Raw genomic sequence first — 144,179 nt, 5'->3', positions numbered from 1 at the left:
CAGATATCCAGACAGTGTCAACAGAAGCTACCTTCCGGCCTTCGCACCTGGTGGTGATATCTACATTCAGACATTCAACATAAACCCCATTTAGCAGCAAAGACACCCACATCTCTGAGTTTCTGGTGCTCTGCCATAGCCCAACCTGAGGAGACTGTGCCTGCTGTCCAGGTAATCAGCCTCCCAGAGGCCTCCCCACTACATACATCTCACCATATTGTGGCACCTAGCTGCTGGACTGGAGACATCTAGCTCCTCTGCAAGGAGAGGCCACTTTGGGGGGGGGGGGAATCAGAGCAGCACAGCCCACTCACCTCCCAGGCCTAGCACTGTGAGGCCTCTGGAACCTTCACCCAGTCCAGCTGCAGCAGATGAGCCCGTAGGAGGTGCCCAGTAGAGACCCAAGGCAGAGAAGCTATTCGGCAGTGCCCAGGCACCCATAGACTATGAGAGAGGTCAGAGGTCAGAAGCCAATGCGCATCACGGTGACCCCTCACAGCAGGATTATCACACAGTCTGTGGCCTGGGCTTGTTTCCCAGCAAGAAGAGAGTTGCACAGCTCCCAAGGCAGTCCTGTTTGCACACAGTAACACCCATCCCCTTTCTCTCCAGGTAGTGGTTTCCTTCAGGGAAACCACTTTTTTCTTTGCTTTTCAGTTCGGCCACAAGATGATTTCAAGCGCTCAGGGACTTCCCCTTGCAAACTTGCAGAGGATGGTTGGTGACAGGCGCATCTGCCAGAATAATGTGTCAGCTCTGAGACAAGAACCACGGCTGCTCACCACTGTGTGTTTTGTGTTTTCTACAGGACGCGGACATGGAACAGAACGGAGAGGACATGAGGGGAAGGGGGAAACAGGCAGTTCAGGCTCTGAAGTGCCCAGGCCAGGCAGCCTCTCTCCTCTGTTCCTGGGCAGCTCCTTCCAGCTGAACACGTCCCTTGAGGCCATACTCCTGAGGGTCCTGGAGCAGATGGGCATCCTGTCAACCAGATTTGGCCCTGGCCATTTCTTTACTTCTCAGCTCCACTGTGTTCAGCCCTCTCAGCCAGGTGGGTCAGGTGTGCAGCCCTGTCTGGGCTTCCTGCTCAACAGTCTGTGACCAGCACATTTCTATGTTAGAACTGCCATTTCTAACATCTCAGGCTCATTTATTTTGTCTTTTTAGACCCTTCTGCTCTGCACAGTCACTCTGTGGACCTTCCCACAGGCTTTCTTCTCTTCACCATGGCCTCACCACCCCCATCTAAGTTTTCCATCCCAACTCTGCGTGTATTTTTAGTGTCTCCTCTTTCGCTGATCTGAAATGGTTGTCCTTAGAGGAAGGTGAAGACCTTCAGTGGCCCCTACAGTGTGGACAGCCTGGGGTCATAACAGACTGGCAAGCTCTCCTGTTTCTATTCCCTATAGGGGGATATTCAGGGGGGGGCTATTCAGGAGCCCACCACTGAGTTACTGGGCGAGTGTGGAGGACATAGAGCCTTCATGGTGCTCAGTCTGGGTAGGCTTATATCTAGATTCAGATGGAAACTAAGCAGTGCTACTGGGTTTCTGTTCTTACTCTTGGTTCTCCTCAGGTTCTGAGTTTCTGTGTTGTTTTTTGGAATTGAGATGACAATGTCAGGTACGCTTCAATTCTGCTGGGGTTTACAGTAATCTTATCTGTATCTTGGAGAACCATTGTGTGGGGGTCTCCCAAGGTGACAGTGGAGCCCTCCAGCTCTAATCCCATGGAGTCAGAGCAGACAAGTGCCAACACTCTATCCTGCTGCTGGGCCCATGGAAGTTCTACATCGCTTGCTCTGTGCGAGCCATTCGTTCAGTCTGCTTAGCTTCTTTGTGACCAGGGCGTGGCTCCGTATGAGGTTTTAGCTCTTCCTCTTGGCCACATTCACCTCTGGATCCTTAAAGACTCCCTCTAGGAAGCAACCTTTGATGGCAGAAGACAGAAGTTTCCAGAGCAATTTCCCATTCTCCTTACACACAGTGGTATGATTGCTGGACCAGGAGATAAGGGTCCATTTAGTTCTATAAGAAACTTCAGAGTGCATCCCGAAGTGGATTTCTCTGTTTTCACCAAGAGTGAACAAAGACTCCTGCTGCCCCCACTCCAAGCCCAAGATGTGATGTTGCCAGCACTTCAGATTTTAGCGATTTTAACAGCTGCGCAACGTATGTCATTGTAGTTTCAAGTCCGCTGACGGGATTTGCCAGAAGATCCTTTCCACATGCCATTTCGTCATGTGCAGTTCTCATGTGCCTTTCAAGGTTTGATTCTTTGTAGAGTCATGATTTTAAGGGTTCTTTGTACATTTGGATAACACACATGAATCTGAAATGCCTTTCACAAATTGTTCCTCTCAATTTGCCTGTCTTTTTAATCCTCTTGACAATGTCTTTGCAGGGCCTGTCTCTTGTTGTGATGGGAGCTTGATTGGAACTGCATTGACTCTAGTGATCAATCTGTATTGACACTGAATTGCCAGAAGTCTTCTAGGTCTCTTGAAGAACAGACTGAGAGACAGCAAAGAGTTAACGTGTTGGGCTAGGAGGGATGGTTGAGTCATATCAAGCATGACAATGCCACCTCTTCGTTTACTCTTCTTGCAGGGCTGAGTCAAAGGGAGCCAAGGGCAGTCATCAGATTGCCCCATTTGTGAGGCTGTCAATGCCATCTCTACATTTGTGTTTGCTGGGCCCATGACTCTGGATAACAAAAGAGGTGGTTACAGTAGACCTCCTTCCTGGCCAGTTGGACTGTTGGTCCTTTCTTCTCTGAAGGGCCAAGAGAACCTATTTTATTGCAGGAAACTGAGGCTTTATAACAGGATTGTAGAGACCCCAGAGACTGTGTGTATTTCTCCGCAGCATTGGGCAGTCTAGTAGCTGGGCAATGACAGAAGACACTCAGACCAATAGCCTTTCACAATTTTGTTAACCTCAGCCCTCCACCAGCCACTGTGCTCTCCCCAGGGCCCACGGGGCTGGGTTCTACCTGCCTTCTACCAAGGGAGGCTTCTGCAAATGTTCTTCTTAACACAGGATAAAATTAGATCAGAGATCTGATATGATTGCCTGGCAGCGGCTTCAAGAGTGGGTGGCTATGGGCCATTAATGGCACAGAGAAATAAAAATAACACTAATAAAATTGGTGATGGGTGTGGGAAGCAGAAGCCTCTTGCTGATCATCTCAATATCTGGTTATGTGTTTTATAATTGCTTCAAGCCACACAGTTATATCTATATTTAAACTAAAGTTTCACTTTTCTCACCTGAACAAATCCGGATCTTCTCCGATGGCTCTTGACAAATAGCAGGCAGCTGTGTGGCTCAGCTCCTACTCCCCTCTTTGGAACCCACTTGAATGTTCTAGGCACAGGGAGCCCCTATGCCTTCTGCTTCCACGCTGCTCTGGCTTCTCTGGAGCATCCAGGCGATGTGATCTGGAGCTTCCCCCTCTCTAGACAGCAAATCCATTCTTGACAGGCCTGAAGATGTCATCTTTGTCATCCTAGAGTGTGGCCCAGGACACAGTCGTCCAGCCAGAAGCTTAGTTAGAGCATTAAGTGAGAATATAAGGCGCATATACACATGTCCTTCTGTATGACCCCAGCTTCCAGTGAGGGCGGTGGAGGCCTAGGAGCCCAGCCTCTGGCAGTTAGCCTTTTGCACTTTCTACCATCAAGAGAGGCTGGGGGGGGGGGTCTTCTGCTCCTTAATTTGCTCACCTGTGAGATGCTGTCAGTGATGTCATCTTCCCAGAGCAGGTCTTAGGCGTGTCAGTTGATGTCTGTTTACTGGTTAATTAAAAGCAACACATTGAAAGGAAACCCTAGGGTTTAGTTTGGGCTCTGTCCCTAACTGTTGTGATCTTAGAGGCCGCTGAGCTCATCTGTGAGTCAGGTTATGTCTTAACAAGAGGTCTAAGAGAGCTCATCTCTAGAGTGAGCTTTAGACTTTTTGTTCTTTATTTTGTTTTTGCAGTAGATGGATTTTGTGCAGGGGTTAAATCTAAGACCTCGAGGTACAAAGTAGGCAATTTCTCTATCACTGAGCTTGCTATGTCCAAGTTCTTGGGAAATGTGTGTGTGTGTGTGTGTGTGTGTGTGTGTGTGTGATATACATGGTCTTGCTATATAGCTTAGACTAGTTTTGAACTCACTGTCCTCCTACTTCATGCTCCCAAGACCCGAGACTAGTGTTATACTGCTACACTGGACTAGGATCTTTTGTTTGTTTGCTGGGTTTTGCCTTTGTTTTTTGGTAGTAGTAAGGAACAAACCAAGAGCCTGAAGCAGACTGGGTGAGCATCCCACAGACAGAATATATCTCTAGCCCTAAAGGCTAAGATTTATTATTAATATTACTATTTTACAGGCTTTACTGTAAAAATCTGGCAAATAAATAAAAGCACTACACACTAGAATTAAGAAGACTCAAGATCTACACAAATCGATGAACTATCCAGTTAGAATAGACCTTCAGAGAGAAGCTATGCAGCTTCATCTTCTGTTTTATTATTAAACTTGAAATGTCTCTTGCTTGGAGATTTCAGTCTGTGGGTTTACACTAGAGACTTTTCTCATAACTGTGACCAAATACCTGACCAAAGAAAGAAAGAAAGAAAAAAAACAGAGAGGGAGAGCAAGGGAAATGTAATGGAGGAAGGGTTTATTTTGGCTCACAGTTGGGAGGGCATAACACGGGACCAGTTTGGTTTGTGGTACAGACCAAGAAGCAGAGAACAGAGAACACTATCAGGCTTATCAGACCCCTCCTTTAATTTCCTTAGGGCCCTAGTCCATGGTATGATACTGCCCATGTTCACAGTAGGTCTTCCTTCTTCAACTGATCCTCTGAACTGCTGACATGCCTGGAAGTGTATCTCATTAATGCCCTGGATGTTTGTGTCCTCCAGTTGGGTGGACAGATGGAAACTAACAGTCACAGGGTTTATAATAAAGCATCTAGAGTATGGCGCATTAGCCTTTCAAGGGTGGGGTTTAGAGGCTGGGTAGAGGCAGAGGCCTCGGGTTCCCTGTTCCGTTGAGATCTGCTAGAGAGCATCCATGTTATCACATTCACGTGTGTCTTTGCTCCGCCCATGTGAACCAGGGAACAGGCCGAGTAAGGCAGAGTGCTGGGATCAAAGGGAGGAGGGGTGCAAAATACCGAAGGTAGAAAAAAATGTGAAAATTAGGCTTCTATCTTAGGGCCTAGGCACTTTCAGCTTGGCCACACAGCAGAATTGGAAGTGGGTACTAGGACCTGCTGCTCTCTATCCGTCACAGATGTGGAAATGACAACTCAGAAAGCCAAAGTGATGTGCCCAAGTTCTCCCAACTGAGCCCTGTGATTCACAGAGAACTGCTTTTTTGGTTGGCCATGACTACACACACGGAGTCTTTTGTGTGTATTTTGGCCCTAATAAATGTCAGGGCTGGTTTTCTCTTCGTGGGTGCTGAGTCTCATGCAGTTTTAATAGAGGATCGTGTTTCTATTTTCTGGTGCTGTTAGTTGCCATGAGCACAAACTTTCATTTTTAATGCAGCATGATTCACCGTCATGCTTGGTTCAAAAAGTGAGAAAACCTTCCCTGGGTTTCTGTAAGTCAAAACTCTAAGTCACAAACTAAAGGAGGATAGGAAGCAAACATTTCTAAAACCTAAATGAGAGGTGGGTTTGACTTTTATTTCCTCAAAAGCAAAAGCCACCAGATTAACTACTGTGATAATCAGTTTCTGCACTTGGTTCTGAATGTTTCCCATACCCTTGATTTCTGCCTCCACACAACATCGAGCTCTTCCAAAGCAATTAAGGGCCTGAGTGTACATGGGGGAGATAGCAAAGCGGGAAGAGGAGAACCCCAAAGGCAGCTGTTAATAGAATGCACTTCACACTTTCCCCTGTGGGAACGCTGAGCAGCAAGCCCCACTCTGCTCTCCGTTCTCAGCTCCCTGCAGTCAGAATGGAGCCAGCTGTGCACAGACCACGGCACTAGCTGCTTTCTTTTGTCCCAGAGTTCCAGGCTCCTCGAGGGCCGGGTTCTGCTGACCAAGGCTTAGACCTTACTCCCGGAGGCAGATTCTGTGGTTTCTGGAAATCCCCGTGTGGAAGACGACAGCTCGTAGAAACTCCAGGTTTGGGCTTACTGCAGAGTCCTCTTCGGTGCTGCTTCCTATGGTTTACTGACTTGGTAATGGCCCTGCCTTTACGGTAGGGCTCTCAAGAGCAAGCATCTCAGGCATCTTGGCCAAGTCTTTTTTGGCTCTTTTGAATCCAGGATACTGCATCTCCACTTAATGAGTCCATATGAACATTTCCAGTGGCAGTAGCCTTGATAGTTTTCCCAGAGTCCCTTCGGCCAAGAGATCTTGGCTCCCTCAAAGGTGTAAAATTTATTATTATGTCACTGTGACGGGAACAGCAGCGATTTGGTAGGAGTTTGGCCTTGATGGAAAGGGACACTCTGAAGAGCCACAATCCCCTCTGCCTCTCCAATGTGGAGAGCTTAATGCCCGGGAGACATGTATTTGGAGAATGCTATCCTGGGTAGGGTGAGGTGGGGACTGACTATCAGTGTGGCTCACAGGTTCATGGCAGGAAAAAAGCTGGACAATGTATGGACCAGTGATAGCGGCCAGCCCAAACCCTGCCCTCTCAGAACCCTGTAAATGATGAGAGATTACTGAGTACCCTAAAACATTTCCTAAGCAATAACTATCAACATCAAAAGCCAAAACCAGAGACTGGAGAGATAGCTCATCAGTTAAAAACACACACTACTCATGCACAGGACTTGAGTTCAGGTCCCAGCACCGCCTCAGCCCCAGGGAGATTTGATGCCAATGACCTCAGTGGGCTCTTGGACTCACAAACACATACCACCCCACCCTCAATTTCAAATAAATCCTTTTAAAAAAAGAAATAAATAAACAAGTGTGTTTTTGAAGCATTTATTTTGTAATTTATTTGACTATATAAATAAATTAATCTGTTTCCCAGTTGAAAGAAACAAACTGAATAGCAGTAGTGGCATTGTTTCATGTTTCCATACGTCATATGTCTCCGTATCACCTGATGTTTAGAGAGACGTGAGTCACATGCAAAACGACACTGCAGACCTAATGGAAACAAGAGAGATGATCTAATATTGTTGGAAAATAATTTGTATTTTGTGGATTTGAAAGGCCCCAGGAGAACCCAGGACAGAACCTGGTTTAGTGTTTACAAACATATATTTTGGTGTGGGACTGAATGTTCAGGCTCGATTTCCTATTTCCATTGTCTTTAAAGCAGTGCACACACTGAATGTCATCCTTGCAGAAGGTACTTAGTGTTTTCTCTGACTTTGTCCTAATACAACATTGGACTGATTAACATTGCTTGACTGATATTCAAGTAATTTAAGCAGAAGATTTGAGTTTCCCTCAGGGGAATTCAGACCAGTCGATAATGAATACTGTAGGCCAGTGCTGTTTGTCTTTCTTGTTCCACTTTTACAAGCAATTCATATGGAAGAAATCCTGCTGAAACACGGAACTTTTCTGTCAAGATACTTCTTGGTCAAAAGACAAGTGGCTCCATCATTTTGAGACTTGGGCCTATTTCCATTTTGCCTTATTTTGTCTCTTCTCTAAAATGAGGTTTATAAGACTATCTCTTCCTTCTGGATTTGTAATGAGAATTAGCTAAAATGTAGCTGGATACACTTGACCCATTACCAGGTTCATAGTAATCACCTGGCATGTTACCTGCTCTCTCATAATTAATTCTCAGTTAATCATGGGATGTTCATATAGTATGCTGAGATTCAGCATCAAGAACGACCAAGCTACATATTCACATATTCAAAAAGGACAGTTTTTACAGTGTGAAAAACAGATACAGGAAAAGGTAAGAACAGGGCAATATAGCCAAAATAATGTCAAAAATGTCATAAGGAATTATACTATTAACTCTCTACCTAAAAATACCTATAGTATAGGTAATTTGGTATATAAATATGCATATGTAATTTAAATGAAACTTTCCTATCTGGGCTAACAATACTTCCTCCAAGAGCCAAAGACCATTTAACAAAAACCTCAACACAAGACATGAAAAGTCTTCTTATGAGTTGTTGGTCAGTGTTGTCTAAGAGACTCCCCAAACACTATGGACAACTGCTTGCTATTGTTTTGATTGCCCACTAGAAGTGGAAGGTAAGTCTCTATTGTTGAAAAGACAAGTATATATACTTCAGACAGGGCCCAGAGGCCCCTGATATGGATTGGCTTTAAAGCCTCTCCCTAGAGACTAGCCTTCACAGTACCAGAAGGTGTCGTGGTTGCTTCCAAAGGAGGGAAACAACCAACAGTACTACCCAGTCTGACACCTATGAATCACAACAATACTATGCATAGTTTGATATCTCTAAGGGTGCTGTAGTGGCAAGCACACCCTGGCAGTAACCAACAGCTTTCTAATTGTGCTTAAGACCCACTCAACATGAAAGAAATCATTCCTAGTACTGGAAACTTAATCAACTACCCAGGGCTAGTGAAATCACAGATCTTGGAGGAGACCCTACAACCACCACTTCACTAAACAGTGTAATCCAGAATTATTTTCTGAACATCTGTCCTTATACCCACAGCATAGTTCTCACCCCTCATCAAGAAGATTCTCATTGCCACAGTCAGAGGGCATTACACAAAACCACAATAAATCAAAATGCAGAGTTGTTGAGTCCAGTACCAACTGATACATCTAAACACATCCATTGCAGGGATCATTGCTCAAGGGGAGGCAGAACGAGCACAAGAGGGAGAGGATCAGGGATGCTTGCTGTGAGATTTTTGTCAGAAGTTAAACTCATCAAGCCTCAGCAGCATGTTTACCTAAACTCAAACTGAGCAAGGACCAAGACAATGGACACGCTAATGTGGATGTGGAAACCCACAAGGCCTCAACCCTACACAAAGGACTATGGTAACTACGGGAGGCTGAATGTGGGGGAAGTAGCCTTTCCCATGGAAGATAACATCAATTGGTTATCAAATACCAAACAGTCATCCCTGAAAATACACATGCAAACACCAGTATACAGGCTGAACCGGTTGTATTTGTACATTTAAGGAAAAACATAACACATATATGTATCTTAGTAAAGATTTCTATTTCTGTGAAGAGACACCATGACCAAAGCAACTCTTAATAAATGAAAACATTTAATTGGGTTGGCTTACAGTTTCAGAAGTTTAATCCTTTATCATTATGGTGGGACATGGTGGTATGCCAGTAGACATGGTGCTGGAGTCCAGAGTCCTACATCTTGATCCTGAGATAACAGGAAGTGAACGGAGACACTGGGCATTGTTTGAGCAAAGGAGACCTCAAAGCCCACCCCTACAGTGACACATTCCTCCAACAAAGCCACACCTCCCAACAGTGCCATACCCTATGGGGGGCATTTTCTTTTAAACCACTATGGTATGTAACAACAATTAACAAAAAATAGGCCATGAATTTGAAAAAGAACAGGGAGTAGTATATGGCAGGTTTGGAGGAAGGAAAGGGAAAGGGGAAATGATGCAATTATATTATAATCTCAAAAACTTTTAAAAAATGTCTTAAGAAGCTAATAATTAAGAAGTACATATTGGGAGGCTGCAAAGACAGCTTACTTGGAAAACTGCTTGCCTTGTGAGCACAAGGACCTGAGTTTGATCGCCCATTTGCTAGGAAAAGCCAATTAGGTAGGTTAGTATGGGTTTGTGACCCTGGGGACACAGGGACAGGTGGATCCCTAGGGCTCACTGGTGGGCCTGTCTGTCCTACTTGTTAAGATCCTGGCTTATGAGAAGCTCTGTATCAAAAAAACAAAACAAAACAAAACAAAAGGTAGGCTGTGTGAAAAACCACCAAAAGCGTGCACATACATGATCATGCATGTGTGTGCACATATGCCTCAAACACATACACACACACGCACATATGTTCACTTGCACACACACACACACACATACATATACACATGCAGAGTACACATTGCATGCCTACTTATAAAACTCTTAAAGCTTATCCATGCTGGTGGAAAGCAGAATAGCGAGTACTCTTGTTGCTGAGATTGGACTTCAACTTTAGGGCTCAAGCAGTCTTCTTCCTTCTGATTCCCAGGTAGCTAGAACTACAAAATGGGCCATTGCAACTAGCACATATTTGCAAACAGAAGTTTCTCTGTCGCTCCTGTCCTGCAGTCACTTCTAAATAATCACGCAGAGACTTAATATTAATTACAAACTGTTTAACCTATTGCTCAGGCTTATTACTAACTAGCTCCTACTTTTAAATTAACCCATTTCTATTAATCTATGTATTGCTACATAACTTGTAGCTTTTCCTGTGGTCTAGTACATCTTGCTGCTCCAGTGGTTCCTTGGCATCTTTCAGACTCCACCCTTCTTCCCTGTATTTTCAGTTTGGCTTTCCCTCCTATCATTCTGCCTTGCTACAGGCTAAAGAAGTTTATTAACCACTAGGAATAAAACAATCACAGCATGCAGAAGTGATATCCCACAGTATATACTGTTTCTAATCAAATATTTTCCTCTTTTAAATTTACTTTTTAATTAACCAAATAATGTTTTGTGTATTTATGGAGTATCATGTGATTTTTATCAAAGGTTTCTCTGTTTGTTTGCTTTAATTTTTCTTTTCTTTTCTTTCAGAGCTGGATTTAAACCCAACTACTCACTCATGCTAGACATGTGCTTTTCCCTGAGCTATATCTCAGCCATTAGCAGAAGGTTTATGAATGGCAGTTGTGAGTGGTAACACAAGGGGTCATCATGTAGATTTATCAAAAAGGTATTTGGTGTTAATACAAAATAACTCCCTAGATGAGGCGCCTGGTGGGCATTTTAGACCAGAGTTTATTGAATTACATTTCTAGAATTGTCTCTAGGTTCCCAGGCTCTCTCAGCTGAAGCCCAGCAATAGACAGAGTTCACACCCCCTTAGGATTGTGCTGTTGTCAGTCCAGTCAGTTTTAAGGCTAAAATCCTTCCTGATAGGATATTTTACCAAGATCCTTCACAGATAGCACAATAATTACAATATATTCCTTTTTCACTGATTTCTGTTGTTTTGTTCACGTTTTTTGGTGTGTGTGTCTGTGTGTGTGTGTGTGTGTGTGTGTGTGTGTGTGTGTGATGGTGTGTGGTGTGTGTGTTAGGGACAAAACCCAGGGCCTCATACATGCTAAACACATACTCTATGTTCCTGCCACTAAACTACTTCTCCAGCCTCCAGTATATCTTTTTTCCCCGTCAAAATACCGTGAATCACTATAGAGTGGCCATTATCTGCCTTTCTGTCGGCCAAGTCACTGTTATCAACAAGGCCACAAGCAGGTACTGAACTCCACCTGTTCTACAAACATTGCCAAATGGACACAAGGGGAAAGGTAGGCCGTGCTGGGCTGGTCTCTGCTTCCTGATTGCTAATCAGCAACTTCGCGCTCCTGCTGCCAAGACAGAGCAATACCAACCTCTCCTGCCTTATGTTGCTTCAGTCAAATATTTTGCCACAGTAACAAAGAAAGTAACTAAAATATCCCTTTATCTTCTTGAAGGCAGAATGATCACCCACTCTGCAAGGCCAAAATAAAGTATCCATGCAGCCATGCCCTAAATAATAACTCCTAAAATAAATAACTTTCAAAGACATAGAAATTCACACGTAGAGAATAGAACTGTGGACAAATGTCTGCATACACACATATATTTTAGATGCTTACAAAGAGTTAAGCATAAGACTCTTGGGAATTGTGGAAATATGGAGTAGAGATTTAGCCTTTCCAGCTGCCACAAAAGCCGCTGCTTGACCAGCTTTATTCTGTCAGTTCTCAGGAATATCTGTGATAATAGTTTCTGGGACAGACTTGTCACTAATGAGCTCAGCACCTAGTGAAAGTGTCATGTGTGTTCAAGACATTGCTGCAGACTTGGGCCATCTCTTCACATTTCTGGAGATTTGTACACCCAGGTGTGGTAGTTTGAATCATAACTGACCCCTCTAAGCTCATGGGGAGTGGCACTATTAGGATTTGTGGCCTAATTGAAGTAGGTGTGACTTTGTTGGAGGAAGTGTGTCACTGTGAGGGTGGGCTTTGAAGTCTCCTATGCTCAAGCTACACTTAGTTCAGATCACTTCCTGTTGCCTGCATATCAAGATGTATTAACTTTTACCTCCTTCTCCAGCACCATGTCTTCCTACACACTGTCTTGCTTCCTGCCATGACAAAAATGGATTAAACTTCTGAAACTGTAAGCCAGCCCACTTAAATGTTTTCCTTCATAACAGTTGCTGTGGTCATGGTGTCTCTTCACAGCAATAGAAGCCATAAGATATTGGACAGAAATCCTGACTGAGTGTTAGGCAAAAACATGCAGGAAACTTTGTAATAATGATGGTGTCAGAAAAGTAAGTATGTGAATGCCTGGCCTCTGAGATAGGGCTGAAGCTGGAGTCTGCACAACAGGTAGCAGCAAGGATGCACAGCTGGGGTGCTTGGGTGGCTTCCTGAAGGAAGTTCCATTAACAAAAGTTTGAAGGTTAAATAGAAGCTTGATGTTAGCTCAATGGTAGAACATTTCCTTAACATGCTCTAGGCCCAAGGTATCCCCAGTAAATTTTTTAGAGTAAAAGCTTACTGAGAAGAGAGTATAGTGGGGACACAGGTTCATGTACTGAATCCCATTCCAGTGTGTGAGGCAAAGGGAGCAGTGTGTGCAAAGACAAGGACAGAAAACAGCATCCCTGGGAATTCACAAGGGTGGGTTGGGTCCAGATATGGAGCTCCAGGGCATGCTGGGGCTCCATTGTCAGGGAACACACATTGGGAGCCAGAGAATTTCAGCAGTGCCCTGGGGCATTGGTGCAGACTATCTTTTAGAAAGAAACTCTTGGCAGCTGAGTGGGAGGAAACTTGAAGTATTTGGGCAGGTCAGGAAAAAGCAAGTAAGCAAGGGAACAGACTTGAGGGCAGAGACGAAGATTCGCCAGGAGGGCAGGATGTGATTGGAGGAGGATGAGAGGGACGGAGGATTTGATGAGGGTGAGAACTGCTGTGTATCTGACTTCAGGACTTGATTGGGAACAGAGCAAACTGACATTACTGACTTTATGGTGCAGGTAGAATAAGCAGATTGCTACAGAGTAACCTGACCATCATTAAATCTCTGTGGGAGACACAAAGGTAGCTAGGAGGGCAGCTGTGAACGCTATCATGGTGAAAGGATGCTGAGAGGTCTTTCCAGTGGCACTGGGACAAGGGTGGAGTGGGGTGGAGAAGAGCAAAGTCAGAGGCACTGGGCAGGTGGGAGGACATTGAGCCTGGCTTGTTTTACGGACTTCAAAGGGCCTGTGCATCTGCAAGAATCCTGCAGAGGAAGAAGAGATAACCAGAGAGCTGCACAGGTGGAGCAGATGTGACAGATTGTGAGGGACCTTATAGTGGCGGTGTGACAGTTTGAATGTCATTGGCCCCTATCTGGATATACAGAGTAGCACTATTAAGAGGTGTGACTGTGTTGGAGTAGGTATGGCCTTCTTAGAGGAAGTGTGTCACTGGGTGGGTGGGCTTTGATGTTTCCTAAGACACCACCCAGTGTCTCAGTTGACTTCCTGTTGCCTGCAAGATGTAGGGCTCTCAGCTACCTCCCTAGTACCATGTCTGCCTCCCACGTCTCCATGCTCCCCATCATGATGATAATGAGTTGAACCTCTGAAACTATATGTGAACCACCACAATTAAATGTTTTCCCTGTAAGAGTTGCCATGGTCATGGTGCCTCTTTGGTGTGGAACAATTGTCTATATTCTGTCAATTAAGTTTTAAATAAATACTGATTGGCCAGTAGCCGGGCAGGAAGTATAGGTGGGACAACTAGACAGGAACTAGAGGTGGGTCAAGGAGAACAGGAGAATTCCTCCCATTGTTCCCCAATCCTGTCCAGACACCAAAGAAGCAAGATGTGACTACACTGCTGAAAAAGGTACCAAGCCATGTGTCCATATGGAAAAACAAAAAACCCAGAATAGCCAAAACAATCCTCTATAATAAAGGATCTTCTGGAGACATCACCATCCCTGACATCAAGGTCTATTATAGAGCTACAGTAATGAAAACAGCTTGGTATTAGCATAAAAACAGACAGGTGGACCAATGGAATTGAATTGAAGATCCAGATATTGATCCACACACCTGTGAACACCTGATTTTTGACAAAGAACCTAAAATTGTGCAATGGAAAAAAGAAAGTGTCTTCAACAAATGGTGCTGGCATAACTGGATGTCAACATGTAGAAGAATGCAAATAGATCCATATCTGTCCTCATGCACAAACCTAAAGTCCAAATGTATTAAAGACCTCAACATAAGTCCAGCGACACTGAGCCTCACAGAAGAGAAAGTGGGAAGTAGCCTTGAACACCTGGGCTAGGAGACCACTTTCTAAATATAACACCAATAGCACAGACACTGAGAGCAACAATTAATAAATAGGACCTCCTGAAACTGAGAATCTTCTGTACAAAGGGTACAGTCACGAAGACAAAATGGCAGTTTACTGAATAGGAAAAGATTTTCACTATTCCCCCACATCAGACAGATATATCTCTAAAATATATAAAGAACTCAAGAAACTAGACACTAGACATCAAATTACCAAATAATCCAATCAAAAAAATGGGATACAGATCTAAATAGAATTCTCAAAAGAAGAATTGCAAACAACCGAAAGACACTTAAGGAATTGCTCAACATCCTTAGCCATCAGGGAAATGCAAATCAAAATGACTCTGAGATACCATCTTACACCTGTCAGAATGACTAAGATCCAAAACATGAATGATAGCTTATTCTGGAGGGGATGTGGAATAAGAGGAATAACTGCTCCATTGCTGGTGGAATACTTGTGCAGTCACTTTGGAAATCAGTAGGTGGTTTCCCAGAAAATTGGGAATCAATCTCCTTTAGGACCCAGCAACACTGCCATTGGATATAAACCCAAAAGATGCACACACATACCACAAGGACATTTGCTCAACTGTGTTCTTAGCAGCATTATTCATAATAGCCAGATCCTGGAAAGAACCTAGATGCCCCTCAGCTGAAGAATGGATAAAGAAAACGTAGTACATTTACACAATGGAGTACTACTCAACAGTAAAAAATAATGATATCTTAAAATTTGCATGCAAGCGGATGGAACTAGAAAAAAACCATCCTGAGTGAGGTAACCCAGACCCAGATAGACAAACATGGTATGTCCTCACTCATAAGTGGATATTAGACGTAAAGCAAAGGACAACCAGCCTTTAGTCCACCATCCCAGTGAAGCTAGGCAACAAGGAGAACCCTAAGAGAGACATACATGGACCCCTCTGGTAAGGGGAAACAGACAAAATCTCCTGAGAAAATTAGAGGGGGGTAGCAGGGAGGGAGAAAGGGTGGGGGAGGGAAAAAGAGCGAGGAGAAGAACATGAGTGAATGAGATGCTCAAGAAGAGGGAAGGACAGTGAGGGAGAGAGAGGAAAGAGGAAGCCATTAATGGGCTATCGAGAAACATGGCACTACGGAAATTCCCAGGAATCCACAAGGATGACCCCAATTAAGACTCTAAGCAACAGTGGAGAGGGCACCTAAACTGCTTTCCCTTGTAATCAGGTTGATGACTACCTTAACTGTCATCATAGAACTTTCAACCAGCAACTGATGGAAGCAGATACAGAGATCCACAGCAGAGCACTGGTCCGAACTACCTGAGACCACCAGCCCTAGAGAGGGAGGAGCGATAATATGAGCAAAGGGGTCAAGACCGTGATACCCACAGAAACAGCTGACCTGAACTAGCAAGAGCTCACTGACTCTGGACTGATAGCAGGGGAACCTGCATAGGTCCAATTTACGCCCACTGAATGTGGGGTCAATTGTGAGGCTTGCGCAGTTTGTGGGGCCACTGGCAGTGGCACCAGAATTTATCCGTAGTGCTTGAACTGGCATCTAGGAGCACATTTTTTGGAGGGTTACCTTGCTCAGCCTAGATATAGGGGGAAGGGCCTTGGTGTTGCCTCATAGTGAAGTGTCAGACTTTGTTGACTCCCCATGGGAAGCCTTAGCCTTTCTGAGGAGTGGATGGGGGAGTGGGGTGGGGGAAAGTGGGGCAAATGGGAGGAAGGGAGAGAATGGGAATGGAGATAGCTATGCAAAATGAGAAAAGATTGTATTAAAAAATTCTTAATAAAATAAAGAATACTGTTCCATGTTTCAGTCAACTTCCTGTTGCCCGTAAGATGTAGGACTCTGAGCTACCTCCCCAGTACCATGTCAATCAGCCTTCACATTGCCGTGCTATTCACCATGATAAAAATGGGCTGAACCTCTGAAAATGTAAGTGAGCCACCATAACTAAATATTTTCCTTATAACATTGCCATGGCTGGGAGGGCATGCCTTTAGTCCCAGCACGTAGGAGGCAGAGGCAGGTGGATCTCAGTGAATTTGAGACTAGCCTGCTCTACAAAGCAGGTTCCAGGATGGCCAGAAATGTTACACGGAGAAACTCTGCCTCAAAAAAAAAAAAAGCAAATAAGCAAATGAAAAGATATTCTATGCCATCTGGGGGGGGGGGGTGAAAGGCCAGTAGTTAGACTGTACTCTACACCTATCAGAATACTTTAAATCCAAAATGCTGACAACAATGGCTGTTGAAAATGGGAAGTAACAGGGGCACCCCTCACTGCTGGTGAAAATATAAAACATGAAGTCTGCTTCAGAGACTGTTTGGTGGCTTATTACAAAACTAAATGCACTATTATTATATGACCCGGTAGGCACCCTCCTCAGCATTTAATCAGATGAGACTGCCATTCACTCAATATATATATATATATATATATATATATATATATATATATATATATGAATGCTCGAATGTTTCTAGCAGCTTTATTGATAACTGTCTGCCTATCTTTAATGCAGTCAGGATGTTCTTTCATGGGTGAAGGACTAAACTATTTCATACGGACACAGGGATAATTATTACTCATTGCTAAAAGAGAATGAAGTTCCTCTGTTGTCAATAACAACATGCATAGATGTGCCCATGTACATTGTTGATGGGGATGGAAAATACGGACACCACTTGCTTGAGAACATTATGCTAATTGAAAGAAACCAATTTCCCAAAGACAAATATTACTAACTACATTTACATGAGCTTCATAGAGTTCTCAAATTCATAGAGAGAAAGTGGATCGACAGTTTCTCAGGCTAGAGATGGGGAGATACTGTTTAATGGGTACAGAGCTTTATTTGGCAAAGATTAAATTCTGGAGACAAATAGAGATGATAGGTGGAAAACAACGTGATGTTTTTTTCAAGAGCAAACTGTGCTCTTGAATGAGGTGTGTGTGTGTGTGTGTGTGTGTGTGTGTGTGTGTGTGTGTGTGTGTGTATGAACTGATACTGTGGATGTCCAAGTGGAGGGCCACTCTCAGAAGTGCACATCAAAGCCTGCAGCTTTGATGGAGGCCGATCTCCCAGGAATGGGTGCAGGGAGGCCGCTGGCAAACCCATCTTTCCCTTTTGTGTGACCTTTGCTGTTTTGTGTCTCAATGTCTTATTCATGCTTCAAGCTTTTTCCATCCCCTGGCTCACCAAGGACTCGTCTAGGCATCTCTTCCTCTCGTGCAATGTTCTCTAGATTGTAGACACTTCCTTATTTCGAGATCCCACAGTTCAATTTTGAGGGAATCAAACTGGCTACCCTGTTTATGTGGCACAAACACAGTATCAGGGAACTTGTAAGCTGGTGTTTCCTGATCAATCCCCTTTGTCTTGTGAGCATCCCCTCTAGCTACCAGCTGTTCGCAGAAGGAATCAGGTGCCATCAGAGATGCCAGGTAAAGGAACTGACCATAGCACCAGTGATCTAACCTACTACTTGAAGAGTAACTGGCTCCGTGTTCACTCAGACTTATAGCTCCTTCCCATTCCTTTCCCCACAACTTCTGTGAGATTTGCTATTTTCTCATAAATTTACACCAGAGACAAAATAATACATGAGGCAAAGCTTACGTTATTCATTTTTGTATATGGATATCATTACATAGTATCACTTAAACAGTGGTTCATTAATTAACAAGAGATGAAAAATTTAAAAGCATTGATTTTGTAAACCAAATACACAAGTCGACTCCATTATCTGGTTGACCTTTAAAAAAATCTAATCTTTCTGGTTTTGCAAAACGTACAGGCTTGATTGTATTAGGAGGCCACAGCATGTTCTTTCGAACTCTAGAGAAAACCCTGGAGTGTATATCCTTACCATCAGTTATCTCAAACCCTGCAAGGACCTTGTGAACCTCTCACGGGAGGTGAAAAAGGAGCATACTTCCCAGGCTTGCCTGTGTTTAGAATCCTACGAACACAGACCATTCCGTGGAAACTTGACTGGGAGAATCTCAGAAACACCTGTTTTATGTTTCTTGCTTGCTTGTCTCACACTAACTGACTTTGTACCATCTTGACCCCTGTAGTTGTTCCCTGTCTGTACCACACTCCTGCTTATCTCGGGTGCCTTTTTCCCTATCTCTGTTCTGCAGGTCACCAAGTCCATTGAGTCAGAGTTCACTGAAGTCACTTTTTATCTCAGGGACTGATAGGGTACCTCCTGTTACAGGGCAAGATAAGGCACAGTTACTCCGTGGCGGCTGTGCATGTGAAACCATGAGTGGGCTGAGTGGGCTGCTTGTCACCCGGGCTGGCCTGATGCTGTCGTTACCTCAGCAGATCATTGTCTCACCTGTGTCACTAGTGGGAGGCACAGTCTAACTTTGGGGCTATCCTGCGGCTTTAAGGACCTCTCTTGGTTCTGATTAATGAGCAGATGACTAACAGATTGGAGGCCAGAGAACAGGAAAATATCATCAAAAAATAGAATAGGGGCGTGGCCTTGGCTGCAGGGAACCCTGCTGTGCCCTCGCAGAACTATGAGCTGGATGGCAAAGGCCACAGAAACAGCTCCCTTGCAGGTCTAGACTCTGGAAGTCTGTTATCCAGGGCTACCGCGTCTATACTTCCAAAAGCCTGAGGTTAGGTTCCTTGTTTCTCCTGGCTTCTGAGGGCTGTGGATGTTCCTTGCTTGGTAGCAGCAGGAATCCATCTTTGGCTCTATGTGTGCCAGGCTTTCTTCCTTCTGTGTCTATAGCAAAGGCTGTATCACAAGTGCCTGAGAAACTTGGAGCGAATGTAAAATATTGATTAAACAAAGCAGGCGGGTATATAGCGGAGGAGCTTATGCCATGTTGCTTTTACCTTACTGCAACTTCTTTCAGCGACAGCTGAGAGGACTTTTGTTTGCTTGTGACTTTGCCATTGTTGTTTGTTTATTTGCAACAGCATCTCACTATGTGACAGTGATTGGCATGGAACTCACAGTGTTCTACCTGTTCCAGCCTCCAAATTGCCGGGGTTAAAGGAGTGTACCACCATGCCCAACCAAATTAAGGGTTTGCAATTCCAACTTTCTGAGTGAGGGCACCTAGTCTCTAGAGAAAGTAGAGTCTTATTCCTGTCAGTGCACAACCAGCAATTGAATCCAAGTTACTCTGTCCCCAAGCTCAATACTTTTGTTTGTTCTACCCTGATTTACATGTCTTTACTGTGAGAGGTAATTGTAGTAGTCACAAATCCAGCAGAGTGGATGCGGAGGGATCTGGACAAGGAGACTGTCAACAGAACAAAGAAGCTAATGAAGACTGAAGATTCCTCCTGGATTCCTAAGCAGGCTCGGCCATTCTTGTTTTGATTTGGTTTTGAGACAGGGTTCCTCTGTGTGATGCTGGTTGTTCTGAAGTAGACTAGGTTGGCCTTAAGCTCAGAGGTCTGCCTGCCTTTGCTTCCTAAATGCTGGGATTAAAGGTGTGCACCACCATGACCTCTCTTCCAACATTTGAGCTCAAGACTCTCTTAATTTTCTCTCTGATGATCCATCTCTTGACTAGCTGTACCCTTCAGAAGGCAACATGAAGTCACTTGATTAATCACTTATTGTCTCTTCTCTACCTGCCCATGACAAGCTTATTCGCCCAGGATAACAGAGTACTCATGTACTACAAAGAGGGAGAGAGCATAGAAATTAATTAGAGATTTGACAATAACAACAACATGGAGCTAAGAGTGGAGAAATGAAAGCATCTACTTGTAAAGTTTCTGAATATATATACACAAAGCAGTATATCGCCACTTGAGGGCAGGCAGCGATTACTTAAATGTGTACACTAAAATTTCTGAAATAGCCACCGAAATAATGTTATAGATAGAAAGCCCTGAGAAACCACAGAGGAGATTAAACGAAATAAAAATGATCATTCTACCAAGAAATATTCACAAATAGTCAGTGAGCACTGGCAAAGGTTCTTGGAGTTATTAGTTGTCAGGGAAATGCCAATCAAACCTCCAGTGACTTACTGCTTGATACCCAACAGGACGGCCGTAGGCAAAAAGACAGATACTAACAGATGTTGAGACAATGTCGAGAAGGAGGAATACTCAGACATTGCTGGAGGGGACATATAAAGCAGGCAGTAACTTTGCAATAGCTTGGCCATTGTCCATATCATCCAGCAATTCTATCCTAGGTGCATTATCAGGAGAAATTAAATGTGACTCCTCACTGTCTTACACACCAGTGTTACAGTAGCATCATTTGAAATTGTCAGAAAGTAGAAGTCAACCTAAAAGTCTTCCAACTAATGAATGGATAAATAAATATGGAAAAATTCATTCAAGAAAAAACAGAAGTGAGGTGTTGACATATGTTATAACATAAATGAAACTTGGAAAAAAATCTTATGCTAAAGGACAGAAGCCAGTCACAAAAGACTGTACTGTAAGATTCCGTTTATATAAAATGTTTAGAATAGGAAAATTTATAGAAACAGAAAATAGACTAGTATGTGCTTAGGGAACGTGGAGGGGGTAATGAAAATGGGGGGGACCTAGTGGCAACAGCTGAAGAATAGAATTCTTTAGAAAGCAATAAAATGTTTTATAATTGATGATGACAATTCTAAAACTTTTTATACATTAAAATGTTTGAAGGGAGCACTTTATGTAGGTGAAGTTCATAGCGTATGAACTATAACACAAATTGTTATAAAAATGTAGTCAGTCCAAATGTAAGCAGGAAAAAGAGAAAAAGAACAGATGGAACAAAAAGAAAAAAAGCAAACTGTTCAATCTAAATCTACGGCATCAGCCATCACATTACATTTAAATGCATCTGTGCTTCAGTCTGAAGACTTGAATTCAGATTCTGGATTATCAACAGTAACAGAAAAAGAACAAGCTTTTCTTAGTCTGTTTCCTGCTGCTATAACAGAATACTTGAACTTAGTATGTGATTACGAACAAAAATATATTCAGCTCATGGTTCTGAAGGCTGGGAAGTCTGGAAACGTAGGACTGGCATCTGGTTAAGACCTGGCCAGTATTACCAAATGGTAATGCAATGGCACAGGAAAGAAGTCAGAAGGATATGGAAATATCAGAGGAGAGGGAGGAGAGAGGAAAGGAAAGGGTCACATTAAACAATAGCTTGACTATATTATTCCTATGACAAGTTCACTTCAAATAAAATAGAAAGCATAAATGCATTAGAAGTGGAACGAGGGAGGAGGATGTCTCTTACTAATATTATTTTCAAAAAATCTGAAGTGTATATATTAATACCAGACAGTGTAGATGTCAGAGCAGAGAATATCACTAAGGAACAAGAAGGCAATTTCAGAATGATACAAAGGCCAGTCTCATCAGGAGGCTAAAGTAACTTAAGACCCTATAGGTGGAATACCAGAGCTCGCAACTACACAACGGTAAACCTTACAAATCTCCACAGGAGAAATAAAGACGGTCTTGATTATCTCAGATGTTTTAATTCAACCCCTTGTTCTATAACAACAAATGGCCGTTGAAGGTTCTCTAACCCAGTATTCTTACTCTTCTATGTGGGGAAAATGGGACCTGGCAAAGTCAACCAACTTGTCCAAGGTGTCAGAGTTAATTAATGCCAGAGCCTGGCTGCTAGCCTGTGCCTCTTGACTTCTTCTGACGTAATGACTCCTCACTTCCACATAAAGCTGTGTGGAGAGCTTTGGAATGATGTAGGAGTCCCAGCAAGTAAGGACTGGTGTTTTCAGGAGATTATCCCTTCCAGACCTTCACATAAAGAAAGGGACAAGTGTCCCCCTCCCCCCGCTGGCATTGGCAATATATGATATAGAAGAGGTGAATGCTATTAAGGAAATAAAGTTAGAGGAATGAGTGAGTCACAGTGTTTAGAGACTGGGACCTGCTATAGTTTGGATCTGATCCCCACCCACCCATCCCCACCACCTACACCCCCCATAAACATATATATTCCCATACAAGACTCCTGTATTAGAAGCTTAGTTGCTTGCTTATGGCATAATTGAGAGATGGAATCAGAATCAGTAGATTGAGACCCAGAGAAAAGTAGCTAGGTGGTTGTGGGGGTGCCCGCCCCTTCCTTTGTCTTTCTGTGTACCATAAGGTAAACAGAACTCTCCCATAAAGTACTATCAAGCCACAGGTCCAAAGCAGCAGAGCCAAGCAGCCATGGACTGGCATCTTTGAAACCATGAGCCCAAATAAATCTTCCCTTCTTGTAAGCCGCTTGTCTCAGGCATTTCTAGCATAGTAATGGAAACCTTACTCTTGCAAGGTAAGTCTGCCAGAGAACACATATAGACACTCTAAAAGCTGAAAAGGAAGTCTTTATCACTGGTCAGTGGCCACATGAGGAGCTTTCCCAAATAATGCCGCCCCATCTTCACAGGTCTTTGTCTTTTATGCACAAAACCACATTCTGGTTGACATACCTCAGTTAACAAGAACATTTAGCAAGAAATAAAACCACAAGAGCCAGAAGGTAACGTTCATATATTTAGCGATTCTCTGGATCCTGGAACTATGGATCAGGTCTTTAATGGATTAGGCCTTTGTTCCAGTTTTGGCAGGTGTTGGAACCCACATGCTGCATTTTAAAGTCATGATGTTGTCTCTAACATGGTGTCAGTTGTGCTAAGGTCTGGATGTCTGTTACATGACTACCCACACTTGATGGTATTTTCCTGAAAAGTGGTAGTCATGTGAAAGAAACATATACCGAAGAATGTCCATGGTGCCTCTTGGGCTCTGTCCTAGTTATTGTTCTATTGCTGGGATAAACACTGTAACATGAGGGGGCCTGCTTGTTGAGGTTTCTGTCCCGCCCGGTCCCCCAGTCATTTAGTCCCAGAGAAAAATCATACAGAGGTCTCTATAAGTTTTAAAGCTGATTGGCCCATTAGGTCAGGCTACTTATTAGCTCTTGTAACTTATATTAACCCATTATTCTGATCTATGTTAGCCTTATGGCTCAGTACCTTTCTCAGTGGGGCAGATCACATCCTGCTGCTTCAGTGATCTGGGCAGGAGTGGGAGGAATCAACTTCCTCTTCCCCAGAATTCTCTTGTTCTCCTTGCATCATTTCCACTTCCTGTCTGGTTTTCCTGCCTATACTTCCTGCCTGACCAATCAGCATTTGTTTAAAATATGATTGACAGAATATAGACAATTCTCCCACACCACTTCCCTCTCTTTTTAAAAAAAAACAACAAAAAACAAAAACAAAAACAAAAACAAAAACAAAAACAAAAACAAAAACAAAAAAACCAAAGGACAATATCCATAGTCCATTTTTGGGAAATGTGGGCGTAGTATTCCAGGCTACTTCCAGCTGATTAGGAGCGCTGATAATCTTATGGGGACCTAAAGAAAATTTAGAGTTATGATCAAGACATGACTGAAGTATCCTGTGAGTCTTGATCATCTCAGGCAGCAGTCTTGAACCTGTTCTGGATGAAGAACTCAGACATCTAGGCCATCTGTTCCTACCGGAGATTGCTCAGGTGTTCTCCCTTGGTCAAACTGGATTTTTCTTAACTCAGAATGAATCCACAGTCTCTCATTTTCTGTGGAAACAAAAGCAAAATCTCTTCTCCAAAGTAACATACATTTTGACTTCAATTTTGAAGCCAAGGTATTTTCAAAATACCTATCTTGGATTAATTCTGCAGCATTTATAAGCAAACATCTTTTAGCAGCTGTTGCTCCTTCCTCAGCATTTAAACAATTCAAAGAGAGCATAATAGCACACAGTAACAAGATTCTCTGTGTATTTTCAATCTTTACGTGGCTTTATTTTAACATCTATTTCTTCTTCTTCTTCTTCTTTTTTTTTTTTTTTACTTTTAACTTTTGGCTTTTTGAGACAAGTTCTCTGCATATCTTTGTCCTGAACTCCCTCAGTAGACCAGGCTATCCTTGAACTCCCAGAGATCCGTTTGTCTCTGCCTCCCCAGTGCTGGGATTAAAGGTGTGTACCAACACACCCAACTACTCTCTTTTTTTCTTTTTTTTTTATTTCTAAGGACTTTAAACCATTTAGAGGTTTTTTTTTTCTTTGAATCTCTCTTTACTGTATATCTCTTTCTGACCATGTGGGTCTTTAATTTACTAAGGAATATGGAGAAGACAACATTCAAAAGTGCCTATGGCATTTTAAGGTCCTTGCCAGGAAGCAAACTGCAACAGTGTGTCCGTGACCACCTGCTTGAAAGAGTCTGAGTTTTCCCTGGCAGGATGGCCCAGAAAGCCAGCTTTTTAAAACAGCGCTGCTTTTTTTCCTGCTATAACTGAAAACTGAAATGCTTTATTCTAGTCTTTACCAAGCTTTCTCAGGCTTTCTGTGGATGCAGTTATCCACGTGGGCACTATTCTGTAGCATGACCAAAAGCAAACTGGGGAGGAAAGCTGGCTTACACATCCAGATCACACTGGACTATTGAAGGAAGTCAGGGCAGGAATCATAGAGGACCGCTGCTTACTGACTTGCTCACCATGGCTTGCTCAGCTTGCCTTCTTATACAATCCTAGATAACTTGCCCAGGGGTGGCACTACCCAAAGTGGGCTGCGCCCTTTCACATTAATCAGTAACCAAGAGAATGCCATAGACTTGCCTGCCAGACATTTTGATGGAGGCAATCCTTTATTGAGGCTCCCTCTTCCCAGATGACACTAGTATATGTCAGTTGACAAAAACTCAGCACAGGCTCCCCAAAACTTTCTTTATGCTCCTTTTATGCTTCCTTTGTGGATAAAATAGCCTAGGTTCTTTCTCTGTCTTTAATGTTTTCTTCAAAAGGATCATAGTTCCCCTCAGAATATGTCTGTCAGATGTGATATATGGAAGGACCAGTCTTGGGCCTTAATAAGTAATTTTAAGACAGCAATGACTGCCTTCCAAGGCCCCAAGGTCCTTGTGAGTGAAGAGAGGGGCTGTTCTGGGCTTTTTCAGACTTTTACTGTCCTGTAACTCAATGTGTGAGACCGTTGGGATGGTGGTTGACGTTGGCTGTTGCGTTCTGCTGCCGATCTTGATGCTTTGATGTGGAACAGGCTTTGGCACATATCACTCAGACTCAAGGAAGATTAGAGTCCTGACTCTCAAGTTTGGCATTGGAAGCTTTAGCAACCCCCACCCCCTACACACACACACACACACTCAGATCCCTCTGATTTTCTCATGGAATTCACTCAGGGAAAAGCCTCGGGGACGTGTTTAATCTGGTTCCCATACACTGATTGCACATTTCTTGAGTGTGAACTTTATAGAAGACAGCATCATGTTGCAATGTCAAAAGACTGAATACACCAAGATAGGATTGTGACAATTGTCCTGGGGATTCTTATGTTTGGCCGGGGCTGGGTGTTGCTGCTGTTCAAACTCTCTCCCACTGTAACTTTTCTTGTACACCTTCACAACTTATGATTTTATTGAGCACCATCTGCATATGGGAATGCCTTCCTGTGTGTAAGACAGCAGGCAACAGGATTCAGTGTAAATAGAGGCTATTCAAACAAAATAACCCAGCAGAGAAAACAACAGAATGCAATTCAGGCTGACACTGTTGTCTGCCTGAGTCTGAGCCTCAGCATTTTCCCCCGAGAGACATTAACAGATGGGAGAGCATATTATGGTCACAGCGGCCTCAGCCGAGAGCACCTCCTGGAAGCTCTAGTGTGACAGGCAGAGAAATTAAAAGGGAGGGACTTCCCACAGAGAAGCTTAATGGTGTTTAATGCTGTCTCTGGGCCCTTCCAAATCCCTCTTTCTTTTAGACATCAGGTCACACTCTAGGGATGCCCTGTGAGCCATTCACTCATTCCTAAGGGAGGTAAGGCTGCAGGGTTGAAAACCCACCAAACAGTTTCCTGATATTTTGGGAGAACATGGTTACAAAGAATATTGATAGTGATGTTGAGAGGGAAAAGAAGGGAGAAACAGAAGACAGCATCAGGAGGATGACCAGGTGCTAGTAGTGACAGTGGTGATGAGCCTCCTGCTTCTGCCAGGCGAGTCTGAGGAGGGAGAGAGCATTGCTTTAGTTGGTTGTAAGGTAGGAACCGTTGTTTTGCTTCCTTTCTGTTTCTAGGTGGTTCTGTGGTGAGAGAATGATTCTTCATTGGGACTTCAGAAACCAAATTAACAGGTCCCACCAAGAAGAACATATCATAGAAGCACTCAGTAAACAGAATAAACTCTTCTATGGAAAGTGCAGAAAACTGAAACTAACTGGAATTTCGGCTTTTTAGGGGAAATGAAAATTTTATTTCTTAAGTGTCATGGCAAGACTCTAATGTGTTTAAAGATTAATAAGCATTATATTCTATAATGGTACTTCTGGAGGGGGATGTGGGCCTGTGATGGGAAACGCTCTCCATTGGAGTATGTAAGTAAACTTCCTATTCTGTTATGACTTTACCACAATGGTCACCAACCAAATGCTCCATAAAAAATAAAAGGCCAATCGGAAGTCTTTTAGGATGTCAGGAGAGTGATGAAGGAGTTCGATTATCAACAATCTTCAATAGAGTGGAACAGTCTGTTGGTCAGTAGACAGATTTAACGGGGGGTCCTCAGTTTTCTGGAAGATGTGGTTGGGTGTTCTGGTTTCTAATTGGTAGGAGCCTCAATTTGAGAGCCTAGGACTAAGCTACTTAAAGAAATTGAAATGGATGCAGATTCTGTGCACTTACCTATACTAGGCCCTGAATTAGACATCGGACCATGGTGATGAGCAACGCAGGCAGGGCCTTACTCTCTTGACTCTTCCTGGGCACATGCGAGTGAAGCCCACAGGAAGGAATGAACTTGCTAGTGCCAGGTGAGAGCACACACGGAGTTCCTGAAAAGCATATTGCTAGTACCAGCATCCATGGAGATGGGCTGCTAGGAGGAGCCTAACAAAGACTTGAACTCTTTCATTCTATTCAGAGGCATTTGGATTCTGAACCTTGTCTTCTTGACCCAAGTGTTCTCACCAGTGTTAAGAGCTCACAGACCAGTTCCTGAACAACGAAGAGTTTCAGGACCTCTGGCCACAGTTAAACCTCGTCACTCGTGGGGGACCAACTGGGGCTAGTTGGAACCCTCAGTGTCGTCTTAGTTCTGCTGGGACAACTTACCTGCCTGAAACATTTGGCATTATCTGTTCAGACTGTGCCCTAGAATATACCAAGGCCATCCTCTGAAAGTATAGCTGTCCCCTTCAACAAGGCGTGCTCGTGGAACACAGGAGGAAGGAAGATCCAGAACACAGTTGGATACCCTGTGTTGGTTCACTGCTGGTTGCGGACACCACATTGGCAGGGAGAAAGAGGTCTTTGAGCCACATCACTACCTTGACTCTTTAAGCAATGTATCTTTCTGAGCACCCTAGGCCTCACGCTACTGTGTAGCCTTGCACATGAGGAGAAGCTTGGGTTTATTCTGCAGGTAGTTTCATAAAGCAACTAAAAAGTTCGAAGAGCTTAAAAATATTCTTATAATGGCTTTATTCTGATGAGTATCTCCCTCCCTCCCTCCCTCCCTCCCTTCCTTTCTTCCTTCCTTCCCTCCCTCTCTCTTAGATTACAAAGAAATTTAAAGCTAGGTGCTGTGATCCAGCTGCCCTCACTCCCTCCTCCCCTCCCCCCCCCACCGGCAGCAGAACTTCCTTGTGGTCTGTAATTGACAAGGATGTTTGTGTTCTTTCTGGCCAGTGGGGCTCCACAGGAATAGAGGTATAAAAGGTTGCTGGGCAAACTAAAGCTTGCTGTTCTTCCACCTGAAAAGAAGCCTCCGTGTCTCAATCCCTGCACCCTCCCCACCCCCCCCACCCCCCACCCCCACCCCCCACCCCGCCCCGCCACCAGTCTTGGCTATGCAGGCTGCGCTCCAGCTGCAGCAGCTAGGCATGGCAGCTCCGCTGATTTAGATGAGATGTACCTGATTGTTCAGGCATTTTAATACTTGATCCCTAGTTGGTGACAGTTTGGGGAGGCTTAGGAGGAATGGACTTGGTGGAGGAAATGTGTCACTGGGGCGGGCTTTAAGGTTTCCTGCCATTTTGAATTCTCTTTCTTTGCTTCATGTTCATGGTTCAGGGTGTGAGCTCCCAGCTCTCAGCTTCCAGATCCAGTTGTCATGGCAGCCTGCTGCCCCACTTCCCTCCCATGATGGTGACTGATTCTTACTTCTCTGGAGCCATAAGCCCCGAATAAACCCTTCCTTATATGCATTGCCTTGGTCACTGTGTTTTATCACAGCAATAGAGACTCTAAGGCAGTGGTGTGTGACTGTAATCCCAGCACCTGAGAGTTGTGACAAGAGTATTTCTGAGCCTTTAGAGCCAGGCTGGACTACATAGCAAGGAATAGACCAGCCAGGATTGCATAGCAAAAATTATAAAACTCAAATAAACACACACAAAGGAAACATAATTTAATAGGCTTAGAATCTACTAAGCAGAGATCTTCTCCAGTGGGTGGTGGCATCGAAGTACTAGAAGTGCTGGTTCTTTTTCAAAGACTCAGGGACCAACAGGAAATATCTGGGGTTCTGAAGCTGGAATCAGGTAAGGAGAGCGATTGTGAAGCCGTAGGCCACTTTCCTCTGAGCCAGAGAGCAATCATTTTGTTTTACTGGTGGGGAATCTCCTGTGAGTAAAGATACAAATTAAATGACACTGAAAACAAACAAATCTCTGTTATTATTTTTTAGAAAGCAACTTTTAAAAACTTATATATAAAATAAAATTTATATATATTTGTATCTTCTTTATTTGGTGCCAGTGTATATGCAACAGCTTTTGTCTTTATTTAAAATGTATATTAAGCATCATATATAATTAATTTTGTCACTTGCTTTATTATTAAAAATGATGCTGTTTTATAAAGAGCAGAGTATTTGGAATTTCTTTTTTTCCATTACACATGTATCTAATGGGAAGAAGCAGGCTTCTCTATTTCTACTAGCATATGTGATCAACTGGTATATCTGCAAACAAGCAAGGAGACTTTAAATAGGGATTATCTTCACAAACATTATTTTTTTGTTTATTGTTGAAATGCCCTTTGTCACATCAACAAGCTAAAGGAGGAAAAAGCTACATGATTATATCAATTGGTAGAGTAAAAATACTTCATAAAAATTCAGTATCTGTTAATGATATAAACTTGTCCAACTAGGAACACAGGGGAACTTCCTTGAATTGTCAAAGAAGTCCACAATAAGCCTAAAGGTGCTATCACACTTAATGTTGAGAAACAATAAGTTTCCTGCTAAGATAAGAAAAAAGGCAAAGATAATCCTGACCACATCATGCTGGGTATCCATCCAGCCAATGCAATGTGGTAAGGAAATGAAATAAAGGTATATAAACTGGGAAGAAAGAAGACATTTTTTAATTCATAGAAAATATGATTACATATGCAATAAATCTAAGATAATCGGCACACACTATATACTATAGCTTATAAACAATTTTGTTAGGGTTTCTAGATAAAAGGTTAATCTATAAAACTCAGTCATGTCCCTTCATGTCAGCAATGCATATAGGGAAATTAAAATGGAAACTATATGGTTTATATTGTTCTTTAAAAATAATATGATGATGGGATGCCCCGGGCGGCTCGCAGAGCAGCTTCTAGTCCGACAAGGATGGCTGTGGGTCCTTGTAAGATCTCCCGGGTGGCAGCGCCATGCGGCTGGGGGAGTCAGGCAGGCGGTTACGGAGGATAAAAGGCTCACAGGACATAGTATTATTTAAAGAAGAGGGAGACATTTATTGCTTAAAGAAGAGGAAAACAGAGAGACATAAGAGAAAACATAGAGAAAAACAAAGACACATGTACACATGACACAAGACAAACATAAGAGAGAGAAAGATGGCGATGAGGGAGGTCAGAAGTGGCTGGGGTGGGTGTGGTTAGTCCTTAAAGTGACCGCAAAGGAATAACAGTTTATATTAGTATCCTCAAAAAGTAAATACTTAGGTATAGATCTAACAAAAACAGGTGTAAGAATCCCTATAAGACAGTACATAAAATGCTGATAAAAATATAAAAGACCTGGGTCGTACCGTGGCTCAGCAGGTTAAGGCACTTTCTTTCAAGCCTGACACCTGTGTTTGGTCCCTGGGACCCACAAGGTGGAAGAAGAGAACTGGCTCCCACAAGCTGTCCTCTGACCTCCACATATGTGCCATGGCGTGCATGCTCTCTCCCACACTTAGAAAGCAAATGTTTAATAAATAAATTAAAAGAACTAAGTAAATGGAAAGAATCCCATGTTCACTGTGAGGAAGACTCGACATGGTCAAGTTCTTTCAAATCTGACCTACAGATTTCATACAATCCCAGTCAAAAACCTAGCATGTTATCTTTAGATGCTAAAAACAAACAAATCAAAACCCCTAACCATCCCAATCCAAAACACAACAATGATAAAAACAGATTCTAAGGTGTTCATATGGAGATAAAATACACAGTAACCGACTTAATACTGAGGGAGAATCACACATTTAACTGTCACTGCCTGAATCTGAGATGGTAAAATTCCCGTAACCAAGGCAGTGTGGAGAGAATGTAGGGTACTTGCCTACCACTTGTTTGCATGAGGTGAAAGGTTCAATTCCCAACACCAACAAATGTTTCAATAAGTAGCTCAGAGAACCCAGGCAAAGATTCACCTAAATACAGTCAGCAGATTGTTTTTGACTCTAGATCTTGTTATATATTTTAAGTCACAATCCTCCTGCATTAGTCTCATCACAAAATTAAAAATCTAACAAAGACATGAATATAAAACTATAGAATGCCTTTAATATAACACCCAAGGAGACTCTGAAGGATTTGGGGATTGGTGGGGACTTTTTAGGTATAGTCTCTGAAAGAAACGGATGGTAAGATGGAATTGTTTAAGATTTAAAACCTCTCCAAAAAGCACTACCAAGAGAATAAGAAGACAAGACACAGACTGGAAAAATCTATTTGCAAAAGACAAGTCTGATAAGGAACTATTATGTAAAATGTACAAAGAACGCTTACAAACTTGGCAAAGGGAAATGTAAAACTTGATTAGCATTTTTTTAAGGGCCTGGGGGAGATTGTTCAGTCAGGAAAGAGCCTGCTGTACAAGCGTGGCGATCTGAGTTTCATCCGCAGCACCCACTAGAAAAGCATGGGGATGTGTGGCTGTAATCCCAGAGCTGAGGAGGCAGGGCCAGGCAGACCTTGGGGACTTGCTGACCAGACCGCCTAACCGAGTCAGCAAGCCTCAGGTTCCAGTGAGAGGTGCTGCTAGAAAAAAGGCAAGGCTCTGAAGAATAGCATTGAGGCTGACCCCTGGCTTCCTATGCAGCAGAATTTTAAAAATCATTCACAGGTCAACCAGAGAAGAGATACAATGGCAACAGTCAAAATGTTCCACATCGCATTTGAGCAGCAAGCCTCTAATTAAAACCACAGTAAAATGCTACTACACACTTATTAGAATAGCCAAACTGCTAGTTCTCGATGCTACCATTAAACAACAGGAACTCTCGTTCATTGTTGGTGGAAATATAAAACAGTGCAGTCACTTTGGAAAGTAGTTTGGTAGTGCTCATAAAACTGAAGATGAGATTGAACAATTACACTAGTTTCTGTATTCTTTTCCCAGGGAGCATTCAGGCTTCCTAAAAACTGCCTCATCCTTAGCCATCAGGAGCAGCTTTGGGAGGAAGGCGAGAGGGATCTATGAATGTCATGACCTGAAGGAAGAAGTAAAGTGGCATGTATAGTCACTCCATATAGTCACAGTAAAGAAACTGGGAAAACTGAACCAACGGAGTCCATGGTTTATACAGAGGAAAGGATGCAGAACTTGCATTACAAGTAGGAAGAGGAGCTGCCCATTCATCTGCTCTTGGACTCCAAGAGATCTAGGTTGGACAGCGCTGGTCTCACCTTAAGGCGCCCATGACAGTAATTCCACCACTACCTGTGCTGCTTCCTTAAGCACACAGCATCATTGGAAACCCCAAGAAGCCAAGTTTCAGTGTGCCTGCCATTCTTACCTCAGTTCTTCTTGAGAGGTATTACAACTAAAACCACAACACAAAAACAACAACAACAAAGCAACACAGAAATCCAGAGTCTGAGCCAAATCTCAGGGCAGAAGGCCAACCAGACGTCTCAAACATCCACTAGTTCTCCACTGTGCTAGACACGGAGCTGACCCAGCATGGGCCCCAGGCAGGCATTGCGGTCTCCTCAAGCAGCAACATCACTGACAGAAATACAGATGGACCTATTTCCTAAAGATGGATACTTTCCTTGCATTCTGGGTGGCTGGAACAAGAAGGATATGCTACTCCTGGTGACCCCAGGCTTTTTTCTCTAGCCATAATCAGGACCACAGGGGCCACTAAGAGGTGTGTTCCCTTCCTATGAGAAGAGTTACATTCCTGGTCAGCTAAGGAGGCAGGAAGATGGATGCCAATCTGAGGTGGGAAGCCTCAGGTGGTGAGCAGAGAGGTCATGGTGTGCACAAAAGCCGGTGGGAAGGCCAAAAAGCCCGCTCTGTAATCTGTATGGAACAGAAAGATGTAGAGAAAACCCAACCCAAGACAGTGCAAACAACAGTGTGGATTAGATGCTGACAGAAGGGGGTGAGAGCAGGAAGCCCACGCTGTGGCACCCCTGACTCACCTGGCCAATACCGCTGAATGCAATGGAAGTATAGAAATGGCCAGGGTTTAGTATAGCCAGGTCTAGTTGACAGGGCACCGAGCTGCTCCACGGGCCTCAGAAGTATTGCCTTATGTTCAGCTGTAAGGAGCCCAGGAACCGAGGAGAGAGGCTGGGCACTTCAGAGACTGAGCTGCCTCTGTTTCCCCCTTCCCCTCATGTCCCCTCTATTCTGTTCCATGTCCGTGTCCTGTAGAAAGCACAAAACACACAGTGGTGAACAAAACCGTGGTTCTTGTCTCAGAGCTGACACATTATTCTGGCAGATGCGCCTGTCACCAACCATCCTCTGCAAGTTTGCAAGGGGAAGTCCCTGAGCGCTTGAAATCATCTTGTGGCCGAACTGAAAAGCAAAGAAAAACATCCCTGAAGGAAACCACTACCTGGAGAGAAAGGGGATGGGTGTTACTGTGTGCGAACAGGATTGCCTTGGGAACTGTGCAACTCTCTTCTTGCTGGGAAACAAGCCCAGGTCACAGACTGTGTGATAATCCTGCTGTGAGGGGTCACCGTGATGTGCATTGACTTCTGACCTCTGACCTCTCTCATAGTCTATGGGTGCCTGGGCACTGCCGAATAGCTTCTCTGCCTTGGGTCTCTACCGGGCTCTGTGAAGGTTCCAGAGGCCTCGCAGCGCTGGGCCTGGGAGGTGAGTGGGCTGTGCTGCTCTGATTCCCCCCCCAGGTGGCCGCTCCTTGCAGAGGAGCTAGATGTTTCCAGTCCAGCAGCTAGGAGCCACAATATGGCGAGAGGTATGTGGTGGGGAGGCCTCCGGGAAGCTGATTACCTGGACAGCAGGCACAGTCTCCTCAGTTTGGGCTGTGGCAGAGCACCAGATATCCAGAGATGTAGGGGCATGTCTTAAGATAGGGTTTCTATTGCTGTGATAAAGCACCATGATCAAAAAGCAAGTTGGGGGGGAGAGAGTAAAGGGTCTATTTGTCTTATACTTCCTCATTGCTATTCACCACCAAAGGAAGTCAGGGTAGGAACTCAAACAGGGCAGAATCCTAGAGGCAGGAGCTGACAGACAAACCATGGAGGGGGCTACTTCCCATGACTTGCTTTCTATAAGACTGCTAATGCTTTCATATAGAAAGAACCACCAGCCCAGGGATGGCACCACCCACAATGGGCTGGGCGCTGCCCTCCCTCCCTCATTGATCACTAATTGAGAAAATGTCTTCCAGTTGGATCTCAGGGAGGCATTTTCTCATCTTAGGCTCCTTCCTTTGATGACTCTAGCTTGTGTCAAGTTGACACACAAAGCCAGCCAGTACAGGCCTTTGTTGCTAGGTGGAGTTTAAGCTGAATGTCCACAGCAGATTCCACAACTGGGTGTGAAGGCCACAGGAACTTCTGTGGACACTGTCCAGGTACCTATCAGTTGTCCTTCTCTGCCACCCCATGGAATGACTTGCAATTGGGCAAACCTGATACAGAACGTTCCAGAGCCCTGACAAAGCCAGGACTTTCACCAGATCCAAACACAGGGAACAGAACTACTGTCGAGGTCACACAAATAGGAGTTTTTGTTGCTTTGATACACTGTTCTTCAGCACAACATCCATCTTGGCCAATGCATAAGGTTGGTGCCAAGGTCCCTGTCAGAAGCTGTTTGGACATTATTGATTTGGGAAGTGGGGATTACTTTTGCTTTGAAGGAACTGGGAGTGTGTGGGTTGAGACATCATTTCCTCATTACTTTCAAGTTTGACATTAAGCCTGCCTTCCCTGGAATGTTCTTTAGAATATGCTATCATTATTTTATGGCCAAGTCCCATTTTTCTCCTCTTTAACATTCAGTACTCTTCCTAACTTCTTGTCTACATCCCTGATGCCCAAGGGCTCTGGGAATAGAGGAAGCCAGACTTTGACTCATTACCGTCTCCCAGAGCCTGAACCATGGTATCGAAACTGGGGATTGGCCAAACTTCCACCACCTCTCCCTGGTCACTCTTTATCTTTGAAACTGCTGACTAAAAAGTGAAAGGTCTCTGACCTGCTCCTCTCTGACTAGGCCTTAAATGAGAACTGGGTTATAAGGGGCAAAGGCCACTCCGTGTGGCATTTGGCTGGAATGACACAACCTCTGCCGTCTTCATGTAACTCAACGGTCAGCTAGAATTCTAATCTTTAGAGAATCAAGAACATTTATTTAAACTTTTGTTCCTTCTCTAATAAGCCCGTAACCAACCTCTCCACGTTCGTGTTGATTCTGGGAAGTCCAATATGCTCTGGGTTATCTCTCAGGCTGGTTTCCTATTAACTTGCCCCCTCTCACCCTTTTCAAATGCTAGCCTTCTTTCAGTTCTGCCTTACCTTGCCCTACCCCGTTTTCATCCCTTAAGTTAAAAAGATATTCCTTTAGAATTATTGTGTTTTGAAGATTTGCCTAAGTTTATCGACATATAATTTAGCTGCCCAAAACTGTATATTTAAAACATACCATTTTCTTGCTTTTGACATGTGCAATCAGTACCTCTCAAACAATATTTCAACCACCCACCTTGAAAGTACTTCGTGCCCCTTTTAGTCCGTTCCTTCCTCCCTCCATCCCCACACAGTCTGCACACGAGCAGTTTCTATTTTCTAGCCGGTATATGAATCATGCAGCATGTTCTCTCTTTCCTCAGAGCCTTTCATGCTGTGAACTGATGTTGAGTTTCTTTTCTGTCGTTGTTTTTGTTAAATAGTTTGCCTTCATGGCTCAACAAGATTCCAGAAGTGTTTTCTTATTGCGCTACTAGTTTTCTGTTGCTAAAATGAGAGACCCGGAGCAAGGTACTTGTGAAGAAGAGCTTTATTTGGCACACAGTCCTGGAGTCATCGGGGCATAGTGCTGACATGGCCGTCCTCTCTGCAAGACCTCATAGCACATGGCATCATAACAGCAGAAGAAGGGGGTAATCAAGAGACTGGGAGCCACAGCGAGAACAAGCCCCAGCATTGATCTTACTGCAATAATGCCCTCCAATGACTGACTCGGGACCTTCAAACATCCCACTCCTCCCTTCAACAGGTGGCACCTCAGTGACCTCCCAAGAAGTGCCTTAAAATTGAAAAGACCACCACTTCCAAATATCATCATCCTGAGGGCTGAGCTCCCAACACTTGAACCACTTGGGGACAAACTCAGACCAAATCCAAACTGATGGATTCGAGGTTGTCAGTCTTTGACTACAACAAAGCTACAAACACCCCTGTAGAGGGTTTGGAGCTTTGTGCTTTCTTTTCTCTCTGGTGAGTACCCGTAAGTGGAATGGCTGCAATGTACGCCAAGCACACCTTTAACTTTCAAGGAACCGTGGAGCTAGTCTGCAAAGTGACTGTGCCAACTTCAGCTTTCACTGGTGCTGTGTGGACGTTTCACCTGCTCTGTGTTTTCGCCGGTCTGATCACCAGTCGCCCGACGCTGTCATCTTGGGGTGTGTGCACTTGTGCAGGCCTATCAGCGCACTTCTGTTCATCTGCCTGCTGCCTTCCTTTCTTTTTTCCCTTTCTAGCTTCTTATACTTTTCTCTGGGCATTCTTGCCAAGTGAGATCAGCGTGCCCGCGAATGGAGCTGACTGAGAGAAAGTTGGCAGCAGACTGGAGAGGGTCAGCTCAGCCCGTGCCATCCTTGGTGAGGATGCAGACCTGCCCGAGGCAAGGTAGATTCCATAACTATTCCCCAGGGACCAGGACTCCCCTCCCCTTTTGTTGAAGCTCATCCGACTGGGGTGCCCTTCAGTTGTAGTAGTGAGGGTCCTAACATCCCTAGCATTTCACATCAGGACACCGACTGCTGGCATTCAAATCAGAAGCCTTGGCCAGATGGTCGGGTTAAGATCTATTCTTTAGGGATCACTAACAGCCCTGGGTCAAAGTATCCAACGTATCACGGCACCATATCACTGCCACATGGCCGGGTTTGTTTAACCAAATACTCCTGCTTCAGGTATCCATTTGTAACACATCAGGCCCTTTAATCTTTAACTAAATTATCATTTCACAATGTGATCCAAACACCGTTTTGGAAAGCAGCCTGCACTTCCCAGTATCATATCCTTCCGTTTTAGTGATTAGATTTTAATACTTAACAGAAACATGCCTTTATTTTTTCAGAGAGCTAAATTTGCAAATGGCAGCATATGAACAACCTCTGTGAACACACAGGAGACACATGGTTCCCAGGCATTCCTGGATGAATGAGGTCTCTCTAAGAAGAGAAAAGGTCTGAAAGTGGTAAGAGAACTGAGACAGATACCGTTTGATCCCCTGCCTGAGACTTTCGGGAGCCCTGGACTCGCTGGGCAAGCCTACCTCACCTGAAAGACTCCAGCCTGCCCCAGGCGGCCTTAAACAGCTCCACCCAACAAAAACAGAGCTCAGTAGGAGACTAGGTTCCAGAAAAAGCAGAGGGGTTCACAAGGAACCCTGTGGGCCATCCCTACTGCCCGCCCAGTCTCGAAGCCCCGCCCTCGACTCCGTCCCACCAGGCCTACCAATGGCCCCGCCCCCTGGCGCTCGCGCCCCGCCCCTACGTGCCGCGGGAGGGCGGGAGGAGGAGTTGGCGCGAAGGAGGCGTGGCTGTGCCGGCGGAGGCGCGGGCGGGCGGCGAGACCCGACTTTAGCTGTGACACCCGCGGCGAGCAGCGGCGGGTTCGCGGCGCGGGGCTCAGGACGCGCTCCGCCGTGTCTCGCGCTCGAGTTGGGCGCCGGACTTTGGCTGGATCAACGCAGAGGCGACGCTGCAAGTCCTGATGCAGCTTCGGGGGCCGAATTTCACAGCTGCTCCTGTCGCTCCTGAGCAGCCACTGCCTGCCCCGGGAGAACGGCACTGAATTTCCCCCGCAGAAGAAGCCGGGACGCTCGCGGCGAGCCCCAGGGAACCGGGGGCCGACCCCAGCAGAGCGGCGGAGAGGTGGGAAGGGATCGGAGGGCCGGGGGTGGGTCCCTGAGCCTCTGCTCGGTGTCTGCGCCCGCTCGCTCAGCAGCTCTGAGTTCCCAAGTTACAGTGCCCTCCTGAGCGCTGTAGGGGCTTCGTATTCTTGTCTGTCTGCAGGAGCTCCGGTGGGGGCTTCCGAAGTGAGGAGGTGGCTCCAGCGCTGCCAGAGCAGAGAGACGTGGGGCTCGTGGGGATAGTTCTCTTCGCATTTTGGACCTTGTGTGATAAATAACCCGAGGAAAACCCACAAGGGGCAGCCTCACAGCGTCTGCGTTTTCAGGAGTTGACCTGTCCCCCACTAGTTATGAACTTCCAACACTACAGGAGTGCTAAGGGCTGATTGATTAATTTCAGTCAATTTCCATGTCAATTTCTAGGTGGCTCAGCAAAATTTTGAACACTAGCTATGGAAGATTTGATGTTTGTCTGCAGCAACTTCCTCGACCCGTAAGTCCTGCAGCCTTCCATTCTTTTGTGCTTATAAAGGCTCCCGGGCTTCTCTATCCAGAGTTGCTCTGTGTTGGTTGGCCATGGGGAGCACCCTGGGCTGCCATCGCTCTATCCCCAGAGACCCCTCAGACCTGTCACATAACCGTAAATTCAGTGCAGCTTGCAACTTCAGCAACATCCTGGTGAATCAGGAGCGGCTAAACATCAACACCGCCACTGAGGAGGAACTGATGACCCTGCCTGGGGTGACACGTGCAGTGGCCAGAAGCATCGTGGAGTACCGAGAATATATCGGTGGCTACAAGAAGGTGGAGGATCTAGCTCTGGTGAGCGGCGTAGGGGCCACCAAACTGGAACAGGTCAAGTTTGAGATCTGTGTGAGCAGCAAGGGTAACTCCGCGCAGCACTCTCCCAGTTCCCTGAGGCGGGACCTGCTGGCTGAGCAGCAGCCTCATCACCTGGCCACCTCGGTGCCCCTCACGCCACGAGTCAATATCAACACAGCCACCTTAGCTCAGCTCATGAGTGTCCGAGGCCTCACGGAGAAGATGGCTGTCAGCATCGTGGACTACCGCCGTGAACATGGTCCCTTTCGCAGTGTGGAGGACCTGGTGAGGATGGACGGAATCAATGCAGCCTTCCTGGACAGAATCAGACACCAGGTGTTCGCAGAGAGGTCCAGGCCCCCATCGACCCACACCAATGGAGGGCTCACCTTTACCGCCAAGCCTCATCCCAGTCCCACATCTCTGAGCCTGCAGAGCGAGGACTTGGACCTGCCACCAGGGGGGCCCACACAGATCATCTCCATGAGGCCTTCCGTGGAAGCCTTCGGAGGGATGAGGGATGGGCGGCCTGTGTTTAGGTTGGCCACCTGGAACTTGCAGGGCTGCTCTCTGGAGAAGGCCAACAACCCTGGCGTCAGAGAGGTGGTGTGCATGACGCTTCTGGAAAACAGGTGAGGACAGGAACCACCAAGGGTGCTGGAAGTGAAGACAGCTGGTATGGCCTCATCGAAGGGTACAAACGAGTGGATCCCTTGAAGGGGACAAGGGAGGGGGAAGAGCGTTTAATCCATGCTCTTTAGGTCCCAGTGGACCCCTCCTAAGTGGAGGCTGTGTGGGTCCTTGTCTCTGCTTTGGAAGGTTTGGCTTACAGGGCTTCACAGAGCTTAAACTGAGCCAGGGGTTTGGGAACTGAGGTATAGTTTTGCATGTAAGAAAAAACTGAGTTTTTAAAAGTTCTATGACTAGGAAGGAAAGTCCTGTTTTCCCATCAAATATACATATTTGCATGCAGAGGATCATCGTATTTGCAAACACATATGCTGTCTTTGCCAGGGTATTGGGAACAAAGCACCTAGCACCTCCCTTTCCTTGTCGAACCTGAACTTGGCTTTTCGCATGCTCTTTCTCCTGTTCCGTAGCCAGAAGAGGCCAGTTTGGGTGTGGATACTGGGCAGATTGTTCCTTCCGAGCTAAAGGAGAAAAAGCTGGCAGGTCAGGCCAGTGGGAGAGGCTGTTTCAATAGTCACACAATCACTGTCTGTTAGGAGCATCTGCTGACTCCCCACACACAGAACTATACATCATGGCAGGAACTCCTGCTATTTGTAAAACAGCCAGCGTTCAGTGTGATCCCATTAGCTCCTTCTGGGTCAGGAATCCTCAGGTCCAATCTTCAGGGACCTGGGGTGCAGTGCAGGTGCTTCCCTGCTGCCTTCCTTGTGGGGGTTGATAGCTTGGCAAGGTGGCAGCTTGGTGTCTGGAGGTGCAACAGGAACTCTCAGCGGGAAATCAGTGTATTGGGGCAGGTCACCAGGACAAATTAGTGAGGGGAAAAGCAGGTCACAGCATTCTCCTGGCACCATCTCCTGGCACACAGTCTCATCACCGATCCTCCGTGCTGTCCTCAGGTTCAGGACCAGGAGACCACTGAGTGCTCCTTCCCCTTTCATGTTGTCCGCTTGTCACCCCAACTCATTCATTCTGCAAACTCATCTTGTTCACAGCCCCATCAGGACCAGGACGGGATTGGCAATAGTGTCCCTTGCAGCTGCCTGCGGGGACAGTGGCTTCATTCCCATCAGGGGTTTTCGTAAGGCCCTGTGTGAAGTAAAGAGAGGAATGAAGCAGGATCTGAAGTCTCGGTAGGGACAACACCCTGGGCAGTCCTTGTCCATTTATTTCATCAGTGTTCTCGGGAGTGTGGCCCCTGGACCACTGCCTAGGAAGCCCTGGGTGTCAGGTTTCACCACACCCCCAGGTACTTCTGCTGTAGTTTGAGAAGCACTGTGTTCTGGGCCATCTCTGCGCTTCTGGGTTTCTCTTTAAAGACCATTCCCAGGTCCTGGCATCTGTGTTACGATTTTGTGTTGCGCATTTCCGTGACTTCGTCCCCGCCTTTGATTGTCCTGGTCATACCTGAGGTTAGTCGTTCACATAACGTTCAGTCTGCTCAGGAGTTGAGGGCCTTAGCAGTTTCTAGGACATACGAATGTGGAGAGCGGAGGAAGGGAGGGTGAGAACTGGACGTGATCCTGTAGTCCCAGATACTCAGAGCTCCTCAGGCAGCTGGCCTGGCTCTGTATCAAGCCTAGAGCCTCCAGGGTCTGCTTAGAGAGGGTCAGTAGCAGAGTAACAGTTCTTATCTGGTATGGAATTCCTTGTGATTTTTGTCCTGTTTTGGGTTTTCTTTGTTTTTTTTTTGTTTTTTTGTTTTTTTTTTTTGATTTCTTATACTGTTGAAGACATTTCTCTGTTGACTTCAGGTAAGTTCACCCTAACCCAAGGGATAGAAGAAATACAAGAAAGTACTTGTAATAAACAAAGGGAAGGTGACCTCCACCTCCATTGAGTTCTCACACTAGCCGACTAGTCCTGTGAGTTCGTGACTCCTTTGGCCTGATCCTAGTGCACTCGGTATTCTGAGGAATCTTAGCACATAGCTGGTGTCTGGTAAAACCCAAGTAATAGGCTTAGAGCCTGATCCTTGCAAAGCTGGGGTGGGTGCATTTGCCTGTGTGGCTGTCCTAGGGCACCAGAAACTGTCACAGAGCCCTTAAGGACAGGTGGCAATGCCCATGCTCCAAGAGTTGTGTGTTCATACTGATTCACAGAAGTTTCCCGACATCCCAGGAGTTCCCTTCATTCATAACAGGATGTATATTCAGTGTGAGCAAGAGTGGGTGCAGGGAGTTTTCCAGGTGGCTCTTATATTCGTATACGTCTGTGTGTAGTAGAGGAGTGCCCTGTGCTTAGCCTTTGTATTTTCTGACCGCCTCCATATCCATTTGATTGCCCCAGTAACTATAAACAGTAGGGAATATTTATTTGCTTTTGTTAGATACTCTCCATCTCTGGGTTAGGAAATAAGACACAGGAGTTAAACCACTTGCCTCTGAAACAGCTCATTTGTGACCAGCCTGGGACAGGGACCGAGACCAGCTGACTTTAGTCCATGCTCTTTGCAAGCGTGGTGTTTACTTACGCATAGCCCCTGCACACTTTCTTGGTTAGGTGCCCTGTTCTGTACTGAACCAAAGGTGTTTGCCAATTCCTTTACCTGCCGCAGACATTAAATCCATTATAAAGGCCTTATAAAGCAAGCCTTGGGCAGATTTTCAGCGGGAATGGCTGTCTCTTAGCTTCTTTCTGTGAGTTTGCTCAAGTTTGTGCATTTTCTTAGCGGAGCAGTACCCAGATGGGAGTTGGAATCTTTATTGCCCTGATGTGCTGCCGGTTTGATAGGTGGACGTGTTTGAGCCACAGGGAACTGTGTTTTGCATGTGAACCCTAAGGTAGGACCTCTGAGAGCCAGATAATTATAGTCGCCAGGAGCCTTAGGGACACCATGCTGTGTGTGGCATGTGTCCATACACTGACGGTTTCATCAGATTCATTTGCCAAACTTTGGTCTTAGGCAATGCTCTTCCTCCTTCGGTATTTATGGAGCAAGACTGAGAGAGGAATGCCTCTGCTAAATATCCTTGCAAAATTTGGTGCCCGTCAGCATGAGGAATGATGCCTTACTGTTTATTTATTGCCGAGTCATCATTCTGTCTTAAAGAATTCCTTTGGTTTCTGAAGATAAACTCAAGGAAGAGCTGACGGATAATCTCCAAAAAAAAAAAAAAAAAAAAACAAACGAGATTTAACATCCCAGTTGCCTGTTTTCCCCACATTCTATATGAGCAGGAAACTCTGATGTCAAAGTCGTTAGCTTTTTAATGATTTCCATCTTGTTTCTTGCTGTGTCTTTACCGGCAAAACACAGGTAGGTTAGTGCCTGGCAACATGGACCATGAGAAAACAGAACCCACCAAGAACAGGTTTTAGTCTGTCAGACTTGATTAGTGGGATCAGCACAGAGGGAATTCATCTTGTCATTTGAGTCCTTCATTGAAAATTACATATTGAATGTTCACTTGCTGTGTACATGTATAAACACAATTCGGGGATCAGCTTGGCTCACCTCCATGATAGAATTAAGTAAATGTCAGTCACTTTGTATGGTTCAATGTCAAAACAGTGTGGCAAACCCAGAATTGTTTGCTAACTCACAAAGACTGATTTGGTATCTGATTGCGTTTTTTTTTTCTATATGAATAATTGGCTCATGGTGGGAAATTAAAGAGTAGGTAGATGAACCAAATATAAAATCTAAGGGCAGAACTGCTCCTTCTGGAGGCAGGATTTGAAGCTAGGCATTTGTCTGATTTCAAAGCCAGGACTAGGTGTGTATTATTTTACCACATTCAATATCTCCTTCTATGTCCTTTTTCTGACCCTAGCTTGCCCAGAGTTCACTGTTTCCTCCCTGTGTGGGGTCAAGCATCAGGGGTTTTGGAGAAGGATGGCTTCGCCCAAATCCCTGAGACTGTCTCGGCCTCAAGAGGCCTCCGTGCCTTTCCTGTTTTTGTTCCTCCAAAGGATGGGGTGGTAACCAGATGTGTGGAGCAAATTCAGAGGACGTCAAGGCCTCTCTGTTTGGCGCTAAGTGTGAGTTTGAGACCTTGGGCTCCACTCCAAGGTGGAGTTCCGGTTTACGGAGCCAAGGAATTCTGGGTCATTTCCAGACAGAAAGGTGGTTGGCTCGAAGACTGCCGTGGATTTGTAAGAAGGTGGGGTGAGGGAAGGGGAGGGTCTCAGTGGGGGCAGGGTTATTTCACAGAAAGGAAAAGGGTTATGTTTGTTTTACAGAAAGGTTGAATTTCTTTGGGGGGGGTCTAATGTCAAGGTCCTGATACTGTTGATTTTTCCAGGTGATTAAACATTCATTCAAGCATTTTCTTCTTCTTTTTGAACTTTCTCTGGGTAACAGACTCTTTCAGGCAAAGCCAGTTGCTTTGCTGGAACTTCCCTTCTGGATAAGTAGGTGTGCATGTTAGCACATAGGTACCTCACTGCAGGTAGGTGCAAGGCGGAGGGTGAGGGGAGTGAGGCGAAGGGAAGCTTGTTTAGGTCAGAGGAGACCTTGGCCATCAGCTGCTGGAGGATGTCAAGGGACCAGGCATGGAAAATCTCGGGGTAGAAGTAGATGTGGCTGCAGCCTGGAATGGATTGAATTCTGTGAGCTGTAAAAGAAGAGGTTGTTGTTGCTTCAGGTGTAGCGACTGGGAGAGGAAGTGGGTGGAAGTGAAGGACCTACTGGAGGTGAAAACAGAGGGATTTATCTGGGTTTGGGTTGGTGTGAGGATGAGGTGGTGACTTGTTTGAAACACTTTGATTTTCTAGACTAGAGGGTCAACCGCAGTTGAGAAATTCTGGGGTCAGCTGGCATGTTTCTGCACTGTGTGATCATGATACAAGTCTCCAGCCTCACTTCTCCTCCCTGTGCACCCTGCACTCTGGTCAAGGGGTCAGGTGTTTGGTACCCGAAGCAGTTTGAGGCCTTGACCTGACCTCTGCCCCAGAGTGACATCTAGCAAGGCTCCATACGCTTTCAGCATCCGTGTTTAGGATTGTGGGTAACTTTTCATCAGAAGATAATTGTGTCCGTTTGTATCCTTTTCGATGGAGCACCTGCTCTATGCTTCTTCCTCTGTGAGGTCAGCGGCACAGAGTCCGCCCCGTGTTAAGGGAACTGACAGTCTTGGAAAGACAGGCAATTTGCAGTATGCGAGAGGAAGTGAATATTGCCGAGAAGCCAGAGAGTACAGGGTACCAGCCTGCTGGGTTCTACAGGGTATGTGGAAACCTCAGCCTTAGGGGACAGTGAGGACCAACTTGGAAACAAGCTCACTGGGAGGGAGGTTAGCATTTGACAGGGAGAGATGGGACAACAGTAGCTACTACTAATTAGCAGCCCCTTCATGCCTTCCCTTTCTGGTAGAGCAAAGGAATGAAAGGGTCAAGCTGGGCTCTCCACTCAGGCCTGTAATGTATAATACTCAGAAACATGAAGGTTTCTTATAGAGTAATATGCAAATAATTAACATAAAAAGCAAACGCGTTTATCATAATTCTTTGAGCCTTTCATGGTGGCACATCTTTAATTCCAGCACTGGGGAAACTGAGGTAGGCAGATCAATGTGAGTTTGAGGCCAGCCTGGTCTACATATCAAGTTCCAAGACAGCCAGAACTACTTGTAGATACCCTGTCTTTAAACAAACAAACAAACAAACAAAAAAACAAGCAGCGGCAACAAACAAAAACAATTGCCTTCATCCATCATTCCTTAGCAGTCTCTGCAAGTAGCAAATAAAATGAGGCACTTCACTGACGCTCCATTTGCTCATCACAGATACTTTGTCTCCGTGCTGTAGAGGCAGCAAGGTGGGAGCCTAAGCTTGTCCTCTTCCCATCAGAACATGAAGGAGATACCACAGGAACGCCGGGTGAAAGCTTCCTTGCCTTACTCCATGTAAGGCGCTCAGACCTTATTCTGGATCACAGTTTTTGTAGTGTTGATTGATAGCTGCCACACACGTGGGTCCCCCAGTGGATAGGAGCCTGCCGAGGGAATCCTAAAGTAAACATGTCATGTAAAAGAAGTCTGGAATCCTTCAAAATTCCACATTAAAAGTTTTTTTTTTTTTCCTTCTCTCTCTTTTCTTTTTCTGGCTATAGTTCTCTAACTAATGTTGGTTTGTGCTTATTCCCAACCAGCCCTTGTTTCCTGAGGATTCTATTTTGGTCCAGCCATTACCTGATTAAGCTGTTAGGCTGGACCTTTGATTGTGAGGCTGCTGTGAAGTCCTGAAATGGAGTGCTTCACCAGGGGAATGCTACCCTGCTCGCCTGTGACACCTACATCCTGCTGTTCTGGGATCTGCAATCTTTGCTGATAGAACACTGCAGGGTCACATTGGGACTTTGTCTGTCTCAATTCAGGCTAAAAGCTTGGAGTCTAAGAGGGTGGTTTCAGGGAGATTGTTTTGATCCAATAACTGATTCAAAAGAAATCTCTCCTGAAGCTGTTTGAGCAAATTCAGCCTGACTTATATTTTTTAAGAACCCCTTTTAAAGAAATTGATGGCTATTTTTATAAAGCAACCAGTTTGACTATGGCTCTTTCATGCATGTGTAATGTACATGCTAACATTCACCACCCACCATTGTTCTCCTTGCCCCACTGCTGTTTCCATTGCTCTCCCCAGATAGTACCTCCCTACAAAGTCAAGTCTTGAGAAAACTGTCTAGAGTCCTCATATGAGAGGCTACACGGCATGCTTGTCTTTGTGAGTCGGATTGTTTCTCTTGACATAGTGATCTCCAGTCCCATTCATTTTCCTGCAAATGGCATGATTTCATCTTCTGGTATTTTAAGGAGAAGAAAAAGTGAAACAGTCGTGGTCTGAAACAGTGATTGGCCTTCTTGCCGTTGACCTCGCTTCCTCTTTCCCTTTCTTGGTCGGCGTTGTTGCAGCCGCAGATCTGGGTGTCATTTTGCTGCCCGCTCTTGTTAACAAACTGATCTCCAGTCTTTCAACCTTCAAGTCTCACTTTAAACGGCAGACTACTCCATGCCCGTCTCCTTACCTGATGGGGCTGGGCTGGGGCTTTTGTCTGGTAACACTACGTCGGCCAAGAACAAAACCAGATAATTAGCACTGGAATCGCTGTGGCTGAGACTTGAGCCCGGCCAGTGTCACCTGTGGCCACATCTTTGCCTCTGTCTGATGGACATAAAGGGGGCCGCTCAGGGAAGTTGAGGCCTTTGTTAGGGTCACATGACTTTTAATAGTGGACCGTGAATGATGGTCTCGGCAGTCAGTGTCTGAGTTTGCTAGAACTCAGAAAGTGCCTGGAAGTTCAATCTTCCTTATTGCAGTCTGCGTCTAGACTAGCAGCTCTGCCACCCACTTTGCTCTGGATCCTTAAGTATGTGGATTCACAGTAATGCCATCATGTGTGTGAGTGCATGCGTTTGCTCTGGCCATCATGTGTGTGAGTGCATGTGTTTGCTCTGGTTGTCATGCGTGTAAGTGCATGTGTTTGCTCTGGCCTTTACTTCTTCAAAGAAGAGCAAGGATATTTGCAAAGCAAACTGGGTGTAGGATACTGCTTTTTTTTTTTTTTTAAAATGACTTTTGAGTCTTTTATAGTTATCTTGCTTGCCCACACCTTTTTTTTTTTTTTTTGTCGGCAGTTTCTTACTTACATAATTTGCTCTTATAGAAGCCTTTCAAATATTCATCTTCATTTTTCTAGGAACAACTTTTCTTTCTGTCCACACTTCTTGTTCATGAGTTGGTATCACATTTTAGGAGTTGGTAGTAATATGTGCAGCTGGCATTAACAGTCTAGGGCCAGGTATGGCTGGCTCTTGGTAAGCACAAGATTCCTGTAGGCGTGGCTTATCTGGTCAGGGATGGTCAGTGCCGTGGACCTCCAGAGTCTGCATTGACAGAGGATGAGGACAGTTTGGTAGGTCTCTTGACATGAATTGCTGAGAGCAAAACAACACAAAACACCATATCTTTGTGTATGTAAAATTACCAAGTACCTACAGATGAACCACAGAATACACTAAGCCAGGTTTGGTGGCACATTCGTTGGAAGGCAGAAGCAGGAGAATTGTGAATTTGAGGTCAGCATGAATTACAAAAATAAAACAAAATTCCAGTCAAACAAAAACAAAACAAAACAAGTCCTGGTACCTGTGCCAGGTTATGTAGTTTAGAGAGTGTTGCAGGGTATGGAGATTGCAGCCTCCTGGCAATAACTGAAGTTATTATTAGCTCATTATCATTTTCCCTTAAAGGCTGACTCAAAAGTTGTGGCTAGTTATAAACTCACAAGTTGATTGCTCCAGTGCATCAATTCTCCATAAATTCATCATTTCAGTTTTCAGAAAGATAATTAGCAATGCACTTTTATTTATTTTCTTTGACTTAGAAATTGTATTGGTGAACAGGTTTTAAAAACAGTGGTTCTCAATCGGTGAGTTGTGACCACCTTTGAGGGTGTCAAACGACCCTTTCACAAGGATCACATACCAGATATTTATGTTACGGTTCATAACAGTAGCAAAGTTACAGTTGTGAAGTAGTAACAGAATAATTTTATGGGTTGGTGTCAACACAACATAAGGAACTGTATTAGAGGATCATAGCATTAGGAAGGTTGAGAGCCACCATTTTATAATTTACTGCTTATGAATCCTGTGAATGGCTCTGAGCTGGGATGGATTTTTAAGAAGGAAGGCTGGCTTCGATGCCTTATAAAATATATATATATATATATATATATATATATATATATATATATATATTAAGTTTTAAAGTTCGCACAGCCTTTTTAAGTTATTCTGAATTGAATTTTAAAGTTTAACTTTTTAGAATGTAGAATATGGCTGATCTCTCTCAGTGACCACAGGGATCATTTCAGTATATGTGAACTGAACACAGTCATCTGGCAGGCAAAGTGGTGGTTACTTGTGATCTTGTGTGACAGTAGTTTTGATAGATCCACACTTGTAATAAAAATACAGGCCATTGTCAGATGTCACTAGTAGTTTTGATAGATCCACACTTGTAATAAAAATACAAGCCATTATCACATGCCACTAGTTTTGACTTAGAAGTAAAATTTTTATCTTTCTAATCCTGGAATAAGCTTAATTGAAGAGTATATCAGGTGGTGGTTCTCATGCAAACACTTAACTATGAAAAGCAAGAATTTGTTGATATTACTCAGCAAGTCAATACTCAAAAATAACCTGGAGGATGAATGGGAGGTAAGATTGCAAGGTTATCCATAAGCCCTGATTTCAGATATACTATTTTCTCTTTATTTACGTCTTTTTTTTTTTTTTTTGGAAACAGGGTCTTATTATGTAGTCCTGTAGTCCTAGATGATCTATAACTCTAGAACTCTCTATGTAAACCTGATTGGCCTCAAATTCTGCCTGCTTCTATCTCCTGAATGCTGGGATTAAAAGTGTGTGCCACCACACTGGGATCAGATACCTTATTTGTGTTCATCAAAACGATTGTTAGGCCAGGACGGTGGGGCACTATCGTTCCAGCACTGTGGAGCCTGGAGTATTGGGTCCAGGGATCCTGTGCTCCATGGTGAGACCCTGTCTTGTCTTAAGGCCTGCCTTTCTCATGTAATAAAATCCAAAAAAGAAAGAAGGAGGAAGAAAGAAAAGGAGGATGGCCAAAGGGTGTCTGTATGATATTTTGATCGATCAGTTTTGCTGGTGAGCATCGTATACATTCCCTCTAAATTGCAGAAGTCCCTTCTACTCTGAGGCTTTTTCTACTAGGAAGAAAGGTGATCTCTGTTTTCTGCCAAGTACCTGGGATTCTGAGAAGAGGGAGCAATGTTTCTGTAGATAGGGCGTGTGCTAGTCAAGAGCGTTGCCATGGTAAAGTACTGTGAACTGAGGGGGCAAACAACTGAAGTTCATTGTCTCAGTGCTGGAGTCAAGAAACCACAAGCAGTGATTTAGCTGTTGCCTTTGTTTCATGTTTTACCCATGGCTGGGTCCCTGCCTCCTAGCTGACCTCTCTCTCTCTCTGTTTTCACATGGCCCTTCTACCTGTCTGAATTCAAGTTTCCCCTCCTCGTGAGGACACCAGCCATTTTGGGTGATGATTCATTTTGCCGTTACCTCTCTGCAGACTTCTAACTTCAAATGGTCTCATTCTGAGGTACTGTGGATTAGGACTTAACTTGTGAAGTTTAAGCAGACACTATTTAGTGTATAAGAAGATAATTTCGGAAGAAGTGACCAGTGTGTCCCTTCTTGGTCATTTGTGAGGAAGACACATCTTTGAATTTTCCTGGTGAAAATTATCAAGGTATTGAGTGCTCAGATTAAAGCTGGCCTCCCGTTACTGGGGAAACACTGTCCTCTGACACAAAGACAGCTCTCTTATGAACCACAGTAGGTCTGGCCTAGCTTTTGGGAGCTGGGGTTAGTTTTCTCTGCACTGTCCTTCAGAGGTGCCAGCCTGGACAGCCCCCTGGAAATACATCAATGTCCTGAAGCTTTGTGGTCCACCTCCACTCCCAGGCAGCGGCCTTCAGTCTGCCAACTTTGGTGCTTGCCCTTAGCCTCAGGTAATCTTGGCACATGAGCTTGCCAGGCGCTAGTCATTCTCTTCAGGTAGGATTTAGTGTCTGTCTGTGGTCTAGAACTTCGTGTTCCTTAGACCTGCAGTGCGATCCAGAGTACCTGTCGTAGAGCCAACGCCAACGGAGCTTTCTCTGACTTTTGTTACTAAGTGCCCGCTTAAGGGCCCCTATCCAGATCTCCCCAACCGTAGCAGACCCTGTACTGCAATTGCATGAAGATGGATGGAGATACTATCCACCCTCCTAGACTGAAGGTGTCACGAAGGTAGGGGCTATCTATGTTCAGTAGCATGGTTTTGGCACAGGAGCACTAAGAAGTTCATGGCAAGAATATATGCTTGGTTCCGTTTATTATTTAAGTAACACTATAAGCATTTTCTATGCCGTAACCAACTTTATTCTCACACCAGCAAGTGGGTACAGTATATCTGCCATACACACAAGGACTTCCTTGCAGAATTTAGGCAAGCTTGCAGAGAGTCGCTCGGAGTTAGAGATTGCGTAAATGTGCAGAGGGTCACAGGAGGTCAAGAAGAAGATAGTTTTATACCTAGGGAAGCTGGAGAGGCAGCATGAGTTGTGGAATGGGACCCTGTGTCTTTGAGGAAGCTCAAGGTGGTTGTTGATTGGCATGCAGGAAGTTACACTGTCTGTCACGTGAGGCCGGCAGTGTTGGGCTGTGTGGTGCCTGGTTTGTTCTTGTATTGAAATATGACTTCCACGTCATGCGGCTCACCACAGTGGAGTGACAGGTAAGTGGTTTTTATTATAATCCAAGGTTGTACACTTGCCACCTGTCTCGTTCCAGAGCACGTTCATCAGTTCATAAGAAGCTTCATACACCCTAGATGTCACCCCCCGTGGCCTGTGCTTTCTTCCCATGAACTCTTGGCTCTTTGTGTTAGACTCCTTGCACTTTGCATGCTTCAGAGTTGAGCTGTGCTGTGACAAGTGTCAACATGTGTCAGCTTTCCATTTTTTTTCGTTTGAGCTGAGTAATCGTTCACTATATTGGCAGATGCTAGTTTTTCCCCTACCTTTTGGCTATAACCACATTCATGAAGACATTTTTAAATGGAAGGTATACTTACTGCTCTTGACTTTATACAGAGAGTCAGGTTTGCTGGGTCAGTGAATTTTATATTTAACGTTTTGAAGAACTAGTGGACTCGTTTTGAGAGTAGCTGAATCAGTTTCCATTCCCATCACAGTGAGTGAAGGATCTTGTTTTCCACATTCCTGTCAACACTTACTATTGTTTTGTGATTTTTGTGATCAATTTTTGACCATAGTCATTCTATTGGGTGTGGAATAGTGCTACCAGGGTTTAAATTCCATTTCCCTAATAACCAGTGATGTTTAGCATCTTCTTGGGTGCTTATTGGACATTTACTTCTCTTTGAAGAAACGTCCATATTTAGATCTTGGGATAGGTTATTTTCAAATTTATTGCTAACCTGAATAAAAGATACTATGCTGACAGTCTGTCTTCTCTTTCCTGTCACTTAGTCATGGAGTCCTTACACCAGGACATAACCTGGAATAATTTCTTTGTAATAGAGAAAGTACTCAACAGCCTGCGAAAACGGAGCTCCACCTGGGTAGATCTTGGCGGTTTCTGGTTGGAGTGCTCTGTCCTTCTGGCTGGAGTGGTGTGTCTAAAAGCTGGACTTTTAGCAGAGTCCTTCAGAGGTTCTGAGTGTCCTCCCACTTCACATTTAAGTTATGTGTTTTGGATGGGAGTTTAATGCATTTGTCTGAAGCCAGAACGTAGTGCACAGTATGCCAGGGATTGTGGTCGGACGTGAACTTCTGGACTCACTACAGGATCTACAGTTCCCGGGCCCCCAGGCCAGGCAAGTGCCCTGAAGGAGTGCCTGCTATGGGATACTGGCAAAGCCATCATGCACAGATGAAATTACATGCAACGTGTTTATTTCCTGATCCCTCTGAACCCCAGCTGTGGCAAGCTGAGTCATGCCCTTTACTTCATGGGACCTTATCGTCAGCAGGGCTCCACTTCCCGTTGCTTTTGTGTTTAAAATGCCATTTCTCCTTCATGCTCCCCTATAGACTCCAAGTACAAAGAGATACTTACCTGTCCCTAGACACATCAGTGGGAATTATGATAGTGTTAATCCACAAAAGTACGCTCTTCTCAAGGCTTTGCGCTCAGAAGCAGTTAGTTCAGTCTGCATCCGCCACATTTGTGCAGCCCCAGCTCCCATCACACATGGAGGAGATCTGTTCTAGTGTTTAATTGTCCTTACCATCCCAGTGATCTCCTTAATGTACATCCTTGTGGAGCCTGTCTTCTCTTAAGAACACCTTAAACCCTGCCCCCTTGATAGCCAATGTGTTCCCACAGTAATGAGGGCAATCCGTTCGGGAGGGCAAACTTTGTTTTAATCCCCTGATGTTTGACCCAACACCTTTCACTATGTGTGAGGTTCTTAAGGTACACTTGGTGGGAGCATGTTCAAATCATTGGTAATTCAGAACTAGTTTTCTAAAGCCTTCCTAATTAGAACTCAATACCAGTTGATCACAACTTCATGGAAGTTCTCTCATACCTCCGGAGGCCTCAGCTCTGCCTACTTCATACTTATCCCGTATGTCATTCCCATTCATTTTAGTTAATATTACCCTCCCCCATGCTTTGTATGTTTCAAAGGGTTCTAATTTTAATTTTGTGTGTATTTGTGTGTTATGTATGTACTTGTTAGTGCAGTTTACACATATGTGCATGTGTTAACCAGAGATAGATGTTTACTTTCTCTCTTCGGTTGCTCTCCACTTTTGTTTACTTAGACAAAGCCTCTCACCAAAATGGAAGCTCACAGATTCTACTAGACTCCTTGCCCAGGGCGCTTCAGGGATCTGTCTGTCTCTGCCCTCCCTTTCCAGTGCTGTGGTTAGAAGTGTGTACCGCTATAGCCAGCTGTTTCCGTGGGTACTGGGGTTTGAACTCAGGTCCCAGATTTGCCTGGCACTTACCAGCTTACCATGATTTATATCTTTAAGAAAAAAAAATGAGTTTATCTGTTCTTGTCTATACTCTAAACCTTAGATTTTCCAGGTATATTTTTGCACCTGGTATATTTTTCACCTGGTATATTTTTCCAGGTATATTTTGCAGGTATATTTGTGTACAGATCCTGATGGACCTAGCAGAAAAACCAAAACCTATGCTGCTGGTTTAAAAGCGAAGAAACCGAAAATGTGTTTACATTAGAAATACTTAAATTTTAACCCAGTTTTATTTGTGCAAAATAAATATAGCAATGAGTCAGGCTTTATTACAGGTCAAACTTGAGATCAGCAACCTTGAAATGATCTTTCATGGTCAAAAAGTATCAGTTAATGGAGTCTTACTTTTATAAACCTGTTTTGTGGCTCATGTGTCCCCAGGTTTGTCTGTGTCTGACCACAGACATATGTTTGTGTGTATCTCCACCCACTGAGTGTCTGACTATGTGAGAGCTATAAATATATCCATCTTTAAAAATAGATCTTTATCTTTAGTGCTAATTACATCTCTGCTTCCTTCACTTACTCAGTGAGTAAGTATAGTTGCGAGAACCTGTGTGCAGTTGGCAGCGTCCTGCCTTCTGACTAATTGTTTGCAGGCCCTTCTCTGCAGCTTGTTTCAGACAAGCGCGGTGGCACCTGGCACCACCGATTTACTATGGATGCAGCCCCGGTGGAAACAGGGACTGTCTCTTCCTGTCTAGTGTCCTCGGGGCTGCTGGAGCCAGGAACCTTGACTTTGGCTCTTTGAGTAGTTCAAGGCCAGGCTGTGCAGCACACTTTTCTTCTTTTTCTCTTTGTAGAGCTCTTGAGTTTTATGTGAGACTTTGAAAACATAAAACCATGTAAACAATGCTTGGGCTCCTGCTCTTGAGATCCTGGTGCCTTCTACCTTGGTGCTGTTCTTTTGAATTCCTTCGGAGCTTGAGAAATCCCCTTGCTAAGGAGACTTGGGGGACGGCAGTCCTCACCACCCTCTGATGAAGTTCCTTTGCCCAGCTCAGTGAATGTGTCCCTGCTGATCTGGGATTGATCAGCGGCCCCTATCCAGAAACACAGGGACTATGAAGAGCTCCACTTGGCCTTAGGGACAGTTGGCACAGGATGGAGGTCTTGGGCAGACAGCAGACTGGCTGGTGGCAGAGTGGTGGTGCCAAGGGCTGCTCCCTGTAGAACTGCCCTTCACGGGTTCTGTGTAGCGGTGCCTCCTTGGACCAGCCATGCTGGTCTCTGTTTCTTGCAGCTGCAGCTTTGGGTGGATGTACCCCGATGCACAGGCCCTGGACAATGCATCTGCTTATTTACAGCATTAGGAACTGAACCCAGGGTCTTCTGTGTGCCAGGCGAGCACTCTGTTCCCTGAGCTGTAGCTCCAAATCCTGGACAGTGCTTTTAAAACTCTTCAGTCAAGGTCACCTTTCCTTAAAGGAAATATTTTTGTTGTTGCTTTTTTGAGATAGGGTTTCTCTGTAGCTTTGGAGTCTGTCCTGGAACTAGCTCTTGTAGATCAGGCTGCCTACCGAGTGCTGTGGTTAAAGGTCTGCACCACTACCACGCAGCCCTTAAATGAAATCTTAAAGCAGTGGTTCTTACCCTATGGGTCTCAACCCCTTTGGGGGGGGTCAAACGACCCTTTCACAGAGGTTATATATCAGATATCCTGCATATCAGATATTTACACTATGTTTCATAACAGTAACAAAATTACAGTTATGAAGTAGCAACAAAATAATTTTATGGTTGGGGGTCACTACAATGTGAGCACCTGGATTAAAGGAACATAGTATTAGGAGGGCTGTGAACCACCTTCTTATGGGGAAACACAACATACCATACTTGGAAGAGATGCGCTGCTCCGGGCTAGATCTCAGAGAGCATGTGGGGGCAGGGAGGCTCCCCATGAAAAGAAACACAGGCAAAATCCTGTGTGGACATTTTTTTAATCTTGGGGCTCAATATCAGCCTGCCTCCCTGCTCCCATTACTAGGCCGTGTTCACTGCCAGCAACCCATGGTCATGGGACTGCGGGCCACTGGTCCATCAGTTTGTTTCCAGGGCCTTCGGAGTGCTATTTATGTCCTCCATGTTGGCCTTCTCACAAGCACAGTAAATGCTGTGTGCTTTCCCATGTGCAGACCCTGCACAGGTGGGGCTGCTTGCACCGGCGGTCACAGTCTTCCTCAGTCTACAAATACATTCTTAAGGTTTGCCTTTTTTTTTTTTTTTAAACAAACACCAATGTTGAACTGATTGGAAGGGACAACATTGGCCCTTGCCGCTGTAGAAGGCTGGGCGTTTATGGCAGGCTCTCTTGGTCTCAGTTCTATCAGCTTTGATTTTTAAAAGTTTACTTTTCATATCGAAGTGATTGTAATTCATATTCTATTGCTATTTTGGGGCAGCTCGTTCTTTTTGATAGAACTGGCCCGTGTTTTATAAGATATTTAATAAGGCTTTGGCTTTTATTCACTAGAAGGACCCACTTGTGATAACCAGAGATGCCTGGAGAGAATTCTCCAAATCAGTGTTCTCTGGGGCATCACTGGTCCCTGCCAGTGCTTTAGAAGCATTTTAAAGGCATAAGGAGTCGTGTGCGGACTCTACCATTCCTCGGTGACTTCCTCGGCTGTAGGAGAGGGAAGGCAATCAACAGGCAAACAGAAGGCCAGTGCAGACGTTAAGGACCTGGGGCCTCTACTGGGCAGGGAAGGAGCTATCAGGGGAACAATTCTGAGGGAGTGCCTGCTCTGTCTCTGTGCCATTGAAGAGTACATGGGCAGCCTCTTACAGGCAGAGCCTGGAGGCAAGGGCAGGGTGCTCTTGTGTCTTGAGACATGGGTATGTGACAAGGAAGAAGCTGGGGAAGGTGCCAGAGACGTAGGCAGAGTGGAAGGCAAGGCCCAGGGTGCCTCAGCTATCCCAGCCATCACTGGTACTTACTCTGTAGAGGAGGGTGCTGAGAACTAATGCCTATTCTACTTAGCTGATTGTGAGGCTGGGCTAGGGTGGGGATGTGAAGAGGCAGGGGAACTTAAGCCTCAAGGCCTGAAGGAAGAAAGGCTCTGAGAAAACGTGACGCAAGACTTTCCAGATTTTGTGGGAGGGGAGTGTTGAATCACTTGGAAAACAGTGAGTATTTGAGAGAAGCTGGAAGATAATCTTCTTCCCCCGAGAAAGGTCAGGAGTCTGAAAGGACAGTGGGTGGGGTTTTTTTTTTTTAACGTTTGTGCTACCTTTTAAGGTAGGAAACATTAGCTTATGGAGCCCCAGTGACTGTCTGAGCAATATGGCCTCAGTTCAGATGTGCTAAGCCATTTCTGTTGTAGTTTTCACCAGCAGAGTGTTTGTAGGGTTTGAAATACTGAGGCATTAATGTTTGTACGTCTCTTCGGGGATTATAACAACCAAAGTGTTTTTGGAATAGTGTTTTCATTGTTTGCTGTGTGGAGGAACACCTAAAATTTTAAAGATACTGTATTTGACTTTGGATCATATTAATTTGATATGTGTTTGACTCTTATTATAAATACGATCCAAACTAAATCCCTAAGGCCAAAACACCAACTGAATCATTGTCAGTGGGGAAAAAGATGGGTGGGAAATGGCATATGGCATGAAGTTGTACATGCTAAAAATAGTGCTGCCTGGTCCAAAGTAGCTCTTAGGTACTTTGGATGCCTTTGGTTTGCAAGAGAGAGAGAAAGAGAAAAAAAGTCCAAGCATGATTTACTGTGCTTTGACTTAAACTGTTATTGCGTGTTTTTATAGTCGGTGTCTGGGGCTGGAGTGAGAACAGGGATCAGCTGCAGATGGGCACAAGGAAGGCTGGGGATGAGTGTGGTAAAGGCCACCCTGCTTTCTCTTACACACTGCACTGCAGTGGGCGGGTTCTCTGCTATGTAAAGTCATTGCTGTCCGCTTTAATGGGGTCTGCTACAAGTCAGCCATTTTTATGTCTCCTTGTTTGATTAGTCTTTTTAACAGGTGCTGTGTGTAAAATAAGTCATTTTAGCCCCCAGGGATCATCTTTAGGAAAACAAGGTGATGCTGCGTTAACTCACGGAATTAACACAAAGCATTTGGGACATCATCATGATCATCATCCATTGCCAGTGTCACTTTCTTCTCTGTCCCCATCATAGGCCTGGTTTCCTAGTTCAGGCTCACTGTGGAGCCTTACTCACCTGTCCACATGCTGCCATCCAGCTGGGCAGTGGTGGCACATACCTTCATCTCAGGAAGGTGCCTGTATGTGTTCTCTCTCTCTCTCTCTCTCTCTCTCTCTCTCTCTCTCTCTCTTCAAATGCCCTGTGCTGCCAGGGAGGACCCCATGACACTGAATCCTCCATTGTCCCACATCTCTGAGTTGTGTTTCTGTCAGTCAGACTTTTGGTTTCTTAATTGCTTTTCTCCTGCCAACCCCTGATTTCCCTTACAGCCTGAACTGGTGTTTGACCCTTCCAGTTTTGTACCCCTGCCCCTAAGTCCTTAGGTGTTGTCGTTGCCACAATGACCCACGTTCTGCATATGAGTCAACACCGTAGTACCTGGCACAGTATCCAGCAACCAGGAAAGCAGACTCTCTCTGAGGGGTGGATCTGTTTCAGTTGCCCTCAAGAAGAAGACTTGGTCCTGGGTGTGATTTATTCATTTACAGTAAATGAATAAATTTATTTATACCTCTCCCTGTGTCTCCCCAAATTATCTTCATATAAAATGTCCTTATGAAAGTTAGTACCATATACAGTGAACACACACACAAATCTAAAGCAAAAGAGAAAGCCAAGGTCTAGAGCTCTTCACTCTGTGACTCTTTATTCAAGAGAAAACTCCTTTCTGACTTCTAGTGTTTGCTGTGCCTGGGAAAGAGCTCTTGGCCTTTGCATGAAGTGGATCGTGCTTGTCATGATCTTGGCATCTCCTGGTCCCACGGTAGAAATGCTTTCTTTGCATGGGGCTAAGAGAGAGTAGTCAGGAGCCAGCCGTTAATCCGCAAAGCCTTGCTTGTCTGTATCCAGGACACCTCTGTTCTCCCCGGGAGCCATCCCCCCATGTTGAGGAAGATGTAAGCTACTGAGGATATGATTATCGAAAAGGCACACGTGACAGCAGGGTCAGGATATGCTCAGATGAAATGGGGTTTCAGGCTTCCTTCTTTATGGAATTGTTAAGTGCATTTATTTTTCTATCTCGTGTTCATTTGTCCTTTCTTTCCCTTTTCATCAGGAGTAGGAGAAACTGCAGGCCAACAGCACAGCCTCGCTCCATCTGTTCTTCCTTTGCTAATATTGCTAACAGCAACAGCAAAAAATTAAATAAATAAAATAAGGGTTCCCGAGACTTCTGTTGGCCTCACCTTCTATCTTTTCTGTTCCTCACCAGGAGCCATAGCACTGCACAAAATGGAGGTGATTTATAAACTGGTAGCATGAGAGGAAATTGAAATCTCTGATACTGCTGCTGGGGGTTTATCTTGCAAACAAGTGTGGAGAGTTGCACATTGCGGTGTACTTCGTGTGACAGTCTGTGTGTCATCCGGAACAGAGTGCTCTAGCCACTCAGAAAAGATTATAGCTGTGACAGAAGAGGCAGGGAAGCGCACTCGGAAGGGCTCCTTCTCTACATTGTTCAGAGGATACAGCGCAGAAGAGTATTTATTATTTTTGTTGCTATTTCATAACTGTCATTTTGTTACTGTTATGACGTGTCTGTGTTTTCTGATGGTCTTAGTGTGAAAGTGTCCTTTGACCCCCAAAGAGGTCACGACCTGCAGGTTGTCACACTTTCATGTAAGAAAGGGAGGAATGAGATTACCTATTTATTCTTATTTATTGGTATATTAATAGATTTTTGGCTAGACACTAGTCAATAAAATGACAGTCCAGGGGAGGACAGGGTGAGAGCCCAACCTCACATGTGTCTTTCTTTATATTATGGTGTTTATTGAACCCTGTGGCGGTTCCCTTTCTGAAGGTTAGACAAAAATAGTACCTGGAACTCAAGTTTTCATTTTAAAGGCATATAAATAGACTCTTTGTTTTGGTAATTAAAATCCAACTACCCACCAATGGCGTTTGCCCTCTTGAACTCCCACAACAGCCAGAGACATTCCACTCTGGCTTTGTGGGAAGGCTGTGGGCTTGCCTTGTCCCCTGAGGCCTCAGCAGGGAAGTCCTGATGGTCCCTGTCAGGGCCTCCGTATAACGGAAGCAGTGTGGAGTTACCTCTCCCCTATTGATAATACGGAGCAGCGCACAGACTCGGGCATTAAAGCAGCAATACGAACCTAAATTCATGCTTATCTTTTCACCTTTTAAATTTTGCCTCCTGCCTTCCTAGTCTGTTGCATACCACGTTCAGCTAGACCCTTGCTGTCTGTCTTTTGTCCCATGGGCTCTTTCTTCTTCCTCCAGGAAAAGCAGGAGCCACACATCAGCTGAAGGGGCCACTTGGGGTGAGCAGGGCTTCCAGGTGGCTGGGGTGAGGCAGGTCTTAGAGAGGAGACCCGGGGATGGCAGTCTGTATCTGAGCTAGCTCAGGGCTCCTTTGTGCTGTTTGTTCATCTGCACTGAATAGTGGGCTACGGGCCATCCCAGAATATCTAGTGATGTGCAGATGGCACCCGCATTGTCATGTTCTCCACTGGGACTCAGAAACCTGGCTCCCTTGGCACAAGGTCTGCAGTTGGCTAATGCAAGTCTGTGCTCCTCAAAGATCATAGAGTACACAGTGGGCCAGAGCATGGGTTCTGTGTGTCACAGTGGTCTTTGCATCTAGCCTGCCAGACGCCCCCAGAACAGCTTTGCTCCAATAATAGCTCAGAACTGCACCCTCAGCTGCTCTCAGGAAGCCCAGAACCTGCTAATGGTTTGGCACTGGGGATGTTGTCAAAACATGGCCAATCTCCGAGCCTGCTTTGCACCTGATGAGACATAGCAGCTTTGCGCCAAGCAGCTATTGTGGTTTGGTTTGCTTCAGACGAACATTTTCTACACTTGTGTACCTTTCCACTTTAGCTGCTCAGGACAGGTGTGTGTTTCAGATGTGGTAAGGATGTGCTAGTATTCCTGGTGGGTTTTCTCTGGGCCCGCATTCTTGCTGTTTCCAGATGATTCCTGTCCCTGAGGCCTCAGGGTTTTGTTTTGCTTGATTTTTGTGGTCCTGGAAATTGAACCAAGGGTTTTGTGCGTACAAGGCAAATGCTCTCTCACGGAGTTCCATGAATTACGTCCTTGACCCCAGGCTTCAGTTTTTTCAAAAGTATATTTTATAGAGTGTACGTAATTTTATAAACAGTTTAAGCAAAGAAGAAAACTATTATTTTGTTCTTTTATACTTAGTTTGATTGTTTTAGTGTAGGAGTCAGCTAGCTTTTCTGTCATGGATTAGGCGTAAAGTAAATCTTTCAGGCTTTTTTCTTTTCTTTTTGTCTTCTCTTAGGCAGGCTATGCTGTCTCCTACACAGATAGGACTGTTTGCCAGTGAACTTTGTTAGCACTAATGCTTGAGTTTCATATAATTTCCTATACTATGAAATGTGTACTCTCCTTTTGATACTTTTAAACTATTAAAATACTAAAACAAAGGTGAGGAGGAGAGAAGATTGGGAGGGGAGCAATTAGAATGTATGATAGACGTGTCCAAAATTGTCAAAGGCCAAATTTAATTTTAAAAATGTCAGAATCAGTCTTGAGAGATAGCTCGCTGGTTGAAGCTGTGCAAATGTGGGGACTGGAGGCAGACGCTTACTCTGGAGCACTGAGTTCTGGATTCTTCTGTGACATAGGAGATGATGTTCTGATGGCCGCCACAGACAGTGCTTAACCAGGACCCATCTTAACCAAATGACAGAGTCAAAAGGTACGTGTAGCCTGGGAATATCAGACCTAGGGCCACGGAGGCTAGGACAGGTTTGGGACAGCAAGTTTCCTTTTGTTCCTTTTTTGAGGGTTGGTGGCTCCTTCAGTTTGGGCTTGAAAGAGTCCACACAATTCTTTCAGAACCTGTAGCAGGTTGCTGACTCTTTGTTTTTTAAGAAATATCTTCATTAAAAGTGGTACCTGCTGTTCCATCTCTGTTGTTCTGTCTCCCATAAGGTGGAGATCGGGGAGCCCTCTGGCATGCTGTCTAGCTAGGCTAGCCTCATTGCTGAGGTCTGAGGGTCAAACGAGAGACCCTGTGCCAATCTGCATGACAGAGAATAATTGGTGGAAATGCCTGATGTCACACATTCAGAAGTCAATCACAGTGGCACATACTTGTATTCCCAGCTACCTGGGGGTGTGAAGTTAGAGAATCCTTTGAGCCCAAGAGTTCAGAACCAGCCTGGATAACATAAAACTGTGTCTCAAAACAGCGAAGTAAACAGACATTTCAAGGATCGGTGGAAGACAGAATAATGCTGCGCTGAGTAGCCCACGTGCCGCCGTGCAGCTTCAGCAAGAGAACCTCCTTGCCTGGGCGTTCCCCTTGTGCTCTTCTTGGGCAGAGGTAACTGCCTGGAAGAAGTCGTCCCCGTGACTCCCTGTGGTTTTACGCAGGGATTTGTGTCCCTAAACAGATGTGCTGCGCTGTGCCGTGTGTAACTGGAGTAACAGCCCATGCAGTCCCCTGCAGCTTGCTTTCCTTCCATGCAGCTCTTGCTCCTGAGATTCCTGCTTGCCTTTTGCTCCTGGCTGTCATTAATTCGGTTTTTACCATAGTACTGTATTCCATTGGGTGGGTGTACCATGACGTACTTATCTATTCTGCAGTTGAGCATTTCGTTTGGTTTCAGGGTTTTCTTCTTGCAAGCTGTACTGCTGGGAACATCCTTGTCCATATGTATTTCTCTTGGGAATAGATTGAAAAGTAGAGTGGCTAACATTTGAAATGGTATTTTATGGAATGCACAAGCGCCAAGTACCCCTAAATCCCGTTGCCGCGGCCCCATCGCCATTCGCCGTCGCTGTGATTTGTTGTGTTTGGAAAGATGCCTTTTCCACCCTGTGCGTCTGGAGTTGGAGATGACTCCTTAAGGAGAACCCTACCCATTCTTCTTTGAATACTTCCAAAGCAGCTTTGGTTGTTTAATCCAGGCCTTTGCTTGTGCCCTTCTCTCCCCGCCACCACTCTTGTTTGCTGTGTTGTTAGGGGATGCTGGGACTGCTTATCACATCTCTTGTAAGCCCTGTTGCAAAGCAAGTTCCTTTTTCAGAGTGACAACAGTGGGGCTGGCTAAAGTCTGCAGCCTGGCTAGGATCCTCCGGGAACCACGTGCCTTTCTTGAGGTTGTGTCCCAGGGCTGGCTAGCACAAGATTTTTAGACACCATAACTGGAATGCCCCAACTTCCTTATTCTGATCTTTTATCGTCTGTCTTCTGTCAAGTCATTGCTGGCCACTGACCTCTTTCCCAGAAAAAATACTTAGGAGGCCAATGAACTTGAAATAACTTTTACATTTGCACTTACTCTGGAACTTTAGAGTTAGGCCAAGTGGTATGAAACTAAACTGTCCTTGGAAGTTAGGTTGGGACCAGGAGATAGAGTGACTATGGATTCTGTCAAAGCAATGTTCTGAGAAGCATTGGCTCATACCAGGCCTTGGGTGTTTCCATCACTGGTCCTAAAACTGAGCATGGGCTTGAGTGCAAGAGGCGGTTTACAGGACAGGAGACAGGGCCACAGGTTAGCTCAAGTCATTCCAAAAGTCAGGGATGGCTTTTTGCTATAATCAGTATTTTAGCTAAGTCCAGCTCCCAGGTGAACACGGGAGAGAGGTACGTCATACTGCAGGCCTAAAGAGAGACATAAAGAGGGGCAAATGCCTCTGTTTCCTAAGTGCATGTGCCATCATTGCCCAGCTATAATGGGACACATTTTATTTTAGGAAGTTGCTATTTTTTTTTTTTTGAGGGTGCTCACCATAGGGACAGTCTGTGACCAGAGACTGTGATCTTCTGATTTGGAAGTCTAGGAGAACGAAATTATTCACTGACTCCTGTCACATGTCCTTCAGTTTGAAGGCATAGGCTAGAGAGTCAAGGTTTAGTGACATCGTGGCTCTTCCCAGGATGCCAGAATCTCACAGGTCAAACCTGCTCTTCTTTCTCTGCCCTGCCCTGGCATATGGAGGCCTGACTTGAAATCAGAAGAATGTACTGGGCACCAAAGCGTTTCGCCCTGCTCTAAAAGGGGAGCCTGTGAGTTTTGCATTGCAGATGTGATTTTTATTTTTAAACTCCCTGAGTGATGGCGTGTGAGCAGTGACGCATCCACAGCCAGCTAATCTCTATTGTGCAAAAACACACAAACCACAGATTATTTTTAAAAGAGAAGAAGGCAGAAGAGCAGATGCGCCCAGCTCCCCGAGTCACGTGAACGGAGGGAAAAGCTCCGCTGGAGGCCTTGCTGAGCAGTGGCAGAGGTCAGACCGTCCTGGAAGGAATAGGCAGGATGTGGATGGCTTGATTCTTGGGGTAGCTGACCATGCTGTTCATCTCTGTGTGCACTTCTTTCTTCTTTCTCTTTGAGAACAAGTTCTTCACAGTTTCTTTGTGTGTGTGTGTGTGTGTGTGTGTGTGTGTGTGTGTATACTGAGAATGGTGACCAGAAGTGTGTAGTAACTGGAGCAGTGCAGCCTTACCTGTCTCTCATTAATGTAGAAACTAGACAAATTGGTCTCATAGAAGTAGAAGCTATAGTGATAGCCAGTCGAGGGTGCAAAGTGGGGGCAGGGGGCTTAGCGCATAGAGGAAGCCCATAGGATGTCTGTCCTTTGCCGCAATTTGTTGTCTATGCTATGAAGAGCTAGAAGAGAGGAGTTTGAAGCTTCTGAACAGAAAGAAATAGTTAAATGTTTGAGAGAGGGAGGTGATGACTACGTTGCCTGGGTCATCAAACATATGATTGTATCACGTTGTCTGTTGTATCTCAAACCTATGTATTGTTTTCTATCAGTTAATCCCTATAGAAGGAGTGGAGATGTAGCTCAGTGGTTTCATCCTCCCATGCTCAAGACCCTAACTTCAACCTCCAGTACTGTGATCTGTCTGTCCACGGGAGGTCTATCTCTCAACACTAAGCATGGGCATAGGCATGGCTTCCAGAAGTCACAGCCTGTTCCGTGACTCGGTGCCTCTTGTGTTTTAGACAGAGACTAGAATGCAAACGGGAATAGAAGTGGCATGCACAGGACCAAAGCACAAAATTGTGTTTCCTTGGATGAGACCCAGAAACACTCATTGTAAAAGCAGAAGATTCCGCTGTCTTCCCTGTCCCCAGTTCAGGGGGACAATGGTTGAGCTGCTTGCTCTTTGTGAAGAGGAATAATGCCCAGCTATCTCTCAATCAGAAGGGAAGACTGGCAGAGTATTCCTTCTTTCCATAGGCCACAAGATGGAGGTGAGATGGGAGAGCATCTGACGTCCCTGCTCTCTTTGGGGTCTCTGAGCCTACACAGAATGAATGCCTGCTCCAACAAGAGAAGCAAGAAGGGCACCACAGAGTGGGTGCTGTGGTGGGGTGTGGGATCCCATAGATGTTTATAGCTGGAATATCAATCAGTCTTGAGTGGGCGGGGTATCAGGACAAATCCCGGAAGAACAGATGGGGAATGGCAAGGTTGGAAATGGTGCCCAGAAGTTAGATAAGGAGGCCCAGAGACCAGAGGTCTGGACAGAGAGAATGGGCAAAGACTTGAAGTCAGGACACAGAGGTTTGCATTTAGAGCAGGGAAACTGTGACTAGCGAACAGAGAGACACTTCAAATTAAGATTAGGGTATGGTGCAGGGGTCAGGAGGAGAGGGGCCACTGCAGGGAGGCCTCAGGACCACTCAGAGGTGTGGAGTTACCCTGAAGGAGCAGGGGACCCTCTGATGTTTCACTGTTGTATACTGAGTTTGTTATTCAGTGAGGGGGACCCCACCTTCTCAGCTGCACAAAAAGTTACATTCTTGGTCCTCGTAAGAGGGGACGTTGAGACCCATCAGATTCTAACCTGAGGAGGTAGAGGGAGTGTGCATGGTTGTGCTCAAGGGAGAAATTTAGATCCCTCTGACCAGGGTCAAGTCCTGTGAGAGAGCTTGCATATTACATCAAAAAGTATCTTAAGTGTCTTTCTGTAGCTTAAGAGCCCACTCACATGTAATCCATGTTTATTTGTAGAAAACAGAAAGGGGTCCCGGATATTGCTACTCACATGTCTTTATATTTACCAGATGATGAAGTACTTACAGTCCAGGAGCTGGTGGACCGGGCATGTGCTTAGTGATGAAACATGGGCCCCATCTCCAGCACCACACACACACACACACACACACAAAACAATCTGGAATATTCTTCAGTTCCACGCCTTCCAGAGAGTAAAGGAATGAACAAATGCATTACGACAAGAAGACTGGCAGGAAGGCAGTGGAGATACCTGGCTTTGGTAGATGCCACTTTTCCAAGTGACCAGAGTTAATATCATTTGCTCGTATCCTTAATCACCAATGTGTCCTGACTGACTGAAGCCTTCCGAAAGGTTCAGTCTCACATCTGGGATTTTTTTTTCCCCCAAAATACTCAATCAACATAAGCACAAAAAAAAAAAAAAAACCAGCTAAGAAACCCAAATGGGAATATCCTAATCACCGAGTGCAAGAACACTTGGTGTGTCAAGTCTTGGAAGATAGAGACTGGAGGGCAATTAGAGGAGGCCCAGTAATGAAGTGTACTCTGGAGTCCTGGGTTGAGCTTGCACCAGAAGAACTTCCAGTTGTAGCTGGCGGAATGTCAGTGTAGGAGATACGAACTCAGTCACGCCACCTGTGGTTCCCCGACACCCCCAATCTATGTGTTCTGTTTAACAAGTGTTATGCTTTGGGGGACGGGCACTGGGTGAAAGGTTACTACATTTTTCTCATACTGGGAATGTGAAAAGCAAACAAGAAGAGTACTCGTGTTTTGATGCCAGGAAGGTTGGTTTCAAGTCTTATTTCCAGTGACTGTTAGCTAATTGCTGCGGACAGATCCTGTGACCTAAGGGAGTTTGGCTTTTCCTCCTCTGGACACATAAGCTACCTACCTGCAGTTATGAAAACGAGGAGGACACTTTAAGTGACCTGTGGCATGTGACCTTGACCTCTGCTCTTCCCCTTCGGTGGCAGACTGTCACTGTGCCGTCGTCCCAGCTTGGGGTCTTTCCTCGAACATGCTCCTCTCCCGGCTCTTGCCACTGTAGACCCAGCCCTGTGATGTTTCTAGAAAGCTGCGCCTGCATTTACCTCTGTCTGGAAATAACGAGAACCTCCGGAGCCCTTGATGGGTGAGGCCTTTGATGTAGGATTGGGCCCTGGTCCGTACCAATCATTTTCCCAGCTCTTCTTCCTTTAGAATTCTTGCACAGGGAGTTCCAGCCCCCTGCCATTCTAACCGTGGTGCCCTGGACCAGCAAAATTAGCATTATCTGAGAGCTTGTTCGAGCTGCAGAGGCAAGTGCTCAGAGTTGGCGCTTTTCCAGGGTTCTCAGGTGGCCTGTGATTCAAGTGTGAGATGCCCTCTACTTGACACCTTGCTACAGGAGTTGATCCCAAAGCTGAGAGGACAGTTTGCCTTCTGTTGTGTGCCCCCACAGTGGAGAGCTGGAACAGAGTCTATACGGGGGCTGGGAACTTGGACCATGGGTAAGGAAGATCTTCAGGACATAGACCATTCCAGCCAGGCCTTTGTGTGGAATTCTCTCCCTGGAGACAGCCTGGACTTTCTGTCAGGGCCTTTGCATAGGGGTTTGCTAGCCAGGATCTTATCAGGGTTCAGGGCACTTTTTATTTTTTGACCTAGATTTGTGTTTCCTGCCCGATTTATTGCCTGTGCCAAGTACGCTAGGTGGCTGCTGGCAGGAACTGCTTGTCAGACCACCTTATGCCTGGGACGGTCACCTGGTTCTAAGGGTGACGGGGCTGGTGTCCAGGCCTGACAGGGTATCCTGTGGAAAAGGAGCCGCGCAGATTGTGTGTCAGTGGCGAGTCCTAAGAACGCTCAGCTTGATCCAGGTGCTGAACAGGCTGTTCTTAAACTGAGCCAATGTTTCTTGGATGACTCAGTATGCCTGAGCACGGAGCCATTTGATTTTTGTGACAACCCTACAGTGTGGAACCACCATATGATAACCCTGAGCCTGCCTTGGGAAGGCCGATGAGACCCAAGGTCATGTCGCCTGCCTGTGTAACGGGGCTTTGAGCCTGCAGCTTCTCAGTCTCAAACCCAGCGCTTGAGCCCCGTGTTGCCGTGAACTCGGTTTTCCTTGCGTGTCTAAAGCAGGCTGGCCAAGCTGTTGTTTTTCCAGGGCAAGGTCAGAGGCTATCCTGCCATCTCCTTCCCGCATTCTTTTGCTTGCTCCGGCTGCATATCTGCAGGCAGGAAGGACTTTCTGAGGGGCTGACTGTGACTGATGGTCACTCTTCACATGTTGGGGGCATGTTTTGGGTTTGCCATCTTGGGTTTGAGTCCCTCGGTCCAAAGAGGGGAGAGTTTTGGAGTGCCTCAGGCAGAACCTCCTTTACTGTTGGTGAAGAATGTTTATCACGGCGAGGCTCCTCAGGACAGTCCGGGGTCTGTGCGTTGGTTTCACTTAGCAGCCGTGAAGTGTGGTTTGTTGGGATCCGAGGGGGCTGTGTACGGGAGGAAGTTGCTCAGGAAAGCCCTGCAGTTTGTCTCAAGTACTATCCAGTAGCATTTCTGGTCTGCGGCCAGTTTCTGTCCTCTCCCCCCCTCTGACAGGTGAACAGAGGGAAGTGGAAAACCACTGGGCAGTTAATTCACGCCTGCCGTTTGATATATTCTTAGGAAGCCTCTCCAGCCCAGAAGGTGTCTTTAGAATTGTTCAGACATGATTAGCTGTTGAAGAAAGACTGTTGCAACCCTTTACAGAGCAGTCATTAACTGTGTCGGGATAGAAACGTGGCAACAAACAAACACAAGCAGGTCTTCTTCGGGCCTGAAGGACACCAGCCAAGTGGAGTAGTAAAGATCAGGCTGTGGGCCCAAAGTTGCTGTGTGCTCACTGCTTAATTAGGAAGAAGCTCTATCTGACTGTGCTCCAGAAGCAAAGCTCCCACAGTGCCACGGGCCCAAGAGCTGCTCTCAGGCCCCAGCAAGCGTCCCTTCAGTCTCTTTTCTGTATCCACGGTTAAATGTTACCTGCGTGCGTTCACAGGCCACCTTTCAATTCAGTACTTGAGTCTTTCCCCGAGTCATTAGATCCCTTTTTAGCGCTATTGAAGGCGTTCACACGAGGCTTCCTAGCGTTTCAGTTATCTATAAACAGCATTCTCAGCAATGGTGATGCGGCGGTGCTGTTTTTAGAGACAGAATCTAGTCTGACCCTTAACCCACTATGTATCCTAGGTGGACCTCAAGTTCGGGGGCTCGCCTTGCCTCAGCCTTCCCAGTTTGGCGATGGGCGGCATTTACTCCTATGCCTGGCTGGTTGAGTCAGGCACTTTTGTTTAGAACTTGCTATGTCAGGAACTAGTCTAAGTTTTACTCGATTTTTATATCATGTGGCTTTATGGGATTAGCACTGTTGTTATTCCCGTTTACTGCCCCCTCCCCGTGTGTGTTTATTCCCGTTTACTGCCCCCTCCCCGTGTGTGTGTGTGTGTGTGTGTGTGTGTGTGTGTGTGTGTGTATACACATGTACTAGGATCAAATCTATACTCAGATCTCCAGCATGCTAGCTAAGTGCTCTCCCACTAAGACATACTCCAGCTAGGTTGGTACTGGGTCAAAAAAAAAAAAATCTGCACTTGGGACGTGTTGATGTGTGGGTTATAGAAAGAGTTGTCCCTGATCCTTCCTCCATGTCTTGGTGTACGCCATGTGACCTAGGACTCTAGGAGGAGCTGATCTTTAGTTCCTGGATTGCTCTGCAGGACCAGCTGTACCAGATTGCTCCCTTGGCCTTTACACACTGCCTCATATGGTTAGTTAGTCGAGTTTTTTGATTTAGTGTCTCTCAGAGTGAAAATTCTTTGTGGGCAATAACCACTTCTCATGTGCCCTCTCCTAGCTGAGTGCAGTGCACTGGGCACACGTTCTGCTGTTATTGGCTTAGGAGAAAGAGGAAAACTGATTTAATAAACCAAGGTGGGGTTTGCAAGTGATTGAAACAGATTTCAGGGAGGGCAGAACCCGAACCATTGGCATCCCTTGCAGAAAGCCCATTAGCTGTGCGGGTGAGGGTCATCTGCCTTCTTATCCCAGGCTCTAGGTTTATGAGAGTCACAGCTGAGGGGACCTCTGACATCTTTGCTGTGTCTAGAGCAGCCTGGGGACCACGGGAGAGTGTGCCTGCAGGTGTCATGATCCCAGAATGCAGATGGCTCTCACCTGGGCTGCCACTTTCCTTGTGTACTGCTTCTCCCTCTTCAGGGTCTTGTGGGTTGAGCTAGACTTTACTGTGTGCCAGTGGGTTTTAAAAACTACTTAGGATTGTGTTGCGAGGTAGGCTTCTTAGGTACTGGATCTATGCTTGACATTGTGGTGTGTGGGTGAATAAGTCCTTGGCCCTTGGTGAGGAGACCCTGTCTTTCAAACTGGGAGAGAGTAGATAAGCACAAAGCAGTGGCTTGGCTTATTTCTCTTCTTCACCCTGGCCTAAATGTAATGGGTTTAGGTCGCCTCACTCAGGATGATTTTTTTCTAGTTCTATCCATTTTTGCCTACAGATTTCATGATGTCATCTTTTTAAATGTCTGAGTAATACTCCTGACTATGGTAACAAATATTTCTCTCTTGTGCCTGCTCTTGGCACTCTTTTCCTCCTGTTGGGTTGTTGTATCCAATTTCTTTTTTTTTAATTAAGAATTTTTAATAGAATATTTTCTCATTTTACATAGGTATCCCTGTTCCCACTCCCTCTCATCCTCCTTCTCCACCCTTCCTTCTACCCCCCTGCCATGCCCGCTTCAGAAAGGGTAAGGCTTCCCATGGGAGTCAACAAAGTCTGACACTTCACTTTGAGGCAAGATGGAGGCCCGCCCCTCCCCTGTTTAGTCTGAGCAAGGTGTCCCTCCAAAGAGAATGTGCTCCTAGATGCCAGTTCAAACACTAGAGATAAATCCTGGTCCCACTTCCAGTGGCCCCACAGATTGCCCAAGCCTCATAACTGTCACTCACATTCAGAGGGCGTAGTTTTGGCCTATACAGGTTTGTCTGCTATCAGTCCAGAGTCAGTGAACTCTCACTAGCTCAGGTCAGCTGTTTCTATGGGTATCACCATCTTGATCCCTTTGCTCAAGTCACTCCTCCCTCTCTTGAGCTGGTGTCTGGTAGCTCGGTCCAGTGCTTTGCTGTAGATCTCTGTATCTGCATCCATCAGTTGCTGGTTGAAGGCTCTATGATGACAATTAAGGTAGTCATCAACTGATTACAGGTGAAGGCCAGTTTAGGCATCCACTCTACTATTGCTTAGTCTTAGCTGGGGTCATCCTTGTGGCTTCTTGGGAATTTCCCTAGTACCACGTTTCTCACTAGCCCTTTGATGATATCAATCGAGATATCTCTTTCCTTTCTCTCCCTCACTGTCCTTCCCTGTTCTTGAGCCTCCCATTTCCTCATGGTCTCCTCTTCCCTCTCTTCCCCCCTTCCCCTCCCATTTTCCCCTCCCTTCTCCTTGCTCCTAATTTTCTCAGGAGGTCTTGTCTGTTCCTGCTGTGTCCGACTTTGATATGATAGTTTTTGTTTCATCTTCGTATTTTACTTTGTCGTGTTTGGTTGTCATCCCTTAGAAACCTGTTCTTTTCTAATGAGACACACAAAGAGGGTGGATCTGGAGGGGAGGGGAGGTTGGGGGATCTGCGAAGAGTAGAGGGAGGGGAAGCCATAATCCGGGTATCCTGGATGAGAAAAGGATCTGTTTTCCCCTTTTGTCCTTATAGCTTCTCTTGCATGTGTTCATTGCAAAGAACCTACTTTTAATTAAAAGGGAAAAGATACCTCTGGCCTCCCCAGAGCAGAGACTTCTAGTTTCTTTGCCTCTGTATGCGAGTATTAAGAAAAGAATAAAAACATGGTCCTAAGTATAATCGAGAAACAATTGTAGCATGACTAATGGTTCTTTCTGTTCAGCTGAAGTGGCGTGAGGGCACGTGTGCATGTGTTCTGCGTGTCAGTGCTGTGTGTTTCTCTCTCTCTGTCTTTATGTGTGTGTCTCTGTCTATGCTTGTTTGTCTGTATGTGTGTGTATGTATGTCTGTCTCTGTGTGTGTCACTGTCTGTTGTCTGTCTGTCTGTCTCTGTGTGTCTCTGTGTATCTGTCCCTCTGTGTGTGTGTGTCTGTCTCTGTATGTGTCTGTGTGTCTGTTCCTCTGTGTGTGTGTGTCTGTCTCTCTATGTATATGTGTATGTTGTATGTGGATCTGTCTGTCTCTGTCTGTCCCTCTGTGTGTGTGTGTGTGTGTGTCTGTCTGTCTGTTTCTCTCTGTGTATGTGTGTGTTGTGTGTGTATCTGTCTGTCTCTGTCTCTGTCTGTCCCTCTGTGTGTGTGTGTCTGTCTGTCTGTCTTTCTCTCTGTGTATGTGTGTGTTGTGTGTGTATCTGTCTGTCTCTGTCTCTGTCTGTCCCTCTGTGTGTGTGTCTGTCTGTCTCTCTTTCTCTCTGTGTATGTGTGTGTGCACAAATGTTACTGGAGATGAACCTGGGCCTCACACATGACAGGAGAGTGGTCTACCAAAGTGACCTTTTCTGCAAAGAGACATGGGTAGCAAAGAATAGTGCAGACGAGATCCTTAGAAACTCACCCTGGACTCTGGGGTAATAGGGCCAGGGAACTAAACAAGGCCAGGAGTTTAACAGGTTCCAGCTGCCGGCATGGCTGAGCCAGGACTGAATTGAGACTGCTCTGTTTCCCATTCACCTGTTGACCCTGTGTGTAGTCAGGTCCTGAGTGACATGGAGGTCCTTGTCTCACACCAGTTGGACTATGTGAGCTCTGTTTTCAGAAGGCTGAGTAATAACAGTGACCAGGGACAGTAGCCAAGAAACACATTTTATCCTAAGAATCTAAGACTACTTTCTGGAATCTTCATTGCACGTTTTAAAAATCTAGACAGAGAGCTGGGGTCTTGCCTTGTGTCTGCTCTAGGTCCTTGCTCACCCCTAGGGCGGAACAGAGACAGCATCAGCCTGCAGCCTGCTGCCCTTCAGGAACAGTGCACCCCCTCTGTCTCAGCAGTTTTATTTTTATCTCATCAGCTTGTTCCTGCTTTTAAAGTGTGAATCCCAGTGACCCGAATGAGCTGTCTGCCTGGGACCAGGTTATTAGAGTTCAAAGGCGCCCCTGGGTCTCGGAAGCAGGGATGCTGGCTCCTATATGGTTGGGCAGGGGCCTTGCAGCCTTGCTGCGACTAGAAACAGGTGGCTGCTAGGCTGTATCCCCCCTCCATCCCTTCCATTGCAGCAAGAGCAGGCACCGTTTGATGCAAGTTAGAATGTTAGTTTTGTGAATTGCAGAATCAAGTATCAGTGATCCCGTGGGTGCCTGGCAGGACAGTGTTCAGCCCCTTTTGCTTTCCCATTTGTCAGTGGGAAGCTCTGTGGTGTGCTGTTGTGCTGGTGTTCCAGAGCAGGATGGGGGACATAACTAATACCTGTGTTAGAGCCCGGAGGTATGTTCCTGTCCTGGGACTGTGAAGTCAGCGGTACCTGACTGCCTGGTGCTCAGGAGGAGAGGGGGGCATACAGCATGTGACGATGCAGTGGTGGCAGCGGATGAGATAGGCCATAGAATCTTAGATACAGAAAGGCCCCAAACACCTGATTCCGAATCAGTTCCAAGGATATTTGTGGAGCCCCTAGACCCTACCAGGAACTGGGGTAAGTGCTTTCATGGGTAGCCCCAAGGGTTCTTTACAACCGTCTGTACACTTGACCTCGTGAATGGCAGTTTTCCATAAGGCTATAGTTCCTACACCCGTGTAGTCGTTAGCTGGATGGGATTTCCTCAGGAATACATATTTTCAGGAACCACCCAAGTCAAGGGAATGAGACTCCAGGATGTTTTAATGAATGCCCCATCCCTACCCCAGGTGATCCTCATGTCTAGGGAATCCTGGGGACTCAAGTTAGCAAGAAGAGACTAGGCTAGGCTCAACACTCAGTCATGTATATGCCATTGGATGATTGGAGCAAGTATACTGTGTCTTAGTGCTTCCCCCTGTAGATAAAGGTTGGTAACAGTACCTGTCTTTTTCGGTGGCGTGGACCTTCAGGGCCATGTAGCAACAGTGCTGGGCACGTGGTAGGCATATGCTAAGCGCTGATCTAACACTTGGATTTAGTCAGCTTTGATCCTGGGTCTGTTAGACTTCAAGGCTGTCTAATCACTGTATTGTACTGATTGTCTGTTAGAAACCTAATTCACTTAGCGATCAAGGCATCTCATTTTCCGACTCTAATGAGGGCTGTCTATAGACCAAGACTAGCAGTGTGGTTTCCTCTTAGTGCCAACTCTGGTTTGTGTTTGCATTGCCCAGAGAAGGATTTTGTGGCCCAAGGTTGACACGTTGAGCTCCTATTGCTGTTATGTCTGTCATAGGTATATAGGATGTTGTATGTCCTCCCTTCCTGCTGAGAACTCGGTGTGGGTTTCTGATCTTTTTCTGTGCCTGCGTTTAGTGGGAAGAGCTGTAACATCTCCCCTGAATACTTTGGGCTGAAGGAATCATGCGGAGTGCATGTTTGGAGCAAATTTGCCGGGCATTCCATGTGGTTTGTGGGTAGCAGCTGAGTGGTAATTCATGTGCTTTCTGACCCCGTGCCGTCTCCTGCAGGACATGCAGATGTCTGTGACTGCAGCAGAGTGCTGAGTGAGAGTCCGGATGTTGAGAAGACCAGCCAAGCATCCGTCCATCTCAGGACCACTGGGCACTTTGAGCCCCCTTTTGCCGATAGGGAAAACAAGACAAAAAAGCCACGTGTTCTTTTCTGGTGCTTAGCTGTGACCACAGAGGGAGAAGCTCTCGGTGTGGTGGAGTTTGTATCTGAAGGTTTCTGGAAGCTGGGGTAGGGGCAGGGCTACACCTGTTTCCTTGGAGCTGCCCCCTCTGGAACCCACTCCTGTGGCAGAGTAAATACCTGAGCCAAGCTTCTCTGCTTCTTGAAGGTTCTTTGCCCAGAAGGCACCAGTTCTAATATTCTCATGACCTCAAATGAGCAGCCAAAGCCCACCTGCCCCCAGGCTCTAGAGTGGATGTTCCTTCTGCCACCAGTGTCAGCTCCTTCTGTCATGGCAGCTGTGGCCTTGTGTTTATCGGAGGAAGTGGACAGTTCGAGTGGACAGTCCAGTCCAGGCTTCAGGAGCATGGGTTGAGTGAGCTATTTGGGTTCAAGGTTGTTGAGAGCTACTTTTCTTAGGAAAACAACCTTCCCAAGGCCCAGATCCATTTACTAGTGTCTGTCTATTGGGGGTGGGGCTGGACTCATAACAAAAGGTCCCCTTGTCCTATTACCCGGTTCCAGCGCCTCTAGTCTGGAGGAGTATGTGTCCATCTTGGTACACTAGGAACAGCTTTGGCTCCCTCCCATTCTCATCCTTGCCTCATACGATTTTGCAACATATTCACATCTCCTTCCTTTTGCCTTCCTTCCTCCCCTTTCCATCTCTGATCGTATCTGGCCTCCACTGAGTCTTGCTAAGCATCCAAAGTGGTCATGGGCCCCTGTAACCACCATTTTGTCCCTTCTTTTCTTTCAGGTACAGGACAGCTTTCTGTCTAAACATAGGCCAGCAGATAGTGAGGCTTCTTTGAGGCTCTTCACCCAGGCAGCTGTTTGCATTGCTTTCAGTGGCTCTTGAGGCCTCCCTGACCCAACTGACCCACACTTCCTAGTCAGACGACTTCCTGGTAGTAGGAACTCACAGTGTTTACTCTTACTTGGTGAGCAGGACAGGTGTCTTGCACCTGAAGAGGCATCTCTTCTGGTATGTAGTTGTTCTGCTTTCCTGGAAGCAGTTCTGGAAGTGTTTGGTTAGCATATTGTATCTGCCATACCTTGTATGGGACCACCTTCGGGGGTTTCTTTGGAGTGTCATGGGGTCTCCCTTCACTTGTGTCTGCAAGTTCCCTCATAGACGGTTCAGGGGCATTCCGGAGCAGTGGTTTCTTTCCTCCAACAGAAGGAACTGCACCCCAGCCTGCTTGTTCATCCAGTTTCACATGAACTGGGTTCGGACAGGTTTCAGAGCCTGACTCACAGCCGGGCACAATTCATCTCCTGACATCTGACCTCAGGTCAGATGCTTGGCCATGAATGACACTTGAGGTGATGGTTCCCTCAGTTCCATAAGAGCTGTTAGGGGTTCCAGGAGAGCTTGGAGGAGGACGCAGGGTGTGGAGTTTGTAGGTCCCATGGATAGTGAGGATGGATGAAACAGGGAGTTGAGAGTGAGGCGGTAGGGATGGGGAAGTGCTGGGAAGACAGGCTTAGGGCTGCTGTCGAGATTAAAACGACACAGCAGGTGCTAGCAGAACCCAGCACATCGAGTTATGGCACAACAGTCCATAAATGTTGCTTTTTTTTCAGCACTCAGTCTCCCTTGCCACCCACTAGAAAGGGGAACTAAATCTCCTGACTTAGTGTGGTGTACTAGACTTGTGCATGGTACATAGTGTGTCTCAGTTAATGTCTGTTGGGTGAACATATAAAAGCATGAGAACAGAACATGCAATATGTGGCCAATAATTAAAACAGAAGTTAGAGTACAAGCAGGGACAGACTACAGGAATCAGTAGAGCATCTCAGAAGCAAGGCAGCCTTCCAGAGAACATGGGGAGTGATGGCGGGGCACTGCAGAGCAGCAGGCTGGCTAAGTGCATCGGTGACCAGTGACAAATAATCACATCTTTCCCTCACTGTGGGCGTTAAAGAATTATGGCTGTGTCTTTCAAATTAACCAGGAGTTCAAGGGAAGAGCTGGCTTTTAAGTCACAGGACGTGAGAGAAAATATGAGAAAAAGACAAAGAGGAGTGGATTGAATGACCTTTAAAAACCAACTTTTGTATATCGCAAGCATTAGAACCAAAATTCGACAGTGTTGAAAACTTGGCCCAAGTGTAAAAAGTTTAAATATTTTAATATATATCCTCATATAAATCAACAGGGAAAGTCATTCCTGTCTTTAAAAGTAATTATGTGTGTGGAGGTTGTGCCTGCATGCTTGTCTGTGCATCATGTGCCTGGTGACCAGCGAGGCCAGAGGAGGGTGTTGCATCCCTGGAACTGGAGTTAGAGATGGTTGTGAGCCACCTCTGGGTGCCAGGGATCTGCTTATTCTGAACGAGCAGCCAGTGTGCTTAGCCACTGAACCTTTCCTCTAGCCCCACCATTTCTACCCTAATAGAAAAATCAGCCCAAGGACAGGTAGAGATCGTGCATAGGAGAATTATAAGCAGCCAGGCCACCTATGAGACGTGTTCACCATGCTGACAACTGGGAAAGGAGAGAACATTTATCAGCTATTGCAGCAAGGCTTGCCTTAAGACACTTCTCCAAATTGCGGGTGGGAGAAAGACTAGAAATTGCTTTTCTGGCACAGACTTTAAAGAGGCTTAACTACGTACACTTTTTTTTTTTAAGATAGTAAGTTCAACTCTCTAAATTCAGATTAAGGAAATATCTAAAATGCTTAAAATATGTGTACATATATTTATCATAAATCATAGAAATGTTAAAAATATTAAGTGCCCAACAATAGAGAGTAATAAATTATAGCAGTGCACATACAGAATATACACGGCCTTTAAAGTATTTTAAAGACTATTTAATGGTGCCATTCTTACCCTCTGTTGAATCCTTCTTGCCAATATCTCTTTGCCTAAAGCAAGCCACATGATGACGTCCAGATGCAGCAGAAGTGTGGGCGTCTACTATTTATGTTCATAGCATGATTATAGTTCATAAACTTAATACGCACACACACACACACACATATGGAGATATACAAGTATTTTATCAGTTGTTGTTCTTTATTATTCTGTTTATTGTTAAAATTTATTATAATAAGAAAAATGTATTCCTTGAACTAAGAAGGCTCTGGATTCGGGACATTTGGTACGATAATGGATGCATTTGGGAGGTGGTTGAGTGACAGAAGTAAGCAGTGTGGGGGATTTTTTAGATATGGTGCATGAGGTGGGGCTAGGTTGCTTCAAGAATAATGTAGCTTTGATTGAATGGTGTCTAAGAAAGGGGAAATGTCTGTGGGGTAGCTTCGCTTGGAAAAAAAAATCCCGTTTAACATGTAGAATTTGAGGTTCTTCTGAAGCACTGTGGTTGGAGATACAGGAAGCCCTGGAAATAATAAAGCCATAGTTCAGAAGAAAGGACTGGAAAGGGAGGTGGGCAAGAGAGAAAGAGTCAGTTCTTGAATATTAGTGATCATTGTGAGGGAGATAATGCCCTGCAATAGCTTTGGGAGGGATGGAAAAGTGGTAGAAGATGGCAGAAAGATAAGCCCAGTGTTCACTGAGGTTCAAGGCCCTGGCGAAAGAGTCAGAAAAATGCCTGTCCTAGACACTGCTGTATTCACGGTGCTGTTGCTGCCCACATCCCAGATTGTCTCATCTTACATAGTCTCAACATCCTGCCCCTCTCGTCTAGACCACTTGGCCCATTTGTAACTCCATGAAGACTGTGTCGTTAGCCGGTTGCTGGGCATGTTCTCTACCAGGCTGTCAGTTCCATGGCAGCGGGGAGTCTGTCTGATCGTTAGTCGCTGGTGCCCAGGGCTTTCTGGGAGGGGGAGTGAGTTAAAGTATATACCCAAACCAGGGAAGCAGGATCGATCTGGAGGCTCTATGAAGATGGAGGGGGAAGACAGAGATGTCGGGATCTGTGAAAGTATTGGTAGAGTTTCACGGACAGAAGAGGCACCAGGATAGGCCAGTATTAGTGTCGAGAAAGATGGGCTCTAGGGGACTTAAATGCTGTGATAGAGTAAGAATACAAGCAGGGCCGAGGGGAAAGAGTGTGAATGACCTGTCAAGAACACAGGTGGACTGATGAGGAAAAACGGGCTGAAGAAAGCTTCGAAATGAAACAGAGGACCCCAAACAGCCATCAATGGGACTTGCGCAAGAAGGAAAAGGTGGTCACATGACAGATGGGGTGTCATGCCTCACTGTCCCCTGGGTTGATCCTCTCAGATGATGTCAATTGACTGTTCACAGTGTCCAAAGGACATGGACATCCTGTTTGGGAAATGAAATTGAGCTGTCTTGTCTTGCTCCATATCTGTCCTCAGAGTCACTGGGTGTCCCCAGAAGAGGCTGTCAGTGCCCCCAGCCCCAGTTGCTGGTGTGGCATCCTCACGAAAGCTTACCGTGAGTCTGAGGTTACACCCTTATGAGGCTTCCAAGTGGTAAGTCCTCTAAGGTATAATAGTCTGGCAGCACCCAGTCCACCCTCAGGTTTTATTAGGATGCCAATTCTGAAGCCTCCCCTGGGGCCTTAAGATGTTGGGCTCCTTAATTGAAGGCCCACTGTCTTGCTCTGAAAGCTCAGGGCAGCGGTTGCCGCAAACAAAGTCAGGCCTGGCTGACCTTTATGCAGCCTCTGAACTGGGTTGAGTGTCCCCTCCTCCCCCACACCCTCGTCTTCGTGAAAGTGCTTTTGAAGTTGTCTACTTGAAACCTGCTTCTGAATTCCCTAAGCTAGGGGAACTGGGCTGATAAAATTAGAGGCCCCTGTCATGTGACTGTTCCATTTTACAGGGTCTGCAGTTTCTGCTGGGATCCCAGACAGTGTTCCCGTCCTAGCTGTGATTTGCATATGTTTCTTAGCCGGAGATGGGACTCATGGGCCCCCTGAATTTGGTATTTTAAATTGCAGACTGGAGGACTGAAGGGAACCGAATTGCAGGCTAGAGGATAAAGTTTCATACACAGCAGCTGGAATTCATAGCTCGGGTCTGGGACTCATTCCTTTGAAGATGGGTGAGAGGCTGTTGCCTAACAGAAACCAGACCCAGACCCCTGACTCCAGTCCTCCCCGTGACCCTACCCACAGCGGGTCATGTAGCCCCTAACTGCACTCCGGGTCACTCACCTCTTCCATAAAAACGGGCTTAGCAGAGCATTTGCCATTGCTCTGGAGGGGCCAGGCCTCTCTGCTGCAGCTCTCGGCATGGAGACACAGCAGCAGATGCCAACTGCACCAGAAGTGAGTGTAGTGTTTTTTTTTTTTTTTTTATCATGTGGAAAGAGGGTCCCAGAGCTAGAGACCAGGCAGGTTCCTATATCTGAAGATGACTCAGAAACCAGTGTGCAGCTTCACAGCCAAGGCGCTGGACATGCAGCAGGTGTTCCTTGGTCCTTGAGTGGATGCCCACCCACATTCTGAAAGCCTATTCATGCAGTGTTTGGGGCACCTTCCTTGATGCTTGGAAGTTTGGTCCAAGTTTTTCGCTCTTGAGTAGTGTTGTGGGTGTTGAATAGTGTTGGAAGCAAGAGCCTAACTTCTCCTCCTGATGGTGGGTGGGTGGGTCTGCTCCGAGATGGCACGTGCAAGCAGGTTGGTGACCACATCCCTTCTCTTCTGGAAAACCTCTAGGTTTCCATGCAGACCCCAGCATATGTCCACTACTGCTGCGTTCTTTCATGTCACTCCAGTAGGTGACTCTTTACTATTTCCAAAGCCACAGGGAGGGTGTGAGCCCAGCCTTAAGATCTCCTCTACTCATGGTTTTGAGCCAATAAACAAATCTTTCTAAATGTTCCTGTCCAGTGAGTAGACTTTAGTCATACTTATTTTGGCTGGTAGATTCCATGCAAAACTTTTTGGAGATAACACCAGAAGCTTCCCACAAGAGTGTTTGGGAATTTAAAAAGCTCCTAATAACATTTTGATTTATTCAGGGAAATAGATCCAGTTAATAAAGGAAAAGAAGAAGTCAGAGGCACAAGGACAGTGATCCTGATCAGGCACAGAGACCCTTGTGTCTATTGGTTGTTCTGCACAGGCATGCTGGGCTCGCTGGACCCTCCAGCACAGCTCATGGGGTGAAGGCAGATCCCTGGGGCTGCTCCATTGTCTTCTCATCACCCGCTGTTTCAGATGAAAGATTTGAGACTAACCAATGATAAAATGTGACTTTAAATTGCATAATCTTCCTCTCCACTGAGTCATTGATAGGGAGTTTTTAATGACCCAGTACAAGAGAGATTATAAAATTACAAATTAGATTGTGAAACGATAGTGGACTCCTAGCAAATTCTAGCAGAATCTGAAGAGCAGTTTTGCAGCAGTTATTAAAACTCAGAAATTTACATAGCCTTTGACCTTGTACTCCCAGGAATTTACTCTTGGAAGCAGTTGGAGTCATGAAGAAAGTATGATGTTCAAAGGACTTCGTCCAAATAACAATGAGAACAATGAAAGATTAAAAGCCTGTTATCCACTGAGACTTAGTAAATCATAGCATAAACTTATATGTTTGTAAATATTCCCAAGAATGTATCAGTTAATGACATAGCATACCAATGATTTATATTACTCTGATAGTTACAGATGATAGGAAGCAGTATAAATTATATTTCAATTTTATAAAATGTACCTGGAGCTCATTGATTTTGCTAGGCTGGTTAGCCAACCAGTGAGCTCCAAGATATCCCTCTCCCACCCCAGAACCAGCACTGGGGTTAGAGACCCACACAACCACATTCAGCCTTAAAATTATCTTACTAATTTATTCCACTTTTTGATTCTTTTTTTTTAAAAAAATTCTTTTACTTTTTTGAGAGTATAACATAATTACATCATTTCTCCCTTGCCTTTTATCCCTCTAAACCATCTACATACCACTCCTAGCTCCCTTTTAAATTCATGGCCTCCTTTTTCATTAATTGTTGTCACATGCGCACACACACATTCGTAAATACACAAATGCAACCTGCTCAGTCTGTATGATGTCACTTGTACAGATGTTTTCAGGGATGACCCTTTGGTGTTGGATAGCCAGTTTGTGTGCTCTTCCCTGGGGAAGGATGTTTCTCCTGCTTTCTACATTTTTTATTTGCCTGTAGTTCTTCGTGTAGGGCTGAGGTCTCATTGGCTTCCTCTGCCCATGTTAGCAATGTTGTTCCTGTGCAGCTCATGTGTAGACAGTCACATTGATGAGACTCTATGGCTGCAACTTCTGACCTTCCTAGGAGATGCAGTCATAGCAAATTCTGAATTTAGAAATGAAAGGTTTGTAGAAACCTTTGAAAGGAGCTATTGACAGCCGTGTACCCACTTTGCATCTCTGTCACATTCTTTTTAAAGAATATTTATTTATTTAATATGCACTGGTGTTTTGCCTGTATATACTCTGTGTGAGGGTTTTGTTTTCCCCAGAACTAGAGTTACAGACAGTTGTGAGCTGCCATGTGGGTGCTGGAAATTTAGCCCAGGTCCTCTGGAAGAACAGCCAGTGCTCTTAACATTGTGCCATCTCTCCAGCACCTCTGTCACATTCTTGTAGAGTTTCAGATTTCTTCATTATTATTATATATGTGACCAGTGTTCTATGATGTTACTATTGTAATTGTTTTGGGTCCCATACAAGTACCATATAACACAGGATACTTAATTAGTAAATGTGCTTGTCTTTCCCAGCTGGAAAGTGGGGCTCTTACAGTCTTTCTGCCCATTTTCTGTAATGTTTTCAGAGCCTTAGTACTTTGTAGATGACCCTGGCTGGCTGGGCTTCACTGTTCTGCATTTTGATTGGTTATGGCTTTCTGTAGTGACCTCTGTCTGCTAAGAGAAGTTTCCTGGATGAAGGCTGAAGACTACACTTACCTCTGGCTGTAAGGACAAATACTTAGGATGAAGTTAGAGCTTATGCTGGTTTTGAAAAGTAGAGGTTATAGCCTCACCTCCAAGATCTATGATTTCACTATCCTGGGTAGTTGGCTAAGTTTCCAGTACCAGGCATGGTTTTCCTTTTGAGGGAATCTTAAGTTCAATCAGAGATCTGTTGGTTACTCCCAAGGTACTAGTACCACTATTGCACCCTTAGTGTTAGCATGCTATGCTACTCATTGTTGTGGTTCACAGATGTCGTAGCTGGGTAGAACTGTTGGTTGCTTTCCTCCTTTGGAATCGTGTGTGGTGCCTTCTGGTTCCATGAAAGCTAGTCCTCACGTCAGTTCCAGATCAGGGTCTTCCAGGCCCTGTCTCTGAAGGGCCTGGCGTCTTCAGCAATAGAGACTTATCGTCTATATTTTAGAGCCAACTAAGGGAAATAACAACAGGATGTATGTTTTGGGAGTCTCTTGGATGGTCCCAAATGTCAACTTAAAACAGGCTTCTCATACTTATTGTTGGAGTTTCTGCTAGATGATCTTTTGGTTCTTGAGGGAGTATTTTCAGACTAGATGAGAAAATTCATGTATTCACTGTGTATGAACATTTATATGTTGTAACATGAGGGGCTGGCTTGTTGGGGTATCTATTCCTGCCCGGTACCCCACAGCTGGCAAGTCCCAAGGAAAAATCACACACAAGACTCCATAAGATTATAAACTGATTGGCCCATTAGGTCAGGCTTCTTGTTAACTCTTATAACTTATGTTACCCCATTATCTTTATCTACATTAGCCACATGGCTCTGTACCTTTCTCAGCTGGGCAGGTTACATGCTGCCTCTTCGGTGGTCTGCGCAGAAGTGGCAGAGGGAGCTCTGCTTCCCAGAGTACTCCCAGTCTCTTTGCTCCACCCCTACTTACTGTCTGGCTTTCCCGCCTATACTGCCTGCCTGGCCAATCAGCATTTTATTAAAATGATTGACAGAATACAGACAATTCTCCCATATCAATATGTAGACTTACATGTGTTATACTTTTTCAGGGTAAATGTGAATAGTGTGACTCCTTGTGACTTTACAGACATCCTGCTATCTTATCAGTCTTCCCCCTTGTGTGATCATTTCCTTCCCCCTCCCTAAGTAGAGCCCACCGGTTTCCCACCTCCCCCATCAGATCACTTATACCCTGCTAATCCCCCCTCCATTGCTCCACCACCACCCCACCCCAACAATAGTCCCTTTGTGTTTTCCTGGTTTGGGCAGTTACTTCAGAATATTCACATCTGAAAATTTGGAGTTAAGAGACTCTGATGAGAGAGAACTCGTGACATGTGCCTTTCTGAGTTTGGGTTACTTCAACTAATAGCATCTTTTCTAGTTTCAGCCTTGTTTTTTAAAACCTTGAAAGTTCATGATTTATCCTCCTCCTTCTATTCCTCCTCCTTCTCCTCCTTTCCCTCCTCCTCCTCCTTCTCCTCCTTTTCCTCCTCCTCTTCTTTTTTTTTTTTTTTACAGCTGAATAGTTTTCCATAGTATACATGTGCTCCATTTCATTGTCTGTTAGTGTTTTGAAGAGCGTCTAGATTGTTTCCGTTTCCCAGCTGTTGTGAGTGGAGCAGCAGCCGTGATGGCGGCATGGCTGAACAGTGAGCTGTGGAGTTGGATGTTAAGTCCTTTGGGCATTATATTCACTTTTCAGAGGTCTAGAATGTGTAATTAAGACCCTAATGGTAATTCCCAGGTAGCAGGATTGATTCACGGTCCCCCCTTTTTCCTCTGTATTTCCTAAGTATTCCAAAAAAAGAAAAGCTTTGTAGAAAATTATTCCTAAAACCTAACTAAAAGACGTCTTTGAAATGTGACCCCATAAGCCACTGCTTTACATAGCTCTCTGAGCAGAAAATCCAACTGGCTGGTTTGCATTACAGGGAGGGGGGAGGTTGGCTTTTTGTTGATGAAGGGAGGCTGTGCCTCTGACAAAAACCAGGGTGGATTTCATCTGGTCCTGAAGGAAGAACAGTGTTGTGAAGAGGTGAAAGGTCAGCCTTGAAACTCAGATGAGTTCTGGCAGGAGCATTAATTTGGAACCACCAAGCCTGTGCCATGTTAGAGAACTTTCTAATTCCCAGTGTGGTCTCAAAGTAGAAAGTCCCTCTTTACTTACACGCCCTGCTCAGCCCTCTTACATTTTCTTAGAAAAATAAAAATGAGGAACAATGTTCTTAAGATGTTGAAATGGGCTGAAAAGGCCCGTCGTGAGTCTAGCTGGGGATCGAGGGCATCCTGGCTGCTCAGAGCGCTGTGTGACGGCTCGTTCTGTTTTAAAGTACTGCAGAAGTGATGGTTCACCTTGCTTCCTGTGTGGGAAACACAGCACACCCACTTCCTGCCTGAGAACATGACCAGACGTGAAGCTGGACTTCAGGGTCGTTCCAGCATAGATGGATTGTTCACATTAATTTCTGTGTAGGAAACACAGTGCCCCTTTCTGTCTGAAAAAACATGGCCATATGTGTAGCAGGTCATTTCCACCATCAGTTTATGGGCTTTAGGCAGAAGTACTAGAGCAGGGGACAACAGGAGGGATGGTGAGGAGGAATAGCCACCTCATCCAGCTTGGGAAGGGCTTGAATCTATAGGAGACAAAGCCAGCATGGAGGAAGGCCTGGGGAGAAGCCTGTTCTTAGAGGTCCCCAGCTCACTGTGAGTGAGCGGTGCTGAGTGCAGAGCTTGGTGTGGGCACATCTGGCTTGTGGCATCACCACTTGGGTTAGAAATGACCACCAAGAAGCTCCTGGGTGCTCTGCAGCCTCATCTCTCCCCATTGGGTGTGACACTGGGAAGAGGTTTAGGATGGAGGGGAGGTATTGGCCTCCTACACCGTGGGTGAGAGGGAAGGCTTTGTTCTCAGGAGGCATCCTGGCCCCTGGTGATGTCCCTGTCTTTCAAGTAGGCCTGATGACAGTGACTCTGATGTGCAAACAGGAGTGTTTAGGAAGCATGTAGATCAGTGTGTCAGAGGAAAGTGCCTTTTCTTCTTCCTTTCCCGCCAACAGTTACACAACATTCTTAAAGTAGCAGGTTTTTCTGTAGTTTAAGGGAAGCATTTCACTTCTCACTTTAAAATGACCTGATATTTATTTCCTCTTCAGCATCTTCTGGAATTTTTTCCTTTTTTTTCTTTTTAATTAAAGAAATGGGTCTGTTTTACAGGCTGACCACTTCTAATTTGAAATCTGAAATATATAAAAATTACAAAAATTTCTAACCCTGACTTTATGCGATATGTTATACATAGATAAAAATTATAAAATTTTTTTTATATAAAATTATCAGGGTATGTGTGTAAGGTCTTTATGAAACTCAGGCGGGTTTCTTGTTTAGACTTGAGTCCAATGCCCCAGCACATCTCTTTCTTCCTAGGCCTCCCCCTTCCTCTACTCTCTCCCCTCCCCTTCCCCCTCCCCTCCTTTATCTCTCTTTCTCCCCCCTCACATACACAGACACACACACACACACACACACACACACACACACACACAGGGGTACATATATTTATGTATGTCTTTCAGGCCTTAAACATTAAGATAAAGAATAGTCAATCTATATATGTTTGTCAGTTATTGTCATACTTTTTCCTTTAAACATTAGGAATGAAGGACAGAAGTGTGAAGTCTTGTTAACATTAGAGAACTCTGGGTAGTCATGTACCTCTCTGAGGGGACATGTTTTGCATGGATCAGGGTGACAGTGTTTACTATTAGGTGATTCAGTGCTGATAGCAGGGACACTGCAATCCCTAATGTCACCATTAAAAGTTCTGGCAGTGTGAAATGCCCGCTTAGCAACTCCACCCTCATAGATCCATTTCAATTTGGCAGCGGCGGTCATTTGCAGCATTTTTTTTTTAAAATTGTAAAATGCCAGTTTTATTTTGACCAGTGACGGCTCTCTGTGTACTTTCCAGCTCTGAAGAAGATAAGAATTGTGTTTATTTCAGTGCACAGATATATCATTAGGTATAGTTTATTGAGCACCTATTATGTGTTGCAAGCATATGACATTTCGTTGAATTTTCACAGTGGGCCTACTAAATTAGAATTATCCTAATTTTTACAGAGGAGAAATTACAGTGGGCCCATACGCCTTTGTTATGAGCATCCTCACCAGCTTCCCCATATCCCATTGGCCACATGCTTCCGGGTGCTCAGTCATTCTACCTACTGGCTCTGCTTTAGTTTTCATAAGTTCGTCTTTGTGAAACACATTATAGTGGTATAATTTGTCACATACTGTTATAGAAATAGTTACAACTATTTGTAATTTTAGGTAGTAGCTCTGGTTTGTCTTAGTCTCTTCAGGGTACCAAGACCAAATACGGTAGAGGCGATGACCACCACTATTAAGTTGCCTTCAAGTTACATCCTCTGTGCTAGAAATGAGGAGGGCTATCTGAGAACTCGTTGGCCTGCGTACACCAGGATGGTCCCTTTGCAGAAAGATGGCTTGCTGTATAGGGATAGCGAAATTATTTTTGGTTTTGTAAGTACAAGCAAAACATATTCTTTCCCTAGAATGTAGTCTACTAGGTGTGAATGCTCGCATTTAAAATATGTTATTGCTGAAAACAGCATATGTTCATTTGAGCCTACAGTGAGTTGTAGTGTTCACTGGGGATGGGGGAAGGTCTTCCCTAAATGATGTTGCATATTGATCAAGGAGGTGGCTGCCATAGGTTACTTCTTAAAATAACAGTGAAGTTTGCTGTCTGGATTGTTCTCTCACGGATTTCTTTCTAGAATGTGATAGTGTTTGATAGCATCGCCCACAGCAGACCCTCTTTGAAAGTTAGAGACAATGCTCCCACGTATTTATCAGCTGAGTTTTCATTATCACTGAGAAGCCTTTGTCTCACTTCCGCATCTTTCATGGCACCATCATCATCCTAGGAGATGACTTTGCTCATTCCTAAGAGCAAGCCCTCGCCTTTTGTTTAACATGATGTCATGGCAGTTTAGGCACACCCTCCAGCTCCTGCTCTCTATGGTATCCCTCACTTTTCTAGTTACTTCCTGCTCTTTATGGTGTCCCCCACCTCTACAGTTACTTCCTCCACTCAAGCCTTGAACCCCTTAATCATTCATGAGGATTGGGATCAAGTTCTTCCAAACTCTCGTCAACACTGATGCCTTTATCTCTCATAAATTTCAGATACTCTTAATGGCATCTAGAATGGTAAATCCTTTCCAGCAGGTTCCCAGTTCATGTCATCCATATCCATTAGAAGAATCTATGGCTCAAGTCTTACGAATGCATATCTTAAGTAGTAAGCAGATACAGCTTATCATAATGGACAGCTATGTTGGCAGGTATAAAAGTGGCATTAATCTTGTTGGCTCTATCTGCCAGAGCTCGTGGGTGACCAGGTGTTTTATGGGTGCTCAGTAATATCTGAAAGGAAACTTTTCTGGGAAGTAGATCATAACAGTAAGCTGCAGATGTTTAGGAAGCCTTGTTGCAGACAGATACACTGCTACTCCATTTCCTGAGCACAGGCAGAGTAGATTACAGTGTCATTCTCAGGGGCACTAGGAATTTGGGGACAGTTAGTGATCATTGACCTTCACTCAGAATCATCAGTTACATTAACTCCTAACAAGAGAGACAGTACATCCATAATGCTCTGAAGCCAGGCTTTGATGTCTCTGGTTCTGAAGTCCTAGGAACTGGTTCAGCCTGCACGCATGGTCTCAGGAGCCCTGGATGCTTCCCCTGCACTTTGTGTTTTGGGCATGGCTCCATCCTTAAGCCCCAGCCTTGTTTTGTGAAGCTCCCACAGCCCTGTCAGTTCCAGACTGTAGGGCCTTATCTGGATTAGACTTTGCATCTGTTGTGACTGGTTTGGTCTACCCAAAGCCACTAAAGCATTTCCCTATCAACAAAGAGGCTGTTTCGCTTCCTTATCCTTTCTGTGTTCACTGGATTATCGCTTTTCATTTTCCCCGAGAACCTTTCCTGCAACCACCAGCATCGATTAATTAATTAACTGAAAGTAAAAGTTTAAAAAGAACTTTTCCTTTGCATGTACAACTTGGCTAAGCATTGGGCATAAGAGGTAGAAGGACATGCATCCTGTCTTGCTTGGTGATTCTTTTCCACTAAGCTTGCTCGTGTCTCGTTTTTGATGAAAGCAGTGGTTCTCAGCCTGTGGGCTGTGACCCATTGGAGGCATCGAATGACCCTTACACAGGAGTCACCTAAGACCATTGGAAAATGCAAATATTTACATTGTGATTTATAACAGTAGCCAACCTATAGTTACGAAGAAGCTTTAAATATAATTTTATGGCTGGGAGGGTCACTACAACACGAGGAACTGTGTTAAAGGGTCACAGCATCAGCAAGGTTTAGAACCACTGTAAAGTAAGAGGCTTTACACTCTTCCTTATACATGGACATTCACAGGTGTCTGTAAGGCGAATGATTGACAGGCCTGATTTCAATATTGTGTCTCAGAGGCTCGGGAGGCCTGAGGAGAGGGAGAGAGATGGGGAACAGCTTTTCAGTGGTAGAAGACATGCAAATTTACTAATTAAACTTGCTGTGTTATAGGTACTTGTGTGGAATCCAAAACTATTACAGTAGTAACATCATAGATCACTGGTCACATATATAATAATAACGCAGAAATTTGAAACACTTAGAGAATGGAACAGAGATGCAGGGTGATTACACAGTTGTCAATAGATTTGTTCAGTAAAGGGTTTCTACAAACTTCTCACCTGTACTAGATATAGAATCTTCACAGCACAGCAGAATAAGTTAAGCCTCATGACAAAATCAGGCACCTCCCAGCTCTATCACATTGAGGGATACTGGGTTTTAACATACTAATCTGAGGGGCCACATGCATCCAGGCTCTACCCCTTCTCGCTAGAAAGTTCTGCAGCTGGGGTGTTGAGGGTTCGTAAGAGCCAGCTGATCACATCTCTTCCCAGCTCTGGCTTGAAACCAGTCGCAATGAGAATGGCAATTTTATGGCTATTGTAAGTGCTGAAACCGGTAGCCCTAGAGAGCACTGCTGATGCTTCACCATCAAGCGGTCCCTAGCATCAGACGTCCTTTTCCTGCTCTGTAGTGAAAGGACATCCCAGTGAGTTTATTCAGTGTGGGAGGCCTGTGCACAGTCACACCCAGCCTTTTAACATTGCAGCATAATGTCATCTATAGAGTCCTTGAGTAGGAGCGGCACAATTGAATTTCAAAAACAATCCCAAATCTTATAATGGAAGTCCACAAGGGGAGAGGAGATGAAACTCTTTATGCTGCTTGTCTGGAACACTGTGCTTCCCCTCCAATAGTCCTTTCTCAGCTTCAAAAGTGCTAATGACTAAAGGAAGTCTCAGAGTAGCATGAGTGTTTACACCCACCTCTGTGGATGCTTCCTACGAGCAGGGCAACATGCAGCGTTGACCTGAGTCCTGCTCAGGGCCACCGAAGTAGGTGCCAGACTCTCTTTACCTTCTCCAGAGCTCCTGAGTTTCCTGAAATGCTGCAGGCGGGAGACAGCGCCGCTCACACTGACTTTAACCCTTGGGTCGTACTCCCTGCACCACTCTGAAGAAACTTAGAGCTAATACTTGTAGATCTCCAAACAGATTTTTTTTTTAGCTGCACAAACCTTTGAGAAATAAAAGCAAAAGCTCACAGTAAAGGAGATCAGAACAAATACTCTGAAACGTCATCTTGCCGTGCAGCCCCTGCTGACCCCAACCCGCAATCCTTCTGCCTTTTCCCCCACTAGTGCTATGATTGCATGTGTACCGGCTTTATCTTTTTATTGGCTAGGAAGTAGAATTTATTAGTGGTTGTGATTAAGAGAGGCAGCACAGTGGAAGCCCTCACATGTGCGGGGCCCCGTTGTTTGTCCCATGGAACCACAGTTGTGGATGCTTTTGACTCCAGTCCTTCAGGATGAGCTGGTCTTGTCTGCTATGTCTTTGTATTTATCTACACTAAACTCGATAAAGCCTGCTTGCTTGAGATGTGGAACCTCCAGCAGCCAGAGAACCTGACCTTGCAGATAAAGACTTAGTGTGAGTCCCGGCCACCATGCCCTGGTTCCATCCAGAGGTCTCATATGTGCTCACCTGGAACCTAAATAAGGATCAACAAAAGGTGAGTGCCATTTGTAGTCATTGGAAAGGCCTATCTCCAGGGTGTCTAGGACAACTTAAATAAGTAGCAAGCTGCACATAGCACCCATAAACCTACTGTCTTCAGCCATTGTTCCTTGGACATTATACTTTAAAAAGTGAAAAATGTACAGGGTACATCCTGCATGGCACATTAGAATTAGAGAAAAAAGTCCACAAACCCAACGATAGACATGTATCACTTAGCAACACAGATACATTTGGAGAAGTGAGTCATTAGGTGATTTCCTTATTGTACATGCATTATAGAATGCACTCATACAGACTGCGTAGGCTCCAAAAACATTGGAAATAAAATCGTATGGAAACACTGGTGCATATGCAGGCCATCCTTGACTGAAGTGTCGTCATGTGGGACTCTATTATGCTTAATGATACGGAAACAACCCAAGTAATTTTTGAACACAATCAGTGCAAAAGAAAAAAAACAAAAACAAAAAGCACCTAGGAAGAGGGGGCAGAAAAGACTGTTAAGAGCTGTGAGATTATGTTTTCTAGATGTGACAGGGTTGCTGCACCCATGAAATCTAAAGAGTATGGTGGCTTACATAAGGCCTACATAATGATAATACCAGTAAATGCGCCAGTGTGCATAGGGAGATGTTCACAAGGCCCCGCCCCGGATGAACAGCTACCGGCAATTAGTGGCTGAAGAGAAAGAAAGGGCCAGTTTTCTTCAGTCAAGTTCCTTGGCAGAGTATCTGGTCCTGAGTGGTCAGCCCTAAACACATGAGTGACATGAAATGATCACCATAGGTTTTATATGTGCACACATATGTAACAATAATAACTGAAGAGGAAGAGGCCATGACTTGGAGAGGGAGTGAGGGGAATGCAGAGGGGATGAAGGGGGAGGGAAGAAGGGATGGAAGTGATACAAATACAGTACTCATGAAATTCTCAGAAAATTAAAAATTTAAATTATGTGAGTGGTCACACACACACACACACCCCAGAACCACCTCCACCACCACCGGGTTGACAAAAATAAGGGGAAGCATTATCGCCGACTAATTTTTTGTCATTGCAATGGCCCCTCTGAAGGAAATAAGATTTTTTTTAAAAAAAAATAGAGCAGAGAAACAAACAAACAAACCCCTTAATATTTCTAAAAACACAAATGACTGGGAAATTCACATATTTAATTTCAAGGAAATAAGGCACCCCCCGAACACACACACACCCTCTTCCTTCGGATGACAAACAAGTTATTGTTTGGGGACAGGGTGGTGCCAGTGCCAGCTCCAGCTATCTGTAGAGTGCATTCTCACGAACTTAGTTCTTTTTAAAAACTCTTCATTTATTATTCATGTGTGTGCGTGGGTAGGGGCTTGCCTTAACCACAGCATGTGTGTGCATAGCAGTCAGAAGACGACTTTGTGCCGCCGTTTCTTTCCTACCGTAACCTTTATGTGGGCCCTGGCCATCGAAATCAGAGAATGCACCTTCCACAGCAAAGCACCTTTACTCACTAAGCCATATTGCTAGCTCTAAACACTGCTCTCAAGGTAAAAAAAAAAATTAGTTTCGTACGTGAAACAGTGAAGAAGGGGGAGTAGATTTGAATGAAGAGGTCGTTCTAGTGGGGTAGTTTGCTCAAAATTTGAAAGTATTAGTAAACCGAATAAATTTCTAAGAAAAATTTATGGAAATTATGATAATGAACTCAAGTAGTTGAAAACCTGAAAATGGAACAAAAACTCTGGGGACAGTCCTTAAAGAAGGTCCAGACTGTTCTGTGGACCCGCAAGGGCAGTGGCTGCAGGCTGAATTGTGTGCAGATTGTTCTTGCGGGAGGTGTGCAGTAGCATTCAGCTTTGTTTGTTGGCAGTGACAACAGCTATGCCTGAGGACAGCAGGGCCTGTGGCTTCTCTCAGAGAAGTCTGCTCCCCAGCAGGGGCTGACATCCCTGTTTCCCAATGGTGGGAGAAAGTCAAACGTTAGAGAAAATAAGTCTGCCTGTGACATTCATGGCCTCTTCTGAAGCTTGACGACCACAAGGGAGGTTTCTTCATGACCTTGTTCATATGGAGCCTCCTCGGAAGGGGAAGGGAGGAGAGCCTGGGCAACTGGCTTGGCACCGTTTCTGACCTTGACTTGTTCAACTTCCTAAGCACTATATAGGGGTGTAGAATAGAGTGGCCCTAATCTGTGGCCACCAGGGCTGGCTATGGTTGCACCTTCACCCCTTTCCTTCTCTTGCCCTTGAGGGAGCTTCCTGTCAGGTGCCTGCTATAGCCTCCCTCTGCTAAGGCATGGGCTTCTCCTCCTCTGGATCCCAAAGTTAACAGGATGGATGTATTGGGACTATGATTTGTCTTCCCAGGATCTCTATGGTTTGGCAAAGGCTCCTAAAGTGGAGAGCCCTCACAGTCTTCTCCTTTTTCCTTGCAGAGGAGACTGTGGCAGGGTTGTATTGTGATACAGAATTGCCCTGGGGGAACTCTTTAGAACTCTCTGGAATCTTTTATTCTGCCCTACTATGCAAACGTTGATCACATATTCTGAGCAAAACTGAGTTCTTTGATTTTATCAAGGCAGGGACAGAGGATGGTGGCTTACTCTTGTCATCCCAGCACCTGGGAGGCTGAGGCAGGATAGTTGGCAAAAGCAAGTATGAGGCTATGCCACATAACACAGCTTAGGCTATGAAGTGAAATCCTGTCTAAAAAGAAACCAAACAATAACAGCAGCAAAGCAAACAAAACCTTTAAGATAAACAAAAGGGATTGGGGTAGGATAGAGACAAACAGAATGTGCAGAGCTCCAAACGCCGTGCTTGGACAAGGCCAGCTATATCATGAGAGCACAGAATGTATCTTTTGCTAACATTTTAACTAGTTTCTCTGTTTTTACTCCTGTCTACATCTGGTCCCCTGAATTATAGCATACATCACTCCCTGGAGTCTCTTTCTCTGGGTACCAACCTTTGTTCTCTAAAGTGTGAAATGGGTATTGGGCTCTGGGTCTTCTCTCCACTTTCCTGGAAGTCCTCCCTGATCTCAAAAAGAAGTTTTATTGTTGTTGTTTTGTTTTTTATTTTTGTTTAGACAGGTTCTCACTTTGTAGCTCAGGCTGGCCTAGAACTCATTATCTTACTTTGCAGCACTGGCTGGTGCAGAGATAGCCTTCCTCCTGCCTCATCTTCTCAAGGGCCAGGATTATGTTAACATTGTGTACTGCCATACTGTGTGTCTTTCTACCTCTTAAATGGCTGTGACTTAGAAGTTAAGGGTTTGATTCCCAGCACCCATATGGAACGGCACAGCTGCCTGCACTTCTGCATGCATGTGTGGTTCACACAGACACACTCACACACATATACATGCGCATAGAAAACAAATGAATATAAAAAATGATTATGGCTTAGGGCATTTGCTGTTGACTGTTCCCTGTGTTTATCCTCCTGAGGAAGCTCATTCCTTTGACACCATCTTCCTATCCCACTGTACAATTCTGGAGCCCAGGACTTGCTGAGTTATAGCCAGTCTCTGTCTCATACAGTACTCCAAGGCCCCAAGACCTAAGTGTGAGAGTATTCCAGATATTAGTCACCTTCCTCCATCTCCCCTTTCCTCTCTAACTACGCATTCCCTCCAGTTGCCAACTTTAATCCAGAAATTGAGGTGAGGTTTCTCTTGGCTTTCTCATATCCACTCATTTCTCATATTTGTCAAAAGACCCTGCTGAGATGGCTCATACTCAGGAAGCTGAGGCAGGAGGATCATGAATTCAAGCCAGCCTAAGTTAAACAGTGAGACCCTGTCTCAAACAAAACAAAACAATACAAAAAAAGGATCCCCTTGGCTTTGGTGTCCTTCTAGTGAGCTGTATAGTAATTTGACCTGGAGAGTTCTGGCCATGTGACTGACAGGATTATCTGGTTCTTTTATCAAACCCAGGTGCTTTAAGACAGAGGCTACCTTTGCTTCTCAATGTTTCCCAGGAGTCCCTGGTGTGTAAAACAGGAGTCTTAAATGTTTTGTTCATGTGTCATCATATGACACTCATGGATTTATCACTTGCCATTCTATCCTGCACACTGTGGTTCTTGACTCTAGTCTTCCTCTTGCTAGGGTATAATCTCCCTGAATGTATGCCTGTCTCTAGACAACAATGTGTTGTAGCCCCTGTACAGCCTTTACACTTGAGGCTCAGGGAACGTTGTAGAAAAGGAGGCAGAAAAACTGTAAGATCCAGAGGACCAGAGTGTCTGCTGTGATACAGTGTCTGTTATAGATGTTATATATATCCCATGGCTATACCCATGGAATCCAGCAATAAGGTTGCTTAGACAAGAGCAGCACAATGATAATACTAATTCATATTGCAATGTGGGTGGGGGGAGTCTCACACTATACCACTCAGATGAGAGCTACATGAGATTAATGACTGTTGAGAGTCTTCTGTCTAACAGATTGAGCCCCTGATAGATTATCCACTCTCAAGAGGTCAGCCCTACACACGTATACATATGAACAACACTCAGCGGACTCATTATGTGTTTATGTGTACATATATTGTATATGAATGTATAAAATAATAATAAGTAAAGCAAAGGTCAAGAATCTGAGAGGGAGTAGGGCTTGGGAGGAGTTGGGGTGGTGGGGATTAGAAATAATGTAAATACACTACTTGTATATAAAATTCTCAAAACAATTTAACAAAACTGTTGTCGGCTCTATGGAGTGCCTTATTCATGCCCTTGGGTGACTGAGGTCTGTTCAGTCTATGGCTCCAAGCCACCCAGATTGCAGCTGCCCCCGGCTTATCTCTGACTTTTTTTTTCCATTGTGGGAGCATACTCAGCACTCTTCCACACTGCCTCTTCTAATCCTCTTAGAGACCTTCCGGTGCCAGATGTTGCCCTGCTGAAAAAGACAGCATCCTCTCCTACCTACCCCGTACGTGACTTCCTTGAGGCTTATGTGGCAAAAGTTAACTGTGTGTGTTCTAGGTGCTTGTAAGTGTTGCTTGTCTTCAGGACTTGCGACGGAGGTTGTCATTTTTTAATCCTATCAGTGCTGCTAGCTGATTTTCTGTGCTTTCCCTCTCTTCCCTAAGTGGGGTGCAGACAAGGGACAGGCTACTTGTCCTGTGCATCTGCCTGGCCTCTGCTGATCTCAGAGAATGCTGACTAGGTGTCAGGCCAAGCACAGACATGCACTCAGGCCTGGTTCCAGTTTGGAGCCTGGGAGAGAGTCTAAATAATCCACACTCCTGCCTCTGAGCATGTACCTAAGCAGCGTCTTTCTTCGTCCCTTTCAGCTCTTGAGGGTAGGGCCAAATACGTGCTCACATGTGCTCTCCCGACCCCAAGCATGATGCAATTTCTACTGCAGGAAATCTGCAGTATTTATTTGCAAAAGTAGCAGAAAGAAGGTGGGATAGAGAAGGGGCAGAACTGAAAACGACATGACAGAAAATGATCTTCCCGAATAAGAAGTGAGATGGAAGATTTGGTAACAAGCTTTGCTGCCCCTAAATGTGTGTGAAATCTCTTCCCAGAGTGTGCCGGGTTGAGTTAGAAGATTGGATATCATCCCTACTGATAAAAATATCTGAGACTTGAGCGCCCAACATTAGATTTAAAAGTGGTTTAGTCACCTAAAGGGACATCTAAGGGTCCCTTCAGTACCTGTAGGTCTCAGGAGTAAGAGCCACAGCTTTCTGAAGGGTTCCATGCAGCAACCTCTGGGGTAGGCAGCTGCACACTTGCCCTGCTCCTGATCTGAAACGCAGGCTGTCTCTAGATTGAATGTCTCATCATCATCACTCACTGCCCCTGGGGCCCTTCCATCTTGGGTTGGGTTTTAAGTGTGAGCATGTCTTGTTTCTTTCTGCCCTTTCCCAATGATACTAATGCTAGTATTGGTTTCAGAGTAGATGTTAAGTGGGTTTGATAGATTGCCCATGGCTTGCTAGGGTACAGAAAAGGATTTTGAAGTTCAATTAAAGTTCAATGGAGGGAAACCCCATGGAAAGAGGTGAAAGGGGACAGGGGAGAGGAGCCATGCCAATGCCAGACCTGTTCTATATAGTAGCCTGGAGTGGGTGGAGGTTTTTTTTTTTAATGTCATTTTTCTTCCAGAGATTTCCCTTGGTGCTCCTCAGTAGGTTGAATGTGGTATCTTTGTGGATGGGGAGAAAAAGGTGAGCAGCTTCCACCTGCTGACTTCTGATATTTGACACTCAATCAGACCCCGTGATCACAAACACGCAGGAACAGGAGGCTGTTTACCACGTCCCTCCACAGTAACTGTATTCCAGTAGTTATTTCAGAGGCAGTTTAAGCTTCTGTAACTCGAGCTATGACTGGATAGTCCTAACTTAGCGCGTCCATTGCTGCCCACATTGCTAGCCTAGAATCTTCGCTTCGGTACTGAGAATGTGCTGAGGAGGGACAAATGGCTTTGAGCTGCCACAGGGTCTGTTTCATAGCAACAGTCAGTTATACAACCGTGTTTAGTAGCTTTTGCCCAGGGTAAATTTGTCCCATCGCCTCCTTTGTTTTCTCAGACGGAGAAACCGAGGCATGCCTTGGCATTTGACTCATTCACACTGGAATGTAGAAGACTTCAAAGTAACATGGCCGTCAGGCCTCTTGGCCCATGAAGTTAGCAAATGCTCCTTGAATGTTTTACACATGCCAGTTGTAGACATTACAAGTGTAGCTATGGGCAAGAACATCTAAGCCCTTGGCCTAAAAGTGCTTCGGTATGGGGAGAACATAAATGAAAACCCCACGGCAAATAATACTTTAAAGAGAGTAGAGTACTAAGTATCCTGAGTGCAACAACATTTAAGTAGAAACCCTCTGCCTTGGTTGACCAGTGAAGCTGTTTGGGAATAGCCACATAGCATCCCCTAAGTCTAAGAAACAGCAGAAACAAAAAACGAGGAGTCAGTGGGTGGTGGAGAGAATGCCCCGAGGCAGTCTTTTAGTGCCCATCTTTGCCAAATTGTGGATGGAGGTGGTGGTAGGCTTCTTATAGACCGTGAAGGCTCCCATTGCCTTTCCTGGACCTGCTAGTAAGATAAGCCATTGCATTGGTAGGATGCCCTTGCTTAGTTGTATCAAGAATGTGAAGGAGTTTTTAAGAGCTGGTGAGCCTTCAGTGGCGTTATCCCTGTCAGCAGCTGTGTGTGCAAGCAGGGTTCTCTTCTGCTGCCTGTGAAGTGCGGACTACAGTGACTAGTGACCGTAAACAGGTACATCAGCCTTGGGGATGGAACATTACCACCCAGCTCTTCTCCAAACTGTGTCTGGATTCTCATGCTTCTGCCTTCATCCTTGACTGTATCTGCTCACAAAAAGTGTTAGAAGCAGTTAGATCTATTAAAGAAAGCATTGCCCAATAATCTACACCCACCGCTGGATTCTGTCACCTCAGTCACTGGTTGCGGTCAAGGCTCAGGCCCTAACCTAGAAACTGGGTTATTACCCACTCCTCTTGATGTCTTTGGGTATCCCTCTACAGCAGTAGTTTTAAACCTTCCTAATGCTGCAACCCTTTAATGCAGTTCTTCATGTTGTGGTGACTTCAACCATAAAATTATTTTTGTTGCTATTTCATAGCTGTAACTTTTCTACTGTTATGAATCATAAGGTTTTTTTTGGAGATAGAGGTTTGCCAAAGGGGTCTCGACCCACAGGTTAAGAGCCACTGCTCTACAGATAGCGTTCATCCCAATTTCTCACCTAGCAAGGCTATTTCGGTCCCTTCAGAAAGCCCTCTATGCTCTCTGTGGAGCCAGGGTTCCCTTAGCAGCTCTGCGCATCCACTTGGCACATTTCACTTTATATCCTGATTTGACCTTGGCTTCCAAGCAGCCCTGAACTCCTCACAGGCAGGCAGCATGTCCTACATCATGCTCATTCCCAACCTCAGGTACACAGTGAGGCACTATTGGTGCCTCAGGCATACAGTGAGGCGCCTCAGGCACACAGTGAAGTGCCATCTGTGCCTCAGGCACGCAGTGAGTCGCCATTGGTGCCTCAGGCACAAAGTGGGGCACCATCAGTACCTCAGGCACACAGTGAGTTGCCGTCGGTGCCTAAGGCACATGGTGAGGCACAGAGTGAGGCACCATTGGTGCCTCAGACACACAGTGGGGCACACAGTGAGTCGCCATCGGTGCCTCAGGCACACGGTGAGGCGCCATCAGTGCCTGATGAGCAGTGTATGGTGATTACTATTTGCCCATCATCACAGAGAGAGTTGTGAGAGAAGATTAATATGAACAGGAGTAACTGTTGAATTCTTACATTCCTTAGAACTTACCCAAGTTCTTTGTATGAAACAATTCACTTTAAGGCTGCTTTGTGGTAAATGTTTATGACAAAATTTACCATTGAACCATCATTAAGCCCACATTTTGGTGGTACCTGCACGTTTGCACTGTTGTGTAGCCATCACCACCGTCTAACTCCAGAACTTTCTCTTCATCCCACACAGAAGTGCCATACTGCTTGAGCAATAGCTCCCCACTCCCCTCACCCACAGTTCTAGGAAAGAACCACTCCTCTTTCTATCTGTATCCACTTGGCTACTCTTGGTACCTCATGTAAGTTAAATCTTTTGTCTCTGACTTATTTCACTTAGCATGTCTTCAAGGTACATTTATGATCTATGTTGTAGGTATTAGAATACCTCTCCTTTTAAGGATGAATAAAACACACACACACACACACACACACACACACACACCAGTTTACATTTGTTCATTTAGTCTGCTGATTTATATTTGGGTTGTTTCCATCTTTGGGTTATGAGGAATAGTGTGAACACTGGTGTGCAAATTTTTTTCAAAGGCTGACTTTCAACTTCTACTGAAAATAGAAGTGCATAACCTTGTGGTAAAGTTACTTTTAGAGTTTGGAAACACTTTCAGTGTATTTGGAACAGTCATTTTGAATTAAAGAAAGAAACAACAAAGAAGGCACCTTAAGGTAGGATGTGACGTAGAAAGATGGGCTGAGAGTTCCCATCCTCACTGCTGTGCCCTGTGGGGTGATGCGTGGTGACGTGGAGTGACTTGCTTCATGTGCTGCTTTCGTTTTTGTCTTTCAGCATCAAGCTTCTAGCTGTTCAGGAGCTGCTTGACAAAGAGGCCCTGGAAAAGGTAAATATTTTGCTCTTCCTGCCACACCAGCAGAATCCTGATCCCCGGCCAGAGGCAGCGCTCACTGCGGAAGGGGCCTGCTTCTTTGTACTTCCCACAGTGAGCCTTGCAGACCCTCAGTCAAAGCCTCCAGCCATGCTTGTTCACACTTCCAGACCTAAACTTGCCCTGTTCCCTCCAGACTCTGCTTCTAAGCAGCAGAAACAAGAACGAGACCTCCCACGTGCAAGCCTTCAAGCTTGCTGTCCACCCCTCTCTGCTCCATGTTTGATTGTCTGAGCGTGTGGGTGAAGGGATTGAGGTCCGGCCACACTCAGTAACCAGTTCAAGGCAAACGAACCCAGTGGAAGTGTGAGGATCTGAGCCCCATAGTTCCCTTTCCGAAACAGCGACTTCACTGTTGAACAGACATTGTTGTGATGGTGCATCTTTTTTTTGCTGTTGCTCAAGCCTGGGAAATCACCCGCTCCCCTGGGTGGTGATATTGGTGCCTTTCTGCCTTTCCTGTTCGAGCCAGCCCTGGAACTGACAGCTTTTGCTGTGGGTTCGGGCTCTAGGTGTGAGGGGGAATGGGTTCAGCAATGCAGGCTAGGCCCATGCTGCAGAGGTCAGGCCCTAAAACGCCGTCGTGGGACTCATGCAGGACACTCCCCTGGCCTAGCTCAGGAGTCTTCTACAACTGTAGCTGCGGGTGTGGATTGAGATCTGTAGGTTGACATAAAAGTGAGTGTTTAGAGAGATAAACATTCAAATAGTATTTATTTTAGGAGTTTAAAATGTTTGAATTAGTGCTCAGTCTCTTGGTATGGGAAGGGAGAAAGTCTTTAAAGTCAGAACCGAGCAGTGCTCAAGGAATGACCCGAGCTCTGAGTCTCCCCTTGGCCTCCTTTCCATGATGGTTGAAGCAGGGACAGTGCTTCCACTGGATCTTAGAAAGGCAATATGTGAGGCAACTGAGTAACTGAAGCCAATGACTCTCTGGATGCCCATGCACTCTGCTCGTATTAATTCTTAATTATTCATATCAATTCTTCATATATACCCAGCTATTAAAACATACTGTGATGACTACAAAAGCTATCAATGGGCCAAATGGCAGCCTTGGTTGCAGATGGTAGATTAGATAAAGGGACTAAATGAACAGTAACTTCTCCTGAAGCTGATGCCTTGTTCATCAGTGATCATGTAAGAGAATGACCTGGTCTTTAGGAAACACAGGAAGGAATATAGGAGTGGATCTTATCGATCATTCTGAAAAGATTCCTAAGACAATGGAGAGAAAAAGAGATGGAGGAGAGGGGAAGGGGGAAGAAGGGAAGAAGGAATGGGAGAGAGGGAAAGGGAGGGATATCTATCCATATCTATGTCTGTCTGTATCATGTATGTATGTATGTATGTATGTATGTATGTATCTATCTATCTATCAGAGATATGCAGATGGGGTAGAATAGATACCATTGAACCTTCTGTATAAACAGGTATATGAGGGTTCTTTGTATGTTGAAACTGTTTCAAAGGCCTTCTCTGTTTTTGTCTTTGTAGTAGTAGACACTGTACTCATTTGCTTTACCTCCTGGCTTTGAAAAGCTAGAAAGAAAATCTTGCCACACATGTAGCCTCCCCATTCAGTGCGTCCATATAATAAAAATACAGGCACCAAAAGACCAGTTATATCTTTGACACAACTACTGTCCAATTGAGAGAGGTTCACATCACCAGGCCAATTCAGGGGACCAGAACCTGCAAAACGGATCAGAGCGGTGGTGTCAGGCTTGCTGTGGCTGACTGCCAGCCAGTGAGCCATTGTGCCTCCTGGGAACCAGGCTTCTATGGCTGTGCTCCAAAGCCTGCCTTCTCCTTCCTTCCGGAATTATCTCGGGTTGCTTCTCCTCCGCGCCTCAGGTTCCCAGCTGTAAAATGAAAACTGTAATCCCTGATTCACAGAGGTTTGGAAGAGAGTTAAGTGGGCAGTCTAGGTGAAGGTGCTTAGTAGGCCATCTGGGTCAGAGGTCTCCAGAAGGTGTCTTCTGTACATACTGCTTCCCTTGTCCCCACCTCCGCTGTTCTCCTTGTCCTCCCTTCCTCCCGTTCAGTAGCCTGATGGCGGTCTGTATCGTCCCATCTTGGCAGATGACCAGCAGAAAACTTTAGAGGACCACTGAAGTATGCACAGGGACTGGTGGGGGGCCACATTCTTGCAGTTCACTTCCTTCTTCTGTCGGTTGTCCGCATATTTGTCCTTGCACATTTATCATGCGCGTGATTGTGGGGGTTCTGTGTGCTGGGTAAACGTTTTTTAGAAAATCCCAGAAGCAGCCAGCAGTATCCAGTTAGATTTTGAGTGATACATGGTATATTGCCTCAATTAGTCCCCTTTTTTTCCCTTCAGTAAGACTGGTTCAGTGATTTGTTCCCTGAAGAGTCTTGCAGATGATAGATTCCTTTGCACCTGGTCAAGGCTAGAGAGCCACCGAGAAAAGGTCCTGGCAAACCATGCAGCTTTGCTATGCAAAGTATTGTCCCTGCATCAGTAGCTCTGGAAAATCACTAAAAATGTGGAGCTCTGACCCTTATCTCAGACACATTGAATCAGAGCCACATCGTGCAGAGACCCCAGGTCCCTGAACTGTTCAGGAGAGGATCATTTACTATCTTCACAGTGATTATTGACTACCCTGTGATAGTCAGAAAAGTATAAGAGGGCAAAAATCTTGCTTTTGTATCCAATGAAGTTCCTTTGGGAGGTATGTGGGGAGGGGCAACTCAAAAGGAGCAGACCCATCTATTTGTAAATCCCCCATTGTGTGCGACATGCACATGGGTATGCCAGTTTAGAAGGCAGAGCAGAATGGGGGAGGAGTCTCTCCATCGCTGTCTGCCTTATTGCCTTGGGACAGGCTCTCACTGAACCAGAACTTCACTATTTCTGCTAGACTGGCCAGTTGTCCACAAAGCTCCTGGGATCTGCCTGTCTTTGATGCAGGGTTAGGGTTACAGACATGTGCAGCCATGCCTGACTTTTTTTTGTCAATCCTGGAATTTGAACTCAGGTCTTCATGCTGGCAAAGCAAAGCACTCTTACCCACTGAACCACGTCCCCAGCCTCTTCAAAGCTCATTCATAACTTACTTGTCCTGCTGCTAACAGCTGGAGCCAGCAAGAGAGGTCCCAGAAGTACAGCTTGCAAGCCTCAAACCTCTTACACTGTTTTCCCACTGACTTCAAATGGAAGCCTACCTTTGGAGTTCACAGCCACTGAATTCCTGAGACTTCACCATGTCAGAACCTGTGACTTCAGTCCTAATAGTAGCGGCTTGTGTAAGGCTCCATCTCTGAAGGTAGTAGTGATTCAGTAAGGTGTTTCCTCCACAGGAACTGGTTAGATCTGAACAGTAAAGGCTGGAGTTGTGTAAGACCTAACATAAGATTGGCAGTGTTTGGAGGTCTCAGAAAATGAGATTCCGATGCTCTGTCCTTTACTGTTACCCCTTGTTATCCTGATCTTAGCATTTTAGCTGAGATTTTCCTGCTGTCTGCAGAATCCAGAGTTGGGGCAGCTTCCAGCCACACGGTAGCTCCCCTGGCAGAAAACCCTCCTAGAGGTGGGGTCCCCTTCCTCACCTCTGGTCTTGTTCTCCATGGTGCCTTCCAATTTACACTATAGAGCCTTGCTTGTCAGACCGATTTCTGCCACATTATCCTAAGGGGACGTTTTGTCTTTTTACCCTGACTTTATTTTCTCCACTTTCCCAGTGCTCCTTGCTGGTTTTGGGGCTCTTGTGACTTACCTGTCCTGTTTAGCATCAAAACTAGCATGCTGGTAGAACAGTGGTCCTCAGCCTGTGGGTTGCGACCCCTTTGGGGTTGTATATCCGATATCCTGTGTGTCACATATTTATATCACTATTCGCAGCAGTAGCAAAATTGCAGTTATGAAGTAGCAAAGAAATAACTTTATGGTTTGCGGTCACTGTAACATGAGGAACTGTATTAAAAGGTCACAGCCTTAGGAAAGTTGGGAACCACTATGAGAGAGAAGTTGTGAACGCTGGTAACCTTGATGGAGAGACTTCAAGAGTTCCTGTTTTGACTTCTTAACTACTCTCCCTGCCCACACCCCTGGCTGGCTTGGTTTTCTGGGGTAAAGGTTTTTACTGTGGAACATTAGCTGGCCTGGAACTACTTTGTAGACCAGGCTGTCCTCAGATGTACAGTGACCATCCTGCCTCTGCCTCCCCAGTGCTGGGGTTACAGGACTGGGCCACAGCCTTAAGTTAAGGTTGTGGGTTGGGGAGGAACCCAAGGACATCTGGCAAATTATTAGAATCATGAGAAGTTTATCTAAGAAGTATCAAAGCATGTGAGATTTTTCTGAAAAAGCGTTTGTGTGTGTGTGTGTGTGTGTGTGTGTGTGTGTGTGTTTTATGCCATACAATACTTAGGTTCTACGAGCAGTGAGAAGGATGCTTGTCAACTGCTTATGATTTTTTGCTGTGAGTGTAGGACCTTTTGTGTTCCTGAAATCAAGTCACTGGGACTTGTTTTCCAGGATTTCAGAACAGACTTGTCTAATGCGTTGAAATGTGGCATCGCATGAAAGGAAATCAAAATACTGCTCCAGCTTGATTTAGAAAGTTCGTTTCTCAATGACCCTTTCAAACAGCTTCCTGCAAGGCTTGCAGACAATAGTTTGGCTAGAGATGACCTTCAACCCTGACAGTCCAGACGGCGGCCACCAGCTGACTTGCTGTGATCAACGCCCATCGTGTGGCCTCAGCCTCCCAGGGACCAGGGCCACAGGCCACCCAGCCCATAACTGCTGTCTGACCTGCCCCTAGTTCTCCAGACCTTCGCTCAGCCATCCGTCCCAGAGCAGTTGATGATGTCATCGTACTCGATGGTCTTCTAGAGCTGAGCTCTGAGGGTATCGGCTGCTTGAATCCGGCTTGGTTATTTACCAGTAAGAGGACTACTGGGCAGGTTACCTCACAAACTTCAGGTGCTTTTTTTTTCTTCTTTAAACCTCCAGCGTGTGAAGTTACAGTTGTAAGGACATCATTGGGATTTTGTGAGAACTAACGGGAATAACTGTGCAGCAAAGAGACCATGTATTAGTAAAATCCAGTGTGTCAGCGTCTAATTACCCCACCACTGCCACTGAATGCTATTCATTATCATGTTCAATATCCCCGTTGTCACTGCTGCCTCCTCCTCTCTCGAGAAGCTTAACTTGAGCCTTACTGTTGCCATTAGAAGATGTTCAAGAAAAAGCCATACCCTCCGCCCCTGCCTCCATTTGCCAGAGGTAGACAAGAAGATACAGATACCGTTTGCCCCTCTCTGCTACTGCAGCTGTAAGGTGTCCCTCTTAAAATACCAGCTTTGAAATGCAGCTCTTTGTTTAGTTTTCTGGTAGGTCGAACAAATGATCTCTAAGCCCTACCAAGTGTTTTCTATGTGTGATGAGTGTATATGCATTTTACCAGCAAGCCCGGGGTTAGAAAAATTAAACCTGATACAGTCGTCGCTCTTCCAGCCAGACCCTAGTGCTGAGCAACATCGGAATTAGAAGTTAATAGTTCCCTAGAGATCTTCAGAAGGAGCAGGAGGCAAACCGTTTTCATATAGATGTGCATGACTAAGCTAAAGATGCTAGGTTCCTGGCGGTAATTGGCATTTTAGACTCACTGAAATGCACTAGATAAAGCCTTGTCTTTGTTGCACGCCTTCATAGTGGCTTCTGTTGTGATTTGGGCTTCCAGTTAATATAACTTGTGTGACAGTGCAGTGGCTGTTCTGTCCCTAATTGTCCTTTATACCAACGAGGGCAAAATTAGAAAACTTTACACTTGAGTGGTCTGGGTAGAATCACAAAATGTTCCAACCAAGGAAGACTTATAAAGCCATGGAAACCAATCCTATACATTTCCCAGAAAGCAGACTAAGAACAAGAGTATTGAGGTGTTCATCTCTCTTGGGACCCTGGCTGGTTTGTTAGTCATGCAAGGACCTCTCCACCTACTGGCCCGGCTTCCATATCCAGACGGTCACATAACCGGTGAAGAATGTATAGAATGATGGAGCACATGGACTAGTCACACCCTGCATCTGGGCTAAGATACTTTCTGGGAAATATGTCCTTTAAAAATACCAGCGTGAGATCCTTCAGCTCTTGGGTGTTATTTTCCTGTCTCGCTTAGTTCCTCATTAGTTGGAGCTTAACGTGAAGGTCATGTTGAGCGGTTGGTATTCGCACATCTATGAAGGTTGTTTGTTTTCTCACCGCCTTGAGCAGAGCTGTGTGTGGTCATAATTAATCTCATTGCCATCCTTTGCCTGGCAGGAAGCTGACCACTTCTCTTTAAAAGGACTAGTGAGCACAAATGGGGCTCCCTGGGGAGGTTACAGTCCCCATGGTGGAGTCTGACTCTTGACAGAGGCTTGCTGCAGCTTCCAGCCACCAGGCAACTCCACTTTTCACCAGCACCCTGGGTCTACCCACCAACCTCACTGCTGGACCACGGAGTGTTTTGGTGAATTGTGGGCCAGGCTTTAGAGTCTGTTTAAAGGAGGTGGGGCTGGGGGTGCAGCGTAGTGGCAGAATGCTTGCGTATAGCACATACACACAAGATCTGACTTTAATCCCCAGTAGGGGCAAGGAATTTGACATTCCCATGTGTGTATGTGTGCTTGCATGCGTGTGTGTGTGTATACTCAGGGACTCGTGGTCTTTCCATTTCCCCATATGAAATTTTAAAAATCTCTTTATCAAAAGCAAGCATGTACCTAATGAGAGGGGGCTTTCAATTGATGATATTAGCAAAGCTTTAAAAACCATGAGTAAACTTGCAGCTGCTGCTTGCAGCGTGCTGGTTATTTCTGTGGAGGGCAGGCTGACCCTCAAATAATCCTTGTGCTTCGTTAGCCTCAGAGATGCTCCTACCCTTTAACCAGGGTGGGGGAGGTTTCCTGGTCACGCCCCCTTAAGGAAACAGTCCATGAAGATAGGTGGACAGTAAGCGCGTTGTCACACGGTTTTCAATTGTGAACAACTGGAAGGCAGGGCAGTGGCGTAGAGGAAGGGTAGCTTTTAAAGAGGACTATGGTAAACAGGCTTCAGGAATGGGCATGACCATAGATGGGAAACATGTAGCCGGGTAGGAATGTGATAGACTTTTTACCAAGGAGACCCAGCTTCTACTTGCCTTGACAACAGCCATGTGTAAACGTGTATTTATTCCAGCAGCCAGCATTGCTTGAACCCTATCTCCCATTAGACATTGTGCTGGTGGATGTCCGCATCCGTGAACGAGAAGCTCCCGTTGTAGCTGATAACGAGACCACCGTTAGCTATTTAATTACACTAGTGAAACTAAAAGACTCAAAATGAAACAGAAAAGGAAAGGGGCCCTAACCTAATGTTCTCATTGCATCCTGGAAATATAAAAAGCACATAATTGGGTAGGTTCTTATTTTCCTTTGTCATTGAGGACTATTCCTGGATTGGACCTCGTAAGCCCCCCATGGTAGATGCAGTAGGAGGAAGCAGGAGGAAGAAACGTTAAGGAAGGAGACCCATGGTCTCTGAGGGGTGGGATGGTACAGAGATGGAGCAGCTGCACTGGCATCCTGCACAGTGGGTCCTGATAGGTCCCAACAGCTGTCTTGTCTTCATGAGGTATCACTGGAATGCAGGCATACCCACCCATCTAGCTTAGTGTCTGTGGCGGCTCTCAAGCCACAGGCCAGAGTCCAGGGGTTATAACAGAGAGAGTCTGTCCCGCAGACCAAGTTATCTCCCAGCTGGCCCTTTTCCTTTATAATTTGCTGATGCCTCTTCTAGATAAGTGGTATCCTTTAGGAGTCACATGGAAACTACATGCTCTTACTCCAGAAAAAAATGCATGTATGACTTTTTACACATGGTCAACTTCCCTAATTCCAGTAGCCTACAGGCCTGAATAAGGTAGGTTCATTGCTCCACACCAAGTGTGTCGAGGCATTTCTTCTGTCCTCATCGATGCCTCTTGTAGATGCTGTTTTAATCATGGGATGAACCTGCCCAAGGTTGTAGAGCGCAGTGCCTAAGGTCAAGGAGAGGGATTCCGTGGTCCCATATGGTCAGATTTTGCACACTGTATCCTGCTGGTCCCTTCAGTTCCTGTCTGTGGCTTGAGGGCACTCTCCCAGTGGGGGGACTTTAAGGGGTGTTTTCTTGTTGTCAGAGCATCTGTGTTCCCGTTGTTAGCCTGTCAGACATACTTAGGTCTCCTGCAACCTGACGTGGGCTGAAACTTGACCTGTTTTCTTCTTTGCCACTGCCCTGTTTCTCTTTGCTGGCACTTCCTCAAATAAAAGTCCCATTGTACATAGCCAGGCTTCATCCCCACTTCAGCTGTCCTTTCCGCTTAGAAGCCTGGTCCCTGTTTAATAATATTAACAATCTAATAAATCGTAGCCCACTTTAGTCCAATCCTTATCTAATTCAAAGCACTTTTAGCTGTAGATGCTTTCACTTTGGGGCCAGAGAGATGGCTCAGCAGGTAGAGATGCTCGTTGTCAAGTCTGATGACCTGAGTTCAATCCCTGGAACTCACTAGTGGAGAGAACTGACTCCTGGAAGTTGTCCTCTGACCTCCTAAGTGAGCACATACACAGAACACCCACACACGCACATACATACATACATACATACATACACAGTATATGACAAATTTTCACTTTTTGTTAGTAAAGGTTATTGTTAAACTATTACGTTAAATTTTTTTATGTAATGTCTTGGGTAATTGTTGTATACCTATATTTTGATATTGAAAAATCTATTGATTTAGCTTTAAAAATATCTTTCAATCGTTTTTATTTAGGGTATTTTGAGACAGGATCTCAAATAGTTGAAGCTGGTTTTAGACTCCTAAGCTCCCACCTGTACCTCCAGAATGCTGAGATTAGAGTTGTGTGCTACTACAGCTGTCTTTAAAAATGTTTCAAAGTCACATAAGTATGAGTTGGCAAGAAAATGAAATCAATCACCCTTGGAGCAAGTGTGGTCTGTCAGCCAAACCCCTCTGGGAGTTCCATGCTTGTCATCTTCTGCCTTCTGGTTGCATTTGGGGGAGTGCTCTGATGGCTTAATTTGGTTTCCTGCCTGCTCTAAGAGCCCATCACTACATCTTAGTCTTTATTTATAGAGGACATGAACAGAGATTATGTCCATGTGGATCGTAGATGTCTGCAGGGGCCATGGCTGGGTCTACAGAAAAAGAACAGAGGCCAATTCAGTCATGTCTCAAGCCCATTGGAAGTTGCTCAAGTCTATGTGCGCAGGAGAACTCGCTTTATTTTTGCCATGAGAAGTCAGTCCTCTGTGTTGTACTAAGACTTCCATTACCACCAGCCTGATAGAGTTGCTGGCCTATCACGGTGTCTCACGCCTTTGTGAAGTTCCTAGTCCATGTCCCGGCTACAACTTCTGTGCTGACTTGCCTGCCTGGAGATGCCTTCCCATCTCTGCTTTCTGCAGTCTGCACTTCTGAACATGGTTGTGTAGCTTATATCAAATTAACCTTTCCTCCATTACCAATATAAACTGGGTGAGATGCACTCAAGTATTGCAAGGTCCCAAGGGGCTGCCAAGGCAGGCAGAAACGACAGTAGCTACAAGTAAGCGGGGTGGGGGGATCTGCATCGAGTGAGGTCCGTTTCCCTGTGGCTTGTCCTCGCTCTCCAGTCTGGAGAGCCATAGCCCTGGCAGAAGGTTTGCAGGGGAGTAGAGAATGTTCTGTGAGAGCTTGCAGCGCCTGGGTTGTTTTCTGTCTTCTGATATTACTGTTTTCTTCTCCCTGTTTGCTTTAGCTTATTCTTGTTTTGAAAGCTTAGATTATTGATTTGAACTCAGTTTTCTTTACTGGTGTAAAAAGGTCCCCAATTGTAAATTGACCTCTAATATTGCCTTAGATGAGTTTCGTACACTTTGGCACATTCCATCTTCAGTTTTATCCATAGCAAGCATCTTTACTTTGCCTTGTGATTTGTTTTTAACTTTTTTGGCATTTCCAAGTGAACTGTTTAATTTCCACACATTTGTAAATTTTCTAAACTTATTTTTCTTATTAATTTCTCATTTCACTTCATTTTTGTGATCAGGGAACATGTTTTCTTTGACTTTTATCTTTGTAAATGTGTTGATACATGTTTCTTGTCCCAATGTGATTTGTCTGGAGAGCTCCCAGGTGCACATCAGAAGGTGTGTATAGCTAGATGTTTGCAGCGACTATAGCCTCGTTGGTTCATGTTTTTGAATTATGTTATGTCCTTGTCAATCACCTGACTAGTCAAACCATCCATTCAACTCCTGTTGGTGATTTACCTTTTCTTTTAATACTAACAGTTCTTGGTTCAAGTATTTGGCACCCTATTATTAGATTTATAATGATTATATCATTCTAATCACTTGGTTCTTTTATTATATTTTGCTCTTTCATCATCTTTAATTTTTAGTGATGGGTTTTGTTTTAAAGTAATTTTTTTCCTGTTTTTGATTTTTCATGCCAGGGTTTCTCTGTGTCGCCCTGGCCATCCAGGAACTCTCGGTAGACCAGGGTGACCTCTAACTCAGAGATCTGCTTGCATCTGCCTTCTGAGTGCTGGGAGATCAAAGGTGTGCACCACCACACCTGGCTGCAGTCCGTTCTTCTGACCTTACCATAGTTCCCCGTTGCGTGATACACACTTTTTGTTACCACTTTCTACCTGTGCTTTAGTAACTCCTGTATGCTGCATGTGGCTGAGTCTTGATATTTCTATAGCTCTATTATCTCCACTTTTTAATCCATTCACATTGAATGCTATGAATGTCAACGTGGAATGTGTGGCCACTTTTTCACTCTGGCTTTCTTGTCTTCACTCTGTTGTTGTTCCCCACTGCTTCACTCTTAAATAGTAAGTGTACATTTCCCCTTTATTTTATCTTATTTTATTTTATTTTACTTACTGGTGTTTTGTAACCAGTCGCATTATGTAGCCCTGACTAGCCTTGAACTTGCGGCAATCCTCGTGCTCCAGCCTCCTGAAGGAAAGGGTTATAGGCATAAGCTCCCATACCTAGCTTAAGTAAGTATTTATAGTGTAGCATTTTGACTTCTTTAATCCTTTTTCTACATCTATTCTCGTGTTCTTTCCTTAGTGGTTGTTTCAGAATTTATCCTAATACCTTAATTTACAGGGTTCCAGTAACCACTTTCAGACGTCTGCTGTCTCGGATTTATACCACCAATTCCAGTAAGCTGTGCAAACATTTGTGCTCTAGAATTCTACGCAGTCCTCCCCTTTTATGCTAGTGTTGCACATAGTCATATGTATTTTACAGACTGACTATGCATTGTTATAATTCTTTTTTTGTCTTTTTATGTGTTTTAAGGATGGCAAAAGGCAGAGCCTAGATTAGCTCCGAGAATCCTCTATAATCACACCTGATTATTTGTGCCGTGGATTTGAGTTACCACTTGGTGTGATTTCCTCACTGTAAAACATCACTATTTCTTCCTAACTCTTTTTTACTTCATTGATATAAATGTATCGCACTTTTGAATACTCTAGGCCCAACAATAAAATCATATGTATGCTGTTTTATGTGGTCCCTGCCCCCATGGCTCTGGGATTGAACTCAGGACCCTGTCCATGCAGAGTGCTCTGCACAGCCGAGCCACACTCCAGCCCCTGCAATTGCTTCTGAAATGAGCTAATGAGAGAGTAGGAACAGGATCCCATAACAACAGCCATACTTGCTTTTAAGGTTGTTGGTCTTTCTTCTTAGGGTTTCCATTAGTGTGACATCACTTGCTTTTAACCTAAATAACTTATTTATTTTTAAATTATTAAAATGTGATTATATTGTTTCCCCCTTTCCATTTCCTCCCATCAACCCCACCCGTGTCCTTTCTCTTAAATTCATGGCTCCTTTTTCTTTATTGTTGTGTGTGTGTGTGTGTGTGTGTGTGTGTATTACAGTTTCATATATGTCTTATATATAAATGCATAAATATATAAATACAACATGGTCAGTTTAGTGTTGTGCATATATATATATATATATAATATATATATATATATATATAAAATTTTAGGTCTGATCACTTGGTAATGGATAGCCAATTAGAGGGCTCACCCCTGGAGAAGACTAATTTTCCTTCCTTCGGTAGTCATTAGTTTCCAGTAGTTCTTTGTCTGGGGCTAGGGTTCCATGAGATTTCCCCCTTCGTGATAGCATATCTATTTTCTTGTTCTAGCCAGACTGTTGAGGTACCCTGGGTGCAGTCTTCCTGCCATTTCCAGGAGTCATGACCTCACAGCAGACTTTCTGGTCCTTTGCCCCCTGCAATCCTGAGCCTTAGCTGCAGGAGTTGTGTGGTAGATGTATTCACTGGGGCTGGCATCCCAGGATCAGTTGATCTCTGCATTTTGACCGGTTGTGGTTTTCTATAATGGTATCTATCTGTTGCAAAGAGAAGCTTCTTTGATGAGCTCAGAGCTGCACTTCATGTAGCTATAAGGACACATTTTAGAATGCAGTTAGGAATTATGCCAGTCACAGTTAGTTCTCCTCTAAGATCCATGACTTCACTAGCCCCAAGTAGTTGGCTAGGTTTCCAGTACCAGGCATGATTTCTTACCATTGAGCCTTTAGTACAGTTAGAGAGCAGTGGGTTACTGCCAAGATATGAGTGCCACTATTACTCCTTTATGGGTATATCGCTATACTGGCTATAATTTTAGATTATTTCCCATCAGAGAAGTCTGCAAAAAGTTCACTTGGTTTTGTTTATCTACAATGTTATTCTATTGCAGATTGTGAAAAGCAGTTTTTTCTGATTGTGAAATTGGTTGGTAGTCATTTTCTTTCAGCACTTTGAATATGGCATTTCTCTCCTCCCCTCCATCCCTTTCTTTCTTCCTTTCTTTTTTCTTCTAGGGCAGGGTGTCATGTAGCCCAGGCGAGCCTTTAACTTAATATTGACCAAGGATGATCTTGAAATTCTGATCCTCCTGCCTTCATCATCCAAATGTTGGGATCATAGGCTTTATATAATTATAGGGATTATCACCACTCCCCCTAGCTTGACTATACTATTTTACTGCCCTTGACTTCCATTGTTATTGTGCAAGTGTAGTAGTCAATCACCCTTGGAACAAATGACTTTTGACAACTGGTTATATTCCTGGGGTGGACACTGCCATGTTAACCAAATGCAGTGTCTGATTTATTAGATTACTTATGAGTGACTCAAACATATTTCCTTAGTGTCATAAAGCTGGTTCTGCCTTATGATACAGTTTCTTTGGTTTGAGGTGAACTTTAAGGAATTATCTGCAGAAAGCACAACAAAATTTTCACAAAGGAAAACTAAAATAACAAAATACAAGGTATTCTAGCAACGGCAAGGATTGTGTAGTGAGCAGACATTGTGTTTGACTCTCAAATACTGGATCTCGAAATCAGTTTAGTTTGTCTCTCCTGGCACATGTTTCAGTATATGGGTACATGGACACATGAATGATTGGATGAGCGAGTAGGTTTATGGATGGATAGTTGAATGACGGCTGCTGTGGGACGTTCAGCATTGGAAGACTTCTGCTGGTCTCTGTTCCACTTTTTAGCGGAAAGAAAAACACACTCAGCTCAGCACTGGCCCTCACATTCGCTGCACATGGCCAACACCACCCGGAGATGCCGAGACAGCCATGTGACAGGTAGTCTAGGTTTCCTGACATTTTTAATCCATCCTCAGTGCTTATCTTATCAGGAGATGCAAGCAACGTGTTAGTCCTGGAAAGAGCTTTCAGTTCACTCTTTTTAGAAAATTCTTAGGCTTTTCAGGAAGAATTCATCCATTCATTGGTTTCTGAAGATTGACTTTGTATCCGGCACAGTTTGGAATAGTCGGTCACTGAAAAGAAACAAAGGGCATCCAGGTGAAGCTGGTTTTGCCGAGTTGTTAGAGACATCACTGTGGATGTTCTCAGCAGTAAAATATCCTAACTGAGCTGGTCCTTAAAGTTTGCTTTGCCAGAAATAATTCAGAGGAACATTCTAACAAATTGTCAATCTTGCATTTAGGATGAGTAATTCCTAAAACTGATAAAATGTTTTTGTTGACCTTCAAAGACATTGAAATGATTAGTTTGGGCATTAAGATTCGACAGTCCTTGGAAAGTACTCAACCTGGCTTAAGAGATTTTGACCCATCTGGGTAGTGATTAAGAAGTGTGCAGATATCGGGATGGAAGACTTGTGTCCGGATCCTAGACTTGGCTTTCCCACCACACATGACTGCTTCCACTCATCCATTCCTAAGCCCGCTCCACTTAAATTTTGCCCATGAAATACAGATACATCATTACAGAATTAACTAGGGTGGAAGCAGAGAGCCAAAGCAAGCCAAAGAGCTCTTCATCTCTGAGTTGCTCTGAAGTCGTCTGCCCTAGTACTTTTATTTGACAGTGGCTCTCTATATAAATGGACAGCTAATAGACAGGTGGCTCTATGTAGATGGACGGTCAGGAGATCTTAAGAGTGGCTCTCTGTGTAGATGGACAGTCAGGAGATCTATGTAGATGGTTCTGCAGACGCACAGAGGATTCACCACGTCGTCTTCCCGGCATGACTCTTCAAGTTCTGCCCATTTTCAGGGACCAGAAGTGCCCAGGACTAATGCAGATCCACAGAATTTATGATACAAAGCATCAAAATTGAAGAAGTTCTAGGGTTTTGCCTAAATGCTGATATTTTCACAAGTTGCTAGAGGAGACAACCAAACTTCCAAGGCTTCTGGCCTGTAAGACTGCAGGTTTGCGGCATAGCCAGTCTCTCCTCCTTCTCGTCTCCACAGGTGGAGCATTGGCTGCTCTCCTTTGTTGGTTTGCGTTCTTTCTGCAGCATGTCTCCTTTTGCCAGTTAGTTTGTATGAATATGCTTGTGAATGAGAGATGTTACACGTTTGTGCTTCATTTCAGGAAGAGGCAGGGGCAGTTCTGAGGTTTTGGTAACAGCAGTTAATGAGCTTGAGGCCCAGAGTGGAGATGAGAAAGCCTATGTCTTCCACATGGGTAAAGTTTAAACCAATTGAGTGATATATATATATATATATATATATATACACACACACATATATATACACACACACATATACATACATATATATATATATATATTTACCATAGGTAGATGAAATTCCTAGAATTCGAAAAGCTGGGAGAGAAATATAAGATTAGAATTTGGTTCCTCTAATGTTCAGTCTCTCATTTACATTGTTTCCAGAGTAATCCTTCTATCCTAGTATTTGTGCAGAAGTCCTTTGGTATCTTCAGGGCATTGTAGAGGGACCCTTCTACACCAGTTCCCCCAAATAACCAAGTATGTGTATGTATCCTGCACACATCCTCTTGTTCTGTTTAATCACGTTTAGTTTGCAGTACTCAATACAATACAAACACTGCAAATGCTGTTGTCTGTGTTGTTGAGGGAACCATGCTGTAGGATGCCCGCACACGTTCAGTATGCACACTGGTACTTCTTTGTGAATAATTTTAATCAGCAGCTGTTTGAACCCACGAATACAAGTGTGGGATCCATGGGTATTGAAGACCAACTGTATGTGCTCCAGAAGGGAGCTGAGAGGCATGCTGGACCTGGACAGACATGCTGGACATCTGACACATTTATGTGGTGTGGCTTTCTTGTCCTGCAAACATTGCCATGGCGGCCAAATATGCAACCCTTGCCCTTTGTTTGGCTTGGTTTTGGTACCCTTTTTCTAACCCTCTCTGTTCAGTTTGCCCTCAGCCCATCTTTCACCTGTATCCTGGAAGGGTCTAGAAAAGCCTGAGAAGCTAACATCACATAGTTTGGCATTGCACCTGGCCAGAAATTTAATGAGAAAGCAACTTGACTGAAGGACACCATGGGGATTTGGCTTTCTCTTTCCCCATTAGCCTAGAAAAATTGAGAATTAATGGATCTCAGACATTTTCCACTTCTTGCTGCCACCAAGCCTCTGGGAGTGAAAAATCGTGGGGCTCTCTGTCTTTTGCTGCCCACACAGGAAAGAACGCTCGAAGTCTACTGGGAAGAAAATAGGAAGAAAATAGGAAGTGTAGACTTTAGAGAGTAGGGTTTGGCATAATGCAAATCTAAGTAGAAAATGTCTTGAACTGAAAATGCGCTCACCCACGGCGCCGAAGTCTTTTGTTAGGATTATTGCAGAGGGAAGCAGGTCATATAAATACAGTTTAGAATAGCTGGAGACTGGCATTTCATAAGGCAAATGGCAGCCAGAGCCATTTCCCCAAGGTTTCTTAAGTGCTAATTCTGTTTAATGTGACAATTCCTGAATAACTCTGGGTCCCTCAGAGACGCACATGTAGGTAGTATTGGTGCTCCGGAGTCTAGAGAGCGTGACAGAGGAAGGCAGATGTCAACACGTAAGACCAGGAAAATGTGACCAGAGCTTAAACATGTGTGGCTGTTCACACGAGAGGCCCTGCCTCATGTCTGCTGTTTTTTCCTTGCCTCTCATCTTCTCTTTCTCTGTCCTTACCCTCTCTTTTGCCATCTCTGACCCTTACCCCACCGTAGTTACTTTGCATCACTCTGACAGAAATTGCTGACCTACAGCTCTTAAGACAGGGTGACTTTGACTCATGGTCCCTGAGGTTTCAACCCTGCGTCCTTGGCTCCATTCATTATGGTGACAGGAGGCTCTGCACCTTGTGGCAGCCAGGAAGTAGATGGAGAAGATGCTGGCGTCGCTGGATCTTGTTTACCCCTCACTCCAGCAGTCCCAGCCTCGGGGATGATGCCATTCCCATCTCCTCCTCTTAGTTAATGATTTTTAGAAATTTGTTCAGATATACCCCAAAGCCCGCTTTACTAATTTAGAGGCACTTGTCAGTCTGGTCAAGTTGACGATCAAGGTTAACCACATAGGCCTGGAGAGATGGCTCAGTGGTAGAACACTTTCTACTCTCCTAGAGGACCTGAGTTTGGATCCCAGCACCCACATCAGGTGGCTCACAGCGACCTATAACTGTGACTCCAGGGGAGTTGATCCCTACCTGGCCTCCATGGGTACCCTCACACATGGCACGCATTCACAAGGACACATATACATACAAATTAGGTGTAAAAACCACTTTAGAAGTGATTTATCATCACACACTCGTGTTAATCACTTTGTTGTAGGGTGGTTTTGGGGAGGCGAGGGACGGCCTCTTCCTTCTGTCCATGTTATCCGTTCTCTCAGCCTGTTCATCTGACATCCAAGCAGAAGGAAGAATCTGGAAAGGAAGGGTGTGCTTGGTTAGGTTGGCAAGGCTTGTCTTAGGAGAAATGTTGTGCAATGCAAGCTCAGAGCAAGTGCATTTGATCACAAGTTTCATGTTGTAACCCACAACTTGACAGCTCTTGCTGAACTGGACTTTCAGCATGAGGGCAGGAATTATCAGACAGCTCTCCTCAGCCCTCCCTATCAGCGTTTTTCTAGGGCTATTTAAACTTTAGGTTCTGAGGGTGAGTGTGCTCAGTGTAAACCATGGCATGGCCATCCCAGTATTTTTGCTGTATTGTGGGATGTGCTTCAGGCTGCCTGCAACTTCCCCACGCTCTCCCAAAATAGCTGCAAAATCCTTCAAAACGCATTGCTATTTTTAGACTTGCTTCCACTTAGAATAATTAGTTTCAATCATTACTCACAAGTTTAGTGCCTAATTGGGAAAGAAGAGCTTATTTTATTTGCCCTAAAACTGATCCACCCCCTCCCCTCACTTCAAAGAGCTTCCAGTTCCCTCCCTTCCAGTTTTCGAAGAATTACTGGGCCATGCAGTCTTCTTCTAAGTGTGAGGAGAGAAATCTTGAGTTACCTCCCCACTGTGGGCCCTGACCTCTTTGTTCCCATTAGCTCAACCCACATTCTGCACTGCAGCTGTGCAGCCTTTGAGACTGCAGGGTCCCTCTCCACAGTCTTTGGTGATGGGGGTGCTTGTGGGCAAGAGACTGACCCCTTTCCTTGCCTGGCTAGGACCCCACAAGCAACTCCTGCCCCTCCTGTCTTTCTGCAGCTGCTCTCTTTCTAGTGACTCTTCACGCTTTCCCTCCTACAGTCTTCTCTATACTTCCTTTGCTTCTGAAATGCTCCCCCCTTTTCCCTCTCTAGTCAGCTCCTCTTGAGTTAGGAGCTCAGACCTGGCCTCCACAGCAGGCTCCTCTAACGGAGGCAGGCTCCCCACCAGTGGCATATATACACACAGGTTTCTCTACTCAGGTCTTCGGAGCATGAGTCACGCATGAGTCACAGGTACAGTTTTGCTTTAGGCTCTTATTTGATTAGCCTTGTGTCTCCACCTCTGTTCCCCAGCCTTCGTCCCTAGCCAGCTTAGGCTGGGCAGGCAGTCATGTTCTTTCCTGACTGTTGGAGGTCCAGAACTGCTGTTGGCCAAATGCTTACGTCTCCTCCAGCCTTTGTGCACTGAAGCCTTTATCCCCACGGGGAGGTGGGTTTCGAGATAGAATGTAGGGGACAAGAATGCAGATCTTGCTCCTAAATAACGAACATGGCCCGAAAGGGTGCATTTGGGAAGAAAACCCTCGTGGCGGCAGTGGTGTGATCTGGTGGATTGGTGGGAAGCACCTGAGCTGACCTCAGACATTTCCACAGAGTTCTAGACAGGTGATCCAATGACACTGTCAGACTCAAAAATAACAAACTACTTAGCTGCTTTGGGGCCTTACACTCACCCGAGGGTCCTAGCAAATGCAGGCTGGCATCAGGAGAAATTCTGCACAGAGGCTTTTTGTGGGGATTCTCTTTTGTGCTCAGACATTTAAAAAAGAGAAAGTGTCACCTTCCTTCCTTCTGGCCACAGATCCCGGGAGGTGGCAAGTGTCTTTGGCCGTGTCCTCTCCAGGCCCCTGTGTTGCCATCTACCACAGGTGCATTTTAAAACAAAGCAAAATACTCTTGGTTTATTCTCGGAAACACAGACAGTATAATTTTAAATTCTTAAGATATTTTAAACATGTGGATAAAAAAACACTTTGCACGTGTGAGGGTGGAGTGGTTGAAGGTCGCTCACCAGCCTGTGAGGTGAGTTGTGTTTATAGTGAAATATGCCTCCGAAAGGCAGATGTTTCTGCCCGGTAATGAAACTTTCACTATCAGGGGATGCTGTGTAGATGATAGTTGTTTGCAGAGCCCAATAAGTGGTTTCTGGAGAGTTTCTGTAAGTGTGGCACATATAATTCAGGCAGAGGGCGGTTACCCATAATTCCACTGGGGGGCTAAGACAGGAAGATCATATGTTTGAGGCTAGCCTGCTGGACTCCATGCTGAGATGCTGTCCAGAGAAGGGGTGAGGGGATCATAGTTATAGGAAAAGCAGACTCTGTGTGTGTGTGTGTGTGTGTGAGAGAGAGAGAGAGAGAGAGAGAGAGAGAGAGAGAGAGAGAGAGAGAGCGCACCTATTGATGAAATTCATAGGAAGCAGCCTCGAAAGAATTGACTGGAAATGTTCGCATTGATGGCCTTTGCACAGTGGTATTGTACTTACTTCTTCCATCTTTGCTTTATAAACTACCTGGGCTTATTTATGCCAGCCATTAGCCTCAATTTAATAAAAACAAAACAAAGCAGATGGACGCAAGATTGCCATCAGATCTTAGCTGCCACGTAAGATGGAGTCTTAGCTCCCACAGACCACGAGAGAAGGTAGGGAGTTCGGGGACTGTTTCTGAAAGGTAGAAATAGACGGTGACGATGACACATAGAGAAGCTGGCAGTCTGAACATAAAGTCCATAAGGAGTGTTCTTGTCCACATTTCTAACTTTCCTTCAATCTCTGTAAGTTCTCTTGACTTTGAAAAATCTGCCTTTCAAAGGCTTGTGTTTCTGTGTGTGTGTGTGTGGGGGGTCCTTCCTCAGTACATGTTACTGTCTTGTGTCTGCTGTCTTTTGAGAACATGGAGAGATTTCCAGCTAACAGCCACTGCAGACAGGTTGTGTGCAAGCAGGTAACACTTAAATGGTTACGAGGATGCTTGTTTCTTATCTTCCTCTGTGGAGTAAGGATGCTTAGACAAGGGTGGACATCCATCTGGAACTTTGTTTTGGTCCCTGTGGAAAGAGGAGCTGAGGAGCTGCCCTCATAGTGGCAAGGATCTGACAGCCATGGTTTCTATGGACAGAGGAGGGCAGGACAGAGCTGTTAGAGCAGGGGTCCCTTACTAGATCATGAACTCTTGGCCAGGTGGCACAGAATGACTATGGTCCCCATTGGAGGGAAGACTGACCTGTGGCATGGCATTCATGTGAGCTTGGCTCTCACTGGCAAAGCTGATTTCAGCAGGATGGTTTCTCTTTAGACTTCAGTTCCAAGGAACTATCGCGTTGCAGTTTGAACGGCCATTGCGTGAAGGCAGGCATACACTGTCATCCGGGACAATTGGCTAATGTTTTCTGAGTGCTTTGCGGCAATAGAGTTGGCCAACTCTGGCTTTTCACCTTGGCCCCCTTGCTGGCAGTGATTGGCCCAGTCATGTCCACCCTCTGAGCCAAATGGAAGCATTGTCTGTCCAGAGGAACCACAGCTATGGCACGCTGGAAAGAATGTGCCCATGTGTGTGAAGTGGCTGCCCTGTGCGAGACTCCTAGGAAATGCTGCCCTTCCCTTCCTGTGACTCTTCCTGCTCGCTCTTTTTTTTTTTTTTAACAGAAGCACACCTGCTTGTAGATGATTAGGTATTTGAGTGTTCTCATTATTGGATTTACTTGGATTTAGCCTACAAGAATCACTACCTAGTATTAAAAGTAAGCTTTTGTTCTAAGAACTTTAGTAAGGGGGCTTGGTGTGGGTTCAGGAGGCATTGAGGGAGCTGGTGTAGGCCCTTTTTGGGGGAACCAGGCCACTAGAAACCTGGCCCCTGCGTTCTGACAGTGCCGTCATCTTCTTCCTGGGGGTCTTTCTCTGCTATTGGAAAAAGCCAGTTGCTCACTGGTTCTCTAAGTAGCGGGGACTGAAATGGATTCCTCTGCTTTCTCTACAGGTCCCAGGGTCTCTGGGCACAGATCCTGGAGGCAGTGCTGTGCGTGGGTTTCAGAGAGACCTTGGAGCCCAGCACCCCTGTTTGCATTTGAGCCAAGATAGCTGCAGTTCGGCTGTGTAGGAACACAGTGCGCATCCTTAAACAATATAGTTCAGGGGGTCGTCTTCTTTCTAGAAAGGTTTGGGGAAAGGGGAGGTGGAGATGCTCTTTGCTTTGCTGTCTGACTGTGCTGCTTACATTTTGCCCGAGACATGTGCCAGGGCTGTTAAGGCTGCCTGTCTCCACCAAAGACGTAGGTCCTAGTAGAACTGAGCAAAGGGAGACTCTTTCTGTCTCACAGGCCGTATGGCCTTCCAAAGTCTTGATAATTTAGAGAAACTTTACAATAGGTTTGTTGTGTTTAGAAGGTCAAACATGGTTACTATTTAGTTTATATTTAATGGAATTAGTGTTTGCTTAGTTTTTTTATGTAACAGGCTGATGCTTTTTATACACTTTGGCCATTCATTCCTTTTGCCTACCACATAAGGGCTACTGGTTTCTAATATCATGTCAGGTCCTGTACTCGAAACATTCTATTAAGGATGAGCCTTTACTTCCCACTAAGATTTCAACAAGTGTTGTCTTTTGCTATGTATCATATTCAGATGAAAGTCGACTCCCTTGACCTTACACGAGCTGAGATTGGGCGTCTTCTCTTTGTGGCGGCAATATATCTTTATAAGGAGAAAGCACCCCACCTACTGCATCCACTGAAATAGATTGGATTTTCAGTGGCCTCACTGAAAGCACAGAGGAAATCACTCTCATCACATGGTAAACTCATTGTCAAAGGGAAGTCACGTCCAAAATGAGGAAAGCAAATGAAACACCAATCCAGGGAAATAAACTCATCTGGAAGTCCGATCCTGAGGTTTCATCCTGGAGCTGACCCTCCCTTCCTTCCAGGAAGCAGGATGAAGTAGCCATGAGGTGTTGGCTTTAGAATACTTACCGGTACTCTAGATCTGCCTCCCATTAACTGTGTGCTCACCATTAGCAATGCATCTTTATAAACAAAGCCAGGGTTTTCTTCAACTTGATTAGAAAAGGAAGTTTAAAACCTAGAAGGTTGGGAGACTGTTGTCATTTCTATTTCTCGATCATGGCCAATCAAATTAAAGGATATTCTTTGTAGAAAGTAGAGGAGGTCAAAGTAAAGAAAAAAGTACAAAGGTTCATGAGCAAAAGCAGTTGTTTCAAGTTTTAGGGCCCTTAGGTAATTGCAGAGATAAGCACTCATCTGGTCCAGGGCAGACCCAGCACGCAGCAAGCACTGAAGCTGCAGCCACAGTAGTCTTTTATCTTGACATTTCCCAACGTCAGTGCCCCAGGCGTCTTGTAGATTGCCATTAAGATGTTTGACTTGGAGACCTACTGTTGCCAAGGCCTATGGTGGAGTGGTGATCAAGTAATTCCCATCATTTCTTCATTAGTGGTTATATTTATTTTCGGTGACAGTGACAAATATTTTGGATCATGGTTTTAGGCATTTCATTCCATGATCAGTTGACTGTGTAGCCTTGGGGCCTATGCAAGGTGGAGCCTGAGAGTGGAGGAGGAAGCTACTCACCTCTTGGGAGCCAAGAAGTCACAACAAGGAGAAGGGGGCACAGTGCCAGTATCTTTTCAGAAACATGACCCCAGAAACCTAATATCCTTCTGTTACCCCATTTGAAGATTCTACCCCCTCACCATAGAGCCTCCTTCAGGGGACGGGGTGGACCAATGCTTTGACGCATAGGCTTTGGGGTACATTTTCTATCTTCACCATAGCACTGATCATCTTTCTGGTCACTGGCGAGGAGCAAATGTGAAAAATGATTTTCCCCTTCTGGGCTGATGCTAGAGAAACAAGTTCTGTCCCTGGTCATTCCTGACACTCATGCTGGGAGAGAATAGAGGGCGGAACCCTGTTGACTTACTCATAACAAGCACCGCTGCATGCCTGCTGTGGGCCTTGCTGGCTCTCTGATATTCTATTGTGATCTCATGGATCAGCTGCAGAGAGAGCTGCACTCAGACACTTTCAAGGTGTGGGGTTGAAAAGCTAAAGTGGTTTTTGTTTTCAAGAATGAAAGCCTTCCTCCCAGACAGTGAGTAACGGAAGTAGCAGCTGGCAAGCTTGCCTGAGCTTCTCACACTTGAGACTTGCATGGAGAAATTTGTCACAACCTTCAACCTTGGCTGAACCCCAGAGTCAGTCAATTAGGAACAGGGTTTATTAATTAACTATATTAAGGACAAGAGGGGCAAGTGAAGGTATAAGCCTGGAGAGAGACCTGAACGTAGATAGGTAAAGATGGAAGAGCTTCAATTCCATGTAGTTGTGTTCCGAACCTCTACTCGTGTGCCCTGGCTTACCCTACTCTGTCCCCATAATAATACTAAATAGTTTACAAAAAAGCGGGAGCCAGCTAAATTCTGATTTAGGTTGATAATCATTTAGACATAAGCGTTTGAGATATTTATGGTGGTGTATTGATATTAGGGCTGGAAAACAATCAGGGACACTGTTTTTTGTATAACACACACATTTCTCCTGCCTTTCCTGCCATTTTGGCCTTTCTGTCTTGGTGACCCAGTTGTAACTCATGGGGCTATTATTTTTTTCTTTTTGGTTGGTGGGTGAAGCAGAATATTTAAGAATCAGAGGACTTAAACAGTTTTAGGCACAGTCCAGGTTGAGAGTAGTTAACAAGATGCTTCTCAGTCCCACTGATGTATATTCATTATACGTGGCCCCAGGTTACACAAAGAGACTTTCATATGAATATATAATGTCCTTTGTGTATATTCTAGTCCTGTACCCATGCCTTTCCCTTCCTGTTAGCTGCCCTTACTCCCCTAGATAGTTTTGGTTTTACTTTAATATCATATTTGCATACATGATTTTACATGACTGTAAAAATTGGGAGCCAAAAATGAGAAAAAAAAATGTGGCAGGTGTCTTCCTGAAATGAACTTAATTCACTTAATACAATCAGTTCCAGTTGTGTCCACTTTCCTGCAAATCATAGAAAATTGTTCTTTGTAACTACAAAGAACTCCATTCTTCATGGTCAACACACTTTCTGAAGATGGTTTTACGTCCTGTTGACATTGCTGGGATCTAAGGACTCTGTAGAGAGGGCCTGGCCCCAGCCCCTCTAACCTTGATACACCCCAACCCTCCTGTCAGGCAAGGGATGCAGCAGAGAAGACATACTTCCAGACCCTCCCTCTGAGAACGCTTGCCAGCTGTGTCATCGTGGACTGAAAGCCACATGGTCTGGGCACTTTGCTCATGAACAGCTGTGGGCTGTGTGAGCCCCTGCCAGAGTGAGGCCAGGAGGAAGGCAGGCATGCTACAGCTTCCCCAGCTCATCCTGGGAACAGCGCGCCTCAGGGGCCTGCTGAGGGTCACGCTGCTGGTGTGTGGACCTCCCTTTGATTAGCAAGGAACTGAGAGGAGTCCTACTGTGTGGGTTAGCTGTGAACTGTAAGTGCAGTCATCTCTCTTTATAGACAGAGAGTTCTCCTTTCCAGCCTGAGAATAGACGAGCCTCCTACCTCTTGTTTAACTCTGGTCGTGAAAACTGGGAAGTCGGCCGCCTCTCTCCTCAGTTTCTTCAGGTTCTGTTTGTCTTCAGTGGCATAGAAACATGGACGAGGACAGAGCAGGGGATAATGGGCTGTGTGAGCTGAAAGAGGATGGCGAGGGCCAGGCTGCAGATGTTTTAAATTAAGGTGGCTCACAGTGATGGTGCCTCCTTTGGGCTTCTAGAGTTTATCAATGAATAACAGAGTTTTAGATATGAACTCACAGAAATTTATTATCTCCCCGTAGATCGCAACTGCATTTTTAGGAGCGTTTTATTTCCCAGGTGAGATAGTTACCTGTCTCATTACTGTGATATTACCTGATAGAAGCATCTGGAAGAAGGAAGGATTACATTGGGCTCACGGTTTGAGGGTGAACAGTTGCCGTATAGCATAGGTTAGCCTGAAAATCAGTGTCCTCCTGCCCCTGAGTGCTGTGATTACAGGTATGAGCCACCATACCATGCCTGGCCTGAGCTGTACCATGAGTTCCTCATGAATAACGGTCATGTAAGGTTATCCAGTTCTATGTAAGCATCTATTCTGTCGTCCCAGAGGGGTTCCTTCCTCTCCTCCCCAGCTTGTGCTTCACCGTGTTCTTTGCACACATCATGGCAGGGAAGGCATGGCAGCAGCTGGTTGCGTTCTATCTGCTCTTAGGAATCAGAGTGATGAACGTTGGTGCTCAGCTTGTGTTTTCCTATTGAATTTAGTATAGGACCCCAGGCCAGAGAATGATGCCACTTACATTTAGGGTGAATCGTCCCCCATCAATTAATCTCCTCTTGAAGTTCCAGCACATGTGCCCAAGAAGTTTGTCTCTCAGGTGACTTGAAACCCTGTCATGTTTACAATTACCACACCAACAGAGGATGGATTTTCGCCAAGAGGATTTGCCCCATCTCTCCTCCCTACTAGCCAAGAATAGCACTGTCCTCCACTGCTGTGCAGCAGGTGGTGTTGATGGTAAAACCAATGAAAGTTCCTAGTGACAAAACCCCTGGGTAGACACTTCCCAACACACAGCAATGTAGAAATATACCTGTTTGCCAAATGCCCGGTTAAAATGGAGACAGTTACCGAGGTAGGAACTTCCAGGAGAATTCTGTTTGTCTGGCATGGATTTGAAGATTGGTGTCCACTTATATTTTCTACTCACTAGCAAACGGACTTCTGTGCCGGGAAGGGTTTACAAAGGTACACACTCCGTCCTGACAGCGTCCACTGTTGGGGAAACACAGACATTTAGATGAATGTAAAAACAACTCCTAAGCCAACTTCCCGGGTTACCGGCCACCACCTGGTCTATTTTCTCTGTAGCACTTCTTGTGAAGTGATGGACCGAGTCCTTGCTGGTGTCTCCTAAGAACTTCCCAGTCTGCCTCTTGGCCATCAGTTGTGTGACTGTGTGCTGCCCAGAGGGTGTGAAAGGATCTGTCTCCAGCCCCGATGCTCTCTGGGGCTGTCTACAGCCTGCAGCCTCCAGAATCTGTGTGTAGGCCAACTGAGGCAGCCACAACTGTTCTCAAACCTAATTACCCCATTTTCTGGTTACAAGGTGGATCACTGGGTCCCACCCAGGTGGTTCTGATCCAGTAGACCTACTACATGGTCAGAGAATTTCTAGTAATTTCTAGGTCATGGTGATGCTGCTGTTCCTCAGAGCACACAGAAGAACCATAGGGTGGGTCCTCAGTGTGCCCCACTGTCTCTGATGCATGGGTTGAGATGGGTGATGACAGGCTCAGAAGCTATGCAGTGTCTCCATGAGGGAGAGTGGGACCTGAAAGGGGCCCCAATAGTGGGACTGAAAAGCAAGAGAGACCACACCTAGGTGACAGCAGAATTCCTGGGCTTGGGGAGAAATGTGACAAGGAGTGATAAGGAGTAAATGAAGCCCTTAGGCAAGGAATGTGAAGAACACAGGTGAGACGGTGAGACACAGGCCTGGGAGGGGAAGAAGGTCCTTTGAGACAAGAGAAAGTAGATGTTTAAGCCACACCGGAGGATTCTGCATGAATCTAAAAGAGGCTAAAGTTAGCAGTGCGACTTGGCGTGATGCCACTTACGTGTAATCCCAGCACTCAGAGGCAGAGGCAGGAGGGTGATAAGCTTCAGGCCAGCCTTGGCTGTATAGCAAGACATATGTCAAAATGCGGAGTTATCAGCAATAACAGAAAACTCTAGGAGAGATATAGATTTCGGCGTCTTCAAGACTGTGGTTTAAGCTGACACTATGGGACTAGACAGGCCTGATGAAGAGCCTCTCAGAAGAGCTGAAGTATGTGGTACTCAGAAGAAGCCAAGAACTGGGCTGGAGAGAGGGCTCCGTGCATAGGGATCCTTATGCAAGCATGAAGACTTGAGTTCAGATCAGCATCCACACAAAAAAGGTGGCCATGACCGTGTGTGTGCCTGTCAGCCAGCACTGTCCAGGACAGAGGCAGGAGGATTGCTGAGGCTTGCTGGCTGCCAGCCTAGCTTAGGGCCCAGTGAGAGACCTACCTCAAAGGAATAAGACCAGATGCCATCCTTTGGACTCCTCATGAATATGCAAGGATGTGTATACTCTCTCACATCTATGCATACACCACGCACACACAAGGAAAAATGTGAGTCAAGAACACTTTTTGCATGGGGGTCTTTAACTGTTGTGTAGTGATTCAGAATCATCTGTGACTAGTTTCTAAGGATGCCATGTCCAGGGACACAGACACACTGACCTGTCTCTGTCTTTGCAGTTCTGTACAGAGCTAAACCAGCCGATCCTGCCCAACATCCGAAAGTGGAAGGGGTCCCGAGGGTGCTGGCGGTCTGTTATTGCTGAGAAGCCTTCGAATCAGCTCCAGAAGGTACTGTCCTTGCATAACTGCCCTGGGTGTTTTTGTTCTTACACACAATATTTTCCATGGATCAAAGGCAATTTATATTTTCAGCTTTTAATAGCCATGGTTCATTTTCACCTATCTGCCCTAACTTTTAATCCTTTCAAATGCCCTAGGTCTCACTTTTTTAACATTCTTTTTTTGTTTTTATTTGACATATATATATATATTTCTCTGCTCTCCTCCCTTTCTCCCCCTCCCCTTCTACCCTCTTCCTTGATCCCCATGCTCCCAATTTACTCAAGAGATCTTGTCTTTTTCTACTTCCCATGTAGATTAGATCCATGTATGTCTCTCTTAGGGTTCTCATTGTTGTCTCAGTTCTCTGGGATTGTGAGTTGTAAGTTGATTTTTCTTTGCTTTATGTATAAAAGCCACTTATGAGTGAGTACATATTATATTTATATTTCTGGGTCTGGGTTACCTTGTCAATATGATGTTTTCTAGATCCATCCATTTGCCCACAAAGAAGAACCACATCTTCTTTATCCATTCTTCAGTCAAGGGGCATTTAGGTTGTTTCCAGGTTCTGGCTATGACAAATAATCCTGCTGTGAACATAGTTGAGCACATGTTCTTATGGTATGATTGAACATCCTTTGGGTATATGCCCAAGAATGGTATTCCTGAGTCTTGAGGTAGGTTGTTTCCTAATATTTTGAGAAATTGCCATACTGCTTTCCTTTATATTTTGATCAGGAATGCATTGCTGCCCAGATAGAAATGGGAGTTTAGCATCTTGGGAAGAGAAATCTTGGTTGGGGCCACAGCATACCTGCATTTGTCTGTATGTTTGTCCATTGTCCTTGTAATCTCTGGGTCACAGCTTTCTCTGTCCCCTACTAAGTCTGCAGAAGCTCATTATTAACTGGCTGAGAATTCATGTAATTCGCACATGGAACATTGCTTTCTGTGGTGAAACTTAGGCCCTGGGAGACGCTTTGTTGAGATTTCCTTCTCTATCACCCCTGAAGATGTAGGTGAATCTGCCTGTGTGTGTTTTCATTCTCACATGTGTACGTGACAGACTTACCCACCTTGGAATGTTTATGGTATCAGGCTCTTGGGTTTTAGGTGTTTGGGGGGAGTGAGGGTAGAGGTGGTCATCTAGTGTCTTCCTCCATTGCTCTCTGTCTTTTATTTTCTTGAGACAGGATCTCTCAGTGAACTATAAGCTCACAGATTCAGACTGGGTAGTCAGTGAGCTTCAGGGAATCCACTGTCTCTGCCTTCTCCCCCAACACTGGGGTTGTAGGCACAGGCCACTGCGTCCAGCTTTTTAGGTGGGTTCTGGGCTCTGAACTCAGGTCCCTGTGCTTGGGTAACAGGAACTTTATTGACTGAGCCATTTCCCTAACCTAGGTTCTTATATTTTTAAGAATATTTCTTAAAATTACTTGAGTTGAAAAATATTTTTATGATTTTTTGCACAAATGCCGATGTTTTTAAGGTTCTGATATACCTCTTCAGCTACAACATTATAAATTGTATTTACGTGATGGATACTTGTAATTGGAGCTCTTAAATTATCAATGTAGACTGAATTAAAGTTATCTGTCCACTTATTTGTATTGACTGTAAGCCCCTCCTCTTTTCAGTGACTACTGAAAACTGTGTGTCGCTGCTTTCCCTGGGTTTGCTGTTTAGGAGGGGGAACATCCTCACAGTGGACAGTGAGTTCACAGTGGGCTGAAAGGAACTCATGCAGGATGCATTTGGTTTTCAGAACATAGCCCAGGGCCCTTCTTTCAGTCCACACAAAAAGCAATGCCACATTGCTTTATTTTTTTTTTATTTAAGAATTTCACATGGATATCAGTGTGTAAAAGATCATATGACTCTTAGAGTCCATTCATCTTTATTCACTCATTCAGCAAACCGTTCAAGAGAGGTTATTTGTGTATGTGTGAGAAAAGCAGACCAGCAGACCAGCCCTATCTGCTACCTCTCTTTAAGAACCGCTGGATACTACAGCCTCTTTCACCAAGTTACAGCCATTTAGTGGAACAAGTCAGCTCACGTTACTTTAGGTGGGAGCCAAGGCCATTAGGAGGGCTCTTGGCCTTAGTTATGCCATCTGTAGCCCCTGCCTTCGCTCGCAGGAGAGTCCCAGTATAGGAGGAGATAGTGAGTGCTGGGGATGCTCCAGTACCGGAGCACAGACCAGGGCTGCAGCCATGTCTAGTCCTGGCCACCACTTATCATGGAGTATTTTGAGTTCACTGGGTCTGAGTCACCCAGATTAGTGGCATGTGCAGTTTCTTTAATTTTGAAGATGCATAGATCCAAGAATTAATTTTCAACGCAATGTGAGTCAAGCATCATATATCCATGGCCATCTACAGTTTATATGCTGACCAGCTGTTGTGTCTCTGAGGCCTGGAGTCATATCCAGGTACCAACTAGAGGGCCAGTTTCCAATGAGAAAGCAGAGAAATGGGGGAAGAAATGATTTTCCCCAAAGCAGGCCCCTGTGATTGGAAGTGGCAATCTATCCTGAGTCCAGTGAGCTATCTCGGGCATACGCGCTTTTCTATGGCTATGTCCATCCTGGCATACATAATATGACCTAAGTCATATTTGGGACCTGTGCCTGGGAGAGGGTCAGAAGGAAGATGTGTGGATGAGAAAGGTCCAGAGTAGCTGGGCATGTGTTAATCAGGCCTGAGGGGGTGCATTGGAAAGGAGTCGTCTCAGGACACCCCCTCCTCCCATGCCCTGGAGGATTGTGGGGCTGGGGTGGTTTTCAGGCAGATGGCATGAGTGATGCCCGAGGAAGCTTGCTCTGGATCTTCTCCTCGGAGAACAGTAAACACAACAACAGCCTCAACTCCAGAGCCCACACAGTGGCTTCATTCTCTCTGTCTTCATGAGTCTTAGACACTCTGAGGGTCTTGCCTGGGTCCCACGGTTCCTGGGCACAGCTGGACTGAGACCAAGGTGTGACCATGCTTAAACTAGTTCCTGCTTTAGTGGTGGGCAAGGGGATCTTGCCCAGCATAAAAGACTCACATTCGTGTTCCCCCTACTTCTGTCCTGAATATGCCTGTTCAAGGGTACCTGCCAGATGTCTGTCCGGGATCTGAGTTGAAGTTGTCTGTGTGACAGCAGCTGTTTGGAGGTGGCCAGGGTTACTTCAACAAAGAGGATCAGTGACACATGCTGCTGGCCTGGTGGCCTGCTGACCTGTCCCTGGTATCAGGCACTTAGGAATGCCCTGGTGGCCAGCAGTGGCTCAGCTGGAGTAAACAGACTGAAGCTTTTCTTGTTCTGCAAGCTCCCAGAGACAGGGGAAGAAGTAGGTAATATGGAAGCTACTTCTATGATTCCTAGAGCCAGAATGTGGCCCAGAACTGTGCCCACTGCACCCTAGGTTTGTCTGCACCTCTTCATCAGGGCCTCCGAACCAGACTTCAGACCTGTGTGCATCCCTGCCCATTTATGTGCAGAGGGCCCCTGTTAAGTTTCAAGTCACTAGAACTATTAGGCCTGACTTCCATTAGTCCTGCAAATACCAGGTGAGAAATGGCTGGGTGCTGGGCACCATTTCTATAAGCAGTGACTTATCAACAAGCAATACCTGCTTCTCAGGGTCTTATCTTTGAACCCTCACATTGGCACTTATGCTGCGGGGCTTTAGGAAAGTTACTCAATCTCTCTGAGCAGCACTGGCCTCATCTGTCAGATGGAGATGTGAGCTGTTGCCTTGTGGCATATGAGGGTTTAAAAGTGATTCTGGGCCTGTTCTATGCTCCCCTGACCTCCTGTTATAGAGGGAGGAGACAGGCAGCCTTGGCCATGAAGAAAACACTCATGGGCATGGGGGCTGGGTGCCTTGTGGTAACACCCTGTGTGAGTGACCTTGAAGCAGAGCCTGCTGCTGTGTGTGTTTGGTCTCTGCTCTTCTCTCTGTTGTGTGGCTCTTGAATTATGAACTCTGTACCAAGACCCTGTTTCCATCTACACTTCAGGGCCCCTGCTACTCTGGATTCCTGTGGGACACAGCAGCCAGTGTGGAACTGAGGGACATCCCCGGGCAGGAGAACTCACCCAGCAACGGTCATGGGAAGGCTGAGGGTCCGAGCCCATTCCTCGCGAGATTCAAGGTACTTGGTTCTGTCATTTCAGAAATCCAGTCCCTTCCAGAGGGGAAGTCTTTGTGACACCGGGACCCAGAGAAGCCACATCTTCTCACTTGATTTGTTTTCTCTTAGAGACGGATCAGTGCCCATTCTGGAGGCTCCCCCAATAGGGAACCTTCTACAGGACAGGAGTGAAGGGATTTTTGAGGAAGACAGTCACGTGGGAGGAATGATACACTTTTGTTGTCTCAGCAGAAGGATGGCTTGAGTCCAGGAGTTCAAGACCATCCTAGGCAGTGTAACAAAACTCCTCACAAACAGGTAGATAGATTGATAGACAGACAGCAGACAGACAGACAGACAGACAGACGGAAAGGAGGAAAAGTGGAAAACTAATTCATATGGTTGTTCCCAAACACGATGTACAGCAGAATCACCTTTCTTAAGATCAGGCATTCCTAAACTTTGCCCTTCTGGGATGGAGCCCAGGCCATTTTCAGAAGTGTGGGCAGCGGTCCTACCTGCCTGGTAGTAGTTAGTGTGTGCAGTGGTGCTACCTGCCTGGTACTAGTTAGTGTGGGCAGCGGTCCTACCTGCCTGGTACTAGTTAGTGTGTGCAGTGGTGCTACCTGCCTGGTACTAGTTAGTGTGGGCAGCGGTCCTACCTGCCTGGTACTAGTTAGTGCGTGCAGTGGTGATGTTCTAAGGAGCCCCACCTTTTCAGCTGCCCCTCAGGTCTCATTGTTTAGATGACAGAAAGAAGGGGCCCATTGAGAGCTTAGAAGGAGTTCTGGGCTTACGGACTTCTGTCACTGGCTTCTCCATCTACATCCTTGCTCGTGAAGGAGCCATTTCACCCGTGTCTGGGAACAGCGAGGCAGGTGGATCTGAGTACCATCCTGCTGTGGCCTGCATGCCTCTGGGGAGAGTTCTGAATAGCAACATGCTTTGATGCTGGACAACACACGGGAGAGGAAGCCAGAGGTCACTACAGAGGCAATGAACCTCATCACTGCTTAACTGTGAATTCCAAGACAGACAGCTTGATCCTTTGCAAGAGCCCAGGAAGCCCATTCTCTGCTAGGCACTGAGAGTCTTTCTTTCCCTTGTTCCCCAGCAACTCTGGAGCTTACCCTAAGCTCAGCACCATTTAGCTCTAGCAGGGTGGGCCTTGGGGACAGCCTGTGGCATGGGATGTATAAGCCCAGGTGTCATCTCTCACATTTGTAGCTGCAGCGGTTAAGGGATTGGTGTATGTTCACATGCAGATGTGTCTGTTGTGGTACTCAAGGGCTCTTTCCATCCCTCTTCCTGCTGTATCGATGAGGTTCTGTCTGCACACATGGCACCTGTGGTTCTGATACATGAGTTGGCCAGGACTGTCTTTAATCCTAACACTAACTTAAGTGAATTGTTCTGACCCTGGTTTACTGAATCAGCAACTACAACCAGCTCATGAAGCTCAAAGGCAAGCTGGTATATTTTTTGGTACTATTATTATTTTTTGAGAAAGACTCTTACTGTGTGGCCTATGTAGTGACCTCCTAGTCCTACCCCCTCAGCTTCCCAAGTGCTGGTATACAGAGTGAGCTACCATGCCTAGCACCTCGCAAAAATAACTTGTAAAATCCTGCTTTTAGGTTAACATGAAAAGGCAAACTATTTTTATTTTTTAATTAATTGATTTATTTTTAACTTTATTTCAAGTACATTGGGCTTTTGCCTGTATGTGTGTTGGTGTAAAGGTGTCCAATCTCCTGGAACTGGAGTTCCAGACAATTGTGAGCTGCCATGTGGGTGCTAGGAATTGAACTCGGGTCCTCTGGAAGAACAGCCAGTACTAACCCCTGAGCCATTTCTCCAGCCCCAGCAAAGTATTTTTAAAAGGCTAATAAAAAATATACTAACTGTGACATCAGGAGTGACGACTTCAAGTCATGTGAAGCAGTCACCCAGCTCAGCCCTTGACTTCTTGTTCTTCAAATCTTGAATCAAGGCGAGACCAATGGTGCGGGACACCGAGAGCTTATCATTCCAGGCCAAGTCTTAAGGGGTTTCTCTTACAGCGGCAATAGCGGTTGTAGAGCTGGCAGTCTGGGTGTGATGATGGTGAGCTGGGGGTGCATCTACAAGACAAGACCGGCCCTCTGCACTTCTTGGGGCCCCTACACTCATTCTTTCTCAGAAGTGTTTAGTGTCTGTTGCCATGACAATTGCAATGACAGAATTGCTAAACCCAGAGCAGCTGAGCAATGTTGCGATCACCAGAAGATAAACTGCCCTTATATGTACACACTTGAAGACCGCAAGGGCCACCTTGGGGCCCAGTCTCTGGGTTTATCTTCTGCCCAGTATTGGTGAACTTTGGTTTTCACAGAGGAAGTCAGGTTAAAGTGGATGTTAGTACAGTTGGTTCCAAAGGAACTAAGAGGACTGGGTGGGGGAACTTCAGGCTAGTCTTGTGGATAACAGCCTTGGATCTGTAATGTCTAGATGCTAGAGACACCTCCCTCTTGCATACGATTGCTCAAAAGGTCTACAAAAAATCAGAACACTTGCAGATATGCAAAGGTTTTTAGATCTGAAGGAATAGAGGTAGGAGACTGGAAGGGTGTTAGTGGTGGGCTTTAGAGTACAGGCACTTAAAATAAAATACCTCGGGTTGCCTCCTATGTGTGTGAGCATGTGAGCTAGCTTTGCTTCTGTTTATCATTGTCAACTGTGTGTGTGGAGCTATTTGTGAATCAGGTGTAAAAGATAAAAGAAACATGAGTAAGCTTTTTCCTTTTGCTTCATTTCCTGCTATCTAGGTGGGAAACAACGACCTGACCCTGGTTAACCTTCAGCTGACAGCCCTGGCCCTCCCAGGAGCTGAGAATTCAAGCAAGAATCACGGTGATGGCCACCGCTTGTTGAACTTTGCACTAACTCTACAGGAAACTCTGAAAGGTAGGAATTCTCTTCCTCTGTGACTGGGCCACACTTCAGGGCAGGCAGTGGTGCCTCTTTCCAGACATCTCTCTGACCTCTTAGCCTAGACACTTACCAGCAGTCATGGACTCAGGGGCAACCACACTCCCTGCTCTCATGGATCCTGACTGACCTTTCTACCTAAGCCACCGTTGTGTTGAGGCCTCTCCAGCGGGTGTCAGATTGTCAGCACTGTGGTCTCTCAGCCTCTTGGATAGAGAACTGGAGGAGCACATGTAAGTGGTGATTTTCCTCCCCTGTGACAGCACATTCTGGGCCACTCCTGTGGTGTCACCGCCTGCAGATCTGCACACGCTCTTGTGAAAGAGGAGCAGGAGGCGGGAAGGTGAAAGAATCGCCTCTGGAGACCTTGAGATCCCTCCCGTGTTCTTGAGTCTTGACTGCTCTCCTAGATTCCGAGACTTCTTGTCATCAACTTGTCCCATCACAGTGGGAGATTCAGTAAATAGTTAGCTACAGAAATGTTTCTGTCCAGTTATAACTTGCACTTTAAAAAAGACATAAAACTTGTCATTATGGTGATTGGTAAGTGTGCAGTTCAGTGGCATTCAGTGCTTTCGCCATTGTGCATCTGTCACTACCTCTCATCTCCAGAACACGGTCATTTTCCTTCAGAAACTGCACCCACTGAATCCTGATCATACTATCTTTCCGTATGTTCCATATCTTTCCATATGTTCCATATGAAACAACATGTTTCATATAAGGACATGATATTTTTTCCCTTTGTCTGGTTTTTCTCTCTTAGCTTATATTTTCCAGATTAATGTGTTGTATTGTGTTGTAGGCGTTCCATCCTTTTGTGGATAAATACTATTCTATTGGCCACATGTGCCACGTTTTATTGTTTATGCACACATCTGTTGGTAGACTCTTCGTTGCTTCTGCTTTGGGGCACTATGAATATGAAGGTACAGGTGTTGTTTTAAGTCTGGACCTGCTCTGATTGTATTCTACTTAGATGATGACTCTTCGGGCTGAGAAACAGTTGAGCGAACAGTTGAACCACAGTTCAAACTGAGACACCCCATACAACAAGTAGTTGTGTGGGAAACTCTTCACTCACAGCCAGTCTCTCACCTATTCCAAGGATGGCTCGAGACTGTGCAGATCAGCAGACATTTCTATTCGTCTCTCTCTCAGAGATGCAGGAAAGAAAGATACTGGTTCATAATTTTTCCCGCCCGATGGCCTTAAGCAGACACCGTTTGCCCCCTGGCTCCAGAGAAAACTCAGGACTTTGTCAGAAAGTTTCAGGCAGGTTCCACCTTGCCAAGGGACTATTGATTGACCCACAGCATGACTCAGCTTTGACACAGCCAGGTAGGGACAGTGACTCATACCCCCCATGTCCTTGCTTGTAACTAACGTCCAGTTAAATGTTAACTGGTGACCCAGCAGATTCAGGAAGTGCTCCAGCCTGCAGCAAAAGAAAATCGATGAGCTCGGGATTCTGTTCAAAGCAAGATAAAGCCTTTCCACAGAAAGAAAGAGCAGCTGCTTTGCAAACTCCAGGCCTTTCTGCCTTTGTCTAGAATGTGAATCCCAATTGGCACCAGGGGTCCCATGCTTGCCCTTTCACAGAACTAGCTTTGGAGCTAACAGGGCTTGAGGACAGGGTCTCCTAGAGTGCCTACTCATGGCCTTGAGTAGGACAGGACGGCCCTCAGGTAGGAGTGCCCCTCAGTGGAGACCCGTTCCACTCATTGTTACTGGCCCTTTCTAAATCAGGAACTCAGGGAATGGTGACTAGGGAGCCCACCCGGGCATGTGACTATGAGGAGAATTTGGGCTTCTGTGGCTGCGCACTCTCAGGGGCAAAGCTGCTGCCTTGTCACCTCTGACACACATTTAGCAGGAAGAACAAGTCGTGAGAAATATGGATGCGCCCATTCAAAAGGAGCCTTTGTTTTCATGTGCCAAACTACACAGAGCTGGCTGCCTGGCCCCTGACACCAGCCTCCCTCCTGCTCGCTGAGTTGCATTTTCCCACCAATCCTCAGGTCTGCACCCCACTGAAAGCCTTCTTCATTTATATGGAATTGTGTGCCTCAGCCTCCCAGAACGCTGGGTCCATGTGGTAGCTTTTGCCTTTATTCAGAGGTCTTCCTCCTACCACACTCGTTGGTTCAGCACAGGTTTGTTGTCTCATGTGCAGCAGGCCCTGGTCTGAGTTCTTCATGTGTTAGGATGAATAGCAGCCCTGGACCTCTTCCTCCCTCCTCTTTGTGAAAAACTCTAGTTTTCTCCATGACTTTGGGCAAATTATTCAGTTTTCAGAGTCTGAGCTTTCTACCTGCAAAGAGGAGAAGGTGGCCTCACCTGGCTCCTGGGAACTGTGGCCCTTAAATGACTAGCTGTCCCAAAAGTGGACCTCGTCACCAAGGGCTCGTTGACCCTGGTCATGTATGGATTGTAATCAGCAATACTCTCAAGTTGGTTTTACTGTTAAGAACTGGCATTGATTTCCCCAAAGAGCCCGGGCTCACCCAGATTTGTACTGTGAATGTGAGCTACATGTGAGGAAGGGGAGTAGCAGGAGAGACTCCTATGGAGTCCTGCTGGAGGAGGGCATCATTTGCAGCGCACAGGTGCCCCCTGCTGGCCTTTTGTGTCATTTCACTTTAGATGTCTTTCCCTTCAGCTGTTATTAATACTGCATACTCATACGGAAGAAAAGGAATTTGCTGAATTCCTTTTTGAATTCAAATTCAAATTTTGAATACCAAGGAAGGGCTTGGGTATGCTATTTTGTTTCTGAACTGCTTTCTCTAAAGTGTCTGTCACATAGCGCATCAGAAACCTCATTACCTAGAGCCTGTGACCCCCCCTACAGTGAACTCCCCACAAGGGTCAGCCCTGACCCTGGGAATCTGGCAGAGCCTGGCTAGTGGCCATTGTTCTTTCTGAATTCCTATGAACATTACGTGGGAAATACTTCATAATCATTCCATTTCCCGCAGGCTGCGAGAGAAATGTCTAAAATACTTCAAAGAAACAGCCTTTCCACTCGGCCCCTGCCCTCTCTCTGTAGCCCTCCCTTATACACAAGGAAGTCATTTCTGTGGCTTCTTCTCTGTGAAACTCTTGTTAGTGTGACTCAGGGGAGCAGGAAGGAGGCTCGTGCTGCTTGGGAGATCCTATGCCAGGCATTCATGGGAACTCAGGTCTTCCACGTCCAACAGCAACCATCAGGAAATGCTGATGAGGTGGCAATGCCCAGAGTCACCCAGCTGCTTTCTTCTAGGACAGGGACAGGAAGCAGGGTTCACTGAAATGCTACTCTGTCGAGTTGATGTGCATAGCCGCTCTGCTAGCCAGTGTGGGAAGCTGAGACAGGGCAACTCATATCCAAGGCCTGCCTGGATTACAGGGTGATCAAGGCCATCTTGGGCAACTTTGTTAGTACTTTGTCTCAAAGTACTAAGCAAAGAGAGGACTAGGTAGAGTCCTTGCCTGCAGGGTACTTCAGTCAGTCTCCTGTATGTGAAACAGAAAGAAAGAGGAAGTGAAACTGTGGTCCATGCTTATCATCCCAGCTGTGGATAATCATGAGTTCCAGTCCATGCTGAACTACACAGCAAGACCCTGCCGAGAGAGAGAGAGAGAGAGAGAGAGAGAGAGAGAGAGAGAGAGAGAGAGAGAGAGAGAATTAAAACCAGAGATATAGGCGAACATTGGCTTGACATCATCGTCACTGTAGCGGGGTTTGAAATGCATCTCTCTGTGACTGAGGGTCTCTGTTCTTTAATGTATGCAGTGTCTGTAATCAGCTAGCGAGTCATTAGTACCAGAGGGGAGAAGAGTCTGCGCAGCACCAGCTCTTAGTTCCGAACACACCTTCAGGTCAGGGAGGTGGGGTTCCTTGGAGAAGTGGCTGACTGTGGGGCTGGGCTAGAAAAGATACAGATGCTGCCGCAGCATTTTGGCGGGTCACAAAGAACGAACGCACTTGGACCAAAAACAACATGGGGAGAAAAACTGAAAGCTCCTTGCTGGAAAAAAAAAAAAAAAAACAAATGGAGTAACAAAGTAAATAAGCACAGTGCTGAATTATCACTCAGGGTTTAAAATAAATAATCAGGCGTTCATGCTCCTGTAAACAAATGCTTGGATGAATTAGTAAATTCTTGTGCAGATTTCTAAATAATTTGTGTATGTACGCCATCCTTGAGAGCATGGAACACATCTTATTTTTTCTGTGCAAACCGACCAAATGGTTTGAGTGGTGCTGCTTGCTGCTGATGGGAGTGCAGAGAGACGTTCTGCACATTGTGGGGTTGACGTGGGACCAGCCTCTGGCAGTGAGGCCGGCAGCATCTGGAATATGAACAATGACCACACTTTTAACTGGTCCTCTGTACTAAGAACAGAAAGCAGGAACACAGATGCTTGAGTGAATTTCTCACTTCAGCGTTACTTGCAGCAGTAAATTTTTTGGGAAATCTAAGAAATGTCCTAGAACAGGAGGATAGTCAACTGTGTGCGTCGCTTTGGACAGTGAATGCCCTGAGTTGCTCACTGAGTGGGGGGAAGACACCCAGCCTTTGCCCTGTTTTTCATTGTTCTGACCTGATGCCCAGGTAGAGAAAACAGCCTGCCAATCAGAGAGTAGCAGCCACCTGCCTCTCTTGCGTGGAGGTCAGAATACAACTTACACTATGTGACGTATGGACATTAAACTCAGGTCACGAGACTTGGCAGCAGGCAGCTTTAGCTGCTGAGCTAGTCCACATCTGGCTTCTTAAACCTTCCTGCTGGAAGCATCCAGCTACTCCAGGATTTACCATACACCCCCAGAAACCAGACTGCTTCATTACTCCCAGCTCCCAAATACATTCCTCCCATCCTTATTGTCCAGACAGCTTCTATGCATCCTCTAAGACCAGGGCCAGCTGTCACCTGCCAGAAGCCACCTGGATACCCTCCTTGTGTGACATGCCCTTGGTACCTGTTTCTGGTTTTGGACCTACACTCTGCTCCTGGTGGTCTCCTCCTCTGTCTCTCTATTAGACTCTGAGGTCCTAGAGGGCAGGTATTATGTTTCCTTCATCCCTGACTCCCACACAGGCAGGCTCTGGGGAAAAGCTCAGTCAAGGTTTGCTGAACTTTTGTTAGATACCTAAGCAAGGCCTTTTCCCCGTTTCCCGCTGTAAGTGTAGGGCCTGGAGACTCAGTGGGGTGTTCCCCTCATTTTCAAATTATCCTGTGCTTAAACTCAGTGGGTACACAAAAATTACCAGTAGAACAAGAACCAGATCTGTGACCCCAACCCTGAGTGGCCAAGGCAGGGAATCCCTGTCCCCTCAAGTGGCCAGGGCCACTGTTAGATTTTTTGCTTCCTACCTGCTATTTACCTGTTGATTTTCTTTCTTTCATTCCCAGGAGAAAAGGATGTTGTTATTTTAGGGGATTTTGGCCAAGGGCCAGATAGCAGTGACTATGATATCCTAAGGAGAGAAAAATTCCACCACCTGGTCCCGGCTCACACCTTCACCAACATCAGCACCAGGAATCCCCAAGGCTCCAAGTCAGTGGACAACATCTGGATCAGCAAAAGCTTAAAGAAAGTGTTCACAGGTAGGAGAAGTGTCCCCCATTCTGCCACCCCATGCTGTCTCTGTTCACTAGTGGGCTGTGGACCTATAAGCATCTGAGGTGACCAATACTGTCTTCCATCTTCCCCAGATACTTACAGGGTTATGATAAAAGAAAGACTGTCATTGCTTGGTCAGGGGCACATCCAAGAGGGAAGGGCAAGTGACAAACAATAAGTAATTTAAAGGTAACCATTAGTTCATGTAAGCCTTTTAGAGGCAAACCCAGCCATGGTCACATCTGAAGGCCATCGGCTTTGGAGGCCAGGGCCTACTCGGTTCCCTGGAGAACACTTGTAGGAGGTGCTCCTATCAGGAATAGTGAATCTGAACCATCCTTTCCTCTGCCCCCACCCCCACCTCAAGGTGTAAAGGCTGAGGTGTAGGGACAAGTTCCCCCACTACAGCTGTCAGATATGGTACCCAGGCCCTTCAGATCTTACATTAACCCTGGTGTCACATATCACAGAGGACTGCAACACTGCCTTGTAATTGTTTTGTAATCATTTGTTGTTTACGCATATGATACTAGCTCATGTCTTTCTGTCTTTACTTCAAAGGTATCATTACTTTCTCAGTAACCACTTCCTTTCTCTAGGAAGAAGCTATCCCGCTTAAAAGTGATTGTTTGCTTTGTGAAGCAAATCTTCAGTTGGCTCTGTCAAATACTCATTCATCGTTAGCAGTGGAGTGCTTACTTAGTTTTAGGAGGCCCTAGGTTTAATCCCTAGCACTGAAAAAAATTAATTAAAAATACTAATTCAACTCAGTTTATATTAAAAAAAGAGGGAACAATATTGGGAGGGAGATGTATTGGGGGGGTCAGTGGGGTTAGGGAGACTGGGGTAGATATGAATAAGACATATTGTATATATGCATAGAAATGTTATGAATAAGCTAAAATATTAACAAAAAAAGAGTGATTAAAAAAATCACTTAGTTTTGTTGCCCGTATTAGTGTCAGGTGTGAACAAGGAGTCGGTCCTCCTGCACCCTGTTTGACTGGCCAGGGGTCTGGTCTCCAAGTGCCTTCAATGTCTGTGCAGGAAAACTGCCATCTTCTATGCTTCGTGAAGAGTAAGATAAACTTGGCCCTGGGCTTTCGTTTGTGCCGGCCAGCTTACCAAGGAAGGCTACCAGGGCACCTCGACTTAGAGAGGAGCAGTGCTGATCAGCCCTTGTCCTAATTCGTGGTCTCTTCTCTCTCCAGGTCACTGGGCTGTGGTGAGAGAGGGTCTCACAAACCCGTGGATTCCAGATAACTGGTCCTGGGGTGGTGTGGCTTCTGAGCACTGTCCTGTCCTCGCTGAGCTGTATATGGAGAAGGACTGGAGCAAGAAGGAAGTCCCCAGGAATGGCAGTGGAGTCACCTTAGAGCGAAGTGAGGCCAACATCAAGCACGAGCGATGATGACATCACCGCTTTCACCCTCTGACTCAGGAGGGCAAAGGAAGGAGCTGGCTCTACTGGGTGAAAGATCTGGGGTTGCGAGTCATCATTCTGAGGACCTTAGCCTGGTCCCTGGGCCGCTGCCTACTTTGTGAACACTTTAGAACCTCTCCTGAGGGGAGCCTGTCAGGGGCTGGCTATGCCAGGCACCATGGCGAAGCTGGCTGGAACGGCAACGTCTTGGGGCTGGGCAGCTGAGTTCCGGCTAGGGTGGCACTGCCGGCTGCATTGCATGGCGGCATGAGAAAAGCAAAGGAGGTGGAGTGGAGACGGGGCGATGGCTCAGGCTGACAAGCAATGCCACAGCTCTCATTTCTGCCTCGCCGGGATGCCGTGTTCTGCCAACCAGGTCCAGGAAGCTTTTAACTGTGATGACAGCACTTCTCAAAGATTTTTAGTTTTGTTTTGAAAAAAATAATAATAAACATTATTCTGACTGGCTGCAGTAAGGGTATGGGCTAGGTTGCCTTGCTCTGTCGCCTTAATCTCATCCTCCCTGTGGGCCATGGCCACCCACTCACAAATGACTTTTTCTACCCTGTCCCTTTATGTCCCTACCTGAGACCCTACCTTTCACATGCCAATCATCCTCATAATCTCCTCCCTTCCAGCTTCTCCATCATCTATACTTCATCAGATTCCCTGGGAGGACCACTTAGCTTTAGTGCGGAACATGAATCCTATCAGGAACACCCATTTCCTCCCACTTTCCACCATGTTCTTAGTCAGAGCTTTTCCTCTGCTGATTCTGACCCAGCCCTTTGTATCGGCAGATTCTGCACTACAGAGCCAACCAACCACAGAGGAAAACATATCTTTATATTGTGTCTGTGCTGAACAAATACAGTCTCTTGTCATCATTCCCTAAACGATACAGCGTAACCGATTTATAGGATTTGCATTGTCTTGGATGTCTTCATGTTGTTTGGATGGTTTACCGTGTGAGAAGATGTGGGAAGACAATATGCAAATACTGTACCATTCTGTGTAAGGGACTTGAATATCTTGGGATTTTGTGCTTGAGAAAGAAGAGTCTGGGAACCAGTTCCCTATGGATGTAAGGAATGATGGCCGATTGAGGGTGTGCAGGAGGCTAAACCAGAGCACATCGTCAGGGGAGGGGCCTCTGTGGGAGGGGTTGAAGGGCAAGCAAGAATAAGTGAACTTCTCTGAGGCCCTTTTATGAAGTATTTATCTAATTATTCTTTATCAATAAAAACCGGGTTTTTATTGGGGTAAAAATCTGAATGATCAGAGGTGGCAGAAAAGCAACCAATGACCTTCTCTCTCTCTTGTTCCTTGATTCAAAAAGGCCAAGGCTCTCTCTAAGTCCTGCCCTACCACTTCCTGTGTCTCTCTTTCCTCAGTCCTGCAATGACTGATCTTGGCCAGCCAGTATCTTGTTTCCCTCTCTGATGCAGAGCAAACTTTATTGTCATTCTCGAGAACATCAGAATGCGGTCAGAATATCCCACAGCACTCTTCTTTTAGCTTGAGCCAGGATTGGTTTGCTTTAGGCACATTGTACGACAGTTACAGTGACTCCAGGGTTATATTGCCCACTTCACACTCCTGACAGTCACTCAACCAGTAAGTAAATAAATGGATTCAAACCGAAGATTCTCTGGATCTAAAACCCGCTCACAATGTCAACTCCACACTTAACATGCATGTAAAGTAATAAAAATGAAACATAAATCTTGGTTTTACATTCTCTAGGTCATTCCCTTCTTCTGTGGACTAAGGGTATATTATCTTTTCTACACCATGTGCAGCATGACCCAAGACAGAGAACCTGTCCCTGTCACCGAGCAGTTGTGTCTTCAACCCTGTCTTGTCAGCTTTTTCTGGAGAGCTATGAACAATGCATGCTCACCACCAACAGACCCAAGTCTAGCTTGGTGAACAAGGGACTTGAATTTACTTACAGAAACCTGGGGAAGCAGCTACACCACTGAAGAAAAGCCTCCTTTCCAGCCATCGTTAGCCTTTATCTTTGAGAGGAGGGGTGGAGCCCCCCTTGAGGTTTTATGTGTCGCCTCTGAGCAAGTCCCTTGTGCGCTGCCTTGTGTAGCTTAGGAACCCTCGATAGGGAGTGCTAGTGTGTCCTGGTACCAGAATGCAGGCCAAAGTCTCAGTCCTAAAACATCCCAACAGACCAGGCTCAGGTACACATCCCAGAAAAACAGCCCAAGGCCCACAGTACTGAAAGCAGGTAAGAAGCGTGAGACAGTGGGAAGAACGGAGTAAAGACCTGAAACCTGGTTCTCGAGCACCCGCTGTGATCTCAACGCTCTGGAGGAAAGCAAGGAGGGTGATGACCACCCTTCCCCTGCAGTGGTCTCGATTGTCTTAGTCTGGCCGTGGTGGTTTCCTTGGGCCCTCTCTCCGGGTCCCCATTCAGGGCTTTGTGCAGCGTTGCTCACTCTGTGGCCTAGCAGGGGTGGGAGCAAGGTAGTTGGTTCTTTGTCTTAAGGTGTTTGTCTGCCAGGACTTTAGTTCTTGTGAGGCAAAGTAACCAGGGGGAAAAACCCCTGGAGGAGGAGGTGCACTTGGTGTGAGGGAGAGGTGGATGCTCCAGAGCTCGGAAGGAAGGAGCTGAAGCAAGATGGGACTGCCATAGACTCCGTCAGATCCCCATCAAGCCTTCCCATTTCAGCAGGAGGGGGCTGGAGGCAGAGCACTCTCCATTTCTGCCAAATGCGAATCATTCTTAGACCATCTAGACCATCCTAAAGTCAACCCCCGTAAGTCAAATGATAAGTGGGACCATTTGTAACATGGCACATATCACATTACAGCTTCGCAAGCAATACTTTTCCACGCTGTCTTAGGGTTTCTGTTGCTGTGATGAAACACCATGACCCAAAAGTATGTTGGGGAGGAAAGGGTTTATTTGGCTTACACTTCCACAGCACTGTTCATCATCAAAGGAATTTAGGACAGGAACTCACACAGGGCGGGATCCTGGAGGCAGGAGCTGATGCAGAGGTCCTGAAGGGGTGTTGCTTACTGACTTGCTTCCCATGGATTGCTCAGCCTGCTTTCTTACAGAACCCCAGGACCACCAGCCCAGGGATGGCGTTCCCCCACCCCCATCAGTCACTAATTATGAAAATGCCTTACAGTGGGATCT

At 45.5% G+C, this 144,179-nt stretch overlaps 1 protein-coding gene and 1 pseudogene across 2 annotated transcripts; one reads left to right on the top strand and one right to left on the bottom strand.

Annotated features, from left to right (window-relative positions):
- The first annotated feature begins 37,851 nt into the window (after positions 1–37,851).
- On the top strand, positions 37,852–141,492 carry Eepd1 (endonuclease/exonuclease/phosphatase family domain containing 1). Of its 2 annotated transcripts, XM_048458700.3 has the most exons (8): positions 37,852–38,135; positions 38,537–39,567; positions 99,276–99,327; positions 126,781–126,891; positions 130,896–131,030; positions 133,817–133,955; positions 139,383–139,577; positions 140,805–141,492. In XM_048458700.3, exons 2-8 carry the CDS (start codon positions 38,690–38,692, stop codon positions 141,002–141,004), a joined length of 1,710 nt encoding a protein of 569 aa, XP_048314657.3. In that variant the 5' UTR covers positions 37,852–38,135; positions 38,537–38,689; the 3' UTR covers positions 141,005–141,492. The 2 variants fall into 2 exon arrangements, with proteins under 2 accessions (XP_048314657.3, XP_087761881.1); XM_087905755.1 differs by lacking the exon at positions 37,852–38,135 and having other exon boundaries at positions 38,163–39,567.
- On the bottom strand, positions 90,191–90,332 carry LOC125416119 (small nucleolar RNA SNORA70; annotated as a pseudogene).
- Positions 141,493–144,179: the final 2,687 nt, after the last annotated feature.

Source organism: Myodes glareolus, chromosome 4 (genome assembly GCF_982192425.1).
Source record: "Myodes glareolus chromosome 4, mMyoGla1.1, whole genome shotgun sequence".
NCBI lineage: Eukaryota > Metazoa > Chordata > Mammalia > Rodentia > Cricetidae > Myodes > Myodes glareolus.
The sequence above is the reverse complement of the archived record's forward strand: the minus strand, read 5'-3'. Positions and strand labels throughout refer to the sequence as shown.

Excerpts from the sequence above, each read along its gene's own strand:
- Eepd1 (XM_048458700.3), top strand. The coding sequence starts at position 38,690 with ATGGGGAGCACCCTGGGCTGCCATCGCTCTATCCCCAGAGACCCCTCA. Across the intron at positions 133,956-139,382 it reads TCTACAGGAAACTCTGAAAG|GAGAAAAGGATGTTGTTATT; the intron begins GTAGGAATTCTC and ends TTTCATTCCCAG. Across the intron at positions 139,578-140,804 it reads CTTAAAGAAAGTGTTCACAG|GTCACTGGGCTGTGGTGAGA; the intron begins GTAGGAGAAGTG and ends TTCTCTCTCCAG.